This window comes from Eretmochelys imbricata, chromosome 12, assembly GCF_965152235.1.
Source record: "Eretmochelys imbricata isolate rEreImb1 chromosome 12, rEreImb1.hap1, whole genome shotgun sequence".
NCBI lineage: Eukaryota > Metazoa > Chordata > Testudines > Cheloniidae > Eretmochelys > Eretmochelys imbricata.
This window is the reverse complement of record NC_135583.1, coordinates 25,501,079-25,618,184: the sequence shown is the minus strand read 5'-3', so window position 1 is coordinate 25,618,184 and position 117,106 is coordinate 25,501,079. Positions and strand designations below refer to the sequence as shown.

Here is a 117,106-nt window from a genome sequence, read left to right as displayed (position 1 = left end):
CAAACAATGCTATGTGAATGTAAGTTGTTATATTATTTGTCATTATTACCTGTGTATTATTTCACTAATGTATTAGACAGATTGAGAAATATTTTTACTTAATGTTACTTGCATTGAACATAAAGATTAAATTGGTACAGTTATAATTGTTTAGAAGAAAATACCATCATCATGATTAAAAAGAAAAGGAGTACTTGTGGCACCTTAGAGACTAACCAATTTATTTGAGCATAAGCTTTCGTGAGCTACAGCTCACTTCATCAGATGCTTACGAAAGCTTATGCTCAAATAAATTGGTTAGTCTCTAAGGTGCCACAAGTACTCCTTTTCTTTTTGTGAATACAGACTAACACGGCTGTTACTCTGAAACCACCATCATGATTGAAAGTAGAAATCTCAACAGAGACTGGAGTCCCCCTTCACTTCTAGAAAAGATCCCTCAGGTCATGGGCGAAGCACATTGCTTGGGCAATATCAGCAAGCTAACACTGCTACTGGCCTGCTATATTTGTTGGGTGGGTTTGAAGTAAAGGCTTCAGTCAATGGTGTATCTTGCACCAACTGTAAACTGACATTTAAAAAAAAGTAAGAGGAAAAATCACAGTGGACTGACACCTATGTAATGCCTGTGTTTTGGCTCAGATACTGTAAGAACATCAGGATTTCCTAACTGGACAAGGTTTTGTAGTATTCCTTTCATGACTTTCTTTTTATCATTAAAAGATAAACTGTAGCCCTATAGCTATAAATGTGTCTTCGCCCCACCCCCCCTTTTTTTCCCTTCAGATCTCTGAAATGAGTGACCTTCAGACAAGGCCTCTGATTTTGCCCCACATTTAAATGAACTTATCAGGTGCATAATTAACTGATTTGAATTAGTAAATGTGAGGTTTGTGTATGTGCAAATGGAGTGTCTGGTCTGAAACCAGCTGATTATGTTTGAAAATATGTCCTATGTTTGTGAATCATTATGATTAAGACAGACCTGGTGTTGCAGCCATCCAAAATCTTAGGAAACAAATTGTTTTAGTAAGTAATTTTACTATTTAAACTCCTGGGGATTGTGGAATGCGAAACTATATGACAAATGAGAAACACTTGCTAATGTTTGTTTTATATGGAAATAGAGAAATAGACTAGTGAAATCCTTGGGGATACTTTGTCTGCTGGTTTAAGCTTATGGGCACCAATCATTGGTATTTTCAAGGTGTTGTCCTGTTATATAGCTTGGTGCTTAGCTACATCTGCACTGAAATATTAAAAGAATAAGAAGAATGTAAAACACTTTAAACATTGTTGAATGCAGCTTTAGAATGAAAAATGATCTGCAAAGCTTGCAAAGTAGTGTTAGTCAAAAATATTTTAAATAGCTTTGTCTAGCAGTTACATGTAGTTGATCAAGTGCAATGTGGCCTGTCTACCAGAAGATGGTGCTCTGAAACATGTTCAGTAATAACCAGAACTTAATAGCATAATAAATTGAGTTCCAGTATTTTTATAAACATATTAGCACAAGATTCACAGAGCCCTTTCAACCTCAAAAGGAAAGAAATGTGGCATTTGTGATGCTTCTATTCTCAGATATACCCCAAAGCAGTGTAAAAATAGATATCTATAATACCACTAAAAGTCAAGCAGCTAGACTGGGAGAATTGAGGGTATTACAGCTGCTCTGTTTTAAATTATCCTGAAGAAATAGATTTACTTTCAATAACCTTTTTGCAAGCAATTAATACTCATCTAAGCAATGATGTATGGTGATGTCCGAAACTTCCGATTTGAAAAGGCTTGTTTGCGTATTTATTTTTTTTAACTTTCACCCGGAGACATACAAACCAATTTTCCTCGAAATGATCACCACTAATTTTGAAAAATCTTGGCCCAAGACAGAAAAGGAGGAGGAATAATCATAAGATTTCCTCTCCCCACCAAAAATTTGAGCTGCTTTTTCAAAAGGAAAAATGTAGTAGTAAACTTATATAATATTAAATCTACAATAGTGTACCCAACAACATAATTTAAGTATTGTACTCAGTATTGGGAAACAGAGGAGCAGGGAGAAGATGTAGCCAAAAATTAAATATTGGGTAGCATCAAATCTGGTAAAGTGAATCTCAGAAAAGTTCTCACCATTTCCAGATTCTTGAACCGGGGAGGTCAAAATGAAAACAAACAACCTTGCATCATCAGCATCATCATAGTAAAAACATACGGTGTGAAATCCTGGCCAACTGAAACCAGTGGAAGTTTTGCCATTGACTTAAATGGAGCCAGGATTTCACCCATGAATTATCTTTACAGAGTCTCAGTTTTGCTGTGAGTAAGCTATTTGCAGCCGAGAGACACAAAATCACCACACGCAGAGAGTAATTTATTTCTACGATCTTGCTTGGCCAGGGTTTCCTCGAAGGCGCACTGGCAATTAACAGAAATAAGAGTCCAGTGACTGCCAGGCCCAGCCAGCTGATATTCACAGATCAATAACTCCACCTGGCTTTTTTCTCCCTTTAAGTCTTTTAGACAAAGGAGCTTATTTAACAGAAGCAGGTGGCTTTCCTTGATATCTGTTTTACTGGTATCACTTAAAAATCAAATGTAAAGATTAACATGCCAAATAAAGCAGCTAAATTCAGCCGTCTATTGATCTAACTTTAATACTGCCAGGTAGCTCTATGAAAGCTATTGAAGAAGGATTTCCTTTGTGCAGGAATCAGCCCTATAGCTACACATACATTTTACAGCTGGTTCTATTAGCTGTTAAATCTAGGCAAATATGCCTAAATTAGTATCAAGAGAAAAATGCCAAGACTATCAAATTATAATTTGTTACTTGCCTTCTTTCTGTTGTTTTTTTTTTCCTGTTGTTTGGCTTCTTTCATAAATATAAAAGTGGACAGAACTACTAGAGTGTTTATAATAGCTACAGCACTTTCAGCTCAGTCCCTCTGTGTTTGCACATTGCAACACATGTGGTCTTCTATGAGAAAATGTAACAACATTCAGGCATGTTATATACCACTGCAAACATATTTATTTCACCCATGTGGGCCACATCTGTGATTCTAGTGTGTATAAGTATTTTCCTCTACATGTACTACAGCAGTACAATTTACTTGTGAAGAGTTGGTCTCTAGCATCTCTTATTATAAAAGGACAGAGAGAAGTCCATGTGCTGACATACACAAGGAGGTTCAGTGGTCTGCAGTAGCATGACACAATCCTTGCTTTTGGATTGATATATCGAGTGTAATCTTACTTTTACTATAGAAAGCTTGTAAAAAATGTAATTAATCCAAAATGCTTTCCAAAAGTGATTTTCCCAGATTCCCCTGTTAGTCCCAAATATTTTTGCTGAGTTCATACTAAAGAAGCAAGCACATGCTTTAACTCCTTGTGCATCAAAGGCTAGACTATAATCTTGCAATCTTTCCCTGAGCAATGGGTAGCATGTAACTGTGCTGCCCCAGAAGCAGAACAGGGACTGAATTGTGACTCCGAGACACCCTTGCTTCATGAGAGCAATCAGCTCCACTAGCCCTTCTCTTGCCACATCTCACTACCCTACTTCATGCCATCTTCTCAGCTCTGCCAGCTGGCACATTGGGAGACAGAGACAAGGTTGCAATTACTCTTTGGAGCTTCCTGTCTACATACCACCCACCTGCACAGGAGATGGAGAAGTGGCCATCTGGCTACTTTCCTTGTCTATGTTGTTGCCTACAACAGAGGTAGGAAAATACAGGGGAGTAAGGGGGCTCCTTACACTCCTTTACTCCCTTGCATGAGCACACAGCAAGGGTCATGATATGACCCCGAGTCGCTAGAGATAACTTTCACACTAACCTGTCCACCATGTCATATTAGTACTGATGTTGATTATTTCCTGGGGGAAAGTAATTGAAAAATTGTCACTCAGTAAGTCAAATTATCTATTCAAGTTCTCTTATGGCCCTTCCCACCATGTCATCTGAGCAACTCCCATGGTTACCCAAGGAGAAAACGGTGTCATATTTGCAAATAAGTAAATATCGACAGAAAACAAGATCTCAGAAAAAGGCCAAGATAACTATAAATGGGACTTATTGGTAATGGGATATAGAACTTTCCTCCTGTAGGGCACTGGGTCATACAACCCAAGTGCCTAGTCCTACAGCTGGACTTCCGTTGGGCTTGATATGGGTGCAGGGCCCAAGTTACAAATGATTTGAATCTGTTATCTTTTGAAGGCTGTTCTGTGGTCTGCATGAGATAAGTATTCTCAGACCAGTTCCTGGTGGATATCTGTCCACATTATGAAAAGGAGGACTTGTGGCACTTCAGAGACTAACCAATTTATTTGAGCATAAGCTTTCGTGAGCTACAGCATCCGATGCATCCGATGAAGTGAGCTGTAGCTCTAAGTCTCTAAGGCGCCACAAGTCCTCCTTTTCTTTTTGCGAATACAGACTAACACGGCTGCTACTCTGAAAGCTGTCCACATTATGCCGCTTTGTGGGCTTCCCTCCAGGTCAGAGTTGCAGGACAATTGCAGGGAAGATTATACTACTGCTGTCCAATGGTGCTGATAGTGTTGCTAATTTTGTTTGGACATATTCCTGGAAGTTTCATCACATCGGGGAGCCATGACCCCATCACTTTTACCAGCCATAAGGCGAGCGATGGGGTGAGTGGGCTGAGAGGAGGGAGTGGGGGATGAAGTCTTAAGGGGAAGAGGTGGTGGGAGGGTGGGGGCTCAGGGAGAAAGGGGGCAGCATGGGGGTGGGGCCACAGTTCTGGTGCCAGTGGCACCCCCACTTTTAGGGAGCTTCCGTCACCCCTGCATCACATGGTACGGTTTTTAATGAAATATTAATCTTTAATTCCTGCAGGTTCCAGGACAATCCTGGAAGGTTGGCAACTGTATATTTGATGTTTGGAACAAAGATAGTAAGCCATCACAGATGGCAGGTGCACAAAATATTGCAGGTTGCATTTACAAGGCACAGACAACTGCAGACTAAAATATAATACACCTTAATGAAGGGGGAAAGCAATCAATAGTACATGCACATGGCAACAGCATACTGAGGAGCCCAACAAAAAGCATGATAAAGAAATTAGGTACATAAAAATGTATTAGAAAAGTGTGTTTTATTGACAGGACTTACAGTATTTGCACATATTTGTCATTGGAACTAAACATTACGTTGGCAGTGACATCAAATAGGGAACTTATCCCTCTGCCCCCCTGAGTTTTTCTGTTTCCCCTACACACTCACAAATTGCCAATCTTTCTCTCTCTCTCACACACACACACACATTTTGTTTCTATTTCCCTTACACACACACAAAAATTGCCAATCACCCTCCCTGGCTAGGGACTTTTTCAAGTACACAGTTGCTTTTAATGTTTAATTAGGTATGATAACAGGATAAAATGTTCCTGGCACTGTTCAGTGCCCACAGCTCAGACTTGCAACATTTTCCACTGATTGCAGGCAACTAAACATCTAGCACAATAGTGGCAACATCCACATAGCTATTGTTAGGGCTACGTCAGCACTTCCCTGATAAACGCAAGCTATTTGCAGGGGCTTATAACTTAGTTGCAAAAATGTACTTTAGGCTCCACCTTTGTATCCAAGGTTTCAGACCAGTAACAATTTCTAGCTTGCTTTTAGACTTTATTATCCACCATTTTTTAAGTCACACAAATTTAAATGGCAAGTACTACCATGCTTCTTACTGGATCAGCACATAAAATAGGGTAGAAACTCCTTCTGCATAGGCATAGAACCAAAATAAATAGATTTTTTTTTTAACTCATGTTGATTCAGAAATTGTTTTGGGCCATAATACTGTATATACATCATATATATCCTTAAGAAAAAATTTAGTCTCAATACATACCTGAGAATAAGTTATTTGTTTTCATTCTAAGGCCCTGATCCTGCAATTGGATTCCCCTGGGCACACCCCTGTACAGCTCCACACAGCTGCAGGTTGTCAGTCTGCAATGATCCAATTGTAGAATTGACATGTAATCTTGGGACTGATCCTATAATTCTTAGCACCTGAGGAGCCCCATTAAATTCAAGTTATTTGATTTTAGGCCTTATTGAGAGTCCTACCAGTTCTATGCTCAAACACATAGTGGCAAAAATGCCACTACACGGCCTGTCCCCCCATGGCTAACGCCTGAGCAACTGCACTGGTGCTGGGGCAACCAGGGGAGACTTACCCAAAACACTCAGTTGTAGACAAAGCCTAAAATACTTTAATTCAGTGGGCCTCCTGCTATGAATAAAAACTACAGGACTGCTTCTTTTGTTTAGACTATGACATCCACATCAACAAACAAGCAATCCCTCTGAACACCCTATTAAATACAGATTTGCACAATTGAAAGCAGCCTCGGAAGCAGCGGTTGCAAACAATTCAGATCCATTAATTTGAACAAAAATATATACACTTTTTTGCTCATAAATTGTATTTTTAAAAAAATGGGAAAGATACAGTTTAGCTAATTCAAAAATGATTGAATGAGTTTGTCTTAAACTGCCCCAGAAATACCCATATTACAGCTGAAACCAACGATAGAAAGTTCCAGGCAGAAAGAAGAGCTCTGAGGAAGTACTGAAGGAGTGAAAAGAGGGGTTTATATATAAAGTCTCTAACAGAATTCCCCAGTAGACAAGAATGGCTCCCTCAAAGCTACTGGGGTTTTGTGGTGTGTTTTTTGTTTTTAATTTTCTGCTTTGCTGATGCATCCATCTCAGAAGAGACTTTATCAAATTAAAAATAAAAAAAACATATTTATTCAAAAAGAATCATTACTTTTTCTTCTCTGTTTCAGTATGTAGATCAGTAACATGCATTTGATATAATCTTGCACAGAACTTTTTTTTAAAGAAAACAGAACAATATCCCTAAGAACTTTAATAATAATTGCTCAGCGTGTGCCACAACCAGCCAAAACCCAGTAAATCCAGAGAGAACGCTGGCACCCTACTTCCTAAATTCACCCACTTGGTTGTGTGGGGAGAGATGGAGCAAATGCAGTGTGTGAATTCAGGACAAGCATGTCAGCCTTAGCTTTGAATTTCCTGGCTCTGTTTGGTGAGCTCGATTTTATTTAGATCTGGGGAGAAGATTACACTTATATCCTGCAAACCCCAGTTTAAGGAGAAAAGTTTGAACTCCCCTCAAGGTGTGAAGCACAGGGCTCCCACCTCCTCTAGTCTTGAGCTTCAGTGCTCCCCCTCCCCTGGGCTGTGAAAGTGGAGAAGAGGAGCAGGAACAGGAACAATGTCACATGAAGGGAATGCTAACTACACTGCAACCTCGCTGCTTCCAGGCAGCTCCTCCAGCCTCAGCCTCTCTTTCTCTCTGGCTGACTTGGTTAAAATCATTGTTTGGCTCCAGCATTAACTACATTCCAGAGGGACGCAGCGCCCAGTCTCCTTCCTCGCATTCCTGCCCCACACAAAGGAGTCCCTCCCTCGCCTGGCCTCTGTGCATCTCTTCCAGCGCCACAAAGACCCTGGGAGCCGGGAGCTGCACTTGCCCCCAGGCTCGGAGTTTGTCCCCGGCGCTTGGTCTAGGTGCAGCTCTGCTGGGAAAGGGGAAGAAGGCAGGCAGCCCCTGAGTGCAAATTCCTCCGCGCAGCGCGCCATTGACTGGCCCGAGCAACTTATTTAAGGCTGGAAATTGACACACGGGGGCTTTTTCTTCTTGCCTCTCCTCGTTCTGCTCGGCGAGCGGGCCGGGCGACGGGCTTTGGAGCAGGGATGCCTTCCAGGTGACCTGGTGCACGGAGCGGCTGTGTCACCTGGCTGCAGATCTCTGGGGCAGGGGAGCAGCCGGGGCAGAAAAGTGCCTTTCCCTGCTGCAAACTTCCTAGCCGGCGGCTTTCGTGGTGTGTCCGTCCCGTTCCCCCCCCCCCCCCCAGCGCGGGGCCGGCGGAGCATGGAGAGGTACGAGGAGGACTTTGCCCGGGCCAGCAAGTTCATGGAAGATCTGTCCCTGTACGAGACGGGCCAGGAGGGGCTGTACAGCGGCCGGGGCTGCAGCAGCAGGAGGGAGCTGCTGGAAGACGCCCAACGGGCCATCGCAGCCCACATGACGGCGGACCCGAGAGGCAAGAGCATGAATGGCACCGTGGCCCCCCCGGGGGACGCCCCCGCCGCCTCCGGCAAAGGGTTCCAGGCTGCGGCCGCCCCCCAGTTCCGCTCGCTGAGCGCCGGCAGCCGCGGGGGCGGCCCGGAGCCGGGCTGCTGCGAGGACGGGCTCTGCACCCGCTCCGAGGTGGCGCTGCCCTGCTACGGCGGCTTCGCGGACAAGAGCCGGCGCTATTCCTCCGAGAGCGCCCGGCACAGCGCCGGCAGCGCCTGCGAGGGCGTCTACGTGCCCAAGCCGGGCGGCAGAGCCCACGCCGGGCCAGAGGGCAAGTACAACGCGGCCAGCCCCAGGGCCAGCCTGGCCTCCTCCTGCCAGGAGCAGCTCAGCCGCTTCTCCAGCCCCCGGTCCAGCCTGAGCAGCAGCGGCGCCCCGGGCTACGAGAAGTTCTCCAGCCCCCGGGCCAGCCTGGTGGTGCCCGGGCAGGAGAAATACACCAGCCCCCGGGGCAGCCTGGTGCAGTACGAAGGCAGCGCGCTGAGCCCCAGGTCGAGCTACGCCAGCACGGCCAGTGATACCAGCAAACACTCCAGCCCCCGGGCCAGTCTGAACAGCTACGACTGCGGGAGCAAGCCCAGCAGCAACCGCACCAGCGGCATCAGCATGGGCTACGACCAGCGGCACATCAGCCCCCGGTCCAGCACCGCCAGCCAGTACTCCTGCACCACCAGCCCCCGCTCCAGCTACTCGGACTCCCGCTACGGCCCGTCCGGGAATCCCGAGCTGGACGGGGCTGGCGGGCCTGGGCTCTCCGTGGTCAGCCCCAGGTCCAGCCTTTGCAGCCAGGACGGTCGGACAGGGGCGGTGGGGAACTGCAACCCGTCCGTGATCAGCCCCAGGTCTAGCATCTCCAGCCATAGCTCCAGAAGCTCCAGAGGCTCCATGAGCGCTTACCCGGAGCTCCAGCTGCCTTCGCCCCGCTCTTCCATGCTGGGACCAAGTTTACAGGAAGAAAATCCCACGCAGGAGCATGGAGATGCTTATCCCAGGCACGAGCAGCAGCATCCTGCTGCCTCCAACCCCGACTCGGCTTCAGGAGCGTTAGCATCCTACACCTACAGCCCAGCCAAAGGGTCCGCTGCAGCTCCCAAATTCAAGCTTCCGTATCAGGTCACCCCGTCCAGGGAGAGTGGACCCAGCCAGGCAGAGAGGAGGTTGGAAGCGTTGACGCTGGAGCTGGAGAAGGAGTTGGAGATGCACATGAAGAAGGAATATTTTGGTAAGTGGCATCCTCTTGCTTGTGCCTGGGAGTGCCTGGCCCTGGGGGGGGGGGAGGGGGGGAGAGGGGATTGCATTGCTATGGCCACAGTCCGACAGCAGACTGGAGCTTGGAGTGTACCTTCCGCTCCACACGATGAGCGGAACTGCTTTAAAGTTGACTTGCTGTGTACATTCCACAAAGGCATGGGGTGGGGGGGAGAAATCCAGTCATGCCGTGATTTTTAACCAGCCGATTTTTAAGAGTCTTGAAAGACCCAACATTAGAAGCATTAGCCTGTAAGAGTCAAACTATTCAAGATGATCCCTTATAAGACCTTATTTTTACTAGCAGTTTTACCTGTAGGAAAATAGTCACTGATATTCATGGCCATTCTCTATGCAGGTTATTTACCCAGGAACATATTGTCAAAGTCTGCTATAGTCCAGAGCTAAAGGACCAATTTAAAAAAAAAAAGTTTTCTTAATGGTATTCCTCTGGCTCTAGATTGCATTTCTCCTGATCCATTCCACTTGTTACACTAGATCTGTTTTTTTTAAAAAGCTGCTTTTTATCCCATTCCTGTCAAAAATCTGTGGTTTGTTTGTTTTGGACCTTTTCCCCTTCTGTTTATCCTTTCTGTAGTTCATTTTCCTTGTTTTTCCCCTCTCTGGTGTGACTGGAAACAATGCACGAAGTATTATTGAAGCACCTGTTTGTGCCAGTGTGGTTTGGTGTGGTAGGTTAATTCTCTTTCCATTATAAACCAAACTTTTCTGGACTCCCTAACTTTAGCATACAAGTTAATGTAATCTGAAATAGATACGTTTGAAGTCTTTTGCCCAGTATTTTTGGTTTTTATAAATAATGGGCAACCTGGAGAAGCCAGTCTTAGGACTTGCTTCCATAAAATCTTTGCCCCGATTGAACATGAGAGATACTCACAGGAGCTTCTGGCGTGGATTGTTTCTGGCCTGCAAGGCCTTGCTTGGCTCTTCACAGCACACAAGTGTGACACAGCTTGGATTCGCACCTAGAAAGCCAGAAGAGATGATTGGGGCGATGAGATCCTTTCCTGCCAGGCTGCACCCTGCCTGCATATGTTCTCCTTTCTTCTCTCTTTTTCTGTCTTTCTGAACAATAAAAGTGCTGTGAAACAAATGAATGCATTTTGCAGTGAGTCTGCAGTGTAAATTAAGACCATTTGGTATTTTTTTTAAAGTGAAAGGAAATAGCCAAGATATTTGCATTTGAAAGACAACTGCAGAGAGCTTGCAAATACTGCCCCATTCTCTACAGGTGCTGGGGATCTCCCAATGCAGGCAAATGCGGTGTGGGGTAGGGAGGGAGGATTTTGGAAGATCTCATATAGACCACCGCATGCGCTCATTAGAGATCCAGTTCTGCAGAGGGTGCGCTGCTTGGTTGTGTATAGCAGGCTCCATGAGCGCTTACCCAGAGCTCCAGCTGCCTTCGCCCTGCAACTTGGAGGTGGGTCAGGGAAAGGCAAGTGGATGCACTGATGCATCCGTCCGCTGGTCATTGCTCCCTATGGAGCAGTGAAACAGATGCTGTGGCCTTTTAGGGGAAGGTTCCCCCCTCAGTGCCCTGCCCTTTTACTCAGACTGGGCGCAGAGGAGAGACCGACCTTACCAATTAGGTATGTTCTTTTTAGTTCATGTGAATGTTCTGGAGGACCAGGATCCATTTTATTTTAATGGATTTAGTGAGCATTTTGGATTGTGTGATAGTGTTCCACAGGAGAGGGAGGAGCAGAGAGAGGGACACTCATGGCCACAGCCCTGCAAGGGGTTGGAGTGCCAATGAGGTGCTGGCTGGCACAGAAAAGGACCGAGAAGGGCAGCTGTGGTAGTTGAGAACATTCCAGAGCAGCAGGAAGGACCTGTCTTGCACAGATATTTATGCTATTTATAAATACATTGCTTTGTGGTTCTCAGACTCCTGTGAATTGAAATAGGAATTTTAATGCTGGTGAAACAAGAGAGTGAGAAATAGGAATTGGGTTAAGAGACACATGTAGGAGACAAAGATGGGTAGGAGAGCAGATTTTCATTCACTACATAGTTGTACAATACCTTCCATCTGGTTGGAAGTCTGAAGGGGCTACCACAATATAAACGATCATAATAATTATTCTGACTCATTAAGTAGCCACGGAAGCTGAATTGTGAAGTTAATTATCACACTAGGCAAAGTAATGTTTGTCTTGCAAATCTCAATGGATTTCAGTGGAAGTGCGAGCACTAAGATGCTTTCAGAGCAGAGGATATTAGCCTGATAGCCCTGGCCCTCTAAAAGCTGCCTTCTGGTGCAGTGAAGTGGCATGGGAGTAACTCAGAGAGGATGGAAGAGTCCATTGGGAGACAGACTGGCACAGGGTGTGTATGGGGTGTGTGTGTGTGAGAGGGGCTCTATTCTACAATTTTTTAATTTACAAGAATTTGCCTGTCACAACTGTTGCTAGGTGCATGTATATTCTATAAAAACACGTTACAATATGCCCCAAAGATCAACAGACTGAGGCTCTGTCAGACAGATGGGAGAAGCACATTTCAGAGTCTAGGACCCTCTGTTAAGAATGTCCTGCCTCCATTGCTCAGAAATTCATATCTAGGAGAGTTTGAAAACCTCCCAGCAGACCTTAACTAGTGCAATGGCACACAGAAATCTGTCTGGTAGCCAGATCGCACACCAGATAAGGTTTAAAACGGCATAGCTCAGATTATCAGTGTTCTGTAGCACCTATTTAATTAAATTACTGCTGTTTTTAGTAGGACTATGCGGGCTTGATCCTGGAGTTCTTTCTGAGTCAAAGCAAAGGGTGAGTTTTGCCTGAGCGAGCACTTCAGGGTTGCGCCCTGTGTGACTAAAGATTGAAAGGGTGAAGAGAAATATAATCAGAGCAGTACTAGGAGCTGCAAGAGGCTCAGAGTGATGGGGTAGGAAACGGTCTTCTTCTGATAGATATAATGGCTTGGCTAGTCACTTGGATACTGCTTAAGTGGTCTTTGGAAGCCTCTCCTAACACTCACGGCTAGTAAAGCAAAGGCAATAGAAATTCATTACTGCATTCAGTACTAAGCGTCTGGCATATACCCATATAAATGAACTTAAAGGTCTGGCTATCTAGTCACCGTAGCCTCTGTACCCAGATCAGTACGTAAAAGGAGCTTTCCATTAGGAAGTATCCGATTAGTCTGGAAGACCTTCAAACACCTGCAATATTTAGGCATGCTATAATTTTACCAGTAGAAATTGAAAGTGTTAACCCTAATAGTCTAACAAACAGGGCAAATGGTTTAAAGCTCCTTAACTGGATCAGCCTAAGTATCTAGTAAGTACATTTACATGTTGTGACATTGCTAATTTTAGTATCTTTCAACACCAGTCCTCATAACCTCTGTTCAAAATGAAGGCTTGTCTACATGGGGATGTTACATTGAAGTAACTTTAATTTATATGCCTGACAGTACCTTGTGTACAATCTTTTTTAAAGCAAATTATTTGGCATCTTTAGCTGCTGCAGCAAGGGTATGTCTATACTGCCCATGTTACAGTGCGGCCGCGGGAGTGCTGTGATGTGGATAGTGTACACACGGTTTATCGCCGGGGAGAGCTCTCCCGATTATTTAAAAAACAACCCATCCCGAATGAGAGTGTCTATACTGTCACTTTTTAGCGCTAAAACTTTTGTCGCTCAAAGATGTGTTTTTTCACACCCCTAAACGACTAAAGTTTTAGCTTTGAAAGTGACAGTGTAGACTAATCCTCCTTGGGACAGGAGTAACTCCACTTTGCAGTGAGTTTGCTTTAAAGTTCAGATGATTCCGTGACTCTGCTGCTGGCAGTCATCCCACTGCTATCGCACGCTGCATTGCTTCTCACCTGGACTGCTCTGTCTGTCTACTTGTATGGACACCACTACTCCAGGGTCATCTTGTCACTTCTTCTTTACATGCTGGCATTCAGTCAGGTGAGCCCCTTCTCAATACCAGGTAATGGTGAGTTCACCCTTCCAGAGTCACATCCTCACTATAGCAGCTGTGCCCTGAAGCCTCCACATGGATGCCTGCAGAGCTCCTGGGCTTGATTGCCCACTTTGGAGAGCTGCGTGTCCAGTCCCATCTGTCTCCAGAATGCAGGCATGTACAAGACCGTGTCAGAGCAAAGGAGGAAAAGGGCATGCCCGGAGCTAGTCCCAGTGCCAAGTCCAAGCAAAGGAGCTCCAGGAGAAGAACCTGAGGACAAAGGGCCAAGCATGGCCACTCTGGTAATGCTCCACTACCTGCCCAAACTATGAGGGCCTGGATTATGTTTTTGCAAGCGATGCCAACACTATGCTCAAGAATTACGTGGTGGACAGTTTTGCAGAAGGCACCGCAGACAGCATGGCAAGCACCCTGGAGCCCGTATAGACCATAGGGTCTGACAAGGAGCAGGTTTTTCTGGATGGCCAAGAACTGCGTGACCATGCGGGGACAGCTAGACAAACTGCTGTGCAGACCTCTACTATCAGCCAGCCTGAAAACACGGCCGGGGGAGCTGCTCAGGAAGTGTTGTGTGCTGTATTACAAGACAACAGCATAGGGGGATTTAAACTACTTTTTGCTGGGTACTGGCTGTCTGCTGCCTTGTTAGGTGGGGCTAGAAGCCTCTCCCCACCTAATGGGTGTTTAACCCCTTCACTCCCGCACTGCGCTCAACGTGACATCTGCACCGGAGATGTAAAGCTATATACTTTTAGTTCCTGGCCATACCAATTTCCACACCCATCAGCCCCATTTGCCTCTATGCACCCTTCTCAAATGGCTGCTTGCTCTCCTTCCCTTCTCCCTGTTCCCTGCCACCCTCTTTCCTTCCCCACCCAAGAGAGCAGCAGCACGGGGGTTAAAACAATCAAAGGCGTTGCATAGCAGGCATGCTTATCATAATGGCAGACCTGGAAAGAGAAAAGAGCAACAGAAGAAGTAATTTGGCTCCTGGTTCTATAAATATCCTCAACTTGAACTTGAACCCAAATCAGGCTTCACAGATGTTTCAAAATGCATAGGCAGTACAAGGCATTCGTGGGTATTTGACACTCTCTTGGATTCGGAACAATGATTGCAGAGTTCTGTTTATTTTGTAATGCACTGTATGGTGATCTGCCAGTGTCATAAAAGAGAACTTAAGGCACAGCTTGTATTTTGGCACACGCATTGCAAGGCAGTGCTGCTCCCCTAGGACTGACCATAGCTACCGTTTCCCTTCCACGCCTGCTGCAGATGGAGGGACACCATCCTGGCAAATAGCCACGCTGCATATCTTACTGGTTTACCCTTTGTCTTTTTGGAACAAGACCCTTCTATGTCTCCTGAGGATTTGCCTCAGGGAACATCCTCCAACTTAGTCGGCCTGCAGGGGTGTATATGCAATTACTAACCTGCCCTCTGCCCACCTAAACCCACAGAGGTCCCTTATAAAGGGGAAATAATCTGGAATATGTCTAACCACCTTGAAGTGAATCCCCTCCCCGCACGGAGTGGGGAATGGCATTCTAAAATTGTGGGGAAAGCAACATTTTGTGATCGTTGGCATGGAGACTAGGAGTGGTACAATAAGTCCTTGTGCTTTACTGGTTTCCCTGATTTCCACGGCCCTGCTGAGAAGCTGACAAACCTTGGAAGGAAGGAAAAAAAGACGAGAGGAAACATTCAAGGTACTAGTGACTGCATCCTGACATGGGGCTGGGGAGGGATGGTTTCCAGGAGCAGTTGGAATGGAGGATATGGGTCTTGACAGGGACACAATGCGGAGGCAAATCGCTATGTGGGAGCATCTTTTGTTACAAAGGTCAAGCACAGCAGCCATCTTGGCAATGGCCTGCACACTATGGAGAACACATCATACTGCGACCTCCCTTTCAGTCAGCCACTTTTCTTGCTCTTCTCCCAGCAATCTAACTGGATGGAGAAGAAAAGGTGACTGCACCTCACCTGCAGGACTTTGTGAGCCTTCTGCATTTTGGGCATGCCACAGTTCTGTTGGTTTGAAGTCTGTACTACAGTCTTTCTTCTTCTTCTTTTTTTTCCATTCAAGCAGTGTTATTTATTATCTGTGCTATTGGAAAACTCAGTCACTTTTTTCTTTTGGTTCCACTCAGCTGAAAAATGTCATTATGAACAGCTCCCCCCATCTTTCATAGAACATCCTCCCACCCCCACCCCCACCATAGAGTCAATTCCTAATACAATCGATACACAAGCACATTTCAGTCATTTCTTTGGTTACAGCACGTTCATTATTCACAACTACTCTCTAGCCTCAAAGTAAGAGCATAATGCATCCCTGACCCCATTTCCCTGGCCACTTGGGGCATTTGTCAGAGGCACCCTCTCTGGCTGTCCATAAGGATCAGAAAGCCGTTCCACATCCTGCTCCCGCCCAGACTCCCGCTCTTGGATCTCACAGATGTGTGCAAGAGATAGCAATCCCTTATCCCACGAGCCACATAATGAGAAGCATCCAGCCTTGCAGTCATTCAAGCTCATGCTCCACTGTCATTCAGCAGCTGCTCAGTTAAACTGTTCCTTTCTCTTGTCAAGTGTCTGGTAAAAGGCTTCATCAGCCAGGGAAGCAGGGATAAATAAGCTGGGTCTCCCAAAATAATGGGAAGAATCATAACTCCATTTAATGTCCGTAGTGGTTCAGGGGAGCAAAAATTCCCTAGCCCATTCCAGCAAATGGGCCTGATTCTCTAAAGAAACTGGTATCATGGACCTTTCCAGAGCTCACATTAATACTGGTGAACCTTCCACAATGGTCAGTCAGGTCTTGCAGCACCATGGAGAAATACCCCTTCCTGTTGTGTTTGGCCTGGTGTTAGCGGTAAAGAATAGGCAAGTGTCCCATCAATAGCCCCTATACAGTTTGCGAACACCATCCGTGCAAAGCCACCAATAAGCTTCTATTTATTGCTAAGTTTTATGACCCAGCCCAGCAGCACCTTCCCCAGGGCATCGTAAATCTCCATGACAGCAGCCCTAACACTTGATCTACCAATACCAACTTGATCAGCTGCTGACCAGTAGCACTTTAGGGGTGAGAGGCTGCCAGATGGGGCTAACAACATGCTGAGGAGAACTCTCACGCTGGTGTTCTGCCTCTCCAGCTCTTGGGTGAGTGCTGCACAGGTCTCTAGGAAAGTAGCCTTCTGCACTGTGAAGTTCTCCTGTCACTGCTGGTCAGCCCAGTTCTGCATCACTCTCCCATCCCACCAGTCTCTTCTAGTTGACCAAGTCCAGGAACATGACTCCACTCAGTGAAGCTGCTCCAGATAAAGGCTCTGCAGAAGTAACTGCTCAATTTCACCCTCCTGTTTCTCCTCTACTTGTAGCTCTATTGCATCTGAAGCCGTCCAAAGCCACTGAGCCACCCATTCGGCTGTGTGACTGCAATAGAATGCTTGTTCGTGTCAGTGACTCTCATGATTGCGACTCTCAGCAGTGTGTCATCTATGCTGCCTGACAGCCGCTGGAAAGTGGCAGTGGCAAAATTTGGATGAATTATGGAGTGCCAGGAGAGGAATCACGGGAGTTTGTTAGTTTGACCCACAAGTCCCACAATCCTTGTAGGCTGGGTAGACATTATGAGAAAAATCCCAGAGCATAGGGCTGAGTGATGGAACATTGCACCATTGGATATCTACCCAGAATGCTGTGTGGTTAATTTGAACATATGCAGAGTTGTGTGGGCACAGTGATTAATAAGGACAGAATCTTAAGCCAGCATGATGAAGTTGTGGGGGTGCCTTTCAGTTCACATGTCTAATCAATGCAATTACAGCAAACAAGCTAGATCAATGTAATATTGCCAGGCAGACAAGCCCTAAGACACTTGTTTGTTTTTATTGTTCTTGTAATAGAAATCCGTATAACTAAGACAGTTGTATATAATCATGGTATATGTGGCATGTAACATGTACATGTGCAGGTACGTGTTCCAGCAGTGAGTCCATTCTCTTGAAGGTGCAGGCTGCAGTCTCCCTCAAATGATGGCTTAAATAGGGTCTCTCAGTCAGTGTGTAGTGTAATTTATGAATTTGTGATATAATGTTGAACAGAGCCACGGGGAATGTATGAAGCTCTAAAAACGTACTAAGACCACTAAGGTATTTGTTAGTTTATATCTTCTGACAAATTTTAAACATTAATTTAGTATTTGTATATGTAGGTTTCAGAGTAGCAGCCGCGTTAGTCTGTATCCGCAAAAAGAAAAGAAGGACTTGTGGCACCTTAGAGACTAACACATTTATTTGAGCATAAGCTTTTCGTGTAGCTCACGAAAGTTTATGCTCAAATAAATTTGTTAGTCTCTAAGGTGCCACAAGTACTGCTTTTCTTTTTCTTTTCTTTTCTTTTCGTTTCTTTTCTTTTTTTTTATATGTAGAGACATTTAAATGACATCAAGGAACTGATCTGGGGCCTCAGACTTGACTTGTTTGTGAACAGTTTTGTGCAGCCACACTTCCTTTTCACAGGCACCCGCATGCACAGGTATTAATGTGAAGAAAGCCTGCATGCACAAGTGGAGGCTAGGTTGAGACTAATAGTGGTATTCCAGCCCCAAATGTTGTTTGTCACTTACCAGCCCAATTTGTAAATCTGAATGAAATTTAAAGGAACTGGGAAAAAGGCTGCTATTAGTGCCCAGAACACTTCTGCTAAAATATTACTCTACAGATTCTAATTTCTTAGGAAACTTTAATTATAAACTATTATGTCTCTCCTATTCCCACCAACACAGAAAGATAACAATTAATACACTATAGTTGTCTTTTTAAGCAAAATCGATTCTGGGGATTATTCTTTAATTAATCTTTTTTTATCCAGGGCATGAAAAATTCACTCTCCTTTGACTAGGAAGCTACCGGGTGAGTGCCATCAATGTCTACATAATCTAAGCATTCCTTTAAAAGAGTGTCTAGACATTATGGTTACAACAATAGCCTTCCGAACATAAATAAAGTGTAGAGCTGTGCCATGCTTTAAGCCTGTTGTAGCTCCAGTGCCTCTGGGTTGCTCTCAGCTTTGCTAAATTACAGCAGACTGAAGGTGTCTCAGTGCTGCTACTGGAAATCCTGTGGGTACCCATGAAACTGACCAGAATCGTGTCAATTTCATGCTGCCACCCCTTGGAAAGCTCTCAATAGTAGAGTTAGATCTGCTCACAGGAGAGGGCCCCAAAACAAGTAGATGCTGGATGGGGGGAAGCTGCAGCAGTGGTTGATTATCAGAGACCAACCATCACCACTGCATGAGCGTGTGAATGCTGCTTCTCTCTTCCAGAAGGATGCTCACATTTATCAGACACTTTCTGCCTAGAGACAACAGAAGATGGAACCCAAAGTAGGGCTCAGGGAGCCCCCTGTTAGCAATCCCATTACCCTTCCCTTCATAGACACTGGTGGTTAGAGGAGATTTGACTTTGCACCTAGGTGAGACTCCTGGGTTGGGAGATGGGGGCTCACTTTAATTCGGGCCTGTGTCTGAGGGTGTGGATACGTAAACAGATGGGGCGAGGGTGTGTGAGATGGGGTACATGGATCTAGATGGGTGGGAGAGAGGGAATGACTGATGGGCTAAGTTAGAAGAGAGAAGTAGGGTGAGTAGATAGAAAGAGTAGGGACACAGGGGAGGAGGCAGAGCACATAGCTCAAGGAAAAAGAGGGAAAGGGCTATAAAGATGGAGGGGGAGAGAAAGAAAAAAGGGCATGGGCACTGGAGACTGTGGGAAAGAAATGGGATAAAAAGTAGAGTGAAGCTAGGAAGGAATAGAAGGGCTGAGGAAAGCAAGAGAAAGAGATGGTAACTTACTTTTAAAAATATATTCGTCAAGTGACCGTACTTTACAATTGACGGTGTATACTATAAATGGTGACAACTGTCATTCCTTTAAATTGCAGGGAGCTTGGCTTTGGGGGTGGGGTGGGGTCCATAGAGCAAGTATTTTTTCCTCTGTCCTAGTAAGCTTCCTTCTCACGAAAGCTTATGCTCAAATAAATGGGTTAGTCTCTAAGGTGCCACAAGTCCTCCTTTTCTTTTTGCGGACACAGACTAACACGGCTGCTCCTCTGAGACTTGTCAGACTAGTGAGTAGGTCTGTCTCCAAGGCGCTTCCCGGGGAGTGAGTTAGTGTCGGTGGTGCCTTGTGGTTAAGGCCCTGAAGCAGGATGTGAGCAAGCTGGGTTCTCAGTTTTCTGGCTCTACCACAGACTGTCTGTGTGACCTTGGCCAAATCATTCAATCTCCTTGTGCCTCAGTTTCCCATCTGTAAAGTGGAGATAATTCCCTCCGTCACAGGGGCATTGTGAGACTGAATCGATTCGTGTTTGTGAAGTGCTCAGATACTACAGCAATGAGCACCCTAGAAAAGTCTACAAACAAAGTGTTTTTTAAAGCTCTGTGTACACTAGCAGTAAAGCTTAACTGGTTTTGTAATTGATTTAGTGCATCCGTGTCCCATGGCATGAAGAAGGCCGGATCCTATTTGCTGAGCAGTAATTGACTAAAACCATATCAGAGTCAGAATCCTGGTTGGGGTTCTGCCTCCTGACTCCCCCAGGGAAGTCTGAACACAGTTCTGGAACCCACTGATTGCGTGATTTATATTTTGAATGGGTATAATGTGGCTACAGAGGGTACTTCTAAGCCATAGTCACACATTGACTTAGGGCTTCTGATCCTGGGATTTGGATTCAGTACAGTTGACTGTGACTTGCATTTTATGGGCATGTGAGCTACCACGCTGAAAGTAAGTCTCGGTTTAATTCTTAGAATTTACACCCCCCCTTCTACTATCACCATATGGTTTGGAAATTCTACCAGCACACATGTCTGTGAGAACACCGTAGCTGATTTTCTAAGCCACATGATGATTCAGGCCATGTGTCAAAGGGGTGGGGGAATGAGGCATTCAGTCCTATAGATCTGAATTAAACACTTTCATTTATAGTTGAAATGTATATAGAGAAAGAAGTCTTTTCTGCTTGTCATTGACAATTAGTACCTTCAGAGAGAAATGAGCTTATAAAGACTGAAGATCAGTCCATGCTTCAGATTGCTTTGTTTTGGGATGTGTTAAGCCTCCTATATTGTTGGTAATTCTGAAGTGACAAGTTCTTATGTATAAAACACTGAGGAATTTATTAGATCTGTTAATCTCTAGGACATAGTCACTAGTTTGAAACTAGATTTATATTATGCTCCTAGCTGATTTACAGTGTGTGGGGGGGGGGAGTCAAATTCTTGGATATAACTTCAGACCCTTCTCTAGCATGCTCTGTTTAAAAACAAACAGCAGGATTCATCTTCTCAGATGGTCAAGGAAACATCTTAAGAAACATTTTAGCAGCTTAAGAAAGATTCGAAGTGAGGACTTTTTTCCATCCGAGTTTAACTCCTGTTGGCAGCTATTAGTATAGTCTTTGTGCTTGAGCCTCCTCAGAGATATGTAGGGGTATATAACCAGTGTGGTGGTAAATCACCTACCACACATTCACAGTTCACACACATTAGCAGTAAATCATTTTATGAACTACGTGGCAGTGCCTAGCTGTGTATCTAAGAGTGGAACTTAGCCCCACATGAAAGAGCCACTGTCTAACTGGCTATATTTAATGTGTGAATAAAGCTGATACAGTTTGGAGGGAAATCTCTTCCAGATTGTACATTTCTATTTTCAGAAACAATAGCCAGTTTTTTATGTGTGACTCAGGTTTAAAAAAAATTGTGTTTTCCCCCATGCGGGTTCTGCAGCAGCAGATAACTGACAGACCCTATATTCAGTGCTGTGCTAATATAATTGATGCCTATGATTAAGAACGAGGAAATAAACAGCCATGTTGATTTCAACTGCTATTAAAAAAACACACCAGGATTTGCCAAATAATAAAATGACAATTTTGGCAAGAGAAGACATTTTTATTTTCAAGGGTCTAGAAGGATTTTGCAAACAAAAATCAAACTATAATGGCAGTGAGCCAAAATCTGAAATGTACCTGGGTAAAACTCCCATGTACTTCAGCTGGAGTTTTGCCTGAGTAAATAGTGAGTTCAGAACTTGGCCTAGTAACAATTTTACATCCCAAAAGGTATGAAAGGACTGCACTCGACACCATCTGTTCGACCCTGCAACAAAGTTATTGCATTATATTTTTCACCCACCGTCCCATCCTTCTCTGCAAGAAGTGAGCCGTAGTGCTCTGTTTCCTCAACCTCACTGTGTTTAAGGTGGCTGTGTTCATTTCCTGGGAAACATACAGTGTCCTGTTTGTGCTAGGTTGAGATTATGACCTTTTTGCATACGATGAGAAAGCAGGCTGGATTAGTATGAATCCGATGTTCCAAGGCTGCCATTTCTTTCCTTGTGTAGTAAGTTATTGGGATTTTTTTATCTCCTATTCTGCTGTTCCATGTCTCAGCAGGGAAATGTGGGGTGGCTGTATTGGAGTAGATCTTTCGGTAAATTGCAGTTAGCCTCTTTCAAAGCACATGTGATTTATTTTGTAGGGTTTAATGATGCAACAGTTCTGCCTTCTGAATTCGTTTGGGTCCAATACTGGTTTTTAATTTGTGGATGAAGAGAACGAATGTCATTTAAAATGATATAATACAGTATTTGACTTATGCCAAACCCTGGATAAAAAGTTTGTGATGACTAGAATTGGTAATAAATTATACAGAGCAAAACTGAAACAGCATAAAGGAATTCACTGAAATGGTTGGTGACTCTAAGCATTGTTAGTAGTTTAAGAAGGCATTTGCCATTCATGTCAGAGCACTGCATTTAACTGCCTGAAATGTTCAAGTTCTAACAGGAAATAGGTACCTAAAACCTGTGTGATGTGGCATCCCTTGGAAATACCCCAAGGCCATGAGCTACTCCTTTTGAAGTCAGTAGTGGAACTCCTATTGACTTCTTTGGGAGTGGGATCAAACGCCAAATGCTGACAGACTTAAAGATTTGCTAATAATTACAGAAAGAAAAGGAGTACTTTTGGCACCTTAGGGACTAACAAATTTATTTGAGCATAAGTTTTCATGAGCTACAGCTCAAATAAATTTGTAAGTCTCTAAGGTACCACAAGTACTCCTTTTCTTTTTGTGAATACAGACTAACATGGCTGCTACTCTGAAACCTAATAATTACAAGTGACTGAATTATGCAAACGAATGTCCAGGAGCATTTGGTTGAATTTTGAATTGAACTTGCCCTGTGCGCCTTTCATCAAACTTTTGAGCAATGCAAATGTTGTGGGAAGCAAATTTCATCAATTACACGCTCATCCAACTGGTGAAGCAGAAAGAATGCCACGTGACTTTACCAGGCCAACTGCAGCTGAGCAACACAGCTCCAAATTAGAATGTTCAGGGTTATCTGAGAGAGCAAAACATAAAAAAATATTTAATCTCATAGCACATGTGAGGAAACTGATCTTTTTGTGGAAAATTCATGAAGAGAGAAAAGTTTGAAACAACCATATTGTTAACTGTGGATTATACACGCACTTCTCCTAGTAATGTACATAAGAGCCTGGTCCCCCAAAGCCCCACAGATATATTTTCACAGTACCATCTCTCTTCCTGATTTCTGGCATTGGCTTGTGTGCTGTATTCTTTGTCTACTTCGGTCCTTCCCCCACCCCCAGCAAGGTTTTTCCTCCTTCCTGTCCTGCAGTGAAGTCACAAGGCCAGAATTTTACTTATCCTGTTTTGCAGGTACAGTTTTGTGCCCCCACTTTTGAACTGATAAGGATTTTGGGTGCAAACATTAATAGTTAGGAATCTTATACCAAGAGTAGGCACAGTATTTCCAGGGAGCAGTGCAAGTTTAAGCTGAATGCCATCTCATTTTAAAAAAAAAAAAACCCACCACCTTTTTGGTGTCCTTGTTTCTGCACTTTAGCAGATGTTTCTTCTGCAATGCATGCTACATTTTTCACTACAGTTGATTTAACTCTATCATGCTTTGTTTTAATTTTTGATCAGCATAACTCAGCAGTGCCTTGCTGATCATCTGAAATCTAAGACAACAGCATAACAGGACATTCAGTACTATAATGGTTTGCAGTGCAGCAAAGCACGGCATTCTCTTCCTACTGGAAAATTTCACTTCTGCTAAAACCTAATCCCAGATTTCTTTGGAATGGTTTTATTAAATCAGTAATGTCATCACTGATGTGTGCCAGCAAACTTTTAGAAAAGACCCTATGACTCATAAGGGAAAAATACCAACCATCAATGTGGTTTCATTTAGTGATCAACCACAAACTACTGTATTTATCTTTTTTCCTAAACAGTCTCAATTGATAAATATCTCTGATTATATGAAACATTCATATTGTCTGAAGTTAAATATGGATGCAGCTAATAAGCAAATTATCTGGCTAGTCACTGTTCAAACTGGGAGCAAACCCAAATTGGTTACGAACACGTAGACCGATACAGCTTCCTTGATCACTGTGACCAGAGTTTTTTTTTGTCTGGGAGCAGAGTTAGAACAATATTATCAAACATGAATAGACTATTTGGAGCCCTGTCTCTGTAAGAAAATTAAACTTGCTGAAAATGGTTTTCCACAATGACGCCCTGTGGATTTATTTTGAAAATGGGGAAAGTGCTAAGTGTAGATTGGGCAAAATTATTTTCAATACCATTTCACAAAGTGGGACTGGGATTTGGTGGGAGTGATGAACCAGATCCATCCTAGTGTAGACAAGATTGAGGGTGCATAACATGTTCCTATGGCTTTCATATCTGTCAGCAATATTTGAATGAGGGCAACCTTACTTATGTCGCCAGGGTGTTGTGGGGATTAATTCACTCATGTCTGTAAATGCTTTCAGCTCCTCAGAAGGCACTTTAAAAATGCAAAGTGTATTAATATTGCAGCTATGATTAATATGCCAAATAGCCAGGTAGTGCACAAGGTAATGGCTAGCTATGTTTTTGTGTGTGTGTTTTAATAGCTTGTCCATAGTGGTCAGATTTTCAATTCAAAAGTTTACAAATGTTACCATTTTTGTGGAAAGTTGAGCTACTGGGAATTTTCTGAAACATTTTTGTAGCCCTACAAACTTTTGCTTAATTGGCAAACATTTTCACTGCAGGCACCGCAGAAATTCTGTAAAGTGAAAACAAGCTGTTTTCTCTCTTTTTATATGGTTACTTAAAAAAAAAAAAAGAGAGAGAGAAAAGCTGTCCTCAGATACAGTTTGAGCCCTTCAGGTGTGGGCCATTTAACAGTCACACTGATTCATGGCATCCATGGATACCCCATGGCCTCTCTCAAGCATGGGAAACACCCATCCTTTCATTGCCTGGGCACGTGGAAAGAAAGACAAGATTCAAGGGATGTGGCTTAATTAGGCCACAACTTTATTATTTAACTCATCTGGGAACTAACAGGGAGTAGTTCATACAGTGCAGGTCATGATTCCTTCCTTAATCATTTCCACCTAGTGGGGGGTGGTCATCAGCCTCCCCAACTCTAGAGCTGGTCCCAACGGATTGCTGGACCCCCACTGCTCTATGCCCATATTGAGGGGGAAGGAGCTGTAAGCAGGGAATTCTCTCCCAGCCGTTCCAGACATTAGGAGATCCAACTCCTTCCCCCAGAACTCTTAAGGGGATGCTTTTCCCTGAGCCCACTTCCAATCCAATTTATCTGGGAACTGGCGCCCCCTATGGAATGAGTGCCTGCACTGGGCATCTGCCACCTGCTGCATTGTGACCTCTTGAACCTTACTTAACTCCTGATATACCCCACCAGGTCCTGGAGCTGCTACAGGGAAGATGAAAAACCCCTCCCTTCCCTGGCCATTCTGATGGTGAGGGAAAAATCCCTTCCCAGTCCCAAATGAGGCAAGGAGCACAATGCCCACAGCAGACCAAACCCCCCGCCCTCCAGGTCCCTTTCCAGCCATCTTCTTCCCAATTCCCAAGGGTGGGGGGGACGGACCTTAAAAGAGCCTCCACCCTTTTTTTCCTGCCAGTCCAGACGAAGTGCCCCTGCCTTGTCTGCGTCTTCTCATCTGTTACAGACCCATTCCTGTTCATAGTTAAGGAGTACTTCTGGCACCTCAGAGACTAACCAATTTATTTGAGCATAAGCTTTCGTGAGCTACAGCTCACTTCATCGGATGCTCACGAAAGCTTATGCTCAAATAAATTGGTTAGTCTCTAAGGTGCCACAAGTACTCCTTTTCTTTTTGCGAATACAGACTAACACGGCTGCTACTCTGAAACCTGTTCATAGTTAGTGCACTGACAACTCTGACATCATCAATAGAGCATGGAGTGGGACTAAAATGGTTTGATGGTAATAGGTGCTGCAGCTGGCTTTTTTTCTCCATTACCGTGAGGATTCTGGCCTCCATTGCCACAAGGAGCATCAGTAACAAGGTCACTCTTGAACTTGGGTTTCCATTTTGTCAACAGGAGCTGTTGTCAATCCCAAATGATCCATGGAATTTTTGTGAATTACAACAAAAATAACATTGTGAATGTTCTGAGCTAAATCTTTGATCATTTGAGACCTGCATGCACGCCCAAAAATTAGATACACACATCTACGCTGCATTTGCACATACAAGCCAGGTCAACACACATACAACATTCCATTTACAAGCCTATCTGGGAGTTTTGCACCTGCAGATGCATGTGAAAATGGATGGAATTTTTGGGCATAGCCAGCTGCATTCTGAACATTTGGCTATAGGGTTTAGTATCTCAAAGATGTTATGAAATGCAATGTTTGTTTTATACAACCTGAAATGTACCTTGCAGCTTTGTCAGCATTTGAAATAGGGGTATTTGAGGGGACAATAGGAGCAGTGCGTCAAGTTCTGCTCGTATTTTATACTAGTGACACTGATGGAGTTGCACTGATATAACTAAGAGCAGAATTTGGGCCATACTTTTTAACACCATTGAAATGTACTGGAACTGGAGAGCTTCTGCAGAGACGTTCTGTGGAAAGTGCTATTTTGCTAAAATAAAGCAAAATGTGGACAGTCCCTCCTGAATTGGGACAGTTGGAATTTAGGCTTTTAGAGCCCAATCCTGCATCGTGGAAGCCCAAGGAAACTTTGCCAATGACATTAGTGGGCATAGAATGAAGCCTTTAAGGAGCATATGTTCTTGCTCCTTGTATAGAATTCCTCCTGAGATCCATTTGTGTGTGCAGAGCAAGTCTGAATATCCCCCAGAGCAACTGATTAGAAACGAAACATTGAGGTGATCTGATGAAGGGAACGTCTACACTGGAGCTGGAGGAGTAATTTCCCGCTCAGATAGACATACCTGTGCTAGTTCTAACTGAGCTCTTGTGGGTTGCACACACTAAAACAATAAGTGTGGAGGGACTAGCTGCCCCAAGTACAGTCCCTTCCAAGATGCTGCGTATGTACTAGCAGTAGTGGCTAGCCCTTCCTGCTGCCCTGGCTACGCTTCTATTTTTAGTGCGCTAGCTTGATTTGTTCTAGAGCAAGTATGGCTACTCAAGCTGGAAATTACACCTTCCAGCTCCACTGCAGACATACCCTTCGAGGAGTAGCTTAATAAATAGAGAGTGGACTCTAGTTTTGTCTTTGGATTCCAAAGAAACATTGCTTACTTTACCTGGCATTTGCTATCTAGCTGCTTGCTCAGCTGTTTTTGCCATTGACTTCAACAGGAGCAGGATTTGCTCCCTCAGTTTACACAGAATCCATCATTAAATCACTTGCACCCCCCAAGGAATATTAAATTTCCTTTTAAAGAACCAAGAAAAATGGAAAGAAGCAAAACCTGTTCTAAGAAGAGCATTGGAACCTAGAGTTATACAAAATTGCTATTTCTTCTCCTGGACAGTTGGAAAGAACAACAGTTGAGTCAATGCTGATGCGTCTGTTCCTCTCGGAAAATGTTTATCCTAGAACTGTGGCAGTTGACATGTTTTTAACCTTTTGTGGGTTGCACAACCTTCAGGAGCAGAATGGGGAAATAGCTAATTGCTCAGAGGCAAAAGAGGAGTTTTAATGAATGGCAGTCATGCAACCCTTCATGCCAAGCAGTTATTCCCCATAATTGGTGTGCTGGCCATTCGTTAATCAGGGCCATGTTTTCCAGATTTAAACACTAGAGAGAAAACAGTGCTATACAACCGGCACGTGTATTAGATTCCAAACTTGGAGCTGGTCTGAGAAATCAGCATCTAATTTTTTCCATAATCTATTCAAGCACATATTGTTGGTATCCTTAGAAACTGAGATTTGTTTTACCTAGTCCTTCACATAAATCAGAGACAGTGCAGGTTGTTTTCCCCTCAGCTTCAGCAGTGTAAATCAGGAATAACCATTTAAATCCATGGAGTTATTCTGTTGTAAAACCAGTGTGACATGAGGATTGGGCCATGTTTAACTTTAGTGCCCTAGGTGGGAAAACGTGCTGAAAGATCGGATTTTCTTGAGTCACATCTCATACTGTGATACAACTGATTTTGTGCTGCATTTTGCTGCGCAGCTTCCAGAATGTGCTCACTATGATACTACAGAACTACCCTGTTGTATAATACTTAAGGCAAACTGTGCCTCATTTACACCACTTCTATTCTGTTCTGAGTATCTTAACTTTTAAATAACTAATCAGTTTTATTCCTTGAATTGATACCAAAAAGCAGTTAAAGGGACACTGAATACTTCAATCTCTCTGGTCACGTGATTACAGACATGAAAGTTGCGATATTACAACAGAAAAACTTCAAAACGAGACTCCAGCCAGAGACTGTTGAATTGGAATTCATTTGCAAATTGGATACAATTAACTTAGGCTTGAATAGAGACTGGGAGTGGCTAAGTCATTATGCAAGGTAACCTATTTCCCCTTGTTTTTTCCTACCCCCTCTCCCCCAGACGTTCTTGTTAAACCCTGGATTTGTGCTGGAAATGGGCCACCTTGATTATCATACACATTGTAAGGAGAGTGATCACTTTAGATAAGCTATTACCAGCACGAGAGTGGGGTGGGGGGGAGAGAAAACCTTTCGTAGTGGTAAACACCCATTTTTTCATGATTTGTGTGTATATAAAAAGATCTTCTGTACTTTCCACAGTATGCATCCGATGAAGTGAGCTATAGCTCATGAAAGCTTATGCTCAAATAAATTGGTTAGTCTCTAAGGTGCCACAAGTCCTCCTTTTCTTTTTGCGAATACAGACTAACACGGCTGTTACTCTGAAACCTGTCAAAATGAACCGACCTGCAATTGGAACGAATATAAAATAACATTAAAATAACAATCCTGATTCATGTGTATATATATAAGGGCTACAGTCTAGCAAAACTCCCAGCTTCTCAGGTATGTCTGAAGTACAGCAGCACAGTTGTGGAACTGCAGCTACGCTGCTGTAGTGTAGATGCGTTGGAAGAGGTTTTTCTGTCCATGTACGAAATGCACCTCTCTGCAGGGTAGTAGCTAGGGAAACAGAAGACTCCTGTGGGGGCCAGGCCCTATATGGATACCTGAAGAATGGCTAGTTTGTTTGCAGTCACACCCATGCCCACAAGCCTTGGCCCTGCACTCTGCTGACAAGCAGGCAGCTTTTTGGGAATGGGATGTGCAAGAGGTGGAGATTTGTAAATGTGTTAAAAGTGCTTTGCAGACAAAAGGGGAAGGTGCCAGTTTCACAGCCTTGCAGAGGGAAAGCCTGCATCTTGTTGTTTTAATGATTGAAGCCCTAATGTTGCTCAGCATCACAATGGCCCTGTGCGCCCTCAGGACTTATACTACCCAGTGTCTAGTAAAGTGGTCATGATAGGGTTAATGGGGTTACCCAGAGTATTATGGGGTGGAGCCATGCCCCATTCCTCCCTTACTTCCTGTTTGTTTAGTCAGTAGGAGCCCTCCCCATCCCCATTGTTATACAGTTGGAAAAAAGTGTCATGGGCTCAGCCTCCAGTCCTGTAAATAGATGGACTTCAGTTGCATTGAGTAGGCCCTTTACAGAACAGTGAGTATGTGAAATCTGTGCTAGAACGGGCAGCTCACTGGCTCTGCAATCTTCCTTACACTGTCCCCAACCCTTATCTGCAGGTGCCACCCCTGCAACAGAGAAAATCCAGGCCTAGATGGCTAACATGGGAGCTGATGTAATGTTAACGTCTGTTTACTAGGAAATGGACTGGCACCACCAGTTCATTTTGCACAGATCAGCTACCAAATGTTAATGCCTTTTGGGGGCCTGATCCTGCAATCTTCTCTGATCCCCTAATCCAATATATAATACTTCCGGGGGAGCGAGGAATGCAGGATCTGGCCTAGAGTGGAAAGGGTCTTTAGCCCATTCCCCAGTCTCCCACCTTATGTAAGCATCATTACTCCCAGAGTAACTTTGCCCTATTGACCGGGACACTGTCCCTTTATCTGGGGTACATCAAACACTACCTTTTCATATGTGCACATTTTATTAGGCCTAGCTATTCTCACATGCTGTTTCTGTAGCATCAGAGTACTGCGTCTGTATTTTGGTGGATGATATATGATGTGTTTGGAGTTCTTGCAACAGCACTTCAGGGAATTGCAGTTTTACTGTGGACATTTTGAAGTGCTTGATACAAATTTCAGCCAAGTGGTGCCAAAAATAAATGCTCAGATCACACATTAAAATTCTGGAAAAGGAGAGAAATCAACAATTAAACAATTATGATATGTTTAATGGAAACACAGATGGTCACATTAGTCATACTTAGCAAGGCTCCCACTTCAAGCTACACTAAACTTAATGGAGTTGATTCTGTTCTCTAATAAAACAAACTCCCCACAAGGTACCAACTTATTAAACTTTTATTTTGAAATTGCAGCTCTGATTTGGTAAATTAAACCAGACCTCCCTAATTGCTGACAGTCCCATTCTTGTGTCGTTGGGGCTAGTTAGAGTTGTTTTTGGGTCAGTCTTAAAGCGTTTTTGTTTCTTTGTGTTGCACTATGAGAGATAAGGGAATAAGTTAAACTTGCCCTTCCATCTTATCTTTAACCTTCTTTTCTGCCATGCCTGCTCACTCCATTTCAGTATGTGGGTATACATCTGGCTAGATATACAGAGTAATCTGGTATGAGATTACTCTCTGCTTTCAGGCTTTGGTGGGAGAATCTATGCTTTGTTTTTGTCTGAATAGTTGGTATCTTGACAGATAGACATAGTGAGTTCCTAAAAATTACTACACCTGTAACAAAGAGCAGATGGAGCAGATGATGTAAATAAGAGAATTATGATGCATTAATAAATTCATCTGCCCTGTCTATGCTGATACTGTACAAAACTGGCTATCGGCTTTAGGTTATCTAATCATTCCCTGCCTTGACAGGAGATGAATTTGAATACCAAGAAGACTCACCCTTGAGAAATCCAGGATCACACTGATTCATGAACACTCCCTTAGTGCCTGTTTGAATGGTGCGGGTCCTGAGCAGCTGTAAATCAGTGTGGCTCCATTGTGACTTAATTTACAGAAGAGACCAGCAAACGTCTGCTTTTCTTTTATGTTCTCATTGCTGGAGTGGTTTGTTTGATTACTAAGGCCAGATCTCCAAAGGTATTTAGGCTCCTGACTTCCATTGATTTCAGTGCAGGTTAGGAGCCTAAATACCGGCTGGGCCTAACCTTTTACTACAGGTTAGAAGAGGGTCTCACGCTTCATTGCATCTGTAGGCTTAACTCATTGCCCGCACCAGGAGCATCTTGCATTCCTCCATTTGCCCCACCCACCCCACCAGCTCCCTGCACGCCTCCCTCCCATTCCCCTGTATTTCAAGGACTCCCTGCAACCTCCTCTCCTCCCCCCGCCCCTTGTGCCAGGGGCTCTGTGTCTCCTTCCCCCATACCGGGGTCCCTCATTTCCACCCCACCCATGCCCAGGGGCTTTGTGTACCTCTCTGTCCCCCATGCCCAGGGACTCTGTGTGTCTCCATGACCTCCTCCCCCCCATACCATTGTCCTCCAGTCTTTCCCTCCCCCCGCATTTTCACTCTGCCTTGTGCCAGGAGATCTGTGTTATATCTCCCTCCCACCGCTCCCATACTGCTGTCCATCTTTCTCCTTCCCCATGCCAAGGGCTCTGTGCGCCCCTTTCCCCCAAGCTAGAGACTCCAGGTGCCCCTCATTCTTCCCCTCCCCCATACCCATTTCCTTCCATACCAAGGGCTGTGTATGGTTCCCCCCACACATGCTTCTTTTCTGTCTGGGAGGTAAGTCATTCAGGCAACATTTTACACTTCACTGGAATATGGGTGGAAGGGCGGGGGAGGGTTGTTGTGCTGGAAGGTGTGAATGGCTGCTATCAATCAGTTCTTTGATCTATAGACAATTACAGAGGTGTTGAAGCTGGTGGTTGTACTGCCAGGGCTGCGTGTGCCTCCCATTTCCAGGCTATTAGACACAACCCTGGGGAAGACAAGGTGTTTTTTTGTTTGTTTTTTTGTTTTTTTTTACTAAGGAGAGATAGTGATAGGAACCGTGGAGGAAAACCCAGCAGTGATGAGAGTGTACTGACCAGCTCTGAGCATCATGAATCTTGGGTCCAGCAAGTACAATCCCTCAAAATGGGTTTTGGCAGATTCTGAAAAACAAATCCAAGACTTGGCATACTCGTGATATTTACAAAAAGAAAAGGAGTACTTGTGGCACCTTAGAGACTAACCAATTTAACGAAAGCTCATGCTCAAATAAATTGGTTAGTCTCTAAGGTGCCACAAGTACTCCTTTTCTTTTTGCGAATACAGACTAACACGGCTGTTACTCTGAAATCGTGATATTTAGGGCTCTGAGATCTGTGATATCCCTGAGCAGAGCAGGGCATGGCACGGTTTGTCTTTTGCTATCTAATCCACCCACCATTCTTTGTAGGAGTGGGAGAGGCGTGGTGATCCACAACTATGTGCATCCACTGACTAGCCAAACCCTGGGGGAGGGGGCTCAGTGGCCACAGAGGTTAGGGCAGCCCTGAGTAGCTCTGCTACTCCTTCTCATCCCTGGATCTTGCCAGACCACAAGAGCAGCCCTATTCTGATCCCCTTCACTTAGGCTTGACTCAGGACAGAGGATTTGGCTTGTTGTGGTGGAGGGAGCTCCTGAAAAGGCTCTTTCAGAATTTACCAACCAAGTTAACTTTCCGTTCATTTTCTGATACCCCAACGCTAGCACCAGCATTTCCCCCAACCTCAGCTACATGCCTTAAGGGAGCTCAGGCCAGTGAGGAGCTGGCCCAGAAAGAGGCAATCTCCGGAGGCTAATTTGCATACATTCACAAAAAGCAAATACTTTGAAGATGTTCCAAAACGCAGACTTGCAACGCAGTCCCCCTGCAAGCCCAGCATGTGCAGCGCTGGCCTTCCCTGCTGCCTCTGCTTAACACTTTGCAGGGTGTTTACTTGGTGTCCTCCTGTGGAGGAGGAATGAACATTGGAGGGGTGAGTTCGAACCAGCTGTCTGCACTGCTGAATGACTCCACGTGTGTTCTGACTCAGCTGTGGTCACCCTCGCTTGGGTTGTTTCCAGCGAGTTTATGGGGAAAAAAACCTTGATCCCAAGTTTGTCTCTTAAGGCCAAATCCTGCACTCCATACCCAGGCAAAATTTCTATTGAAGTGAGAGGGAATTTTCCCTAGTTAAAGACTGACTGTCTGGGCCCATAGAGCATTCTGTTGTTCCTGAGTCAGAGAAAGGGGGTATTATAGTGTTAAATAGGAAGTATTGTTTTGACGAAGTACTAAACTGATCTTAAAATACTCAGCTCCCGTTTGGTTACTCTGCACAGCACACTTGCGAGGTAGGCAAGTGTTGCTCTCTCTGTTATGCTGATGTGGCCACTGAGGCTGATGACTTGCCAAAGGCTAGAGGGAGTCAGTGTCAGACAGCGGCTGCAATTTACATACTCCACTGCTCAGACCAGTAGGCCTCCCCTCTGTCTAACTAACACAGTATTTTGTGTTGTACCATCGTTCGCGAACCTTGTAAATACAGAGCCAAATCCCACCCTCTGGCACTTGAAGTCAGTAGGAGTTTGGCATGGGTGTGGCAGAAGGCAAATCTGGCCCACAGCTAGAATTCAACAGAGGAGGATTAAGACTAGATTGGGCCTGGATCCACAGATATTTTGTGGGGAAGGGGCAAAAAAATTGAGATGCACACTCCAGATTCTTCCACCTGCCCCCCCCCCCCCCAATGCATATCTCATGGTTCTTCGCTCCAGGCAGCCGGACACTTTGTTGGCTCCATCCCACACATTCTTGTCTTCCTAGCCTCTCTCTCTTTCTCCTCTTCCCCCAGGGAGAACAAGATCCCCAGCTGCATAATTCCATTAAAATCCGTGGAGTTAGGCTGATTTACACCAGCTGAGGATCAGCACCAGAGATTAAGTCCCTTACTGACTCTCTTCTTCTGCATCCAGGGGGACCTGACCCCAAGTATACTGCCTTGTTCCACCTCTGGGAATAACCATGGCTAACATAGGGTGGGTAGATTGTCGTCTAATAATTTCATTCACTTGTTTTGTGCTTGAAAATCAGGCAGCTCTGATGCAGGAGATTTCCATAATTCATTGATCTACAGTGGGCCTCCTGGTACACATGTCCCAGCCTTTGCACATGAGGTAACTGCCCTTTTCCTGGGGGGTTCCAGCTAGTTTTCTCTTTCATTCTTTAAAACTCGCCTGGACAAATCACTCAACAGTACAGTAAAGGGAGCAGTTCTTCAGGAGCCACTGCAGTGTAGGCCCATATCCAAGGATGTGTGACTATGTTATGTGTCCACCCTTCTCTGCACCTTCTGTCACATCAGGAGATCACTGGGTGGACAAGGCCAGAGGGTCAAAGAAGTGAGGGAATGACAAAGTTTCAGCTTGTCTGAGGTGCGTTGGGCCATTGACTTTATATTCCAAATGTAATATTTCAAAGCACTCTTTGTCCCTCTTACTTGCCTCATTTGCTGCCTGCTTTTATTTAGTGTGGTTTTTTCCTCTAACTTCTGTACGTCTCCCCCCTAATCTCATCTCATCAGTGAGGCTTCTGCTCCATTCCCCACTAACAATTTGTTGTTTGTGCCTTCAAGAAACATTATTTACAGATTGCTGCCTGCAGCACTTTTAAAAACATTTTGAAGGAAACAACATGCGCCTTGTTCTCCGTTTGTAAACAGTCCCCAGTTAAAGATGCAATTTAAAGGGATGCTGTCATGTAGAGCAGGCCCAAATTCTATTTTGCTAATTTATATCTATGTATGTATTTTCTGATGTGAGGCTCCCTTCATCTCTCCTGCTGAAGCTGTTCCTCTCTGGATAAATAATAAATACATGACAGGAGCAGGATGACGAGACCCAGGGTCTCCCAGCTTGGTGCCCAAACCACTGGACTACAGAGTCAGTCTCATTCTCTTGGGCCCCATGACTAGTCCATTGTGGATAAACACTTGCTTCGATCACTCTTGCATTATCTGTCCAGAGTGGAGGGAGCCCCACCTCAGAATATCCCCTGGGTCAATGGTTAGCGTGTTCTCCTGAGAGGTAGGATTTGAACAGGGGGTCTCCTTTTTTCCCCTTTGGCAGAGAGGGGGGGCTTGAACTAGTCTCCCACATCCCAGATGGAAGCTCTTATGACTCGGCTAAAAGTCATAAGGTGGGTGGCAGTACCAGCATCTCCTCCAGCTGTTTTGTGTGGACCGGGGCAGGTGCCTAACTCAATCCCTCAAGATGTGACTTAGGCATCTAAGTCACCTGACTCCAGGAGAGGGGTTCCTATTTGTGGCTAGCTAAGCAGAACTAGGTACCTCTCTGTAGCCTGGACTTAGGCTCCTATTGCGGAGGGAGGTAAGTGGGACTCGAGTCAGCTGACCTGTGTTAGGGAGCCCTGTGCTTGAGCAGTTACATTGTATTTTAATCCTAGATTAAGATTTTTCTAATGTGTGCTCCAACCTTGGGCTCTGGCATTATGACTGCAGTGCTCAGACCTGAGTCAAAGTAAACATATCTCTCCTCCCCCCGCCCCCCCCGAAATATGGCCACTCTAGCCCTAGGACCATGGTGCACTGTGGGAAAACTTTACTGCCCGCCCTGTTTGTTTCCAGGAAGCAGCTCACTTTGCAAAAGGCTTGATCCGTTTGCCGTCCATTGCAAACCCAGGAGGCTATCTGATAGTCTGTTTGCAGGGCTCAGAAGAGAATGGATTAATGCTGACCTGAGCTGCTGCCCTTTGCAAAAGGGAGGTGGCTTCTGTTTTCAATAAAGTGGACTGCAGATTGTTGAGAGAGAGAGCTAAGGAAATTTACCCATGGAATTGTGGGATATTTCTGGCTGATTCCTGGAACCCGAGTCAAGCGGGGCTGGATCGTGGCTTAACTCATACTTGGACCTTTCAGCCTTGCAGCCTGGGTTGGTGCAATTGCAGTGTAGATGCAAAGGGGCTTAGGCTTGAGCCCATATCCATAGGTGCTTATCTCTCCCCATTCGTTGTATAGAGAGCTTGTGCACCTAGCTCGGCTTGGTGGTTTCTGTGATGTTGTACCTGTGATTTTCCAGGTGCCAAAAAAGTTAGGCATCATGATGTTCGGTGATGCAACACCTGGTCCCTTCGTGGATCCCACCTTTAGTCTCAGCTGCATCTCACTTTCCCCAATTCTAAAGTGAGGAAATTAATACATGAAAAATAATAACCTGGACCCTCATGCTCTGGTGATGAGCACTAAGGCAATGCCTTATATAATAACACTACCTATCCCATGGGGCTTTTGTGAGGCTTAATCAATTTAAGTCTTTAAAACACTTGGACATCCTCAGAAGGAAGGTGATGGGTAAGTGCAAAGTCCTGTTATAAGTATTAGCAGCTCACAGTGGTAGCAAACATGACCTCCGAGCATCATTGTCACAGAATCAATTCTCTCCGCGCAACACTTCATCCTGTAATGTTATTTCGCAAAACCTTCCCCCCACCACCAAGTAGTAAAAAAGGTATTTAATAAACCCACAACAAATTGTTGATTGAACTTGTCAGATGGCACAGTTTGAGAATCTCACCACGGGCTTGGTTTGAGAGAACAAAGGGAGCATTGTCTCAAAATTTAAATTAGAATAAACTGTCTCTGAGGTCAAAAGTGATAGTTTTCATCACAAATCGTCTCGGTGCATTTTCCTCCCCCTGCTCCAGGCTAGAGCATTGACTCTGAGGTTACAGAGAAAGCTGGGTGGAAAGGTGGGGCACACCCTGTTTGCGGGGGCAGAAGCAGGAGTGCAGATGTATAGAGGGGCCAACACCACACATTTAATCATAAGTAGGAACAAAGTACAATTACAGATCACCTTTCATCCTAAAGGATCCTGAACTGCTTTGTACTTCTCAGGACCCAGCCACTGGAAAACAGTCCCAACTGGGTTAAAGCAGTGGTTCTCAACTGGGAGTGTGGGGGCCCCTGGAGGGTGGTGGGCAGATTTTGGGGGGCCCACCAAGCAGGGCTGCCATTAGACTCATTGGGGCCCAGGGCAGAAAGCCAAAGCCCTGTCATGCAGGGCTGAAGCCCGGGGCCCTGACCCCCACCACCTGGGGCTGAAGCGAAAGCCTGAGCAACTTAGCTTCATGGGGCCCCCTGCGGCAGGGGGCCCCAGGCAACTGTCCTACTTGCTACCCCCTAACCCCAGCCCTGGCTTTTATATGTAAAAAAACCAGTTGTGGTGGCACAGGTGGGCTGTGGAGATTTTAGAGCATGTTGGGGTGGGCCTCAGAAAGAAAAGGTTGAGAGCCCCTGGGTTTGAGGGCAGTCGGCAGTGCACGTACGGGGGGGAGGGGGGAAGACGACAGCGTCTTTGTCAAAAGACACATCCCTGTTTGTATGAAAAGTGCCTTGGGATTTTAGATCTCCCGACGGAACCTCCGTCTATAAGGGCTGAGCCGAAGGATGTGCCTCACCCCCTTCCCCCCCATGTGAGCATCATGGATCTCAGTTTACCTACTGCAGAAGACAAAGGGCTGAATTGCCTCTGCTAGGGTTTGAACCTGGTGTTGTAAGAATCCAGGTGTTTCACAGGTGAACCATTCCCATGTTGTATAGATATTGCACATTTTTACGTTATGTAAGTTTGTCCCCGGAAAAGCAGGGGAACAGGCTGCATTGTCAGTCTTCTCAAATCCTCCCAGCAAACCCACAGTGGTCCAGTACGCCAGCAATAAAGCCAGCTTGACTCATAGAAATCTAGTGATAGCTAAAAAATCAGGGCTTCCACCAGACACCATCACGCTGGGAACTACTGTTTCAAGAGATCAGTTAGTTTAGTGTTTCTTACTCAGCCTGAAGAACCATCTCTGTTTGTTTCTGGTCAGGGACAGTCAGAGAAGCCTCTGTGTGCCTGGTACTAGATTGAAACAGCCTCCGTTGAATGGCAAGTGAACAATGATCTGCTCTGTGAACAAACAATTCCTTTCCCAAAATGATGGAATCATCAGTATTACAGGCACCAAAGGGGGAGGCGGAAGGACGTGTAGGCATGGTTTCAGTGCTCTGCTCTTAACTGGTACAGAAACAACACAGCAGTGTTTTCTTCATTCACTCAGCAAAAACTTCCCTTATGTTCATAGGTATAATTAGGGTAGAGGCTAGAGTCATGGAGACAAATACTCTGGTAATTAACCAAATCGCCAGTTCTCTGCAAAAGTTTTAAACAGAGCAAGTTCTGGTAAAAAGGGGAAAAGTGACATTTGCAAATGGATTCCATTATGGTGTAAATGAAAGCGAGGAGTCAGAAGGGACTTTGAAGTGAAGGGAATAATCCTATTTAGTTTGGCCAGTAATGATTTACATGGTTAGGATTGAAATCTTAACTTGTATGATGCTTCTCAATGTTTTGATTGGTGGTTTACTTTTTGGTGTGACTGTAATGCCGTGGAAGGTATCAAGGAGGTAGCCCTGCAGAACGATGTTCTCACTCTATCACAGAATAGGTACAGTGTGGGTAAGCATCCACCCTATGCCATCAACATGCCTCACTGCACTGTAGTCCATGTGTGGAGAGTAAGAGGATTGAGATTCCATGTCCAGTCAGTCCTTGGCCTCTCTGCTGAGTCTGCTAGCAAGGATTCCAAATGGTGCCCGTTGTGGTGTTGGCCATGTGGACATTTGACTACTAGGAACTGGACTGGGACCCCTAAATTCCCCTCACATAAGTCACTGAATGACCATCAGATGAGAACTTCACTGCCACCCTGCGCTGGGTTTGAACCAATGATTTAATAATAATCATTTTGCATTAATATTGTACCTTCTGTAGGAGGTTTTCAACATGCTTTATAAGGGTGGATACATATGAATATTGCCAGTTTATAAACTGCATCACTGAGGTGGAAAGGGTTACATCTCCTTATCAGTTCCATGTGTTTGGCTAATTATTTTAATTAAAAACAGATAGAGAAAATTATTCAGACTGTTTCAATTTTTTCAGTGATTTCCCCTGGTGTTGAAAATTGCATCGACACACCATGTTCAAGGGGTGATGTAAAATGGAATGAATGCTCCTTTTAGCTGCTATGAATAGAGGCTCCTCAGATCAATTAAGTGTTGACTCTATAATTGCTGTAGGATTACGCATTTCTGTTATTTTTTTTTCCAATCCTCTAAGTCATAAATTAACAAATATTTCAACACTCCATAGAACCTTTCAAACCGGTGACAGCTGAATAAAATCCCATTTATTTGGATGAGACATTTATTGTAACCAGCAAAGCAGCTAATAACCTTCCTAACAATTTACCCTTTTTTGGTCTGCTCAGTCTTTCCATAGTTTTTCAATATTGAGTTTGTTTTTAGCTGCTTCCAGAAAGGACTTAAATAAATAATTGTCCCAGAGGTGTTTCTGAAAAAGCCCTGCTACACATTTAGCCACATCTGCTCCTCTCTGCCTGCCGTTGGTGTCGGAGGAATTACTCATTAAAGTGAGTAATGTATGGGCAGTGGTGGCCCATGGGATTATAGAGCTTTTCACCTCTAGTTTACCCATGTGAGTCCAATCCAGATCTTCTGTCTGCTGCCGCGTGGAGAGCTGTCCATATTCCAGAATTCCACTTGATAATAAGCACCTTTGTCAGTATCAGTACAGAGTCTGAGAGCAGCATGGACATGGAGGATGAAGTGACTGCCTGCTTCTAGAAGTGATCCCTGCCAGTCACGGTGAAGGTGACCGTGCTGCTGTGAGGTAGCTTTTACTCCAGCTGCCCATATGGCCTCTTTTTCATGGCTAAAGGAGATCTGTCTCTGGGGTGACCAATCCAGCACAAGTGCTCTATTCAGTTAAAGGACTGTTTTATTTCTCCAGGAAATCCCCTCTCCTCTAAAGTAGAGAGGCTTCGATGTTCGCCATGAAATCCCAAGTAGTTCATCACTGTTTCCCTCTCTGTGCCAAACAGTTAGTTCGCGACACATGTTCTTTAACAGGAGCAGCTTCGCACTTGTCGGAATGACCACAGGCTTCTTTGTAGAGGTTACAGGCCAAGTTTTGGCTGCAGGCACAACAGGTCACCTGGAAAAATGGGCACAGGCATGTTGCATTTGCAGGTCTTTCCTCTGCAACCCACTGGCCCATGTGTCTTGTGTGTCCCCCTCTGTACCTGATCCACATAGGAGATAAGTGTCTATAGCTTGAGTTGAAGACTCAGGTGCGCTTATGCAGACGTCTGTCAATGCAAATTTAACATGTGGGTGGCACAACAGACATGGACACATGTTTATGCAGACCTCTTTGTGCCTGGGGATGAAAATTTGCACCAGTCTCCCCTCAGCAGGCATGCTAATTTTCATGGGCATTAATGGGAGCTACTCAAACAAGCCAACGGGAGAATAAGCCCCTTGGGCTGTGCTAATGCAAGTCTGTCTGTCTGGGCTGGGAGGCTCCCTGAGAGCTGCAGTGTAGATGTACCCTTAGACTTTCCTAGCGGCATAGTGCAACTTTTAACCCTTCCAGTGGAGGTCGTGGGTTTGATTCTCCTTTGCCTTGTAGCCTGTGCCATCTTTTTCACCTGGAGGAAGAGGCTGTAAAACAATTCTGATTTGCTAGCATTTTATACCCATTTTGTTCTCATTTTTCACGGGATAAATGATGACACCAGGTGCCAGGGAGTGGTGAATCAGGCCTCTCCCCCACAGCCACTCACCGCAAGCAAAATGAGGTGTATCCTTTCCTACGGGGCTGAGCAATGCTACCTTTGCAACCCTCCCAGCTCCCAGGCACAGCTGACTCATGGGGCAAGCAACCAGGAACAAAAACTGAAGCCATCTCCCTTTGCAGCTGTACAGAGCACCAGGCTGTCCCCTAGTGAGACGTTTATCACAAACGCAAAACTGATAGAGAGAAACAACAAATACCGATTATCTATCTTAGATCTCAGCTCAACAACTGCAACAGTGTACACATGGGAATGTGGCCGAGTCTACAGAAGCTTCCTCCATGCTACGGAAGCTGGCTGTGTGTTTTTGTTGAGCTGGACCCATAGGAAGGAAATTATCCAGCATATATAGCAATGTATTTTATTGTTTCTCTGGGGGAAAAGTAAAAAATTAGAATTTCCTGTTTACTTATTGCTAGTGCTATATTTGACTGAATATCCCATGGGTTTTCCTCTTGTTGGATCGGGGCAGGCTTTTCTGGTGGTCTGATCCTGCAGAAAGCTGTGACCCTCCATTTAGGGTGACCAGACAGCAAATGTGAAAAATCGGGACGGGGGTGGGAGGTAATAGGATCCTATATAAGAAAAAGACCCCAAAATCAGGACTGTCCTATAAAATCGGGACATCTGGTCACCCTACCTCCATTCCTACTGAAGTCAAATGAGACAGAAAGGTGCTCAGTACTTGCAGTATATGCTGGGCCACTCGCAGGATTGGGCCTTGCAAGGGCAGAGAAGAGTGTTCTCTGTCCAATAAAAAGCTCAGGGAAAATGGGGTGGGTGTCAGAGGAGTTATTTTAGAACGAAAATCCTTCTCGAGCTGTAGATGGCAAAACCAGTACTGAAAAACAACACTCTGAAACTGTCCTTTATAAAGGGTGTCCTACAAGAGGGCATAAAGTTTCCTTTGTTCATCCTTACGGTATTTACAGGCCCTCCAGAGCACGTCTACACAGCAATAAAAGACCTGCAGCATGGCTGTGGCTGGCCCAGGTTAGCTGACTTGAGCTTGCAGGGCTTGGGCTCCGGGGCTAAAAATTGCAGTGTGAACTTTTGGGCTCTGAACCTCATGAGAGAAGAGGGTGAGTCTAGGCTCCAGCCTGAGCCTGAATGTCTACTCTGCAGTATTTAGCCACACAGTCCAAGCCCCATGAGCTCAAGTCAATTGGGCTCTGACACTCGGTGCCAGGGGTGGTTTATGCAGTGTAGACGTACCCTCAGAGATTCACTTTACTTGGAGCAGCCTAGTGGATTTCAGCTTATGTAAGGAGACATTTCTCAGTAGTGTATCAGCTTCCTTTGAGTGAGTATCTATCTATCTATCTATCTATCTATCTATGTAGCTATATAATTTAACTTGGAAGGATTATATTTTTATCAGTAAATGTCGGCAAATGTCAATATTTTTTTTTTAACTGTACAGCACAAAATGGCAAAACAAATTTCCATAAATAATAATAGAAATTTACAGATTGGCAAAATAAGAAAACTACTGCTTGAGAACTTCTGAGGGTTTTTATTTGAGGATATTTACTTTGTGTATTTGGATATGTGATATTGACAATATTTTAACAGTTATAAAGCTTTACCTTTTTGAATCTCAGCATCTCCTCTTATTAAATGATTTTGTGACCCTCCCATAATTTAAATTGTGAAAATTTAAAATGATACAAATGAAAAGATGCTTAAAACCCATAATTTTGCAGAACTGAACATTTAAATAGATAAAAATCCTAAAAAATTGATATAATTCATCAAAATTATAAAAAATAAAAGTTGAATTCTGCCAATCCTATATATAATCTATGTACATTTACACACATTTTTAACTATCTTATTTATATCCCTGCACATTTAAAACACACACACAATTGGCAAACCAGTGGTTGTAGTGCCTTTATAGTGTAGGTGTCAAAATTACATGTCAGCTGTAGAGGATGGAATGACCTGTTTAATTTGTAACCAAACATGGTTACGTAAGACATGCTTTTTTCAGAATGTCATGCTCGTTCTGGAAATAGACCATTATCTAAGAAAATAGAAAAGTGCACCTGGAAACTTTTAGACTAGACTCTCTGTTTAATCATGAACCCATTTTAAATATGTCAAGTAAGGCAGCTGTAATATGACCTTTTTCTGCCATATATTAAAATGATGACTCGCAGTTGAAATGACAGACGAATGTAATGAAAAGAAAAAGTCTCTCCAGCTTAAAGAGTGTGCAACTGATATTCTCAGATCTCCGACTTGCCTGGTAGTTTGGGGCTGTACTGGTGGATTGTTAGTACTTTTGGTATCATTTTTGCTATCTCTGGTTTCACAGATGCCCAAATACGTGGTATATAAACTTCTCCAATTCTCCCCCCCCCCCCCCCCTTTTACCCCTGAAAGGTCTAGCTGGCTGTTCTCTGGAGATTTGCATATCATTTCCCAAAACACTGGGCACAATAATTATGCTAAATTAATTATTAATGATTAAATATTAATTATCATCCTCAAAGCACTTTATAAACATTACCTGGTTAATGCTAACAAAATCCCAATGGGGCAGGTATTGTGCTCCTCATTTTATATATGGGGAAACTGAGGCACGGGCCAGTTAAATTGTTTGCCCAAGACTATCATGGGAATCGTTGTCAGAAAGGGCATTGGAATTTTGGTGTTCCTAGCTTAGTTCTGTGCTGTGATCACTAGATGTGTATATTACAGGAATGTAATTGCAATAAACACAAAGGGCAACATTTTCAGCAGGCTTCTTAAATATGCCTCTATAAGGCAGGTTTTCTGCCTGCAAAACAGATATGCAAATATTAAAAGGGCATGAAACCCTCACAAAGCCAGAAAATTCATAATTATTGCTTCTAATTTCATCTCCAGGTCTCACTGCTCTGCTTACTTATTGGCCAGTACAGTAAGCAGTCACATGCTGTTTTAAGGTGTCTGCAAAGCTACCAGAGACAGCAGCATAAACTAGAGACAGAAGGCCAGGTTTTAGCCTCATTTATGCCAGCATAAATGTAGACTGACTCCATGGTCCAGAGCAAGCAGTAGCCTTAACTCCAAGCTCAGATGATCTTCTCCACCTGTTGCTGCAGACAACCAAATGGGCTTGTGCATATTAAAGCCCTGGAATGTATTACCGTATTTTTCTTAATTAAAAACAAACATTTCCAAGCAAACTTGATTATACTTTCATGTCGCTACTACTGCAGTTGTAGTCTGAAGCTTTGGACAAATCCCTTCCATTGCCTAGTATGTGTAGCATGAGCAGTGAATTCTCATTTCTTTTGCTACTTTTTTCTTTCCTTTGGAGAGCACACAGCAAAGAACTACTGTCTCCATAAATCTATGTGAATGCACAGCTGGGCCGACTGCCTGCCCCCAACCGCCCCAATCAGCTGAACTGCACACCTGCTTCATAGCCAGAAATGTGCAGAGGAGTCAGTCGTGCATATACAGTACTAGCGTTATACCCTCTGCTATTACGGGCTGGAGTGAGAGTGGCACTTTACTCTGTCTCCCTAGCCTGCTGACTGGCTTCCTTGCTTCCCTCAGTTTGGCTTGAGGCAGTCTCAGAAACCCAAAGTTTGGGCCCCAGGTGATGAGTGGGATAGGTGAGCCTTTAGGTTTTTAACGAGGCATGTTTCCATCTTATGTCCCCACCACAGTCCGCTCATTCCACTGGGCATCACCCCAGTACTCAGTGTAAGTGGATCTCAAAATTCCCTCTCTGTGGTAAGCACTGCAACAATGGGCCTGTTGGAATAGTGGAGAGACGTGAGGTTTCTCTCTGAAGCATCACTCTCCCACCTGTTATCCAGCGTAGGTCATTATTGCTGCTGTGAGTGTTCTCTCGAAGGCTCCTCTCTTCACCCTCATGTTTGTGAATCACCAGTGGAGCTGCCCCAACTCCTGCTGACTCACCTGCGAGAGACTGTGACCCAGCTCCAAACTCTGATCCCTCTGCAAGGCAACTCAGAGTGCTGCAGCTGAGGGACTGGGCCCCCAGAACAACTCTGTCTTCCAGTGCTTAGAGAAGGAAGGTCCTTGGCCACTGACGTTAAGTCTCAAGTGAGCATGAGTCACCCCGACATTGCCTGACACAGGGCCAAAAAGTAGAAAAATGAACGACTGTTTGTAAACCAATGGGTTGATGTCACAGTGCCGATCAGAACAAGAGGGCTGTGAATCGCACCCTGCGGAAGTGAAGCAGTATCAGCATCATGAGCATCAAAAGGCAGAATAAAGGAGAGTGGTGTGGATGCACCCAAGATATATTCTTTCCCAACAGGTAATACAGAGTCAACTCAGTGCAGATAGTTAGTAATTTCATGGTTCACAGCAGTAATTTCAGGTACTATATGAAGCAATGAGCATTTACTGCACTAGCTTCAGGCTTTCATAGAAGATTAGGGTTGGAAGATATCTCAGGAGGTCATCTACTCCAACCCCCTACTCAAAGCAGGACCAACACCAACTAAATCATCCCAGCCTGGGCTTTGTCAAGCCGGGCCTTAAAAACCTGTAACGACGGAGATTCCACCTCCTCTCTAGGTAACCCGTTCCAATGCTTCACCACCCTCCTAGTGAAATCGTTTTTCCTAATAGCCAATCTAGACCTTCCCCACTGCAACTTGAGACCACTGCTCCTTGTTCTGTCATCTGCCACCACTGAGAACAGCCGAGCTCCATCCTCTTTGGAACCCCCCTTCAGGTAGTTGAAGGTTGCTATCAAGTCCCCCCTCACTCTTCACTTCTGCAGACTAAATAAGCCCTGTTCCCTCAACCTCTCCTTGTAAATCATGTGCCCCAGCCCCCTAATAATTTTCGTTGCCCTCTGCTGGACTCTCCCCAATTTGTCCACATCCTTTCTGTTGTGGGGGGGGCGGCAAAACTGGACACAATACTCCAGATGTGGCCTCACCAGTGCCGAATAAAGGGGAATAATCACTTTCCTCAATCTGCTGGCAATACTCCTACTAATGCAGCCCAATATGGCAACAAGGGCACCCTGCTGACTCACATCCAGCTTCTCATCCACTGTAATCCCCAGGACCTTTTCTGCAGAACTGCCGCTTAGCCAGTCGGTCCCCAGCTTTTAGCAGTGCATGGGATTCTTCCATCCTAAGTGCAGGACTCTGCACTTGTCCTTGTTGAACCTCATCAGATGTCTTTTTGGCCCAATCCTCCAATTTGTCTATGTCACTCTGGACCCTATCCCTACCCTCCAGCATATCTACCTCTCCCCCCAGCTTAGTGTCATCAGTTTAGTGTCTTTCACTTTCATTTGATTAGATGAATCTACTTTAAATGGCAGAAAAGCCTTCCAATTTCCAACAGCTGCTAATCAGAACTGATACGGTCTCCCATGACATCCTCCACTTGGCTGTGCTTGTAGTCCACTTGACTTGTAGCTAACATACCTCAATCCATCTGTCTAGATGTTCTTTGGGCTTATAACTGCTAAAACGTAGAGCCAGGGAAAAGCAGTGTTGGACGTTCTACAGCAGTGCAGTTTCAGATTCCCCACCATCATTTTTACTGTATCTAGGTATGAAACCACTTACCCTGAAAATACTCCAACTGGTATAAAATATAGCCTCCCATCTACTTACCATAGCTGATGCCATGAACAAATGCTTCACCATGGTGCTCTGCACTGACTCCCCAATGAATATAAAAGAGAGTCGAGGTTCTGTGGCCTGATATCCAAAGTCCTTCATTTGATTGGCCTAGCATCTCCTTCGGTGGCCATGATCTCCCATGACAGCTATATCCTACTGGAACAATGAAATTATGAAATTATTAGCCAATAGACAGAGGCTCATGAGTGAGAGAATCAGAACTGTGATGGGAATTGGAGGTAGACTGTAGAATTCATTTCTGCAAGAGATAAAACTGAGCAAAACTCATCTCTCTAACTCGCTCCCCCCCCAACCACACACACACACACACACTAAAGTAATCAAGCTATTTCTATTATAAGACGCACAGATGCTATGGGGATGGAGTGCATTTAAGTTAGTAGATTGATAAAAATAGACAGATATCTAGAGGCTGTAGCCAGTTAGTGGCAATAGCTTTATCCTGTTTCCATGAGGAAGAGAACAAGGTTGGTAGCAACCCCGAGGAAGGTTTAATAATTAAAATAGCTTCATTTCCTGGCACGTGACCTGATTCTAATTTTGACTTCATTTAAACAGTAATTTTACTAGGTACCAATGTAGCCTGGACAACATTTCTTCTCTCAGTGTAGCCAGTTCCAGCACTCTGGCCTGTGTGAGCTGTTGTTCTATTAGTCTGCACTGCCATGTTAAGTCATTACTTTCTAAAGTATCATACAGAGCTAGTTTCTGTTGTTTAAATAGAGCCAGACCACTGTTAGGCTTAGAAGCCTCAAGATTCCTGGCATGAACAGCCTATGATTTAAAACAGGGATTTAAAATGTTTACCTGCAAATGGTCTCCATTCTTTCCTGTATCACTGCGGGGAACTTCTGCATTCTCAGATGTATTCACATTTGTGTTATCTGTTGACCTTCCCCCCTGTTGGAGAAGGCAGTATGATGTAGTCTTAGTAAGCAGGTTCCTGCATCATGCTTCTCTTATCTATGCCGAAGGAGCGCGCTCTGATTTTTGTGCAGTCATGTGTGGTTACTATGCAATTGGGTATCCTCCTGCTGGATCTGTTGTGAATTGGGCTTTTACTTATTTATATTGTATATTCAGGACTGGGAAAACTTATTAGAGCCTTAGTAACTGGAGGATTACAACCTATTGGCAAGAGATAGTTTTGATAGATGAAGGTGGCGGGAGCCCTGAGAATGAGAGTTCCAGAAGCTTGGCTTTCCTCCCCCACCATCCCCAGCCACTGGAGCCTGAGTAGGGAGTGGGTTTATATTTCCTCTCAGCCTCTGAGTGGCATGTGACTTGTACATTTGAAGATCCCTCCAATGTTATTTGCTAAAAGGGAAAGGAGTTTTTCTCTCCAGTCTGTTCAGAATCTCCTGGCTGCTGCAATCCAGGTTAGACTCTGGTTGTGGTACACAAGCATTTAATCTAACTCCCTACCTCACATGTCCTTCCTCTCTTCACTGGTTGGGCCGCTGAGCACATATTCCCTTCTCTGGCTTTTTACCCTCAGTCTTGTTCAGTTAACTGTCTCTAAATTGAATTAAGACATGATGTACTTGACCCACGCAGCTTCTCTCTCCATGTCCTTGTGTGTTTGAACCTCCTGCCCTTCTACAAACCCCTGACTCACCTCTGAGCTGATGTGCAGAAAGACAGTTCTCAACTAGTGTGAGAGAGAAATGGATCCTGCAATAACCCTATGTTATACATGCCCAATCCTTTTGCTCTCCCATTGCTTTGTGAATGGGACCATGTAGCCAAAGATTTATCTGTGCCATGTGTTATTTGTTAATGCTAACTTTACCCTAATGTATAATGACAGGGCGTGGGCATTTCTTACTGTACACTGTATGTAGCATTTATCCCAGTGAGAGATGATGTGGGGGGAAAGAAAGCTGCGGTTCGTCTCTGATTCATGGCACACTGTCAAATTAAAGAAAAGAGAAAGAGGGCCAGATTTCCGTCCAACTCACACATGCTGCTCCCATTGAAGTCAGCAGGACAAATTCTGCTCCCTTTCTGAGACTCACGTTACTCTACTGACTGCCGTAGGGCTGTGCCGTTTGAGTGAGGGCAGAATTTGACCCAAGGAGAGTTCCATGCATGTAATTGAGGACGGAGGTGGACCTAAAGTGTATTTACTCACCTGCTAACCCTTTAACTGGATCACAGAAAACATGGTACCAAATTCTGGCCCATTGGTTTCTCTATCATTAGGGGACCTGGGGAAATATGTAGATCTCCAGCCAACAATTTGATGGTCCAGAGAGCACTGTGAACACCTGTCAAGAGTAGATATGGGCCCAGAAAATGCTGTTCACCAAGTCCAGGGGTGTTTTTATTACAGGCTCCAGACTGGAACTATCTCTGGTCAAAGTGCATGCTGGGGAATTCTCCAGTTCACACTGGGTCTGTCAGACTGTGATTGATACCTTTGCTCATTACATAGTGCTGTCTTCTTACCGTTTCAGCAAAGTTGGAGCAAAGTCACTGAATATATCTGAAAACATTGTCCGGGTTGATAAATTCTTAAATCAGCAACTGTCTCTCTGTGTATTAGACTGAAAACGTGTCACTGTTCTGATCTTCCAAAAAAGCAGTCACTGAGCATTATTCTTCAGCTTTGGAAAGACTTGTCCCAGTCACATTCAGATCATTGCTTTCTCAGTAAGGCAGCTTTGAGAAAGCACGTGCAATTCATCATCAGGAGGAACTGGATTAGTTTCATACTATCTGGGGAGCTGTGGGGAGTTTGCTTAGCTAATTTCAATCAAAAGTCTCAGTTTCCAGCATTAATTGTTTGTGCTCTTTTGCCGAGGTCCATTGTGCATATGTGCTTGATTATTCTCTACTTTGATTTTTTCCTTATCTTCAAGCAAATGTTAAAGTGTATGTAGTAGGAGCTCAAGGATATGCCCTAACGGAGAGCAGCTATCCCATACTCACGCCCACAGGACCTTTATATTAATGCCAGTAATGCCTTGACACACAGCATCATGTAATATCTCTCCAGCTAAAGAGTGATACCAAGCATCTATCAGACTCTGATCTCCTTGTGTCTGTATTATCTACATATGAAAATGCAGTCAATTCCATGTTGATGGGCTGTGAGGTCACACTGACTGCATTCTTTCACTGCTGAAGGCTGAGCTGGCTACTCCAGAGGAGAATTAATGGCCCCAATCCTCAGATGCGTTGGGGCTGCTTTGCACCACGCTGGCAGTGCGAAGCAACTCTACACCCTGATCTGGATACTGGAGGATTCTCCCTGCATGAGGGGATACTTGGATCGGGTAGAGTCATTGTGGCAGTGCCTATCTCATCCCTGCTTTCTGCAGCCAGGACATCCCTGTGATCTCCTAAAGAGGCTGTGGGTAGCTGGCATAAATTAGCACAATCCATGAAGTGCTCTAATTTACAATGAGCCTGGTATCAGGATAGAGCACAAAGGACACCTTTGCCCATTCAGTTCCACTCCATCCTGAGCAGCTCTGAACATTCTCAGCTGTAGGTCTGGAATAATCACACTGATGGGAAAGGAGAGACAAGAAAAGCACATGAGTTGTACAAAGGTTGGAAACAGTAGATTCAAACAGTGACACACAATAAAATTCCAGAATGTGATATGCCTGCTCCATAATAGCACATTCTTCATAGGAAATTCAACAGGCATTTAGAAATAAAGCTGAAACAAAATGCAGTGTTGCTATTAAGTATGGCCTCTTACCAAACTAATAACACACAGCCTGGGTTGCGATTGGTGGAAAACTGATCATAAATAACCTACACATTAGTGATTTTTCCAGGGCATTATGAGCTCACACCACAGCTGCATATATATTTTTCAAAATATATAAATGGAATTATACATGAAATCTTATTAGAATGCCAGTCATCTCTGTGGTCATTCATTCCTGCAATAAATGACCAATCTTTTAGAGAAAGTGAACTAAAAAACTGACAGCTACTCATAATGAATCATATGATGGGGAGAGCTGTGTAAATAAACCATTCACAATCAAAAAATTCACTTGCTTCTGATGGTGAGGGTGACCAGATGTCCCGTTTTTAAAGGGACAGTCCTGTATTTAAGCCCTCCTGCAGGTGTCCCAACTTTTTCTTAAAAACAGAAGATATGGGACAATTTGCCCATCTCCCCACCATCACTACTGGCGGATCCTGCTGCTGGCCAGATCCCGGCACGCCAGCCACCCGCCCACCAGCAGTGATTGGGATGGGGGGGTCCAGTGGCCGACGATGGGAATGGGTGTGCAAGGCTGGTGGTGGGGCGAAGATGCAGCGTGCGGGGCCAACCGCTCCCCCTGCTGGTCCATCAGCACTATCTTAGCTGCATGCAGACTCTCGGCCAGTAGGGCCCTGTCCCGTTTCTGGCCATCTCTGGCTGTGAGCTGCAGTGGCTGGTGAGTGCAGGAAGGCACCAGGCAGCGGCCAGTTATGTGTTGCTTCTGCAGCCCACCCATCAACCCTTTATGTGCTCCCCCTCTCACTGTCCTCTCCCTGCTTTGCCCCTCCAGCCCTGCTGCTCCACCAGATCCCCCCGGGCAGGGTGCATCCCACTCCCAGTCCTGCACGGAGAACCAGACACTGGTCAGAGCACTGAGCTCACCAGCAGCCTGGCTGGCAGGCTCCTTCCTTCCCCCACTGCCTCTGGCTGGGCTGGTGCCCCAGGAAAGCCCAAGACCCTCCGGCCTGGGGTGCTGGCCAGGAGGTGCTGAGACAAGCATGTGCCAAAGCTCCGCAGAGCATTGGCATGGGGAAGACTCTCCACCCCTCAGCTAAGCTCTGGAGTGGCAGGGGGAGGGGGGAACACCGGTGGGGGGGAATTTCCAGCCTGTTCATGTCCCAAACCTGCAGGCTCAACAGCTTAGCACCGTCTTCAGCCCCCAGCCCTGGGTCCTGCCCTGAGCGAGCACGGGGCTGCTCCATCCCCTAGGCGCCCTCCCCTGCTGAGTCACCTCTCTGGCTGGAAAAACAAGGAGGAGTCCTTGTGGCACCTTACAGACCACCTCTCTGGCTGGGTTCGCTGAAGCCCCTGCAGTCAGGTTCCAGGAGAGGTGTGTCTGTCCCGGAGGCCCAGCAAGGCATGGAGGGCAGAGAGTGCTGGGCAGGGAAGGTCAGGTCAGTTGGTCGGTCGGTCAGTCACCCCTGCTGTGTGAGAGAGGTGTACGGGAGTGTGTGTGTGTCACTCTCCCTGTGTGTGGGGGGGAGAGGGAATAGGGGTATGTGTGTCACCCCTCACTCTGTGAACCCTAAAGCCTTAAAGATAAGAAAGTAAATAAAAATAATCCAACGACGCAGTGTTTCTTTTTAACGGAGGCTCAGTCAACTTGATGTCCATTTGAAGGTTTGTACTGCAAAGTTCTGACTGATTGTTATTGAACTCGCTTGAATACAAGTAATTTTACCGGGTGTCCTGTATTCAGCATAGGGAAATATGGTCACCCTACTGATGGTCCAGTGGGTTAACAGATTAAAAAAAATGAGGTGATCGCTTTTATATGCCATGATGGATCTTGACTGTAGTAGGTCTGGCATTTAATGACATTTGTGAATGAGATCGCAAAGAGAGACATTTCAGGAAAATGTAGACTATTGATTTCTGCCATCCTTGAAGTACAAATCAGCAGGAAAAGGGCGAAGGTGTGTCTGTATACATGAATATTCCACCTCCTAGTTGAGATGTCAGTGGCAGTCAGTCACAAGTGCACTAATGTTATGAAGGGGCGGACAGAATGGGTGAAGATGGCTGGTGGTAGTGACAGGAACTCTGAAAGGGTTGTTCTTATCTGGGTCTCTTACCCCAAATAAAATGAAAGGTTGACCAGGGCCTTAAGCTAAAAGAACAGACTGTGTTTCAAAAGTGAATGTGTGACTATTGTATTGTATGTCCAACCCTTCCTGCCCCAGGGTGCCTCTAGGGTGTTGTAAGGACATAAGAGACCAGGCTGATTCTAGAGTTTCCAGTAAGTTACAGGGAAGATAGAGGGGTTCACTGGTTACTCTCACTGCTCTGACAGTGGCTTTGTCATATGTGGGGTCTGTTGCAACATTAGTTGAGTGAAGTGGCTGCACTTTTGGATCAGAATGTTACAGAGGGATCAATAACTTTCACCAGCAAATGAATCATTAACTTATAGTAAATAATAGTCCTCTTACCTTTTGTAATCATTGGTAAAAAAAAAAGAGGTAATAGTTGAGCTCCTGCAGGTAGTCAACCTACTACAGTAAAGTTCTCATTTATTATATTAAATCTGATTTCATACTTAGCCCCAGAATCAACATTTTCTTACAATTTTGTTTACAGGGCAGTTGGATAGATCTCTCTGGAGGAGTTTTGGTATCACAGGGTTAATTTAGGGCATTGAGATTCAATGGTATTAAAAGGAAATTGTCAGGTACTTCAGCACCAAAAACTTTAAAGGTTTCATAAAATCCAATATTAATAGAAACAGCTTCATTATTATTTTATTTAAATGAGGACAATGTTTTGCTTAGGTTTAAATATTCCCCTGCTAGCGCATGGGAATCAGACAACAAAGGTGAAACTGACTAGTCTATTTTCATGATCTGACATAGGTGAAGTCAGTTAAGAGTATAAATGTTGAAAACTACATGCAATTTGTAAAACTCTTTTTATTTAAATATAATAATTTGTAACACAAAGGAGTTTTTTCAAAATATACTTTTTTAACCCATTATCCCTGTACGTTAGTCAAAATACACAACCATAGGGAGAGACAGCAACATTAGTGCTGTACCAAAACTGGTAATTTCTACTCCAGAAAGAGGAGGAGGGGGGAGGAGAAATCTCTTTGGAGGTATATGGGGAGGCCAGAAAAATTGGTTTCAGAGTAGCAGCCGTGTTCGTCTGTATTCGCAAAAAGAAAAGGAGGACTTGTGGCACCTTAGAGACTAACAAATTTATTTGAGCATAAGCTTTCATGGCTACAGCTCGCTTCATCGGATGCATTCAGTGGAAAATACAGTGGGGAGATTTATATACACAGAGAACATGAAACAATGGGTGTTACCATACACACTGTAAGGAGAATGATCACTTAAGGTGAGCTATTACCAGCGGGGGCGGGGGGGAGAAGACGGGGGCGGGGGGGGAGAAGACGGGGGCGGGGGGGAGAAGACGGAGATGGAGACGACACCCTTTTGTAGTGGTGATCAAGGTGGGCCATTTCCAGCAGTTGACAAGAACGTCTGAGGAACAGTGCGGGGTAGGGGGGCGGAATAAACAAGGGGAAATGCATCCGATGAAGCTGTAGCTCACGAAAGCTCATGCTCAAATAAATTTGTTAGTCTCTAAGGTGCCACAAGTACTCCTTTTCTTTTTAAGGGGAAATAGGTTTACTTTGTGTAATGACCCATCCACTCCTAGTCTCTATTCAAGCCTAAGTTAATTGTATCCAGTTTGCAAATTAATTCCGATTCAGCAGTCTCTCGTTGGAGTCTTTTTGAAGTTTTTTTGTCGAAGAATTGCAACTTTTAGGTCTGTAATCGAGTGACCAAAGAGATTGAAGTGTTCTCCGACTGGTTTTTGAATGTTATAATTCTTGACGTCTGATTTGTGTCCATTTATTCTTTTATGTAGAGACTGTCCAGTTTGACCAATGTACATGGCAGAGGGGCATTGCTGGCACATGATGGCATATATCACATTGGTAGATGTGCAGGTGAACGAGCCTCTGATAGTGTGGCTGATGTGATTAGGCACTTCATCTGGGTTCTAGCCCATGAAAGCTTATGCCCAAATAAATCTGTTAGTCTTTAAGGTGCCACTGGAATCCTTGTTGTTTTAATAAGATTTAAAGTTACCATATGTATAAATGTTTGCAGGATCAGGGCCTTAACCAGCATACAAGTAGCTTAATTACAGAAGATAATTGAAGCAAAAGTGTATTTTATGTTCTTCTAAAGTAATTTCAAAATCACATTGACTTTATTAATTTACACTACACAATTAAAGAGACAAGGTGGGTGAGGTAATATATTTTATTGGGCCAACTTCTGCTGGTGAGAGAGACAAGCTTTCGAGCTACATAGAGCTCTTCCTCAGCATCAAAAGCTTGTCTCTCTCACCAACAGAAGTTAGTCCAATAAACGATATTACCGCACTCATCTTGTCTCTGTAATATCTTGGGACCAACACAGATACAGCTGCACTGCATACTGCACAGTTAAATCAGGCAAGTCATGGACCAATGGACATATCAGGAAAACAAAAAATAATCTGTATGAAACGAGGTAATTTTGTACCAGTGTTTTATGTATTAAATTCCTTATTAAAGACACAGAGACAAATTAATCTCTGGTGTAAATGGCCACAAATCCATTAAAATCAAGCATGTCAGGGATTAATTCAATGTTGCTTCAAGAGTTTTAGGAGACACATTTGACCTACCTTAAAATAGTTACAATCTCATCAAGAAAAGTATCTGAACAATGGAAATTTGCCAGTTCTATATAATCAGCCACCTATCACTCCCTTACCATGAGAAAACTAACCACAATCTTTGTAGCACCTACCCAAATCACAAATCTTTCTCTGAACTCTGCAGCAGCAGTAGCTAACTGGCATTGCCACAGCTATGCTGGGATCTTCAACTGTTCTCTTGTAAAAAACTGATACGAATTGCCATTGATTTCAATAGGAGCAGGAGCAGATCTTTAGGGTAGAATCCGGACACCACTGAAGTCAATGGCAGAACTCCCTGCCAGGTCTGCACCATTAGGGTCTGTCTTCAGTGGAGCCTGGAGGTGTAATTCCAGCTTTGGTAGACATACGGGTGCTAGTTCTGAACAAGCTATCTTGCTAAAAATAGAAGTATAGCTCCTGCAATATGCACTAAGTAGCCCGAGTAGAATCCAATCTGAAAACCCAGATTCCAGGGGGTAAATGTCTTGCTCTTTGTTTTGTAAAATTCCCAGTGTGTAGGGGCTAAGTATTACTAACAACAGAAAGTTAAAAAATGTTACATATGACTGACAGGGTCATTTCACTGAGCTCCTTATGGACTTCAGTTCACTATTGATATGGTGATTACTTTATTGGAGAGAACAAAATAAATGCTTTTTTTTCTATGACACTGTTTGACCATATTGTTTGTTTTACTGGTAATGCTGAATGTAACATGTTGTGCTGAGATCACTTACCTTGTATAGAAGACCGCTGCTGTTTTTCTTTGGAAGTCCGAATTCTTTCCAGCGGGCATTCAGATTTCCTGTCCCTTCTCTACCTGTCTCCGGGGGATTTTTGTGCTTTTTGGCCAGCCTAGCTCTTCATACTTTGTTTCACCAGCCACGCTAGGATTTTCTGCCTTTTATTTTTGATTGGTTTTAACGTAGTCATTTCACTCAAGATGCCTGCCACCAGTTCTGGTGTCTGGATTCTATCAGGATCATTAGTTCATGGTTTTCGGGCTTGATGAGGGTACAATAAGTGTTTACAAATCAATAGCCATCAGCTGCTTTTTACAACTGCTGAGGATTCTGATGTTAAGTCTCTTTCTTCTTCCTAGGTATTTGTATAAAGTGTGGAAAGGGCGTCTATGGAGCGAGCCAGGCTTGCCAAGCAATGGGTAACCTCTACCACACCAACTGCTTCACATGCTGCTCTTGTGGTAAGTCAGATCTATGGTGTCTAGTGGCTTCCTTCCAATGTATGTATTCGTTTAACATCTAACGTACAGCCTAAGGCCTGATCTTGCAGCCCTTACTGAGGCAAAATTCCCACTCGCATCACCAGCTTCAAGGCTGGTGATTAATGACACTGAGCATGCTCCATCTCTAAGCATCCAGCTGCACTTTCTTAAGCAAGAGGACATAAATCTAATACTTCATTGACATTAAGTGTTACGTTTTCAAAGGGGCTTCGGCCTGGCCTCTGTGGTACTTGGTGTACATAAATCCCTTTTTGTGGAGCTTTATGTGCATTATAATTTTTGCACACAAACAATAGAATTGATTCAGGCAAAATTCATTTTATGCACATACAAATGTTTGTGCATTCAAGCATGTACATGCACACATAATAATGCACAAAAATTGCACGTGCATGTTTGAATGTGCACAGATGGAGACCGCATGCTGAAAATTCAGCTCTAAAACTGCTACAGCATTTGGTGGCAGTTGTTCTTTAATTCTTTCCTCCAAAACTTCCCATGCCCCTTCCAATAGCTTGTAGGATTTCTTTGAATCTGCAGGCATGTCAAAGGAATGGTGTCCACACACTGTATGTGATTTTTAGCAAAAAAGCATGGCTTTGCTACTGAGAAACTCGTCTGTTTTCAATTCATGGTGACTCACATTGATGTATTTTAACAAGACAGATATTCTCCCTGGTCTGAAGACCTCATAAATGTTAGAAAATGGAGCCAAAGCTCTTAGAAGTGGGTGCCTAAAGTTAGGCAATGACATCCATATTTAGGCACCTCAGTGGCCTGTGTTTAAGAAGTGCTAAGCACACACAAATTCCCATTGATTTCAATAGGAGCTGCCAGTCATCAACTCTGAAAAATCAGTTCATTTTTACTGAAGTGCCTCAATATGGATTTACATTTGTAATTTATGAATGTTAGCCTTGCTGTAAAAGATCTTGTTGCGATACATATACACAGACAGAAGGCTGAGCATCAGTGGAATATGCAGCACATAAATTGTTTTTAAAAAGGATTAATTAAGGATTAGAAAAAGAGTAAAAGATCATTGGCATAGAACCAAACAACTTTCTAGTGAAAAGACCATTGTAAAGTTCACTTATGAAAGGAGAGTTGAAGGTTTGGCGTTTTTTCTCTCTTTCAGGCTTTGTACAGATAGATAAATATCTGTTTTAAAAATGAACATAGAATTTAAGGAACCTTATAAACCACTTTGGACCATGATCAGGTTCTAAAATAAACTTGCCTAAAATTTAAGGGTAATTTGCTCTCCAAATATGCCACTGACTGAGCGGCAATTTTGCTGGCTCCCAAAGTGAATGAAGTACTTTAGGCAACCTGCTAAGCAGAGGATGACAAAATACAATATCAGATAATATCTATCCAGTCATCACCAAAATTAAATTTAACCTAATTACGTGGAGCAAATTACAGCTCCCTCCACATGGCAGAACACAAATGATAAAAAGAAGTCAGGACATACGTTGACTGTCATAAAGATTTCTATGTAAGTCATTCTGTTTTTCAACAGAATGTTTAGAGGCAGGGGAAGGTATTTTATTAACAAAATATAATTCTCGGTTAGTTGTTAAAATGCAGCAGTAAACTTTCAGATTGACCTCCCAGTATGTATGTGGCCGATGTACATCTAGCTGAATGCAACGTAGGACTTGACCACGCATAAGCCCAAATAGTGCTAGCGGAATTCCGTGATTCACATTATGGCATATGAGTCACTGCATATTACACTAGGTAACAGTGCACCATGTTGTCCTGTGAGCTTATCATTACGGTATTCTTATGCTAGAATGCCCAAACCCTGATCAGAAAGAAAGAACACTTTTTAATTTCTTTTTGTCTACCAGCTTGATTTCTGCAAGATTCACGTTAAAACAAAGTTTGTCATGGATCCTTTGTTCTTTCTAACATAGTGCATTTGAATGGTAGCTGTGTTATTGATATTGCAACACAGGTCTAATTGCAGGTGAAACATGTTTAATCAAAGCATACATTCAGTTACTTACAGAGATGAGCCAAAAATTGAACCATTTCTCTGGACCTCACTTCCCTGATCTTTGGAAGATTTCTAAATAGGACCAAACCCAACCCAACTTGACAAGATTTTTACCTAAACAAAACCACTCATCAGCTTCATTCTTTATTTAGGGTAATGCGATTCTAGGAATTGCTTTAAAAAACAACTCAACTCCCCTCAAACATTAGGCAAACCAGTACTGGAAGGAGGGCTAGTGGATCCAGACCTAAGGAACAAGGAATGGAGGCCATACAGGACTGTCTTCTGGAAAGCAGTGACTCTAAAAAGGATTTAGGGGGCTTAGTGGGCAAACAACTGAATGTGAGCTACGCATGCAATACTGTAGCAAAAAGGGCTAACGTGATCCTTGGATGTATAAGCAGGGAAGTAGTGAGTAGGAGTGGGGAGGTGATTCTTCCTCTCTGTGTGGCATTGGTGAGCCCAATACTGGAATAGTGTGTCCAATTCTGCCATCCATGTTTTTAAAAGAATGTTGGGAGACTGGAAAGGGTGGAGAAAAGAGCCACAAAAATTATTTGAGGGCTAGAGAAAATACCTTACAGTGAGAGAGCTCAATGTGTTTAGCTTATCACAAAGAAGACTGAATGCTGACTTCATATCTGTGTATAAGAACCTTCACAGGGAGAAAATACTGGGTAGTAAACATTGCTTTAATCTAACCGAGATTAGTGGCATAACAAGAACCAATGGCTGGAAGCTGCAGAATTCAAATTAGAAATTAGGCACACATTTTTAATAGCAAGGGTGATTAACCATTAGAGGAAACTACCAAGGAAAGTGGTATATTCTCCATTAAGACTGAATGCATTTCTGAAGATCTGTTTTAGCCAACACAAGTTATGGGGGTTTAATACAGACATAAGTGGGTGAAATTTTATAGCCTACGATATACAATATGTGAGACTAGATGATCTAATGGCCCTTTCTGGCTTTAAATTCTGTGACTCAATGAAGAGATACGATCAGGCATAGATACAGTTCTGGTAATTTGGCCTAATAAGGGCAGCAGTAAATGCTGTGCAGAAGGAAGATACTGCTACTCCTTTGGAACATTAATTTTCCTTCCGAAATTCCAAGATCTGTGCTTTCCACTTACACAGATCTTAGAAACCTCGGATAAGCAAGGGTCATCTTTCCTCTTCCTTCTTTGAAAACAATAAGACATGGTCCAAACTTTCCTCTAGGAGATACCAGTCCTGTTTTTCACTAAATGGTCTAGACAGTGTAAGGTAGTTAGTTAATGGGGAGAAATATGCTAGACCTGGAGACCTCACAAAGCACATTTAATTAAGATAAACGCCCAATATTTAACTATTCAAAGATTTAAAAATTAGATTTCAAACCTTAGGGAAATGTGGCTTGGAGACTACTTACGGAGAGTGAAAGGGTGATAATGAGCCTGCATGCTTGATGTGGAAAACCAATGTAATTATCTGGATAAATGGGAAAAGACTCTAGATGAAGAAATTCCCCTTGAGTAATGAACGGCACCTGATTTGGCATCGAACAACTTCCACTTCCACATGTGAATTTTTTGTTTCAATGGTAACCGATACATTATTGGCTAAAGAAAATCTACAAGGAACATCAGGAGATTGCTAGAAGGACCGTTTCCTGAAAGATACCTTCAATTCATAATTAGCAGAAAAGCTCAAAAGTACAAAAATATTGGTGAAGGATTCCTAACCTCAGATGGGCTAGCACAGAATTATTAGGTTTTAGGGCCAGATTTTAGCAAGCTCAGCACCCAGTGTGTATTGATTTCTTTTGAAAATATGGTCCCATTAGGTTAGCCGTGCTCTAGAAATATATAAGATAGATGCAAATATTAGTAAATGGACAAACATGGAATTACTTTGTGATTAGGGCTCCATGTCTGTCATGGAGGTCATATAAGTCACGGATTCCATGACTTCTTCAGGGGCCAGTGTGGTTGCCCAGGGCCGCCCAAGCAGCAGTCCCCGGCAGGCAGGCTGGAGCAGCTGCAGCCCCGGGCAGTGGTCCCCATCTGGTGGGCCAGAGCAACCGTGGTCCCCAGCAACTGGAGCCGCTGGCCCCAGGCACCCCCCCCGAGTAGCCACCACCCCCACATGCCCTCCAGCAGCAGCAGCTCCCCACACACACACCCAGGACCCCCCCCCCATTTAAACATAGGCATTTTTACTATAAGTCATGGACAGGTCATGGGCCATGAATTTTTGTTTATTGCCCGTGACCTGTCCATGCCTTTTACTAAAAATACCCGTGACTAAATCGTTGCCTTACTCATGATACCCTTGGACTTCCTGTTAAAAAAACACAGAAAATTGTAATTCTTCGATACACCACAGTGTTAGCCCATTTCTAGTAGTCTTGGAGGAGGCCCCTGATCATGTCTTGATTCAGAAGGCCTGGGACATCCTCATAATAAAAAAATCTTGCAGATCTGAGCACAGAGAGAGGATGATAAAGCAAAAATGCCAGAGACCTGGGAAGTAGAGACCTTTTAATGTAAAATAATGACCTATGTCTGCCTCTCTGTTAGTAATACTTGGAATAAGTGAACTTAATGAATGTTAAACCCTAGCTCCTGTGATCTGTGGCAGTTGAGGACGTCTAGCATCTGAGCCTCAGGCTCCTTTGGACAGTTTTTATCTATATGTGGCATTGCTCCATTTTTGAATGGCGCAGACCCTCAGCTCCTTTCATAATAGGACATGCCTCTGAGAGATGCTCAGTTTTCTATACGTCAGGTAACCCCCTTCTGGTAAGGTGAAAACCAGAGCTCTCTGGTTTCAATGGGGTGTGACTGCACAATGTAACCCTTCCTACAGAATCACTCAGAGAAAACTATTTCAGCTTGTAAAGATTTTTTTTTTTAAATGCTGGGCCAAAAATCTTCTCTCAGCTATTACAGTGCTGAAACTGTATTTTGGCCTTGATTCAGTAAAACACGTAAGCATGTGCATAAGTGCTTTAGGTTACTCATGTGTTTAAGTGCTTTGCTGAATCAAGTAGGCTTGGAAGGATTAGATTTTTATTGGTAAATGTCGGGAAACTTTGGTTTCACAGTGCATACACAAACCGTCCTCCCGCCCACACCTTACCCCCACCCCTCTCTCTCTCTAGATAGATAGAAAAACTGAAAATTTAAATCGAGACAAATCTAAAAAAAAGCTTAAAAATAAACATTGATATCTGTCAAAAAAAATTTTAAAAATCAGCTTCTGCCAAGCCTATCCTCAAGTAGCAGAGATGAGAATTTACCCGGCAGCATACACTGTTCTCTCTCTTTAGAATTAAGCATTCGTATGGCCAGGAACACTTGCAGAACACAAGAGAACAGTTTATCCCTGAAATGTTCAACATCTAATCCCAAGTGGTGGTATTTCAGAACATGGGAGCCCTCTTGAAAGTGTAGTGTCCTTGCAGTGGTGTACTCTTAAGTGTGGGTGATGGGATACAGGTATTTATGGATTGTCTTTGCGAGTGATACATGTTGCAGAAAGTAACAATGCCTTTAGTTACTGTTCCGAGTCACCAGGTTTCAGCAGACAAGGCACTCAAACCTTTATGTAAGCAGTATCACACTAAAATGTTAAGCTATTTTAGTGATGTTTTAGTCCAATATTAATGGAAATGCTCCTGTTGTAAGAGCTATAGGAAAAGAATCTTTATAGTGAAGGATATCAATTTTATATTTATATTAGTTTCAGATGATGATGGTAAATTTGCAGAAAATGAGCTACAAGGAACTAAGTTTAAATTCCGTACATTTCACCAATGACACTTTCTCCTCATTCACATAAAGGCAAATGTTTGAACATTCCTTTTGCCTTTAATCCCCTCACCTTCTTATCTACGCACTTGCTATCCATGGCTCCACGAAGTCACAGGACCTCCTTTTCAACCTCCTCCTAGCCCTGGCCAAAATGGCCATCTACAAGACCAGGGAGAGGAGGTTGGCAGACGGGATCTCCTGTGACACTGGGGCCTATTTTCTATCCTCCGTCCACTCACGCATCTAGGCGGAGTTCCTGTGGGTGCTGTCCAGGGTTCTCAGTTTGGTGTCCTCATCAGGTTCCCTTCGTTTAGCCCTCTGACCTCACCCTTGTCCCTGTTCTATCTTTGTCCCCCGTACTCACTTAGAATCCCGGACCTGTGGATACTCCCCTTAGGCTGGGGGGAGGTCCTTGAGTAGTGGGCGGGCTCTCCCCACCCACTTCCTGGATCCCAATAGGATCTCTCCTTCAATGGGTGATTTTAAAAGGCCCAGGAAATCATAGCAAGCCTACAGCAAATTGTACAATCAGAAGCCTACAGCAAATTGTACAATCCCAAAGGTGTGCAGTGCGTTTCTTTCCTAGCTGTTGTTGATCAGACTGGAGCACTCACTTGGGTTTTTATACAGAAGTTGAATATAAAAGTGACAACATGCAAGATCTCACAATTCCAGCTGATAACTGACAGTGCTGGCTGTTTCCAGCGTTTTGAAAGCTCATTGCTGGAACCAAGTATAAACGCACAAGGGTGTATTGTGAGATTATAGGGGAGTGTGGCAGCACACAGCCTTGGCAGCAGCTCCAAGAGGCATGGTATGGGTCTGCACACAACAGTGGTCGCTGCCAACCTCAGAGCATAGTCTCCATTCCTGAAATAGTTTGTGTCCTCCAGCTGGCATAAAAAATGAGTGAGGTTTTGACTTTAGATTGCAAACTTTTCGGGGTAGGGATCATGTCCACATTTATGTTTATATAGGGCCTGGTATAATAGGGCCCAATCCTGACCTGACACCTTTGGGTGCTATTGTAATATAAATGGGTGTTAAAATAATTACAGCCATCCCCTGCTTGTCATGCCTGCCTAGGGGAGTCTATCAAAGGCTAGAGTTACTGAAAAAGTTCTTTTGCATATTAGGTAACTGGGAATGAACCTTGTTTTTTCCCAATAGTAATATCCATAATATCTTTGCCTTCATGGCGTGTTTCTGAGAGCTCGGATGATTTTTAAAATTCTTGAACTCCCAGCAGCATATTCGTGTTCTTCTTTTCTCATGGCACATTTGTAAGTACAGTATACTAAGCCCTATATAAACATTGAGGCTTCCTAGCCATATTCTGAAACACCAGTGTGTCTTGACACATCCTGGAAATGTGATGTGTGTGAGGCAGGTGATTGATGTGGGACTCAGTGTGGGCTAAATATTTTGGAAGGGAGTGAGTTCAGCTAAGAAGAATCACTGAGGCAGCTAGTAAAACAGTAACCTCTTAGCTATAGATTAGGTCCAGGTCAATATGAAGCTCAACACTTGTCTTCTCTGCACTTGGAGGGGATGGGACAAGTAGTTGGCAGAGTTCAGAAAAATATAACACATTTTAGACCTGCTTTTGATTGCACCCTGGTGAGATAGCCTGGAAAAAGGAAATGAAGGTGAGAATTGGCTTTGACTGCATTAGACGCTCAATCAGCCAGTCACTCAGATTTGTCTTTCTGAGGCTTTGTAAATCTTTATAGAACAGAACACACAGATACTATAGTAATGCTAACCGCGGGGTGCAGGTAATTTATGTTCGCTTACCTTATGGTTCCATTATGAATTAATATCAGCAAAGGAACTGAAGCCTCTCTCCACTAATGAAAAGCCCAGCTGAGCACCTCCTATATCAGAGGTGGGTAAACTGCAGCCCATGTGCCACATCTGGCCTGCGGGACCCTCCTGCCAGGCCCTTGAGCTCCTGGCCAGCGGAGGTTAGTCCCCTGCTGCCAGCTCCCCTGCTCTCCCGCCTCCCCCACAGCCTCAGCTCACTGTGCCACCAGCACTCTGGGTGGCGGGATTGCGAGCTCCTGCCAGGCAGCACGGCAGCGTGGCTGGCTCTGGTTGGGTGGTACGGCTGCCAGTCCTGGTGCTCTTAGTGACATGGTAAGGGGGCGGGGAGTGGGGGGGTTGGATAAGGGGCAGGGAGTCCCACGGGGCAGTCAAGGGACAGGGAGTAGGGGGCGGTTGGATGAGGCAGAGGTTCTGGGGCACGGATGGGGAACAGGGGGTGTTGGACAGGTGTGGGAGTCCCGGGGGACCTGTCAGGGGCCGGGGGTGTGGATGGGGTGGGGCAGTCAGGGGATATGGAGCAGTAGGGGTTAGATAGAGGGTAGGGTCCCGGGGGGGGAGTCAGGGGACAAGGAGCTGGGGGGGTTGGATGGGTTGGAGGTTCTGAGGGGGGTAGTCAGGGGGCGGGAAGTGGGAGGGGGCAGATAGGGGGTGGGGGCCAGGCTGCTTGAGGGGGCACAGCCTTCCCTACCCGGCCCTCCATACAGTTTCGGTACAGTTTTTGGCCTGATGTGGCCCTCAGGCCAAAAAGTTTGCCCACCCCTGTCCTATATGGTGCTGGGTACCTTAACCTCCCATTGACTTCAAAATGTTTCCTTGGTCTATGACCCATTGCTAATCTGACATCATTTTTGGCTTTAGGAAAAGCAAGAATATTGCAACACACAGGTAGATTTGAGAGGGCGGAAGTGTTAAGTGTTTCAGACGATCAACACAGGCACAGATTCTGGTAGAAAATCTCCTGCACCCCAGCACAGTTTGCAGTCTTGCTTTCTCAGACCTTGTGCCCCTCTGTTTTCTTAGCTGTGCCCTGACCCAGCAAACCGCTTATGCACATGCTTGGTTTTAAGTAACTGACCTGCCTTGTTGGTCATGCCCCTTCCACCTCTCAGGGACAGCCACCATGAGCCAGTATGTTTTTAAAGGTGTTAAGCCCCCTCTTCATAAGTGTTTAAAAACATGTGAGTTAAAACCTATTAGTTAACATGTTTTTACACATGACTAAGTTTCCTAGTCTAGGCAAGGCCCTTGTCTTCAATGGAGTACCTCAGGTGCTTAAAGTTAAGCAGGTGGTTAAGCTCTTCTTTACTGGATGGACATCTTAATGCATGGCATCTCTTGTCTCCAGTGGCTATATTAACAATCAGTGTTCACAGAAATGAAGAGAGAGTCCCAGTGAGAGGTTGTCTCTAGGTAGCTAGACTACTGGAAAGTGGAAAAACAAAGCACTTCCCGTCCCTATTTTTCATTATCAGAAGGCAAGTGATGAATAGTTGGTGGGTGGTACGCTCTCTGTCTCCTGGTTTCTGTGAAAGATATTAATTGTGCTCTGCTATTAATTATTCCAGCATTAAATGCCTGGCCTTTGATGGTTATTTTAATTGGTGGGGGGTGCTCAGCAGCTAATGATGGAAACTTTTCTCTGGGTACATACCCATATTTTTATTTCTCTCACAGTATTTTTGTATTCCTAATGTGGAACTGATTGCCTCAAGGACCTATAGTAAAAACAAACATACTATAATTAGCAAAATTTCTGCCTCTGCTTTTTATTTTTAAGAATTATGGTAAGTGCCGTGGAGAATTTAATCATTTTCCTTGCAGAATTTGTGTTTGGAATACCACCTCTTGTTAACTGGGGCAATAAACTCTGCTGAAACCCTCTTATTGTCCTATCAGCATCGTGTCCGCCTAGTAGCTGCTGGTGTATGTGCTGCCTTTGCTTCTCTTAGTCTGAATCCCACTTCTCTCATGACTCATCCTTTTTTTTCTTTTTTTTTTCTTTCTTGTTCTAAATATTTTTCTTGGATCTAAATAGTAACACAGACCTCAGTTTCTCAAAGAGAAAACATTTCCCTATGCTGCAATCAGAGAGACGATCCACTTCTCAAAGTGGAAGAGGTGCAGATAAGCCAGAGGAGAATGGAAGCGAGTCAGTTGACATAATCAATAAATGTTCATATCTCTTATTTTCCATGAGCCATAATTATGGGCACCCTGAATTCTGGCATTTCCTAACTTTTGAGTGCTTTGAATTTTCAATCTTTAACATTCTTTTAACATAGTTGTTTTGGATGTAGAATATAGGAAATTAAAGGATAATAATGAAAATAACTATTAAAAAAGGTACAAAATGAATGGAAAAACAATCAGGAAAAGTCAGGAGGAGAGAAACACTAACAAGGGAAGGATCAGCCTCAGGAAATTTTTACTTTCATGTAATTTTTATTGTTCTAAATTTGTACTATTATCTGTCCCTATGTGTTCCAGAAAATGTCTCAGGCAAGGGTTTCCAAATGTTCTTGAGCCCCTCCTCCTTTGAGGACTAAGCATTAGCATGGGGGTAAAATAACCACACTCCAGAAGGTCATGGCTTCCTGAAGCCACTCCTAATTAATTGACATCCTTACTCCCTCACCAGTGAATCATCCCTGTTCTCACACATACCAGTTCATCAATTCTGTCTGCTCAGATAAAATCAGTTCAATCTCCCCAGTAAATCAGTGCTTCCTCCTGACGCTAATTAATCAATTCTGTCCTCACCCCCACCCTCGTAAGCTCAGTTCTTACACACATTCCAGTTCATACATTTGGGGCTTTTCCTTAAATGCATGAATTTTGGGCACCACACTCCCCTCCCCATCAGATTGCATGAATTCTGGGCTCTCCTCTGTCCCGCCATTCAGATGTACTGACATCTTCCCTATATAATTTCTGCTCTGCAGTGCTCCAAAGATTTGTTCGTGGCCCACTTCTTTTCTTTATACACCTTCCACCTTGGATACAACTTCCATGAAGAGGACACCAACTTTGTCTCCCTTGATTTGGTCTCTGATCCCTCTCTCTGCCTATTTTGACTCTGGCTGATACTTATTCTACTACAGAATAGTTTAAAGAGTTTGGTCCTGTTTCTGTTTAGAAATTCTTCTTTGTTCCTCATTGCAAATGTACACTAGAACTTACCTTAACTTGGACCTTAATTTAGCTGCCTCATCAGTAAATCCGCTTACCCCACTGCCTATGCAAAATTGCCAGAATTTGTCCTCACCTTGACCCTGGCATTGTTTGAATTCTTACTATGCCCTAATTTCCCATTTTGACTACTGTAATTGCCAGTTTTATGTTTTTTTCTGAATCCCTACTCTCTAACTTTAAGAGTTCCAGAATACTGCAGCATGACTTATCTTGCCCAAGGAAGCAAGACTGTGTCACCATCCAACTTTGATACCTTAAGGGTCTTCTACCCATTAACCAAGCTGCCCTCCTTGTTTTCCAAACTTGTTCAACTCAACCCTTTTCTGATCTTTTTCCACTTACTCTGGCTCCTGGTCTCTGTTTACTTTCTGTCTCCAGCCTTGACCTCCTCTCTGTCCCTTCCCACAACCTTTCATGGTTGGAGTTGCACTTTTGCTTATGCTGCCCCCTCTGCAGTAACTGGACTTCTCTACCCCACCCTCCCCCGGAGCCCTATGTCACTCGCAGTCTATCAGTCCCACCTCACTCTGATACTCTCTGTAAGGTATTTTGTGCAGCTCTGCCGGTAGATTACTATAAAGTTAAACTCTGTTGTACGATCTGTCATCCTTTTCCCGATACGCCCCATATTTATATTGTCCTGCCCATCTCATCAATGCCTCTTGCAACTGCGTGTGTTACCACCTGTCCTCCCCCCCGTACCTGTCTAATACTGCCCTCATGCTGCTTTTCCTTTACAAAGTTTCCTGCAAGGGAGAGGTGCCTTGCTGGTCCTGAAAACTTGCTCAGACCCTCCATTTGAAAGTAGGACTTTGTTTACTGTCTAAGTGTATAAATGTAAAGAACTTTACAATCAAAAGGTCACTCTGTTTCCCAACCCATTTACTTCAGGTGACATTCCCCATGAAAGTATTTTTTTTGTTTTTCACTTGCTTTAAGAATTTTATTTCAAGGAGAATGTCACCTGATAGAAGGGGAAAAGGTGGTGGAAACTGAGTGATCTTTAGTTTGCAAGGTTCTTTACATTTATAAAATCAAACCGTGAAAGCAGGCCTGTTGTTAGTTGTCCCTGAACATATCATGAAAATGAAGACCACCCAGCTTTTTGTCATACAGGCCTACTTTTTTTCCAGTGGAGGGTATCAGCAAATTCTCAGAATTGATGGACTTCTGATTTAAGAAGGGTTAAAGCACAAAATTGTGGGTTTTATTCTTAGCTCTGCTACAGACTTCCTGTGTAATCTTGAACAAATCACTTAAATGCTATGCCTCAATTTTGTCCATATGGAAATAATAATTCTTACCTACTACATATGGTTGATATTAGGCTAATTTCATTAATATTTGTAAAGCTCTTGGAGATGCTGAAATGGAAGAACTAAAGAAGTGCAAAGTCTTGTAAATCATTATTAGTAATAATTACTATTGTATTCTAGATATATGTATTTTATCTGGAGGGAGCATTCACAGTGTCTGTCAGCTGGACCCTACAGCTGCTGCAGTATGCCATTGAAAATAATGATTTGCTCAAATAAGGAACGTTTACAGTTTATAAAAGACTATCTTGAAGATTATATGTCGTTAAATAAGAAGAGTAATGTAAGGTTTCAAAAGACTATTTTCCCAGCACCACTCCCCAGAGATCCTAGAGCCTGGGCCACATGAATAACTTTCTCATTCTTGTGTCCATGCTGAAGGTTGTGTTTTTAATTTAAGTATCCAAGGAATGCTGTCTCCAATGTCCATAGGACTCTAAATCGGATGTGAGACACAAACGCACCCGAGTAGCTTATCAGAGAAACAGGGTTGGCATGAGGCCTACATAAACAGCCATAAATTCTTTCTCATTTAAATGAAAGGACCCTGGAGGATTGGCCAATTATAACTACAGTGGGCTGTCCTTGGGCACCCATGAAAGTGCATCAGTTGACCCCTGGTATTTAACATGCGTTGAATGTTTTGTTTACCTCTAAACTTAGCGTTATAAAATGATCAGGATACAACTTGGTTTGGGTAAAACTGACTTCTGTGCAGGTTACTTTCCAGAGATATTTACCAGTGATCAGAACTGTTTCCCATCATTCACTTCTTAGTGAGTTTTAGCCAGGCTCTTGCCCAGGTAAGAAAGAAATTGGAAACCAACCCCCACCCCACCCCAACACACACACACACACATGCACTCTCCCAGAAATCAACAGGACAGGAAGAAAGTCGGTAAATTTTATTTTAGCCAAACAAAAAACAAAAAAACCTTTTTTTTGCTTCAAGTAACTATCTCATTTCCTGAAAATCCTGTGTCTAACCAGAGCTTCCGCTAAGGCCTTTTAGACTTGTCTTTTCTTAGGGTCAAATAGTGGTTCAATTGCAATCAGTGGCAAAACTTTGCTTGACTTCACTGGGAACAGGACTGGGCTCTTGACTTCTCACATGCTCAGTAGAGGCCTGGTCCAGCTCCCACTGACTTCAATGAAGCATGAACAGGCTCTGAAAGAGTAGAGTCAGAACTGAAGCTGTATGGTGGGGTTCTCTCTAGACAGGCCTATTCCACTCAGCTCGGTGAGAGGAGTAGTTTTGAAGTAAAACTGTTTTATTTTGATGTTGAACACTATGCTAATGCTGGTAAGAAAACTTCTGTCAGGTGCTACTGAGTTAAGTAACTCCCCTGGTCTTACTAGGGTGAACCTTCTACATAGATGCATTGGAAAGGTTGCATCATGTTGGCTTGATGCACATTGGAATTTTAAATCTTTATGCCCCAAACCCAATCCCACTGTGATCAATTAAGTACATTAAATAAAATTTAAAAACAAACCTCCAGAAAACCTCCCCACTTCATCCCAGCTTTCATTAGAGACTCCTCCATGGCCAATGTCCAGATCTCATTCAGTACCACTCGGTCTATACATTACTGAGTCCATTTGGCAGTCAGCAAAAACTGTGTGTCTTCTTTAACCCAGCCAATGTGCTTTGGCAGCTGACACTGATAACGTGATCTGCACTGGAATATCTGTGCATGTCTAAAAATTAGTGTTCTTTTGTGTGTGATGAAAGCATTCTAACACACTGGAGCTGATCTCTAATACATGAACTTTATATGCTGTATCCTAAAGCTGTCATCTTGCTGTTGGGATCTCCTAGCTCACAAGATTAGCCTGGTCAGAATCTTTCTTATTTAAAATTGAAATAAATTAGAAGAAAGAGATTTTTTTTAAAGGGGAAGAGGGATGTTAGAATGTAAAATGCAGTAATTCTGCGCCTAATCCTGCATTCCTTGCATACCCCAAACTCCAACTGATCTTGAGACGAACTTAGAATGCAGGAGCTGCTCCTTAGTGTGCAGCATTTGCACAATCAGAAATTCAGCAACTGGTTGACACACAGGTCTGCTTTCTTTATGCAAAAACATTCCATACACTTTATACTCAACATAGAGGCCCCTGTCCTGCAGCTCTAACTCAGATGTAAATTGCCACCAACTTCCATGGGAGCCAGGGGTATTTCATTTCAAACTTTCAGCCACTAACCTATGGGGCATTAATAATCAAATAATTCTGTTACTAACTAAAAAGGTGAAACGTGTGACTGCGTTGACACCACATCCTTGTAGGCCCCCATTGTTTCACAAAGAGCAGAATGAGGTATAGTATCTTTAACGCTGTAGGGCTCAATCCTGCAAGGTGCTGAGCACCTCCAGAGAGATGCAGAGAGCCCTCAGCATCATGGGTCAGTGATGGCAGTAGGTGAGGACAAGCCATAAAGTCAAAGACAGTAACTACTACTACTGCTCTAACTAAAAGTCTTCCAATTACTTTTAAAAAAGAAAAGCCCTGAAGTTCTGAGATTCAGGTCCTGATCCAAAGCCCACTGAAGACGAAGGGAACCTTGCCACTGACTGCAGTGGGGTTTGGATAGCCTCATGCTGATAACAGCATCGTTTTACAAGGGCCTTTAAAGAGGCTTCTTTTCATCGGAGGAAAACTGTGCTATGATTGAAGTGACATCTCACAGGAAGTTGTAACTTTCTGAACTCAGGGAAAGGCAGAAGTGTCAAGAATACAAGGCACCAGGGGCTTTAAAGCTGTACAATGAGACCATAATGGAGCTATGCAGCAGCTGAGGATCTGGCCCAATAGGTTTTATGTTCCCATTAAGTTCTACTTTTATCCTCTTCCAACCTGGTTACTCTGAAAATTATTTCCTCTCCTGCTACTCTGACCACGCCAGCCCCTCCCACCCCCTCCTTCCTTCATTCTTCCATGGTCTCCCTCAGACTTTGCACATCAAGTCCATACTCCTTCCCTTCAAGGCGCTACATCGTCTTGGCCTCACCTACATCTCAGGTGCTGTTTCTTCCACCTCACCCACTCACACTGTACACGCTTTGCTATCCTTTCAGGTTACTGCTCCTTTTGTTTGTTTCATGCACTCTTCACTTTGTACCTTAAATTCTGTGCTTGGAACAGTCTCCCACTTCCTTCCTTTTCTCCTTCAAACTCACTTCTTTCAGGAATATTTCCTTCCTTGTTTTCCTCACCAGTAAATTTTCATCACTCTCCCTTCCCTGGGCTTTCGTGCCAGGGTTCATCTCCTGTTTTACTTATCCATCTTAAATTGTAAAGTCTTAAGGGCACAGACTTTCTTTATCAGGCATCATGTAAACTTAGGGCGCAATACATTATTATGAATGATAATACATGATTGTGATACCACTAGCAAGATTCTGAATTCAAGTGGGTAATAAACAGTGAGAGTAGATGAAAGGAACAAAGAACCTGTTTTCAGATGTCTCCTGGAGGAAGAAATAATATCACCAGCTAGTCTACTGACTTCTAAAGTCTTCACTAACTCAAGTGTTGTGTGTGACTCAAACTTGTCCTGCACGTATGCAGAATAAAGCCAACAGCAAAAGGTCTGCTAGACCTTTTAATTCTACTGCAGAGAGCAAAGGGCATCTAAAGTGAACACTCCTGCAAAAATAGGAATGGATTTGCAGTTCATAACAATAATTGTTAATAACTGATAGCTATGTCTAAATGATAATCGATGAATTTTAACACAGAATTGTCCTTTTAGTACCAAATTAGTTATGGTAATGTGACTATGATCATTTAATTCAATTTACTGCCTAGGTATTCTGTACTGTAGCTCTTCCAGCTGAGTTCCCTGAGAAATTCCTGCCTGGAAATAGCCCAAATAATTTCTTTGAAAAAGTCAGTGGGTTACTGACCTTAAGATCTGCAGTAATGTAAAATCAAACCTATGGAAACAATTTGCTGGATCAGTATTAACGGCACAGCAGTCTTCTCAGAAGAAAAAAGGTAAGTAGCTTAAAGAATACATAGCCAACAGGGACTCAGTTTGCTGTTTCAGTGAGTTATTTAATGAAGGGGAATTTGCACACTTTTTGGAGGGGGGGGATCATCCAGTTAGACTTCCAAGAAGGTGTGTAGAATAGAGCCAGAGATCATATTTTCTAAGCCTTACTTTCAAAAGAGTCAAAAACATATATTTTTTATTACCCCTGGGTTAATACTAGTAGCAAATCATCTGCTGGCTTTACAAATGTTCTTCTTTCAGACAGTGTGGCTCAAAGGGGACTTGAGCTCTGTGAGAGAGCCTCAGCAATCTTACTTTACTAAGATTTATTTGGGGTTTTTTTTTGGGGGGGAAGCTATTAAAACACAGCAATAGCATATTCACACCAGCAGCTTATAAAATTAAAACATGATAGCATATTTTTAAGAGCAGTTTGGTGTCTACAGAACTCTGTTACTGACATCTTTTACTGGACTAACCTTAGATGTTATGCTGATTGTATATTTACTATCTGCTATATAAAGGTAGAAGATACTCCAATATTAGTAGAATTTACAAAGTTGATTCCCTACATTTTTTTGATGATTGACCCCATGATTTTAAAATAACCATTAGCTGTGGTGTTTGTGGGCTACTGTAGTTTTGTAAAATATCTGCATTTTGGTTTGGGCTAGTGAATAGGATAAGAGAATATGGAAACTGGAAAAAATCAAGAGGGAGTGGCCAAGCTAGATATAAGAGAGGCTGAAAGACATCCAGAGATTTTCATTGTCTTAGTCACCCATGACTGGTTATAGCTAGTGGTGGGCTGATGGCTCATGCTGGGTAGGGAAGAGAGGAAGGAAGTGGATTTAGTGGAAAATTGATTGCATCTACTTGGGTTCTTTCCAGCTGAATCCTGAGTTAAGTACATTCATCCTGAACTAATCGTTAGGGAGAATTGGCTGAAACCTCACATACTTCTTAAAGAAAAGAATAGTATTAAAGAAACAATATCCTTATTGTACTTGAGTGCCAAAAGAAGTGAGCATACTATCAGAGTCCTACCAGTGCAGTTCTTTATTCTATGTCTTGAAAGTTGCATATATTTTAGTTTTAACATAACCTCAGAATATCGTCCAAAAAGGTGGAGAAGACTGGATCATTTTTTTTCACAGAAACTTGAGCATGGTACATTTTAGAGGACAGTTTCCTGATTAAAAAAAACATTGGGTGACCTGGCAAGCTCCAACTCTCTTTTCATTGCTCATAAAGTATGTTTAATTAAGATAGTTGTCAGTCATTTTTGACCACAACAAAACACACACACAAAAGGTGATCAGATAGATATCAAAGATCATAGGCCAGATTCTGCTCTCATTTACATGAGTGTAAATCTGGAGTAACATCACTGGCTTCAAGAGAGTTACTCCAGCTTTACACCAGTGTAAATAAAATAAGAGTTTGTTCTGTTGTCGCTGAGCTGGCAGACTGCGGTCTGTTTCCGAAAATTAGTAATAAATAATTGACTTAGTAGTAAATATTCTGTAACTAAGAATATGTGTTTTTGAAAATGTGTACATTGTTTTACTGTTCCACTATCTATCGTGATACTATTTCAAAAGCTTATCAGGGTGTTGAAGCTTTCCTAAGCTTCCTTAACCATTTCGGTTTCAGATGTGTCTGAATGAGAATGCTTTTCGGTTAACAAACCACTCTATCAATATTCTCAAAGGCCTTTTGTGCTCAGCTATTGCTGTGGTGTCCCCTCTTCCTCTGCTTCACTCTGCCATGTCACCATGGTATACAGATGGCTCCCGACAGATGAAGGGAGTGGGAAGGTGGCTGGGAGGCTGGTGGTGGAAGTTAGTCTGAATCTGACCAATTGCAAGATAAAGAATTTTTGAAGGACTGAGTATATAAGAAGCAAAGAAAATTGCTTTGCCTTTACTATGGGAATCAAAGCAACTGGCCTGAGTGACAAAGTGCCTGGTGAATCTGGGATGTCTCTGCTGAAATTCAGAGTTGAGGATTTCACACTATTGAGAACTTTCCACCTGCTGTGTTGATAAGGCCTCTTAAACTGGGACAGGATCGCCATCCTCCATCGTGGCAGAACTTTGCCTATGGGAATGGACAAATGCAGAGCTTCAAAGAGTGTCACGCACTGAAGTGTGTGGGGTGCTTGGGTCTAACTCACAGCTGTAGTCCCAAGTCAGTGACTGGCAAAGTGCAGCCGGGCATCATTAGGTCTGTTGTTGCTGGAGATTGTCAATACCTCCTTTCAGGATGGGAAAGGGTTTCCATCATTTAATGAAATAATGGCTGGGCTACTGCTTGCGAATCTCAGCATCATTGTCTTGTTGCTGACGTTCCACTGTTGTGGAAATGAGAATTCAGTATTGAGACAGTGGCACAACTCTGGCCGCACCTCGGGTCTTCAGACATGGGTGACCTCTTCCTATTTGGTTTTACACATGGATACGGCACAGGGACTGTACTGGCTGAGGATCTCTTTCTGGATATGACTCAGATAAAGTGTCCATACTGATTCATTTAGATTTGTCAGCAGCATCTTTTGATGCCACTGACGGTGAGGAGTTGATGCACGTTCGTTTGCTGGCAGGAAAAAAAGCAAGCTTTTTCTTGTGCAGATCTGTTCTTGTCTTAGAGGACTCAGAGGGTAGTTTTGGGCAATTGCCTTCAGGAATCTCTGTTGCAGCTTGCCACAAGATTCGGTCTTGTCCATCCTGTGTGCACAGTGTGTATATGAAACATTAGCAGAGAGAGTGAGGTGGTATGGGGTGCAGAGCCTTCAGCGTACAGAGTATGCAGGTGACAGTCTGCTCCTTGTCTTTATTTCATCAGATCTGTCATTGTCTAGACAAGAGCCCAGTTGTGCTGAGGGCTAGCTAGTTTGAGGCTAACTTAAGTGACGGAGAGATGATGTTAATAGGCTGGGGAAGGAACTGGAGGCAATGCGGGAGCCCCCTCAGCTGAGAGAGTTTGCAACATGAGGCTGTGTTGGCTCCCCAGCTGATTCTGGTTATTCAAATAGCAAGCAGGGACCAAGAGCGCTTGACTAGAAGGTTGCAGTCTTTTCCTTTGGATAGAGACCTACTGCAATAGTCACTTTGCGGGTGGATTATAGCAGTAAACTGTATGTGAAGGCCACTTGGAAACTTCAGCTAGTGCAGAATTCAGTGGTCCCCTTATTTAGCAATATTCCCCACACGGAGCACATACATGGAGTATAAACTCTTTGGGGTGGAGGCTACTTTTCAGGGTCTGTCTGCATAGTGTCTAGCAAGACTCCTGACTGAAGCTCCAAGGTACTATTGCAAAACAAATAATGGTTACATTTGTGCTCTGTAGTTTACATGGGCTTCCACTTCAGGTCTGCGTCCAGTTCGTTTCCATGTGCAGTTCAAGGTGTTGACTTTGACTTATAAAACTCTAAATAGTTTGGGTCCTGGCTTATCCCTCTAGGACACTACAGCAGCTGTGATCAGCCGATGTGCTTGAACTAAGAGCCCCCATGTTAAATGGAGGGGGCTGGTGACAGGGCATTTTCAATGGGAGCAAGGAGGTTGGGAGGTGAGGCAGAGTTTTATTTCCTGAGTCTGGCAGGCTGGAAAAGCACCAGCTTGATTTTGTATGTATTCGTTATATAAAATCAACATGCACTCAGATGTTGGGTGGTGGCAATGTATAAGACAACCCCTTAAACTCCAGCATGTAACGGGTTACACAGAAAGCCCAGATTCCCCGCCTGTCACATGGGTGATGGGGCAGGGCTATGAAGGAAAGGGAAAGCTGCTGTAGTGGGAGCTTCCTAGGGGGGTAGGAGTATCCTCTCCCAGCTTGCTGAATGCTGGAAAAGGCTGTGGTGGTTGTTACCAAGTGTTCTGACTCGCTTTGCCTTTGTTTTAATCTTCTGTGTTGTTAATAAAGCTAGCCCCGTGGAAAGGGACCTGAACTGAACTATAGTTTGGGGCTTTTTTGTTTGTTTTTTTGCCTTTCTCAGCCAGTGTATCCCCTTACTAGCTTATAGTGGGGTATATAGATAAAATAAATAGCTATTAAAGCAACTCAAGCTGTTACTTCTCAGTTTTAAAACACATGCTTGACTTAGATTTTATAAATTCTTTTTCAATATAAGTTCTTCCGTTTAAGATCCATGGAAATAATTTATGTCCTTCCCTGGAAACAAAGGGTAGAATAGACTAGATAAATAGATAAGAAGGAGAGAAAGGAAACATCTGCCAAACTTTCAGCTTCTCACATTGCAAGAAAGATTGAAAATGTCTCCTGGGTTCACAATGTACCTATAACAACATTCTTTCCCCACCTAAGGGCCACAGAGTCCCTTCTTGTCCCAATAGCATTGCGTTACTTTGGTTTAATAACGTGACTGGAGCGTAGGAAAGGGAGAGAATTCCACACTAAAGCAAACAATGTACTTACGGCTCTGTCTGCACTGCCAAAAAACGGTGGGCTTTTACAGTAAGATAACCAATGCGTGAGCGCTGTCTTGCTGTATGATCCTAGTGGAGACAACGTGCAGGCAGTTTTTACCACGATGTAGCTAGGCGAAGTGAACACGATACCGCCCATCACGGTTTGACTTGGCCTAATTACATTGTGATCATTAGCAGGAGGTAAAATCCTAGTGAAGACGAGACCGGTTGTTGTTTTAAAATGTTAGCACATCAAGGGAAATATTGGTGGGAGCATCTGGTTGACACCTTGACCTGGTAATGTGTTAATACTACAGCCCCCTGGTCTCCACTTGGATTGTACCATGCGCTAGCTAACACATGGTAAGAACACAGCTTTTTCTGAGTGAAGACAAGATCTGCCTTGGGGGAGCTCCTCAGCAGGTGTACATTGTCATGGCTCCATTGACGTCAGCAGAGCTATGACCATTTCTGCTGGCTACAGATCTGCGCCGATGTAGACTCCTGTAGACCCCTGCAAAATGGGCGTGGAACACAATAATTTTCTTGTCGTAGAAGTTTGCAATCACTTTGCATGGATGGAAATGACCACACGCAGTGCAGGGCAATGGACAGTTAGGCCAACAGGCCATACGTTGAATTTTGTTCTAAAGAATTTTATACTTCTGTTTGCATCCAGATCCCATAGTGTGGACAAACTACAAATGGACAGACAGATAGAGAGCCTAGATAAAAACTTTTGACCTGCTAAGGTAGACTGGCTTGATGTAGAGATACAAAATGAATCTTGATTTTGTAATAGCTGTACAACCACAAAATCAAAATTAATCTGCATTTCTGATCCAAAGTCACATTAAAATAATAATGTTAATTATAGGTAGCAGTCTGAAAATTTGGGTACATTAAATTCAGAATTTAAAATAAACATTATTTAATATTATAACTTGAAAATGTTTGCTTTGATCGCCCTGCATGAATATTTTTTTAAAAAAAATCCTACTTTTTCTATCTCCCTGATAATATTTTATTAGAATTTGTTCACAGGCTCTGAATGCTCTTTCCTGAAAGAATCTATGTAAAGGGAGAAAACAATACACATCCTGTACTCCACCTTCACAGGCCTCTAGCGTTCGATGCCACCTTTTGTTTGCAAGAGTTTAAATTTCAAATAAAATCCCAGCATTCTTTTGAAAAAAAGGAAAGGGCCTCTCCCCTGCTTAGATTGTCAAATCCCAGACTCGGCTGAAATTGAATAGGGCAAGTCAGTGACCTCAGGCAGAAAGAATGTTGCTTATTTACGTAGGGCTTCTGCTATTTTAGCAGCAAACCTTTTCTTCTGAAAAGACAATGTACACTGCTTTGTGTTTATGGCCAAGTAAGGAGCTTGTACATTTGAGATTTGCATCGTAATAGCCTAGTAACTTAATATACAGCAGCCTCAAAAATAGCAACGTCAGACGTTGTTTTGTCTTAATCAACTCAGTGGGTTGTTGTTTTAAAAGGGCTTTACAAAAGTTCTCTGTAAAACTAAGCATGGGATACAGTTGCTCGTACGCTGGGTTTTGTTTTCTAAATAGCAAAGTTACATTTAGTTCCTTCTTTATTCGACATCAGGGCAGAGCTCTGAAATATTTTGCTGCATCTTGATGCTTGGGGCAGGTGGCATCCCTTCAGTCTGGATCCAGAAAAATGTGTGACTCTGCGTGTATACATACACACGCCAGGCATTTCCCCTGAAATAATGAAAGATCATTACAACCATTCTGGCCCATCAGATGAGCCTGCAATTCCAAATGGGTTTTCACTTGTGTGTTGCTGCTCAATAGATCGTAACCATGAGGGACTACTACATACTTGAAGCACACATTTAGGACCCGATCCTGCATTCCATGAGATCAGTGGGAGTCTGGGTGTGAAAGGAATGCAGGATTGGGTCCTAAAACAGGGGAGTAAAATTCTGTGCCAGATTTCTTTGGAAAGAAGAAAACAGCACATCCACAGTAGCCACTTCTCAGTGTTTCAAATTTCAAACTGCTGAAGCCTGTGAAAAATGGCTTCTGCCAACATGCAATATCTTCTTTTCAAAGGAATTTGGCACTGATTTTTTTTTCTTTCCTGAAATAATCAAAAGCCCTAGAAATTCACCCTTCCCTGCACAAAGCCCGAGCGATTAAGCTTGGTGACTGGGAGACTGGGGGGCAGGGGGAAGGGAAGGGACACCCATAGAGGCACTGTGATTGCAGTGCAGGCTATGAGCTAGGCTAACCCTTGCTGTTGCCCTTCCATGCCCCAATATGGGGTTTGTTTGTTGGTTTATTTGACCCACTGGATCCTTATAATTCTCCCTGCTTTGCCGCCACCCCTGTAAAGCAGCACTCATATTGCTACTGGGTCTTGTGCCGGTCCTCTGCAGGGGGACTGAGTGTGCCTCCCAAGGTTAATAAGTCATATGAGTGCAAAAGGGCCCAAAGCAGGTTTATAGCTCCCTATGAGTGGCATGGGGTAAAACAGTGGAGAGTCTTCCTCCCCCCGGCCCCTACAGAAAATCTCCATGGCAGATGTCCACAGCTAAGCCCAGAGGGAGGAATGTGGATGTGTAGGCCACAAACCCACAGGTGAGTTTAGGAGAAACTCAAAAAGATTTTGAATCTTTTTGTTTCCTTTTGGCACTTCTGTAATTTTACACACAGGGCGAATTGTTCTTTTCTTAAGACAGTAAAAGAAAGCGGGCCTCCTAGATGAGACTCATCTACTAAGTTTTATCCTAGGGTAAATTTAGAGATGAGGAACAGATCCCTTGATATTGATGGGTTTGTTGTTGTTATTTAATAATTAGTATTGCCAACTATTTGTTTTTTATTATATGTGGTATTTGGAGTTTTACATAAGGCCCCAGCTCTTGTGATTACCTGAGAATCTCCGCTTCCATTTCTTTTTAAAAGTAGCTTTCTAGCCCGCAGGGATGAAGAGAAAAGATTGAAAATGTGACCCTAAACCTGAAGCCGAATAAAAAATACCCAAAATTTATTATTTCTAAAAGTCTCATGTTTTTAAGCCAGTGATTTTGAGGTCTTACTCATGATTTTTGAATACTTGGGGTTGGCAGGACTGGTACCATAGGAATGCATGATGCCTTACATAGCAAGTAAAGATATAGTCCCTGTGTCAAAGAGCTCACAATCTAAGGCACCAATCCTGGTGCCGAGACTGAGCCCATATGCTATTCTGATATTGTGTAGGAGTCTAAAGGAGACACAGTGGACCGGGGAAGAATTCCCCTGGCACACGGGCAGCACAGGGCCAATTTACTGTTTTCCCATGATGGCTGCAGCATAGTGAGCAGGGCAGAAAGAAGCCTGTTTGTAGTGCTCAGTGCTTCAGGGATCCTGCCCTGCAGAGGTAAGGCTGTTTTAAGTTAGAGCAGCCCTATACTAATGCCAAGGGGCATTTGGGCACAAAGGTTGGCACCTCCTCCTGGGCTGTGCCTTCTGGGCTGAGTCTCCCAGGAGGGGCAGCAAAGAATCTGGTCCCAAGTTAATAATGGAAATGCTAATAGAACCTTAAATTGGACTCAGCCTATGTGCTGCTATGAGTGTAGTCCAAAGTCAGTGTGCAGAGCTCCAGAGCTTTGCTTCCCTCTTTTGAGTCAGATGCAATATAGTCAATTCTCTGCTGCTGCAACTTGGCTGTGTGTGTATGTTTACATGGTCAGGTTAGCATGCAAACCTTCAGATGTCACCAAATGCAAATGCTAGTATGTAACCTATATAATGATGCTGTCCTAACATCATTCATTACAAAGATGACATCTTAAGTTGTTAACATTGCTCAATAAAACAAATATGCACAATTCATTTATCAGTCAGGCATGAGAAACCAGGAATTACTGTGTGCCTGGGAAGCCTTGTGAGTCATGAATCAGAACTCTTAGTGGTTGTATCCCTCAGAGAGGTGTGGTAATTCCATGTCTAGTGAAGTGGAAATTATAAAATAAAACTAATAGTGGAAAGGATGCCTACTAAAAATGCATCATTATATCTTGCAACAGTGTCTCATGTTCTCCAGAGGAGTCAGTTATAATAGGACACCATGGTTATATTCATGCTCTTCTAGCAGGGACTCCTAGTTTATAGGTGCAATTTCCAAAGTGCTCAGTATAGGCATTCCTCTGCTTCCATTCAGCCATTGACTTCAGTGGAAGCAGAGTTGGACCAGTGTTGAGTGCTTTGAGAAATCCCACTCTATATTTCTGGTCATTAGTTGCAACGGGGCATAGCAGCTGTTGCAAAAGAGAAGCCACAGCTCTCCCTAGCACTTCTGTGTGTCGGCTCTTTTCTTATTGCTGACAGTGCAGAAGCTCCCTGGGTGACTAGGGGAATGCATGATGCCCTCTTCTGGAGAAATGGTATTAGAACGTTAGGTTCAGGGAGCTCTCCACCAGCTTTGTGCATAGACCCACGCAAGAGTATTCCTTATATTGTACCTTCAGACAACAGGAATGAGAGGTGAGGATTTCACTTTCTACATAATAGTCCAGGTTGGTAACCTTAACAACTGAGACATTTATAATCAGATTTGCTTTAATTAGGGAGCTGTTCTCACCTCAGGAAATGATGTACCCACATCTGACTTCTGACTGTTCATCACACCAGGATGTGCTAATTAGATTTTCTGAGCAAAATATAGGCTTCTTGTTCCACACAACAAGATTGTGATTGTGAGGAGTGTCGCCATGTATTTTCTTCCAAATGGACAGACAGTCTTGGAGGTGTGTCATGTGTTGTCCTGGGGGCTGAAGTTTAGATGCATGACATTCCCATTATATGGAAATAGTGGTATGTTCTTAACCAACATTAGTCAGGCATATAATACAGGCTTTTCATATGATCTCACTCATAATATGATACTAGTCCATTCTAATTCCCAAAACATGCATGTTTTTACTCATGAAAGAATTTTACACACATTATAATAATATTTGGCACTTTTTAACTTCAAAGCACTCTACAAATAGTAATTAGGCTAATAACAGCCGTGTCACCCAGGGAGCTGCTATTACCCCCATTTCACAGAAGGAGAGGTTGAGTTGCTGGGACAAATTCTGATTTCAGTTACACCCATACCCGTGTAACTGAGATCAGAACCTTCCCCACTAAGGCCATGTCGACACTTACAAGCTTACAGCAGCGCGCTGTAAGAGCGCTCACATCGCTGCGTTTTGCCAACGGAAGAGAGCTTTCAGCAAGCAGGGATAGCTGTGTCGGCAGGAGAGCGTCTCCTGCTGACATAGTGCTGTGCACATGAGTGCTTATGCTGGCAAAACGTAAGTCACTCGGGGGTGGGTGTTTTTCACATCCCTGAGCAATAGAAGTTTTGCCATCGTAAGTGCTAATGTAGATGTGGCCTAAGAGTTTGTGACTTAATAAAGGCAACTTTACATCTACATCGAACAACTAGCGCATTGCTGATAACAGGTTTTCCCGTCCTAAATGGCACTGAAAATGCTTTAGCTACTAGCATAGAGGGGACTGGACAATTTTCAGCAGTTACAAAAAGCTTCATTGAGATCTACTGCGACCAGGCCTCAATCATATTTTGTTTCATTAGGTCTAGATCATGCTTTCTGTAACAGTATTAAAAAAAGGAGGACTTGGGGCACCTTAGAGACTAACCAATTTATTTGAGCATAAGCTTTCGTGAGCTACAGCTCACTTCATCTCTGCTAACAGTTTGACTGTTGTCAGCACCAGCTGAGGTGTGGGGAAGGCAGGGGTGGACAGCCAGTGTCAACGGTGGATAATCTTATAGGCAGTCTCTTTGGGCAAGTCTACACTGCAAGTGAACGGACGTGTGTGCGTGCGCACAGCCACACTAACTTTAATCAAACTAGCACAGGTAACAATGGTAGTGTAGAGAAGGTGACTCAGGCTTCAGCACCTGCTAAGGATCAGACTGCATATCCAAGCACCCTGGCAGCTTGTACTCTGGTAGATGGCCTGCAATAAAGCCCGTGCCACCGCATCTATGCTGATGTTCTTACCCATGCTAGTGAGATTAAAGCGACCACAGGTATGCCTACCTGAGCTACAAACAGGCTGTGTCCCAGGCTGACCTGTTGTTTTTCTAGTACCAGGCAGGTGTGAAACTGAGAGTCACTTCCTCTGTGCTGTTGAAAACTGGTCAGACAAGGCAGACGTGCCAGGGTCTCTATCCAGCTAACCACAGAAGAAGGAAGGAAGGAAGCACAGTGTTTATGAAACACAACTGCAGTGATGGTACAAAAAGTCCCACAAGCATCTATGGACTGACTCTAGGCCAGGCCATTTATTATAACTGATTTAGTGATCTATCTGCATGTTGCTTCTGGTTTTGTCAGTCTCTGACTTTTAGAAAGTGGTTACAATACGCTGCAAAAGAGGACAGTAGCCGGCAGTGGGGTACACAGATATAGTTATTAGAAGGGGAAACTTAGCAGCTATTTTTTGGACCAATAGGTATTGGCTTTTACTCACTCTAACTGGCTGAGCAGTAACTATAATAATTTTTTGGGTATTCAATAGCTGGTCAACAATAGTGGAGTGTTTGGAGCTTAATTATACTGAATTCAGTTATTCAGTACAGTGAATGGAATGCACATCATTGCTTATTTTTCTGAAACACATATGTAGAGACCAAAGTTCTGTAGGAGTTTGTGGTGTTTGGATAATACAAGGATTGTATTATCCTTGACCAAATAAACTCCTCCAAGGTAAAAGTCTTGTTAGGCTTATTAATTATTAAGAATACTAGTTGCCAGGTGAGGAAGCATTATGCTACTGATATGTTATGTGAGCTAACGCAAGTCGCTTTGTCTCTCTGTGCCTCAGTTTTCCCATCTGTAAAATAGGAATTATCATGTTTGCTTTCATTTGTAAAGCACTGTGAGATCTCTGGATACAAGGTGCTATATAAAAGTGTGAGTTAAAATCATGTTCAGAAATTGACATGTTGTATTACATCAAAGGGGAGGTTGAGGTGGCCATCTTTGTTGTGGGCATATGGAATGGTAACTTCTGAGAGCAGTGTCTAATCAGGCTGCAGGGGGTTGCATGCTGTACAGTTGGTGAAAACTACCACACAGTGGCGAGCCACTAATAATAGAGTTTTCCTGTGCTCTGGTTTGCTGAAGCTATATTATTTCACAGGGCGACCGGCTGTCAGTCAATTGAGGGCTTTGGGGCTCAATTTGCTCTGGGCCACGTTGTGCTCCCTTCTCTGCAGTCCTGGAGAGTCCTGACACAGTGGAACTGCTTCAGTTGTGCCTTGCTATGGAAAAAATTGGGGTTGGCTTTGGGGACTCTCCATGGAGTTGTGCTCTGCAGGGCTTCCTGTATCCCAGGATGCAAGACACTTTGGAGTACAGGGCAGGGCCTGTGGATCAGCGCCATTCTCCCTGACACCATTTCGACTGTGCACCATGAGGTTGCCATGGCTGCCCTGGCCTAGGGCGAGGATGCCTTTCCCTGCAGAGATCACATCAGGCTAGAGTCCAGGATTTGGCACTTCATTGACTGGGCTGCTGGTGACAGTGACTATGGGTGAAGGGGGGCGAGAAGGAGAGAGAGAATTACCATTTAAAATAGTAATATGAGTTTTCTGCACCGACTCACAGGTTGGGCATCATTGTGTGTAACATGGGAATGTTACTTAGTGGACAAGCAGAAGCTCCTGGCCATAGTGAGGCCACTTTATTCCTACTTGCTTTCAGATGGTAAGTGGCAGGTACTTACGCCCGCCAGCTCTGAATCCGAGGGTGTGCACAACCATGTCACAGTGTCAAGAACCACACAGGAGCTCTTTTTTTTGGTTTTAGATCTGTGACTGCCACTTGGCTCTGAACTGGGTAATAGAGTCTGGGCAGACAAGCCTGGGCCCACAGTGGGTGTAACTCCTCTACAAGCTGGCACAAGCCACATGTGTTTAGGGGCAAGGCAGAGGACTGGAAAAAACACTTTTAGAATGAGCCAGAGTGACACTTCAGGAGACCCATGGAAACCAGCCTTTGATGTTGCCTGGATCCCGGTGGCTTGTGTGATTAAGGGATAATATGGATGGCAGAGGAGTACAGCATATGCGGCAGTAAAGAGCTTTACCCGGTGATTAAAGATGCAAGCGAAACAGAGTTTCATGTTACCACAAAAATCATTTTTGTCACGCTTTGTGTGGTTTTGAAAGCAGGGGAGGGGGAATGGGATGTGACCAGTGCCTCCTTGTTCACTGACTTCAGGCTGAGCTCAGGACTCAGGTGAGTAATTGTCAGGGTGGGTGGTAGGGATGTGAGAGGAGGAGTTGCCTGGAAAGGAGTAAGGCAGCTGCTCATGTAGAGCTGTGTCCTGTCAGCACAGATTTGTGTGCCATTTACAAGGCGATAAGGTGAAATGTGGCTGATCTGTGATTGGCTGAGATCCTTGCCTTGGCAGATGGTGACACATGTAGGGTACTGTCTCCTTTACATAAAGCAAGCAGATGCACATTGGCCTGAAGAAGTTTCTCTAAGGCAGGTTACAGGTGACTGGAGCCTGAGTGGTTGCAGTGATTTGGGTCTTTTGTCTCTGGAGGGCGAATGCACTTAGATAAACTGAATTTTGTGAGTGGGCTATGGGATGGCCAACTGGATTGGCGATGCTGTCCCGAAGGAAGAAGGGGGCAACAACTGATGGGATGAGGAGCAGGTACTAGGGCTCCATCTGGAGGGGTCAGGTAGGGTGGAAGGAGGGTTCCAGCCTGGATCCGGCTGCTGGAGGAGGCGTGGAATAGAGAAGGAGGGCGAGCAGTGACAGCTGTGCCCTGGCTTCTGAGGGCAGGGATAAGAAGCAGGTTTCAGGGAATGGCGAAGCTCTGGGCGGTGGGGAGGACACGCAGGGGAGAGGTATCTGGGAGGCAGCTCTGCAAGCAGAGCAGCGAGGCAGGTTGGAGGGTTACAACAGCTAAGACGAAGCTAAACGGGGAGAAGACAAAGATCACAGAGAGGGGAGAGTTGTGGGAGGTGACATAGGGAGAGAAGGACAGCTCTTACACCTGGGCCACACCCCCAAGAGGCAGCATGTTCACCACTTACATGGCACACAGTCACTACAGGGTTAAATTTCAGATGAGCACAAGGAGGGCTAACCAATAGGTAAGACTGCTCTAAAGAGCCTATTGCTGTGACTCAGGCTACTGGGCTGTGTCCTCATAGTGGTAATCTTCCAAAGTGCTGCCTGCCAAACACCACAGTATATCTGCTGCAGGTTGCATTTTGAGTGAGGATCTATAGGAGTCAGTTCACATTGAGAACCGAATTGTCAAAGGTCATTTGAATGCACACACACATGCAGAATGAGGAACTGCACTCAGTCAAGAGCCTTGTTTTGTGCATGCAGGCAGAATCAGGTGCAGCAACAGTGTGCACAGTTTAACACATACACTGCTTTGAAAAATTGTCCCTTAATACTTGTGTAAATGGTCCTCTTGCGGGTCTATCTACTGAAGAGTAGTCTGGCTGAAGGTTTATAAGTCAGTCAGATAGCGCAATGACTTGTTTCCATGAATGGACCCGTTTTACAGAAGAGACTATAAACACGAGTGTCCACCTACCAATAGCACCAAGAGACAGCAGCTTGTGAGAGCTACACTTCAGAAATTTGTATTGAAAGGAAACATTTCCCTTGGCTATGCCAACAAACCTCCAGCCAACCACATACAGCCTGTGATTACCCAAAAGTGTCAGCTCCGGTCCAAACGTCTCCGTGCCACACAGGTTCCCATGGTCAGACCACAGCTGCTCTAAAAGACATTTTTAAGCATTTAAAATTAATCACATTTTCCTCAATGTTGTTTAGAGAAACTGTAAAGATTTCTCTCGGCCCCCCTCCCAAGTGCATTCTGCTAGCTGGCTCACCAGCACACAGCCCTCAGATTTAAACTACTGGAGGCTGATAGTCCAGGGTTTATGGTGGAGCTGCTCATCTCTGGAACTTATTCTTTTTCTGGGTCTGTGAGTATCCAAGTTTGTTCCTTTGGGGTGCAGGGAGGAATAGTGCATGTTTTACACAATAAAAGTAGTTTCACTGTATATATAGTTAGTGTATTTGAAGAGCATCATCATTGGCCTGTAAGCATAGGGTACCTTTGTGGTGTTCAGAGGTCTGTGGGTTCAATCAAGTTGTTGTGCACTGCAAATGGCTTCTTGTGTGTGGCCCTTAACGGGGCATATTGCCATCTCTTCACCCACGCTGCTGCCTCTTAATGGTTTGATGGGCACACCAGAATGGGTGGTAGCTTGGGCCAGTTAAATCCCTGGTGATGAACAAAGTTCAGTGGACAGGAGATGAGTTATAACAGGAAGAGTTTGGCTCCTTTGGCCTGATTCTTCTCTTACGCACACTGGGTTTGACACTGAAATAACTCCTGATATATGCCAGTATAAAAGAGAGAGGAGACTCAGACCCTTTGTGTCTCAGTGACTGGTTGGTTGTGGCGTGTCCGAGTTCCTGTATATCACAGTGTTTGTTGAGATTAATGTGGAGCCTGTCCTATATTTTTAAACTGTAAAGAGGTCCAGAGTTTATATGATGAACACACATGTTATAAATACAATTAAACTGCTACTCATAATATAGTAAGCGCTCAAAGGTTGAAACTGAGATCTGTTTCCCCCCTCCATCACCTGAGCATATTGCCAGTTTAAGGTGCTTGCGGGTGTTAATAAAATGTTCTCAATTTACAATTAGAAAAAAGTAAAGATGTTTTTGTTTCTAATTTCTTATACTGGGATCTGAAAGTCAAGCTGGGTTCCATGACCACTAATAAAGATCCTGCAGTTAAAAGTTAGCTGTCAATTTTGTTGATGAACAACCCAGACTACAATCCAGTTCACTCTGTTAGCTGCATCGTCACTGACATGATAACAAGAACAAATGTGATGGCTGCCATACTAGGGATTGAACCTGGAACTTCAAAACTAAAAGTAAAAGCTACTACAGCTTGAGCCAAAGAGCCACAAGTTTCTAGTATGTGTCTCTAGCAACTCATATCCTCTGTGGATTGGCACAGCAAGGGACCCATAACATACACTCACCAGTGGATTTTACACAAGCAGTTTTTGTCAGCAGCATTAGCAGATGCAATTGGGTCTGGAGATGTTATGTAAGAACATGACATTTATTTCATACTTTTTGGACAATAACTGTTCTTTAAGAAAACAAGCATTCAAGCGGTGTGACTCTTACAGCCAAGGATTGTCTCGTTTCTGTGTTTGTAGAGTGCCTAGCACAATAGGACTCCAATCCCCACTGAGTACGGGGTACTATTGTAATATAAATATTAACTAATAATGCAAATTAGAAAAGTGAAATAATGGGGAGGGAGTGGCCCTGAGGTCAAATGTTGAGCATATCATTCTGGATGGTGTTCAGTGCATCATCTGTTTAAAAAAAAAATTCATATTGGAGACTCTTGCTATGGAAATGGAGTACAAGACTCTGACAGTAAAATATTTTACTAACAGGGAGAAGACTGCGAGGAAAAGCCTTCTACAATGTCAATGGTAAAGTGTACTGTGAAGAAGACTTCCTAGTAAGTAAGATTTCAGGCCTTTCTTCTGTTTGCTTGTTTTTAAAGTAAACGTTGGTGGTGGTGTGTTGTGCCGGCTGATGTGTAGCGTGAGACCAGTTAGCCTTTGAGCCTGTCCCTGCACTACTGAAGTCAGCGGGAGTTTTGCCATTGACTTCAGTGGCAGCAGGCTCAGGCCCTTAGTCTGAAGTTGTAGACATGAAACCAAGTGCATAACTGTCTATAAATCATCTCACAGTATAAATTATAAGAGTAAACACGAGCTGTTCAAGCTTTGGGCTTGAACTGCAGCCACAAAGCTTGCCAAGCCTAAGCTCAGACTCAAACAGCTGGGGAATACCAATCATAACAAGAGGGGAGACTCATTAGACTGCATTATGGCATCACTGTATACAGTGTTGCTTTATTAAAGGCATAGTTCTAATCACTATTCTGCTACGAACTGCGTGGAGCTGCAGTGTGGTTCGCTGACAACTGTCCGCCACGGAGGAACAACTAATTTTCTCTCAACACACCCAGTGACTTTGCAAGTGCTGTAGGGGCTGATTCATGAAAAGGAAAATGGAGCACGCTGCTTAGCTGTGTTCCAAAAATAAAATGTATGTTCAGTTAAGGGGAGGATTCTACAAGTAATTCAACAGACAGAAAGTGATTTGATTGAATGACAGTATCAAGGTTAAGATGAGATGATGTTTGGGAACTGAAATCAGAGAGGAGTGTCAAATGTTTGCTTACAGGATGACAAACGAAAGAATCAATATGCTGAATTTACAGCATCTGGCTCCTTATTTATTGAAACAGTAGCATCCTTTTGGAGGCTCAGTGTCTGAGGTTACCCCCTTCCCTACGTAATGAGGTTATCTTCTTCTCACAACCTCAAACAATGCTTGTCCCACACCAAAAACTTTAACTGGCAGTTCCGGGGCTTCTCAAGGGCATTTCTCATCAATTCAACCCATAAAAATCAGCGAAATCTCTAGTGTAGGAATCATATCTACCTTCATACTTGTATAATCCCCCAATCCCATCCTACCCGTCACCACAACTAGAACCGCTTGAAAAAAGGTAACACTTTTTTTTTTTCAGAATACCAGGAACATTTTTTCATTTCATTTGAAATTTTGGTGGGGAAAATCCCATATTTTCTCACTGTTTTTACTCCCCAACCCCTCCATTTTCCAGTGGAAGAAAGGGGAGGAAAGTAAAAAATGTGAGTGGGATTTTACCACCAAAAGAAAACACACTGATATTTTTCAAAAATATTTCCAGAATTTTTTTGTTTGTTGTCAAAAACAGGAAATTCTGGAGAAATCAAAATACTTGTAATTGCACTGAAAAGTTTTGCAAAACACCATATTTCAAGTAAGTCTTGTTTTAGTTGAAAAATGTTAGCTTGCTCGGATTCTCTTCCAATAAAAACTACTTCTCCTGCAAGCCAAACACCTGCTTATTCAAATGCAAAGAGATGCCCTATATTCTGACCTGGTAATTTCTCCTTTAAACAGCCTACAGGTTTTATATTACTCTCTGCAATCTCTGAAATACCTTCATCTTCCAATCTGCCAAATACAATGAACTGTTTTCTTAGCACCCCCGCCCTAACCCTCCTCACAATATTATATTATTAATGATATTATAACGTATATTATATTAATAATAAGCAATACTCACCTACATTTTCTAGGGGTATTTCTTGCTGCTTATTGCAGCACTCAGCAACTCCTGATCTTGTTGTATAGCGATGAAAATATAAGGGACGTCCCTTGTAATAAGGGACTGTTGGCAACCCTGCCCTACTTGATGCTTAGAACTGGTTGAAACTTTTCCATTGAGACTGTTATTCAATAGAAAATAGGGACTTTGACTAAACAAATTGTGCCTGGATGGTGCCTGCTTTCCTCAGAACATTTCAATAATTTGTTGAAAAACTGAAAACCTTTCAGCTAAAACTCCCAAACTGTTAGTCCAAAACCTTTTTGGTCAAAATCTTTTGGTTTTCAGGAGAAAATGTTTTATTTTAATGTTTTAGAAAAAAGTTGAACATTTCTGCTGAACCCCCCCCCCACCCCATCCCACGCATTTTCTGAGCAGCTGCTCTTCCTGCGCTCACCCCCACCCTTTGTTCTAGCTACAGGGGTCCTGGAGCAGGTAAGTTGGCAGCAAACACTCCCTAGGAAGCAGAGGTTGTAGGGATTCTAAGGTGAACTCTGGTCCACTCAGGACTTCTCTTGGTACTAGTTTGTGAGGCTGGAGCTTTTATGGGTGAGCCCTAACAAGTCCGCAGGAGCCTGGGGAGGGCTTGCTGTGTGCTGCCTCAGGAACAGGCTGTGGGAGGCTGCTGGGGAGCCAGGAGATGCAGTGAAGCTCTGAACCCTCCATTGTTTGCATTGTAAACTGATTGCTTTACAAAGAACACATCCTCCAGCAGCTTCCCGTGGCACAAATCACAACAAGAATGCTGGGAATTGTTTATATATTAAAATCTAGCCTATTTCTTTAGTCTAGGCTTACAGAGGGCCTAAAGTTTGAAATGCTACAGCGCAGCTATTAGTTAGCTGGAGGCAGCTAAAAGAAAGGTGAGGCTGTAAGCCTTTACTTAAAGAGAACCTTTTAACTGCTTCTGACCTCTAAACTACTAAACAGAGTTACTCCTAGCTGCTTTGAAAAGCCAGTCGTTCCCTTAAGAGTAAGTGCTATAAGGCTGTAGCTGATATGCAGGGCTTTTTAGATGCAACAAAGCAATTTAATCTCCACTGTAGGTACAAATCTCCATGCAGCTTCAACTCTGGATTCCCTCCGGATGTCACCATAACACTGAAGTAGAGATGTTAGAGACAGGGACACTACTGAAGTATGAGATCATCCAATCCACCCCCCGCCAATGTTGGATTGTTTCCTACGGTCTGTTTTCTAGTGTTTTGTCCAGTCTGGTTTTAACCGTGCCAATGGAGAGAGCTTCTATCACCATGCCAATGGCAGATGTTAGTCTGAAATAATCCTGGGGGGATGCGTTTGGAAAAATAGTCACATTTAAAGCTTAAACTGTGTTAGGCTAGATTCTCTGCTACGTCCCTTGTCAGGCCCAACAGAGACGACCCCCGCTCAGGCATCAGTGGTCTGGCCACTCCTCCTCCCACGACAGCATGTCCCCAGGCATGCCCCTAGGCTGGACAATATCTGCCACACTTACGATGCTCCTGTGCCAGGGAAATTCTCCTTTAGCTTGCTGCAGCCTCTTTCTGGTCAGAGTTAGAGCAAAAAAAAAAAAAACACCCCACTGATCTAGGCCAACTTCTGGCCCCACTCCTATATTACAGCCATAAATTTCAAAAGGCGATGACGGAATAGCTGCTTTCAGGCTGCCTATATTATAATTCCAGCCCCACCAACAAGCAGTTGTCTAACTCAGGCACCCATGTTCTCACGTGGCTTTTATTTGCAGTGTGAACAGGATAATATGGTTATAAATCATGTTAGGAAAACCTTCATTGAGCTACAGCACAGCCGTTCTGTAACCGTGTTACCCTGTACATGCGACAAACGCAATGAGCCGTTCAGCACAGGCACTGCTAACTGCATTTTTCAGGGCAGGGACTGTGTCTCCATCTGCATTTGGAAAGTGCCTAGCACACTGTGGCTGTGGGTGAAATCCAAATAATAACTCAGCCGGAAAGCCCTGTTCTGACACAGGCTTGTGGTATAGACAGCAATGTAGCATTTCCATTGATTCCTAGAGGCAGCTGCATGGTTGTCAATGTTTCATTGCCCACAAACCCTTAGAAATAGCAATTGTTGCTGCCTCTCGTCTCCCTCCCAGCAAGAGACACAATGAGGGTCGGCCGGCCAAAGTGATGTCTCCTGGTCACCTGGCGAAGAACTCCTCACAAGCCAATCACGAACCAGAGTGGTGCTATTTTTAACAGAACAGCTTTGAGTTCAGTGCAGCTTTCTGTTTATGGATCTTAAAGTGAGACCGTAAAAACTGATATTCTGTCTGATCGGGGAGAACATGTGGCACTTCTCATCAGAGTGTAGGTTTCCCCTGGCATGCTTGGCCAAATTGTCCCCTCCTGACACAGTCATGCAGCACGCTGGCTCTCTCTGCACTCCAGAGGCATCTGCATTTCAGTGATGATGCGATTCCTGGGCCAGATTTTCAGAAGATTTCCGCTCCAATTTGAGTAACAACATAGGTGGCCAGATTTTCAAAAGAGCTCAGTGTACTGACTGCATATCAGATGCTGACCTCTCTGGAAGTCTGTCCATAAGTGTCACAACAGGAGATGCTAGGCACTGAGCATTTTTTGAATATGGCCCATTGTCTGGAAAGCACTTAGAGATCTTTATGGATGAAATGTAGATGTTATCATGGTTATTCACTATGAGCAAGTTCCTCTGCACCACCAAACCTGAAGGCAGGACATAGATACACCCAGCAAAACTAGGGGCAGGTACATTCTTCTCAATTCTCCACCTGTTTTCTCTTATTGAGGGCATGGATTCTCTCTCTTCACCTCTAGGGAGGGAGTACTGCAAGTCTTTAGTGCTATTGGTGGAGTTGCAGATGAGAGGGTGGAGTGGGACAAAGGGGTACTAGAGCAGCGGCTTTCAACCTTTTTGGGCTCAGGACCCATTTTGGAACGAGTGACTTTCATGACCAAGTACATAAGAAAGTGCTACCCCTGAGTAGGGGGTCCTGGGGGTGGGTAGGTGGCAGACCTAGAGGGGGTTGCAGAGTCCAACTTACACTCACCCCACAGCAGCAGCTCCTGTCCTGTGCGGCTGTCTGGGCAACCTCCAAAGTTGCAGCACTGCTCAGATTTGGCCCTGCTCCCCTGACAGGGGAGCCCTTGGGTCATATTTGTGTGAGTGGTGCTGTCAGCTTGTGCTGAGGGGCAGCACTACTCACTCAAATTTGGCCTGGTCGGCCCATCATCAGCATGAAACATTCTGGTGACCCAATTTTGGTTTGCACCCCACAAGCTAAGAAGCCCTGTACTAGAATGAATGATGCTGTGGCAGTAGTGATGCTATAGTAGGTAAAGGCTCTGCTTGTACCCAGTGTTATGGATGAAAATGCTAAAGACTAGGGCTGGAAAGCCAGGGCCACACACTAGGTGCATGGCTCACTCCATTTTTGAATTTGACATCCCGATTCCAGCTCTCCACAGCAGACGCTGCACCTTGCCACTGCTATAAAAGTTTAAACCTGGATTGTGTTGCTTAAATTCAATGAGTGAATCAGATAAAAAATACAGTATAAGTACATGCTTGAGATAATTAATCTCTATTAAGTGCCAGTGGGAGCACTTAATGCAGGGCACTATTGAACATAAACTTTAAAAAAAAATTATAAAGATTTCTTTTGGTTTCAGGGGAAATGCCAGTGCTCCCCACCCTCTCTCTTTTTAAGGTAGCAAGTCTAGCAGCATGCAGGTCTTGCCTCACTCCTGTTATGATAGTTACTTCATGAAAGGAGATAAAACAAATGACAATTTAATCCTCCCCTGAAAGCTCGTAGAACACAGATGGCTAACTAGCCATAACAGTGACACCGTTCTTGGTGGATTAAAAATAAATGCCTTCCACTATAATAAATAATCCCAGTCAGGCGTTACTTGTTCCATTTTATTGATAAATTGCTGTATAATCTGGGGGGGAAAAAATAGTTCAGTAATTTTTAATCAGGGCCAATTTGTCTTTCCTCATCAATGTTTAAATTCCCATAAAGTAATTTTAAATAAATTTATTATTGTTGTTGGCAAAAACATTTAGAAAATGTCACCGAAGTCTGAGACCTTTTATCTTCTTTGTCATTCTTTTAGATAGGGTTTTTCCCCTTCTCTCTGCTGAGGTAGTAGTATTGAGGGGCGAGGCGGGGAAGGAAGGGAGGGGATCTTGTGGAGGCTGAGACAAGAGAATTTTCCCCTACAGAGGGGATGAGAGAGAAAATGACCCACACATGACAGATGTTAGTCACATCGCTTAATACACTAGTAGAAAGTGCTCAATACTATGGCAATGAAGGTAGCACTGCCAACAGTTAAGGTTACCTGACACTTCCCATTATAAGGGTCTTTTTTCAGTTACTTGTAACTTTGCCAAACTTTAGCCATTTACGCTGAAATTTTCCATACCAGGTGTCTGCCTCAGGCTAATAATAATAATTAAAAAAGAGTTGCAACTCACACAGTTCAGCCATTTCTGTGAAAAAGATTAGGGAAAATGCATTGCCTTTTGCCATCCCCCTTTAAAAAATAAAATCACCAAATTTGACCAAGTTATAAGCTGCTGGGGGAAACAAACCCCTCAGAATGCACATGCTCAGTAGAGTTTGGCAGCTAAATGTGCCAAAGATTCCATCTGCATGGCGCATGCTTCAGGTTCTAATGCTATCCAGATTGCAATGCACCATCCCCATAAAATTACTGAGAATGCACCAGCCTACACTGCAGGGGCTAAGCAGAGATGTCCCTCCATGTGCGCCTCCTGGCTGCCAGGGTCCTACTGTGCACCAGGCACAGGAACTGAGCGCTTTCTCCTCTGCTCTCAGTGCACCCCCTATTGGCATTGAGGCAGCATGGAAGAGGAGAAGGCAATGAAAGGTGGGGGAGGAAGGGGCAGGGGCAGGAGCCTGGGGGAGGAAGGGATTAGAGCAGGACCTGAGAAGGCAGGAATAGAGGTAGTCATAGAGTGTTGGGGAGGCAGGAACTGGGTCATAGGAAGAATAGAGGCAGGAGACTGGGGGGAAGGATTAGAGCAGAGGAAACAGGTAGGAGTTAGGGGGACTGTAGCAGGAGGGGCGGTGGGGGGGAAGGGGAGGTAAGAAGCAGGAGATGGGGAGGGGCAAGGGCCTATAATTAAAGAGTGTATCATACTGCATATGCACAGGGGGGCCAAATTAAAGTGGTGCCGAGAACCTCTGGCATTTCCTAACCTTTGAGTACATGACTTTGCAACGTTAGCATTGTTTTACCATAGGGTATTTCTGTTTTTAATGTGATATGGAATAGAATAGAACTCTCATTTGTAGGATTGGTTAACCAGAGAGTCTTGTACTTATACACAGAGGTATGTGAAACTGTTCAATAACTCCCTCCTACAAAATGAAGCCTGGGCAGGGAGTATGTTATCGTATGTTTCTAAAGCACCTGGCATCATGGGGCTCGGACCCTAATTTGGGTCTCTAAGCACTATTGCAGTAGTAACGATCTAATAATTCTTTGTAGTTTTTGCATATGCTATTGCTAAGCCTGGAAGTGTGGAAGATAGAGAAGCCCCATCCTGGGAGCTGGGCCCTAGGAAGATAGTTTTTATTTAGTGTAATGGGGGCTAGTGTCAGCTGGAGTCAGCGGTTTGATTTTCCAGCTCAGCAAGTATAAATGGTTGTAGGTCTCCCTTGAGAGGTGAGCTTTGGAAGCAGTGCATTAGTCAAAGAGCACTATCTCTGTTAACTGAGATTCTCAATCAGAAAATAGACCTGTGTTGAAAAGGTAAATGGCAAAAGCTATAGCTTGTTAGTTAGTTTCCCATCTAATGGGAATAGTGTAGTAAATGAAGGTTTAGATAAGTATGTGAATGTAATATTTACTTTTAAATGCAGTCTACCTAAAAAATAAATTATTAAAACACACATTCCAATCATAAGGCAGATAAGGGTATTCATTAACATCTTTAAAAAAAAACAATGGAAAAAAGGCTTGGAAGGGGATCGGCTAATCTATGAATGTTCTATAAACAGGGGACTCAATTCTTCAAGTGCTCTCAAGCCCTGTGATCAACCCATAGCAAGAATGCTTGTAGGATCTGGTCTATTATATATTCAAAACAAAAAGAAAAGAAACCACTTGTGTTAAAGTATCATTAGGACCCCCGATGATACCACTGAAAACAAAGACAACTGATATATTATGCATTAGCATAATCCGTTTGGGAGGAAACAAGATAAAATAGTTACTTATAAAAAAAAAAAAAAAATCTGAGGATTGTCCCAGTTTTCTTTAGTTTTTCTCAACAGCTTGCAAGATGCCAGTGGGGTCCCAGTTTTATATTGTAAGCAGATTTGACAGTGGTGAAATGAATCATCAGGATATCTTGCTTTAGAATGTTGCATCAGAATTAGAGATGGCCCGAACTGCACAATTCCTTAGTGTTCTGAGGTGTTTGGATCTGGAAGTTTGATCTGCCCTGTGAATTTCGGATTTGGATCTTAATGCAGATTATGGAGCTGGCTGTTGTCTGGGTTCATCTCAATGCAAAACGTTTACACGTACAACAAAAGAGGTGAATTTTTGGCTCAGTGGAAGTCAGTGGCAAACCTCCCACTGACTTCTGTGGGGCTGGGATTTTACCCAAGGAGCTAATCCTGGAGGACAAATTTTTGAAGATGAAAACTCCTAAACAAGAGTTCATATAAAAAGCATGGAGACTAGGAAAGGTAATGATGAATGCTGCCATTGGTGAAATATTGCCAAGCTGCGCACCTGAAGAAATCTGAGTCTTGAAATTTGAGACCAGCTAGAGTCCAACAAAATCTCCAAAGTCCACAAAAGAATGATAACTGCACATATTGACCCCAATACTGTAAATAAGCTAGGGAAATGTGTGGATGAAGGAAAAAAGGAACTCCGCATTTTCTGAATAATTCAGCATTAGACAAATTTTTTTTAAAAGTGTGTCATCCAGTTAGGAATGAGAGTTCAGACCAGGCTGATGGTTTGCCTCATAAGGTAGAAAAAGTTGTAAACATTTAAAGATGGATCCCAAGAATCATACTGCAGAAGAGTATCCCAAGAATCTGCAGAAGAGACAGGAAAGAGGAGAGATGAAATTCTGTTTTATGGAAAGGTTCTTCTAACTGTACTGTGCTCTACCTTGGCTAGCACTGTGTCCCGAAGAATGTGTTGCAAAATCAAGTTGATCACATGCCAGTCATCATTTCACTATCCTTTTCGTTGGTAAGATTCTGATAAAAAGGCCACGTTATCTTTTCCTGTTCTTAATGTTACACTGAAACCTACATTTGTGTAACTGAAGTGCACTTAAAAGGGAAAAAGTTCTTGTAGTTGCGTATAACTCATGCCAAACACTGGGTCAGTAGAGCACGCTAATTTTTTCTGTTTGAGAGTCAGAAAAAAGGCTAGTGAGAAAGTGGTGCTTGTCCACTTCTGAAATAATTGTTTGTATTAGCTGGTGTGTGTTTTGAATTAAATTCTGACACCTGTTTTGAATAAAATTGTATTAATGTTTTAGGAAGATAAGTTCTGACGTACACAACTTCTTACCCATCATTTCATGGTACATAATTTGTGTATCTGAAGTAAATGGTATTACATCTGGAGCGAGGTGCTACTTAGCATGAGTAAGAACTGCACAAGTTGCCCCTTAGCAAGTATTGAAGCGTCAAATTCTTAAGCCTTCATTGAATTTTTCCTCTTTCCTTATTCAAGCAAAACTCCCACTGACACCAGTGAAATGCTCTTCACATAGAACTAAGAAAGAAGTCACAATTTGGCCTCTACCTTATAAGACAAAAAACAGCCCCAGTGGGTGTTGGGACATGGAGGTCCTCAAACCTCCAGTGTAGCACAGGTTATGCTGTCTGCAGAGGTCACCAGATGCCTAACCACTGAGGCAAAATTCTGCTCCCAAGGAGTGTCCTGCTTTTCAGCAGAGGTCTGTGCACAGTTTGAACCAGTACTCCTTGCTCTACCCAAAGTGCATGGGCAGGGGAAGGAAGGGATCTGAGCACTAATCAGAGGAGTAAAGCAGAAGCCAAAAAAGCAGGAAGAGGGACTGATGCCATAGTGTGGGAGCAACGTGAGCCAAACTCCCGAACTGTCAGCAAGACAGGGCAAGGCAGCAGGACACAAAGTATTTCAGGGAAAATGCAGAACACGGTTGCAGACCATTCTGCCTCAGTTTAACCCCTGCCACGAGACTCCAAAAACCTTAAAGCCTGAGAAGTTCCCATTTTGTTCAGTGCAGTTTAATAGCTTCATTTAATTGTGTGTAAAATAAATAAAAAAGACCATCTGCATAAAGCAAAATTTTATATTCTTTCCCTCTCCGAACGTGATCCCATGAATTTCTTGCATTGTTGTATTCCATGTACTAAGGGTCCCACGCAGAGAGCAAACAATAAAGGAGAGAGAAGACAGATGCTCTGCTAATGGGAAACCAAGGAGCAGAGACTCTGAGGGATTACAGACTGCCTGGGGTTGGAATACATTATTAGCATAGCACCCAATTCAGAAATGAGTTTTCCGAATTAAACGCCTGAAGCATCTTGGCAAAAACTCCTGGTCTACCCTCTCAAAGGCCTTTTAAGCATAAAAGAGAAGGAATCTCAAATCTAGGCTGAGTGGATGAAATTCAACAACTTTTGCAGTGCCATATCTGTGATTTTTAAATAACTTCCTAACATTACTACAGCCAGGTCACCTGCAGTATCTGCCAAAATCTAAGGTATTTGATCTTTTCCCACTAACCTTTACTAGTTTTTAAAAATCTCCATTGAGAAAGCAAAGGTGTCTGCAAGCATCCATCAGAGAGAAAGCAATTTTTGTCACAAGCACACCGGGGGTGGGGGAGTAGCAGCATCCATTTCATGGACATGGTTAGGCATGCTAAGAAGACATAATGACATGTCTCTAATTTAAGGTAGAAGGTCCTGAAGCCTTTTCCAGATGTATTATTTCTCAATATGTTCTCTCTTTAAACTTCTGATGCAAGCATCAGGGTTTAAAAGATCCGATAGCTGAGGCTGGTTCAAGAACTGATTGCAGAAAGGAGAAATTACTCTCAGTACTTGGTGGGATTACCCTCCATGCATAATTATTCATTAAATGCCCCAAAAACATTGTTGATTTCTTTAGAATATGTTGCACGTTGGACAGAGGAGTCCTTAAAATTTGAGATTATCGGGGGGAGGAGGGCAGGGGAGAACAAAACAGATTTAAGTAATCTGGGCAGAATGTGACCTCTTTTTTTCTCTCCCATTGAAACAAAAGCTTTTGGGAAAAATCATTAGTGATTTCTGCCTGTTTGGTAATTAAAGGCTGGGAGACAGCAAACAAAAGAAAGTTCAGCTAGCTAAGGCTTTACCTTTTACTCTTGAACTCCAATATAATTTTCAAGATCTGTATATTTACAAAAAGAACTACCTGAGAAGCTAGAGATAAATAATGCATAGATCATCAAACTCCTGAAACAAGGTATTGACTCTTGCACAGAAAATCACAGATTATAACAACACCTGGAGAGATGGGTGTGAATAAAGAGTTAAATGGGGGAGGAAAGTTAGGACAAAATTGAGATCCCAGAACAGTAAATTGTTAGCTTTCCAGGATCCATTTGTTTTCTTTGTATTTTGGTAAGGAGTATTGTACTTTAAAGTCACAAGAGTGGGAGTGAAGGCGGATGGATGCCTTAGGCTGAGCATTGAATTTTAGAGCTTTCCTCTGCTTGTGTAACAACTTTAACATTGTTCAGTGTTGTTCATGTTATTAGTAACAAAAACCAAACACCTCAATATTTGTGAATATTCAAAAATGTGTCTCATTTATCTTGGGTACATACTGTACATGGGCCCATGCAAGTACATTTCTAGTTCTAGAAGAGTATGTAATTATATTTATCTGCTTCAGAAACAGTAATAGGAGAAAAAGTCACTGGCATGTTCAGAAAAGCTAAACAAAATCCTCTCAGTGAATTTTAAAAGATGGCCAAATATGTGCAGTGTCAGAATTATAAACTCTTGGTACATAAAATGTAAAATAAAACAGAGCTGCATGTTAATGAAAGCATTGAAACCAGTGGTGTCTGTAACAAAGGCACAGGCAAGTAGCCCAAGCCCAGGAGTAGGAGCCAGGAACTCTTGAGTTTAACCCCACCTGTGACTCTCTTGTAGATCCACCATCACTATGGTCTGAGTGATTTACGGACATTTATCCACCCAGCACTCACATGAGGAAAGGAAATATTCTCTCCATTTTGCAGGTGGAAGAACTAAAACATAAGATGAGATTTTCTAAAGCACTTGATGTTATCTAATGGTTCCCATGGAAGCTATTAACTTCCTTAGGAGCCAAGTTAGACCAACCAAGAGCTCTTTTGAAAATCCCACCCAGTGGGAATGAGAGACTTATCAAAAACCATACTGGGCTTTGTTGCAGGAGCTGAACCTAGTTCTTTTGAGCCCTAGAATTATGCCTTAAGTGCAAGACCATTTTTGCCCTTCTTCAGTCTTGAGCAAGTCACAACTTTTCTGCCTCAGTTTCCCCACCTGCAACATGCGGATAAATATTACTTGACAGGAAGGTTGTGCAGTTTAGTATTAGTAAAGCACTTTAAAGAGGAAAGGTGCAAAGTGCCAAGTATTATTACTGTTTCAGAGTATTGTGTTTTGTGCTCTGTGTTCCTAGAATTTAAAACCTAGAACTGATGTGTGAGCCCTCCATCTTTAGCATAAACACATGTATTGCAGGGTTGAGTTATGAATACCTGGCAAAAGCCATTTATTGTCAAGGATAATACAAATTTAATAGAGCAGTATCCACCATGCTGCTTTACTGTAGAAAAAGGTGCTCCTGAGAGGAGAGGCTATCATTCTTCTCCATCCTATATATATTTAACTCACCAGGGGAGACACATCCAGATCCTAATTCTCATTGAGCCAAAAGGTTTCAGGCTCTTCCAGATCAATACTACAATCAGAAAAAGAGCACAATATAGTAGTAAAGAGGGTCATTTCACTGAGCTCATAAGATAGTTTGTCAATGTGATTGGACTTTGTGCCATTTTGTAGCATTTTCTTAAATTGGGTAATCATTCTCTTGTTGCGTTTTTACAAATACAATTCCCCCACTAGAAACAAATTATGGTTTTAATTTAATAGGTTTAGTGATATAAAGAGAGATTGTGTGTCAACAAAACCCTGCCTTCTGACAAATAATGTAATTTACAGCAATCCAGACAGCAATAAATGACATTAACCTGACCACAAGCCATTCAGTTCTTTGGGAATATGGTCCCTGTTAATCAATAACTGGGTAAATGCTCCTTTGCATTCCTTATCAAATGACAGCCAGATGGTACTGTTAAATTCATTCTGACAGGGTTTTGGAATTAGCTGGGTTTATACTATTGTTAATCTTCTGCTGTCTGCTCAGCTAGGACCTCCCCACCTGTTTCCAGCAACCCCTGAGGTCGCAACCTTAGGAAACAGTCTAGCCAGATGGTCATTCAGATACAGTGGAACCAGTGAGATTACCGGGTAGTAGCAGCATCTTTATCTGCTGGAATAAGAATAAGAAAGCAAATATTTTATAGTCTTAAAGCTGTTGACAGTAAGGTGGGGAGCGGATCCCAACCATTTCTCTAGGTCTAGACAATTTCACACTAATTCCATTACACAATGCAGCAAAATGACTTGCAGAAATATATGAGTAACATTCTATGGACACTGGTGTATATGAAACAAACAGTCTGAGATGGTCATTTGTTACAATTTAAAAGGTTTAGTTAATCTAAAGGGATTTTTTGTTTTTGTATCTTTATCATTACATGTGCTGTATTGTCCAATACATAGGAAATATTAAAGCAGACAAAGAGAAGGCTGTGAGAATTGAAATAGCATATTATTTAATTAACAACGTATTTGTCCATTGTGAATGTGAAAGTGACTTCAGTTTATAATTGTTTATAACCATGGCCCCAATTTACCACTTATCTGGAAAAATAAAACAAAGAGAATGTCTTGCTAGTTTAGGATCTAATCCAGTGATCACTGAAATCAAAGAAACAGCTCCCATTAACGTCCCTGGCAGTTGGATCAGGCCCTTAGGCCTTGTCTACACTACCGCGGTAAGTCGACCTAAGTTGTGCTACTCCAGCTATGTGAATAATGTAGCTGGAGTCGACATAGCTTACGTTGACTTACTGCGGTGTCTACACCATGCTATGTCGATGGGAGATGCTCTCCCATCTACTTTCCTTAATCGTCTCGTTCCGGTGGAGTACTGGAGTCGACCAGAGAGTGCTCTGCAGTCGATTTAGCAGGTCTTCACTAGACCCGCTAAATTGACCCCCAGGGAATCGATCGCAGCAATGTCAATCCCCAGTAAGGGTAGACATGGCCTTAGTCTCTGTTAGATCCATGGCTGTAAGAACACACCATGCTCTCCAGGCCCAAAGAGCTGGGCTGTGGCACATGATCTACACGTTGAGATCCTACCCTTGGCCTCATGTTCCAAGTCTAGCTCCAAGACCACAGCATGTTTTAGATGAACTTTGCTATAACCCCAAAATGTTCAAATAAACAAATGTTCAACTTACTGTGCAACCAAACGTAAACAACTGAGCAATCATTCCCTGCGATAGGAAAGAGGGCACATGGAGCAGTTTGTTTATATTGGACTGAGGAGGGGGGAGGATAAAGTTCAGCTACTGCAAATATCAGTTTAAAAATTACGTTTGGAGTCCTTCAGGCAAACTCTATGCTATAGGGTATCACTCAGTAGGTCAGCTGTCAGGCTGATAAATTGGTTTACGAATATGCATCTTAGTTCCCCCTTCTCTCAGTCTCTAAACAAGACAGGGTGACATCCTGACCCTACAGCACTTAATGGGAGTTTTGCCATTGAGTTGAACGAAGTCAGGATTTCACTCATACATCCTTACCCACTTTTTATAAATACACTTTCATCTGTCCAAAAACAAAATGGAGTTATAATCAAGATTTGAAGAGTGTAACTGTGCTCACAGTCCCCATTATCATAGAATCATAGGGTTGGAAGGGAGCTCAGGAGGTCATCTAGCCCAACCCCCGTGCTTCAAAGCAGGGCCAATCCCCAATTTTTGCCCTGATCCCTAAATGGTCCCCTCAAGGATTGAACTCACAACCCTGGGTTTTGCAGGCCAATGCTCAAACCACTGAGCTATCCCTCCCCACATTATCCACAATGGGAACTGCATGCCTGGATCAGAGGGCAAAACTAACTCAAGCTATTTAAGACTAGTACCTGAAAATGTTCAAAAGTATAGTGTGAAACCCTTTGAATCAGTGTCTTCCAAGAGCATTTCAAAGTAGGCCACCAAAAAAGTATTTGAGCCGACAGCGCAGCTTGGTTTGTTTCATCCCAGGTCAGATGGAAAAAACAACACAGCATTCATGCGACGGGTGTAGTTTCAGAAGGAAAGGAAGCGAGATTAGCAATTACTAACAATCCTTTCTCTTCTGTCATTTGAACAGTATTCGGGCTTTCAACAAACAGCGGACAAGTGCTTTGTTTGTGGACACCTCATAATGGAAATGGTAAGAGAGTTAATTTCTTAATTGTGGAATACATTTCTGTTGATGCATTTCAGGGAGTATATTGTAATGTGCGGTTTGCTTCTGACCTAGTCAGATCATAGCCATGTCTCCACTACTGCCAAGGACATTTTAATCAAGGAATTATCACGATTAAAATGAAAATAAATTCACACGGTGTTGCCATTATCACTTAAATGTATAGAGGGGGCCCTTCTCCTATATCTGAACTTGTGGAACTTTGATGTTACTGAGAGGTCTGCCAAGCAGGGAGGAGGGGATATAGTCAGCTAGCAGTGAAAACACTTTGGTACATTTTAGTATCACGCCATAAAATATAGAATCTTTTCTGGGGGAAACAAAACAAAGGAATGCTGTATAGCTAGGTGAAACAGCAGGAACCGTATCATATGAGAGGGAGCGTGGTCCATTGGTCAGAGCTGGGGGAACAAGGAATCAGAAGTTCTGAGCTCTTTTCCCTTCTCTTGCATTGTGATCTTGTGCACCTCACTTAACCTTTCTGTGCCTCAGTATCCCATTCTGTAAAATGGGAGTAAGAGGAGGTTACTTACCTGTATCTGGAGGTTCTTCAAGATGTGTAGTCCCTATTTGTATTCCGAATGTGCATGTGCAGCACACCATGCGCTGGAACAGCTCTGTAGCCGTGTCTGTTGACCCGCACATGCATCTTCCTCATGTGCCCAGCCAAGGCTATCAGAGGTTGTGTGGGTTGATGCCACTCTCAAGCCCTCTTACCGCTAAGCATATAGTCTGCAGCAGAGGGGATGGAGAGCAGGGACTGGAATCCAAATAGGGGCCACATATCTTGATGACCCTCCAGTTACAGGTAAGTAACCTCCTCTTCTCCTTGGCGTGATGGTCCCTATATGGATTCCAAACATGGGTGAGTAGCGAGCAGTGATCAGCATGAAGGTGGACACAAGGACTCGCAAGAAGTCACAGACTGCAAAACAGCGTGACCAATGGCCACATCAGCCCCCGCTGCCAGAGCAATAGCGTAGTGAGAGGTGAAGGATGGAGTTCCACGTGGCTGATTGGCAAAAGGCAATTCTGCGAGGCAGGTCAACATGGTGGCTTCTGCTTGTGTGGAGTGAGCCGTGACTCTGGGAAGTGGAGTTATGTTGGAGAGAATGTAGCATTTGTAAATGCAATGGGAGATCCATTTGGAGATGCGCTGCGAGGAGAGGGCTTGGCCCTTGCAGCGTTTGGCAACAGAGTCTGGGTGAGGCATGCCCATGTGCGTTGGAGGTAGAAGGCCAGTGCGTGGCAGACGTCAAGAGACTGCAGTGTCCTGGCTCTGTTGGAGTTGTGGGGGTTTGGGATAGAAGACTGGCAGGTGGTTGAGGTAGAACGCGGACACCACCTTAGCGATGAATTTGGGGTTCAGGCATAAGGGGATCTTGCCTTATGAAAGACAGCGTGGTAGGGTCAGCTATCATGGCTCTGTCTGGGGCTTCTTAGGAGATGGACCAGCCAAGTCCACCTGCAACTCACCCAACCTGGCCCGGCTCAGCTCGGGGAGGCAACACTGCATTTAGAGGCTGTCCCAGACTGGGATCCAGCCTTAGGCCCAGGTCTCATAGACATTAAGGTCAGAAGGGACCATTATGATCATCTAGTCTGACCTCCTGCACAATGCAGGCCACAGAATCTCACCCACCCACTCCTGCAATAAACTCTCACCTATGTCCGAGCTACTGAAGTCCTCAAATCGTGGTTTAAAGACTTCAAGGTGCAGAGAATCCTCCAGCAAGTGACCCGTGCCCTATGCTACAAAGGAAGGTAAAAATCTCCCAGGGCCTCTTCCAATCTGCCCTGGAGGAAAAGTCCTTCCTGACCCCAAATATGGTGATCAGCTGAACCCTGAGCATGTGGGCAAGATTCACCAGCCAGATACCCAGGAAAGAATTCTCTGTAGTAACTCAGATCCCACCCCATCTAACATCCCATCACAGGCCATTGGGCCTATTTACCATGAATAGTTAAAGATCAATTAATTACCAAAATCATGTTATCCCATCATACCATCTCCTCCATAAACTTATCAAGTTTAATCTTGAAGCCAGATAGGTCTTTTGCCCCCACTGCTTCCCTTGGAAGGCTATTCCAGAACTTCACTCCTCTGATGGTTAGAAACCTTCGTCTAATTTCAAGTCTAAACTTCCCGATGGCCAGTTTATATCCATATGTTCTTGTGTCCACATTGGTACTGAGCTTAAATAACGTCTGTGTCTCATGCTCACGGCGGGGCTTGTATCTATGCAGAACGCTAACACACTACAAAAACAAGAAAAAATTAGTATCCACAGCAATATACACAAGAAGGAATGGACAGCCAACTCTCCTAGTGAGGCTAAGAACCAGGAGCAAGGGGGGTTCCAACTCTGATCATGTGGCGGTGAGAGGGAACTGGAGCGGTGGCATTCCACACGGCCTCTCCTAGCCTCAGCTGCACAAGGCGGACGCATGTAAGAGTCAGCAGACACTGCTACAGAACTGTTCGGGCACACGGCGCACGTGCGCATCCACGTTTGGAATCCAAATAGGGACTAATCACTTGAAGAATACTTACTGGGCACAGCAGCGACACAAGGCTGCACTGATTATTGTTGGTAAAGGACTTTGAGATCCTCCAGTGGAAATGTAGTTGCTATTACTACCAATCCAGGAGAATAAAACTGAAAGGAGGGAAAAAATTCACAATTTATAGATCCATGAATTAGTACAAAACCTAAAGGAGCCACACCACAAGCTCTTTGGTTATACCACTGACAGGACAAAGAAGCTGGACTTATTTTCTGGGGCTACATGCTGTCCTTCTGTAACAGCAGCAGTCCCCCCTGCTGGCCCATCAGCAGCTTTTGCTCTCCCATTGATTTACACAGTTTACACCTATTAAAATAAATGAGTGCTACCCATAAATCCCCCTTCTGTACATTGATGGGAGAACAGACCCCAGCAGACAGCAGCAGTGTGGCCCACAAAGCTACGAGCTGATTTGATGTCTCTATTAATGAGGAGGGGAGCTTACAGCTGTGGCTTGAAGAGAGCTAGCATCCAGAACTGATTTTTTTTTTTTAAAGTGAAAGAAAAGGGGTATATTGAGCCAAATGCACCCCCTAGAGTGAGACCAGGGTTGAATTTGGCCCAAGCAAAAAGTCCCAAACAAAATGGATTAAATGCATGTTAAAGAACTCTGTAGACTATAGCTGAGTGTTAATAAGAGTCTAGTACACCAGTGTTATCCTCTTGGCTTAAAATGTATTAAAATGTTAGCACACAGTTGTTAAATAGTGACTAAATTGCAAGCACTGATGTTTGGGAGGGTCTGGAAATGAGAGTTGGCTGGGATGACTTAGCTAATGAGGATTCTTACTCCTATCTGGGTGCCCCAGTTGGACAAGGATATTGTTCGTTTTAGCCTGAGAACAAATTTCTAGAGCTGTGAAGGAGGGGAAGGATCATTTCAGGAGTCCATAGTATCTAGCTGGTGGAGCTCTGTAGTGGGAAGCTTGGCAGGTGATCATCTGCCTTCTCCTATCAGCAAGCATGCTACAACAAAAGGAAATATTGCTGTGAGCTCCAGAAATTAAGCAGTCTTATTTGGCTAATTCCTTCAAGCCCTTCCCCAGTAACGAGTAGGAAAACAAACATGTCTGTGCAGTAGTGGGAATCCTGCTTATCATTGCACAAGGTAAAAAAAAAAAAAACAGACCTATGACACCTCCACAGACTTGGGCCCGAAGCTGCTCAGTAGTTGGAATTGCAGTTGACTCAGTGGTAGTTTTGTGCCCTCAATGTCTGCAGAGTCAGATCAATGTAATAATTGGTCCATTATCTGTATAGCCAGATACCAAGGCAATGCATGTGGTAAAACACAGATAAACAGAGAGAGAGAGAGAGAGAGAATATGAGTAGTTTCTGAGTAATGACAGACATACAGATCAAATTAAACTTGGTACCCTGTCACTGACTAGATAACCCTAGGGTATTCTTTAAAAAACACAATTGGACTGTAGTTCATACTTTTTCCTAGGCACTGAGTTTTATTGATTTGAACTTTACTCATAAAAATATTCACAGGGCTTTAGGACCTTAGAGGGGAAAGGATCTTTAACTTGTTAGCTTCTCAAGACTGAGCTAGGGGGGAAATGTACTGGCAGATACAATTTCAAATTGCTTTCAGAAGGTGTCACCCACAAAAAATATCCGATGTCTGATGTAACTTGTTGTGAGCTGCGTAATGTAATGGTATGGGAGGCAAAATAAATTCCCAGTGTTGCCCCATATGCCTGGCACAGCCTCCTTGAAATACCACCGCTGCAATGGAAAGGTTTTATTTGCAAGGTCACCAGCAGCAAAAGGGGGTATAGAAGGGACTGTGCTGGAAGCCAGTTGCTGAAACACCGATTGGCAGAGTCTCAAAAGCCTGTGACAGTTCTGAGGTTCAGTGAATATAAACTGATACTAAGATAGACCTGATCAGCCTGTAAAAGAGGGAGCCATCACTGTGACAGTGAAGTAGAGGATAGCCGGGCTATATTTGTGGTGGCTTAGAACAACTAATAAATATTTGTAATTTACCGTTTTTCATAGATTCATGGATTTTAAGGCCACAAGAGACCATCTAGACTGACTTCCTATATATCACACGCCATTTAATTTCACCCCGTATTGAGCCCAGTAACTTTTGTTTGGCTAAAACATACACATCTTCCAGAAAGGCATCCAGTCTCCATCCAAAGACATTTTTACTTTCGGTTGTGCATGAAGAGTTCTGGTTTAATGTACATCCATTTGCAATATCATGCCTCCATAATGAACGGTGAAGCTACTTTCCCATTTTACTCCCAATTTTCACAGTCCCCTAACATCACCAAGGGCCTGGTGCAGAGCCCATTGAAATTAATGAGAATCTGGATTTGGATCAGGCCCTTTGCTGGTGAAGCCACAAAGTCAATATTTCTTCCTGAGGAGCATACCTTGATTAAAATTAGAAATGCTGATGCACGGGGAATGTTGTCTGGAAAACAAATACTCTCATTTTGTCATCTGGCTCTTCTTAAGATCTTACAGGCTCTTGGAAAGTCATACCATCCTGGCTGTTTCCGCTGCGTGGTCTGTAATGAATGTTTGGACGGAGTCCCCTTCACTGTAGACGTGGAGAACAATATTTACTGTGTCAAAGACTATCACACGTAAGAACACAGATGCATTGACTGCTTTTGAAAAGTTGTTCATATTGAATCATCTTTGCAATAGACACTGATTTCAATGGGAGCTAGGTGCCTAAATACTTTTAAAACTCTGGCCTGGAGTCTTACTCCTATTTGCCCCAAGACCCCTTTACACCACTCTGACAGCATAAAGAGTCACTTACATTTACATCCACTTAAAGGCTACTTTATAGCAGTAAAGAAGCATCAGGCTTAATGCACGAACCCTCTCCTGAGGGGCTGTTGAGGTTTCTCATAAACTCCTAGGAGTATGTGTTTGTGTGCACACAGGTAAATCCTCTGTTCCTGACAGAGCCTAGCTCTATTAATCATGGGTAGTAATGGAATATAATGGCCCATAATATTCCAGTTAGGGTTAGAATTGCGTGTGTCATCCTGATGACAACTTTTTGAATTGTGCTGAGGTTCAGTAATCACTCTGGGATTCCCTTCTGTCAAAGAGAATGTGAAGGCTCTTAGGTACTATCACCGCTATATCACAAACCATAGGCCCAAGTCCTGCAATGGGATCTACTAATGCAGACCCCTGTGCCCAAGAGGAATCACACTGAAGTCAACAGGATTCCAGATCCACTCTAATCCATCCCAGCACGGCAGTGGAGTGAATATTAGCACAGCTGGTCTATAGCACAGTTGTAGGTAAGAATGTGTGACCAGTTCAGCATGAGCAGCTTACCCCCAACCACCACTTATAGCCAACACCTTTTCTTCAAGCCAACTGCGGCTTCTGAACACAGGTGTTGAGCTCTAATCACAGAGGAAAGCTGTTCAAGCCCTGTGATGGACAAAGTCCTGGAATGATCTTCGCCATGCAGTCCCTCTCTCTCACTGGTTCCCAACTTTTTCCATACCGAGAGCCCCTGGAACTCCCCCTCCAGTTACTTGGGACCCACTCTTCTCCCATTTAGCAGTAAGAGAAGGACAGGATGGTCATACTACCCTGACACCTGTTGGGTCACAACCCCCAAGTCAAGAAACACTTCTCTGTCTATACAGGTTCATGGAGGAAATGGGTATTGCATTTATTAATAAGAGCGTTGGATTCAATAGTCAACAGAGGAGGGGAAAAGGTACCTGTTGATGTTTGAGAGATCTGACATAGAAATAGAAGCAAGAGGTAGAGATAGGCTTGAATCAGCCCTTTCCCGGATCCAAACTTTCGCAGAGTTTGAATTCCTGATTTGGATCCATATTTTGCAGTTAAAGCCCATCTCTAAAGAGAAGCTATGCTTGAAATGCTCTCGGGGTTCTAAATTTTTTAAATTTAATTTGAACATTTTCTCTTCTTGACTCTTAGCGTTTTTGCACCAAAATGCGCTTCCTGTAACCAGCCAATTCTACCAGCACAGGTATGAAGTTTTGTGGGGGGGGGTGTGGGTGTGTGTAACTTATTAGATAATGTGGTTGTTTGCATATGGACATTTTTCAAAGATCTGCTCAAACACAGTAAGAAATAGACACCTTGGCTATTCAAGACCCTTTCCCCATCCCCAGAATGAACTGTATATCTAATACAAAATTAAACACAGCTCAGCAATAATATAATTCTTATACAACTCCAAGAGTCATAATAATCATAGTACTTAGCAATTTTATACACTAAAGCACTTTGTATCCTTTGGGTGCTTCAGGGGTATTAATTAACATTGCTGTACATCTGATTCAATTCAAAGCCCTGGCTAGAGAACTGAGAACAGACTGTTTATTTTCAGACTCTCTCAACTTCCCATTCATTCAAGAAGCACACTTTGATTGCTAAATATGATGTTAGCTGTTAAGATATCCAGTCTCCAAACAGGGGATGATGGTAACATTTGCCCTGTTCAAAGAGCACATGGCCTCAGCCATGTCACAGTGGCATGGATAAAAGTGCTGCAGAAAGTTGGCTATGATGTTTGAGGCAGAGCTGGGGAACCAGGTATTTGAGATGGATCTGAAGCAAAACGCTGGTTCCAAACCCCACCAAGCTTTGGGCCCATCTCTGTCTGGTGAATTGAAACCAGAACTCCAGAACCAAACCTACTCAATCTTTCGAGGAAGACAAGGCTTCAGAGCTTGTACAAGCAGCACTAATATGGCCTGAACGTTAAACTGATTTTCAGGACAGAATATCATCACTGTTCATGGTGATGGATATGACAGACCTTGTGTTAGTTTCAACCTGCTGCACAAAGAAGTGAGGATGCAAATTAACTGTAGGAAAGAGGTCTTACCAAACCGGGGAAAGTGAGGATTTACAGGATTTTATTTTCAATAAGCCCACGAGCAGGTGCTGTTTACTTAATAAGAGTTTACTTTGCCAAAGTTACACATACACAGCTCAAGTAATTTGTTATAGGTCTCCCTGCCAGTAGTTACAATAATGATACCAGAACTATCTTGGGGCCCAGTCCTGTAAGCAGCCTCCCAGGAAGTGCTGGGTTCCCCCAACTCCATGGAAATCAATGGAAATTGGGGGCGCTCAATGCATTGCAACTGTAGCTCCTGGGAAGCAGCTGGCGTTTCAAACCCATCTTGAGTATGAAATGTATAGGGCCTTATTCGACCACCTTTACGCATATTGAGTAGCATCTTACTCTGTGAATAGTCCTATTGATTGCAAGAGGGTACTATGCAACATGAAAAGAAGTGGCAGAATCAAGCCAATAACAGCAGGACTGAATTGAGCAAAACCAAAATTCAGATTTATTTAAATGGTCTTTGACCAAATGGTTGAATACTTTGGTATTTGATCCCTGCTTATATGTTTATCTTTAGCTGGAAGTGGCAGTTTGGCATAGAACAACATTTGTACATGAAGAGAGGATCTGTTCACCCACATACCTTCTTATTGTCCTGTCTGCATGTGACACTAACGCATACTCTGCTAGTAGTGACATGAAAATGGCACAGAACCAGCAGCACTCTTATCATCCAAGAGGCAGTGACTAGTCAGCTCGAGGTTATAGTCCAGGGCCTGACAATTTCCCCCCCCCCCCCCCCCACGCACACTTACTTCCTGGTGCACATTCCATGTTTCCAGACTAATAGTACGCATTGTGCAGGCCACATCATGTTCATCCCATATCCCATTGAGCCTGCGTCTGCCATGCACAGTGGGGAATGTGACATGCCATAAGTCTGCTCCTCCAATGCACATCAGGTATAAGTGCCACAATCTTACACATATTGCTTCAGTGAGGTGCCTGCATCTCTCATACTTGAAATGCTTCTCAAGAAGAGCCTGCGACAGCATGCCCGGATTCCATGTGTTCTCTTTAGTCTCATCTATTTCCCTGTATTTTGCATATTACAGAGTAACCCTTCCCCTAAAAGCTTGGCCCATTCTATCTCATCCTCTGACTTGGCTGGCAGTTAACAAGACTTGCAGCAAACCTCCTCCAAGCACTTGATATGCTGTTTCCCAAGGAGGGTGTATGTGTTACTTCAAGTCTGGCAGGTCAGGTAATGACTTGCCTGCCGCTCCTCTCCAGAGAGCATCAGATGTGACGCAGGCTGTAAGCACACCTGGAACCAGAAACAATTCAAAGCAAAATTTTAAAGGAAGCTTCATTTTCAGTGGCTCAGAAAAGGAGCAGGTGAAGTTACCTGTGACGTACGTGCTGTTTTACAGGGCCTGGGTTGGCACACGTGCACTAATGCACGTGTAGCCACTGGCCAGGGTACTGGCCACTCACATAGCTAATAGTTGTGCTATCTGATTATGCAAATTTCCAGCTGGTGGTGATTGTGTGTGTGTGTGTGTGTGTGTGTGTGCGCACGCGACTGTTGGTGGAAAGTCAAACCCAAAGCAGCTGCAAAGAACAGAGCTTAATAAATTGTCGTTTCTGGTTGGCAATTTATTCCAAATCCTGGGTTCCCTTTGAACATGGCTCATTTTCAAGGAGAGTCCTAGGAACTTGTGAACCATGGGCCAAATTCTGATCTTTGAATAGACATGAGAAGTTGCCAATGACTTCAGAGGGACCTGTGCATGTGAAGCTGAGGTCTAAACAGGGGGCTCCTAGAGATCAAGGATACCTACCCTGCCAGAATACTAATATGTTACAAACTGTAAGCAACAGGTAGAAAATTGACAAAATGCCACCTACATTCCTGATCTGATTTTTTTTCCTCTCTATTTTCCAAACCAGGGCTCTGAGGAGACCATTCGAGTGGTGTCAATGGACAGAGATTACCATGTGGAATGTTATCACTGCGAGGTAAACCTGTAGCATCTCCGCCACTGAGTTGGATCAAGGCAAGATCTGGCCTTTAGGAGCAGAGGATGCCTGAGTGTAGCAGTGAATCAGTGGCTGGGCTTTAGATGGTGATGTGGTCCATAGTGAGTAGTTCCAGCCAGCTGTCTGCTGGCATGGTCTGTCTTACTTGGCACTAAGAGCAAAAAGGCAGAAGAAGTGGGAGGAAGACAAGAGCTCCTCAGAGGAGTTTGTCAGGGACAGGTTTTCAAGTGAGGGAGGGGAGTGGGGGAGAGGAAAGCTAAGCAAGGGATCCTGAAATTCAATGAGTCAGTCTACCCCAGGTGTCTCTCAGATGGGCAAGCCATCCATTTCTGTTAATGTTTTAAGAAAATAACTTTTTTAATCAATCATAGGAAATCTCAATATCCAAGAGATGGCAGCTCTCTCGCTTTCTCTCCATGCCCCCTCCCCCGCAACTTTATATTAGAATGCCCCACTGAGGATTTATTTTCAGTTCTCTTTCGTTATTCAGTTCACCATTCTCCCTCCAGCTTGAAGCAAGTCAGCCTCCCTGCTTTCATCCAGGATGGCTAACTGCATTATGTGCATAGATAACATAGTTAGACATCTGCCTGCCGTGGGCATATGTACCCACACACCTTCTGGGGGTGGTGTTCTGTCCCATCTAGTGGCACTGAGACCACAGAGAGAGAGATGAATGAGTCTGTTCTACACCTGAGCTAAGGGCTGTATGGCTTTTAGCTCATGCACTAAGCTCCAGAGGTCCCGCCCACTGACAACCGGGGTCTGTCAGCGTGTTACACATACACAGATATTGGACAGGAAAAGCTGTGGGCTGTTTTACAGGCTGGACTCGGGCTCCTTTGAAAATGGGGCCATTAAAATAGTGTATTTCAGCTGTCAAGGTTTCCAAAAGTGACTTGGGAATTTTTGGAGTCATTCGTTTTTGGGTACCAGGTTGAGAGACATTAAAGGTGCTTGGCTTCCAGAAGAGCTGAGCACCTGCTCCTGAAAACCCTTTCAGATGTCACCTTGGGCACCCAAATGCACTAGTCCCTTTGGAAAGCCTTCTAACTCAGCAGGAATTAAATGTTCATTCAAGAGAAGAGGCATATGAAAGGAATTTTCATAGTATTTGTGTTGCAAACCAAACAGCAGTTTGTAAATCAGTAGGGCTCCTTTTAAAACTGAAATTCATTAAGAGGACAGCCTTTTTTAGGGCAACTTTGTATGTTTGTGCAGCAAGATAGGAGAAAAAAGAAGAGGTGGGGGGCCAGGTATATTATTAGTATTTGGCATTTCTTTAGTGAATCCCAAGTCATTAAAACTCTAAACAAGGGACTGAACTAACAGAGCTTTGCCAGTCGGTAGCACGCCTGCTGCCATGACTGCAATTCGATACAGTGCTTGGCTAGCAATTAACAAGCCTGAGCCCAGACTCTTATGTCTCACTCCTGGTTTATTTCATTCTCAGACCCCAATCAAATCTGCTGTTCAGTCCACTTTTATGAGCCTGCTATCTAGTCTGTCATGATTCTAATTCAAGATCTGAGGCGGATGGTCTAAAAATAATTGGGCATTCAGAGTTTGCAGTGTTTACCTACACTGTGGGGAACATTTGTCAATATAGCGGAGTCTATAGGAGGAAGAAAGATGTGCCATATTCCAGCTACTGTGATTTCTTTACAGGGAAGTGTAATACATTTTAAAAAAGGGCTCTGTGGTGGAACTGTTTCAAAATTTCCTACCTAATTAAATGGGAAAGAATGTGTGAGATTCGTTTATAAACTGTGATGGAAGCTAAGTCATAAAATCTCAAGTTCCTTCCTGTTACCTCTGTATTTCCTAACTTAATTTATCAATGTCTGGCCAAAAAAAAAAACAAAACAAAAAAAAAACCCAAAACCAACAAGATTTCCAACAATGATCTTTTTTCTTTACCAAAGTGTTCTCTTAGATTACTGTAATCTTTTAAGTTAAGGGATATAAAATTATTAAGTAAATATAGATTATTGAATTATCTGAATAATAAAAGGTCCCTAAACTTTTATAAAATGCTCCTGTATTGCCTGAAAGCACATTAATACCTTATTCTTTCTTGTACTCTCACTTTAGAAATATGACAACTTCCATAGCTTACGGTAAAATGCTCAAATCTTAACAGATCACATTTAAAATATGATTAATTAAACTTTGCCTCATCTTTGATATTAAAAATATAAGGTGAGGAGCACTGAAAATTATCTAGTTGCACATATTGCTCAACTTCGTCAGGATTACCTAGAAGCTGGAATTTCTATGTACTCCCTACCCTCTTTCCAAATCCTGGAATCCAAATGTAAAACCTCCATGATTTGCCTGACCTCAACTGGCATGGATAAGTAACCAAGAGACTCTCTGAACACAAGCATTTCCCTGCTGCAGCACACAATTGTCACCAAGGAGGATTCCTATTTTGCTTGGGTTATTTTCTTTTTACCTCTGGTACTTACTCTTGGCTGAAATTATTGGCCATTCTATGGAGGTATTTTGTAAATAAGACCCAGACTCCCACCCCCCACAGATTTTGTGCGAGTCAGTTAGAATTTCAGTGAGAAAAAGTTGCCCGCTTTTTAAAAAACTGCTTTTAAAATATGGCAACTTTACTTCATCTAGTCTAAATTTAATCTGAGAAACGTACTATAGAAAGGGAAGAGACGTACTTAGTGAGAGGCCTGAATTGGAACATGAGGCCTGACACCCATTGAACTTTGCAACTTGCCTCATATCTGTAAGATATGCCCCAACCAGAACACCAATCTTAGGAAGTCCGTTCTGCATCACAATTCAAAATTCAAATGGGTTCTCTCTCGCCCAAATGATAGTCTGTCTTTACTCGGCTCTTCTCTGGTTCTCCAACTATCTCTGCTCTTCCTCACTCCAAGTCCAACATCATTCAGCTTGTCTGACCGGCTCCATATTTAAGAGGTCAGCGTGTGCTGCCTTACCATGTGATTAGTCTGATCTTTGTCATGGCTAGACCTATGAGGTGGACTGAAGAAAATAAATGCAGGTGTCAACCTGAGAAGATATGCCACAAAATTGCATAAATTTCACATTCCCTTAGATTTCAGTGATGTCATTCTTAATTTAATACATTATAGTCAATGTCCATCTACCAAATAGTTCTGAGATTGCTGCAGTTAACAGGAAAGAGAGAACAAGAGACACCTTAGAGGCTTCAAAGTCTGAATGATGTTTTATTGAAATGACAATCAGTCACTAGTTAACTTGTGGATGTGTGTTTGTTTCTCTTAGGACTGCGGTCTCCAGCTCAACGATGAGGAAGGCCATCGTTGCTATCCTTTAGAGGGACACCTACTCTGTCATGGCTGTCATATTAGGCGCCTCAATATCAAAGTGTCACCACATCCACCTCCAAGCTATCCAATGCATGTTACAGAGCTCTAAAAGACACTTTCTGTAGCAATGAATCACTAGAAAGAAGATGGAAGAACTAAAAATGACTTTCCAGTTTTTAAAGATGAAATTTCTCTAATAACCATCTAAACCAGCTAAGTTATTTATTATTTTTTTTAAATCATATGTCAGAGGGCCTCTATGATCATGTCCATGTTTCTATTTACCTTCAGCATTTTCACTGAGACACCACTTACTTGGAAAAAACAAAAACAAAAAAACGTGCGCACCGCTGAACTAACTGTAAGCAGCAACATTTCCCAGTACAGTGGTACGAAAGGCTCTGTTCTACACTCCTTGTTTGCTTCATTCCAGTGGGAGTTTTGCCCGAGTAAGAAGTATAAAATTCATCCCCCAAATTTAGCAACATACATATCACAGCAAGCGTGATAAGATAAATACTAGCATTTTAGCTAGTCCCATTGCATCCTGGTCTTAGAGAATAAACATTCTCACATTTCTAGAATACTTAGATTCCCAGTAGTAGTTAATAGGAAGCAAAGTAAATATATATTTTAGTAAGAAAAATCTTCAAACATGGGTTAATTGGTGGTATTCACACCTATGAAAGGCTTCAGGCCAGTGTCTTTTCCATCCTATTTGCTATCACAGTGAGCCAACAGAGTATTTAGCCTGCTGCAGAAACATGACAGGTGTCTTCTATAGGAAGCACATTGCAGAAGAATGTGTCCATTTGAAAAGTTAAGATTATTTCATAAAGGGTTATTGCATATGAAGAAAATTCTGGCTCTCCATAATAACTTGCCATTTACATGCTTGGTTTTTTCT

General features: G+C 43.5%; 1 protein-coding gene across 1 annotated transcript; it reads left to right on the top strand.

The window, feature by feature from the left end:
* Nucleotides 1-7,947: 7,947 nt before the first annotated feature.
* Nucleotides 7,948-116,308, top strand: WTIP (WT1 interacting protein). Its single transcript, XM_077831432.1, has 8 exons — nucleotides 7,948-9,376; nucleotides 55,766-55,867; nucleotides 88,021-88,088; nucleotides 103,339-103,401; nucleotides 108,487-108,617; nucleotides 109,954-110,005; nucleotides 112,790-112,858; nucleotides 116,156-116,308. Exons 1-8 carry the CDS (start codon nucleotides 7,948-7,950, stop codon nucleotides 116,306-116,308), a joined length of 2,067 nt encoding a protein of 688 aa, XP_077687558.1.
* The last annotated feature ends 798 nt before the right edge of the window (nucleotides 116,309-117,106 follow it).

Excerpts from the sequence above, each read along its gene's own strand:
- WTIP (XM_077831432.1), top strand. The coding sequence starts at position 7,948 with ATGGAGAGGTACGAGGAGGACTTTGCCCGGGCCAGCAAGTTCATGGAA. Across the intron at positions 55,868-88,020 it reads CTTCACATGCTGCTCTTGTG|GGAGAAGACTGCGAGGAAAA; the intron begins GTAAGTCAGATC and ends TTTTACTAACAG. Across the intron at positions 112,859-116,155 it reads TGGAATGTTATCACTGCGAG|GACTGCGGTCTCCAGCTCAA; the intron begins GTAAACCTGTAG and ends TGTTTCTCTTAG.